This window comes from Oryctolagus cuniculus, chromosome 2 (assembly GCF_964237555.1).
Source record: "Oryctolagus cuniculus chromosome 2, mOryCun1.1, whole genome shotgun sequence".
NCBI classification, from domain to species: Eukaryota; Metazoa; Chordata; class Mammalia; order Lagomorpha; family Leporidae; genus Oryctolagus; species Oryctolagus cuniculus.
This window is the reverse complement of record NC_091433.1, coordinates 41,513,973-41,657,773: the sequence shown is the minus strand read 5'-3', so window position 1 is coordinate 41,657,773 and position 143,801 is coordinate 41,513,973. Positions and strand designations below refer to the sequence as shown.

Below are 143,801 nucleotides of genomic sequence, written 5' to 3'. Positions count from 1 at the left end.
AATACTGTAGCTAAATTTCTCAAGATTACATGAATTCAGTTTTACTCTTTTTGGGGTGTATATAGAAATAACAGTAACCTAAATGTAATCTAGCTATTATTTGACAAAGAATTAAACACCCTAAACTGTTCCAGTAAATGTCTAAAAAGTTGTATTCTGGAAATAACAGCATTTTCTTTGGGGTGTAAATGTATGTTCTTCTGTTTGCCTGGGACATCTGTGACCCTGGTTAAAATGATTTCTTACACTAATTCTTGGTCTTTTTCTTCTTTTGTATTTTTTGTGACCTGATCACCTCTTGCTTAGCAAATGGAAATTCTAGCAGTAAGTGACCTGTCTTGATTTATAGACTACTTACCCTTGCCAGACAACCTGGTTTTCATCTGCCATTTGTCCATTCGTGACCTAGCAATGTTTCATCATGGACTACTTTCAAAGTAGTGTGAGCTTCAGTTTCTCATAGCCCTAATCCATGAAATGTTGGTTTTATAAAAATAAGATAGTACGTATGTACAACTAGCAGTCACCTTTTTCTACAACTAACATATCTCCTTTTAAATTTCTTAATTAAAAAAAAAATCAATTTGCACATGTTAATTTCAGTGTCTCATTTCAATGAGATTACTATGTAGTTTTCTTTAGAAAGCTTTGACTTAGACCAACTCTTCTTACATTTTAGGTTAAGAGATTATCTATCCACTTTCACTTTGCTTTCTCAAGCTCTTTTTGATAAATGCAATGAGATCTACATATCAATGGGGGCGAAAGTCTATGCATTCGTAAATTTCTTCCATTATGAATTTTAAGTTATGGAGTCCCTTTTAAAGTACTCCATATATTGCTTATGTGAAAATGTGCCTAACCCTGCGAACGAATTACGTAACCAACAATGATCCTATTTTAACACCCATCTTCAAAGCATCTTTCATATGCCTCTCATCAGCTTCACTGTATTAACTTGCTTACTGCAGAAAAATAAATGCCAAGGCTATTTTGACATAATTATTTATAAATTTTTACTTGGAAATAATGCTGTCTAGTCAAGTTGCATGGAAAATAACACCTAAATGTAATGTAATGTTATTTATTTCTAGGAGCTGGAGCTCTGCCGAAGGTTATACAAATTGCATTTTCAATTGCTGCTTCTGTTCCAGGCCTACTGTAAACTTATCAATCAAGTAAATACAATTAAAAATGAAGCAGAGGTAAATATTCAGTTGTACTAAGCCTCAGTAGCTGGTTCTAGAAAATTTAGAACGGCATGCATGTTTTCCTTGTTAGAAGAGGTTAAGTCTGAAGGCACAGCGAATCCTTTCTAAGCTGAGGAATTACCTTTGGAAGCAGTGTGCACCGTGGGGAGGTTAGGAAGGAGGACAGCAGCCATCCAGCAGCAGTGATAGGTCAGCTGCAATCAAAAGTCAAGTACAGCACATTAGTTCCAGAGATGGAAAAATATTATAGTACCCTTAACATCTCAACCACATTATTCCTGTAAGTCCTATTAATGCGTTCAAGAATAATATGTTCAAGTTACTTGAATGCTGGAAATCAATTAACATAAAAGTTCAAAGGTAGTGTGGCTTTGGTCTTTTCTTCCCCCTTGTCATCTGCCAGTACTAAAACTGGGGAAATAATTTAATTTAAAAAAATTAGAAATGGTTAATTCTGTAAAAAGTATGTATGTACATACACATACGTGTATGTGCACAAATATACATGTGTACACAGGAATTTCAAATAGTTTGTGGGAAAAGCATATTATCTTTGTTTCATTTTCCTTGAACTTTTTAAAATCGTGTGTGTGTGTGTGTGTGTGTATAAAATACGATAAAGTTTTCATGGGGTGGGCCTCATGGTAGAGGTGTTAAGTCACCATTTGGGACACCCACATCCCATATCGGAGTGCTAGTAAAGGTCCTGGCTGTTCCACTTCCAGTCCAGCTTCCTGCTGATGCACCTGGGAAGGTAGCAATGGCGGCTCAACTACTTGAGTCCCTACCACCCTCCCAGGAGACCCACATGGAGGTCGTAGGTTCCTGGCTTTGGTCTGGCCCAGCCCTGGCTATTATGAAGCTGCAAATGGAAGATCTGTCTTCCATGCCTTTTAAATAAGTAAAAATGAATATATTTTTCAAGAAGTTTCCATAATCCCCCCATTAACAGTAAATCTATTTTTACTATGTAAATATGTAATCACGTGTTAAAACATTTATTACAACTTAGGTCTGTATCAAGAATAATCTTAAAACAACTGTTTGATGCCTGAAATTATGTGTTCCTAAATGTTAATTGCCCTTTTTTTTAAAAAGATGTATTTGAGAGTCAGAGTTACAGAGGAGGGAGAAATACAGAGACAGATGAGAGATCTTCCATCTGCTGGTTTACTCTCCTGATGGCCGCAACGGCCAATGCCAAGCCAGGAGCTTCCTCTGGGTCTCTCCCCGTGGTGCAGGGGCCCAAGCACTCATGCCATCCTCTGCTGCCTTTCCAGGCCACCAGGACACGAACCTGAACCCATATGGGACACTGGCATTGCAGGCAGCAACTTAACCCTCTATGACAACATGCTGGCCCCACTTTTAACATTTTAAAATAATCTTTACAAGGGAAAATGCCACTGGCATCAGGCGTGCCCTCATAGCCACTTCCTTGCTCTGTGGCCCTGGACACAGGCCAGCTCCTTACCATTGCGCGTGTTTCAGGTCATCAACATGTCCGAGGAACTCGCCCAGCTGGAAAGTATCCTCAAAGAAGCCGAGTCTGCTTCAGAACACGAAGAAATTGACATCTCCAAAGCGGCACAAACGACCATTGAAACCGCCATTCATTCTTTAATCGAAACTTTGAAAAATAAGGAATTCATATCAGCTGTAGCCCAAGTCAAAGCTTTCAGGTAACGTGTGAGGGGCCGTAAAGACAGCTCCTGGGTAACTAGCCTGGACCTGCCCCCGCGCTGGGCCCCGGCTCTGGCTGGTCCCACGTCCTGTCGCTGCGGAAGGAGGACATGACCGTTTCCCCACAGTTAGCACTTTGCCACCACCAGTCTTAGGCTTGTCTCCCTCTCGCGGGGAACTCCAAGTGATGCATTTGCTCAAATCAGAGGTCGGTTGTTCACAAGCAGGCTGTGTTGGGATGGTCACTTAAAATGCAGTCGGTCTTCAGGCTCCCGTCTCAGCACTTGACCCATGCCCTGTCTTTCAGGTCCCTGTGGCCCAACGACATCTTTGGTGGCTGTGAAGACGACGCTGTGCAGACGCTGCTGCACATCTACTTCCATCATCAGACGCTGGGCCACACTGGAAGCTTCGCCGTCATCGGCTCCAACCTGGACATGTCGGAAGCCAACTACAAACTGATGGAACTCAATCTGGAAATAAGAGAGTCTCTCCGTATGGTGCAGTCATACCAACTCCTAGCACAGGCCAGACCCAACATGGGAAGTATGGCGCGCACTGGATTCTGAGCAACTTCAGGCGTTTACTGAAGAGGACTAAGAATAGTAAGCAAGCACCTTTTACGAACCCTTGCGATTCACTGATGTTTCTCTTTTCTGGCGGCATCCACAGTTATAAGGCCAAACTGTACGAAAAACAAGGATCTGGAGAAGGAAAACTCCAGCAGCTGCCAGCACTTCCCACAGTAACTACATGAAGATGGAATTTTTAGATTAACCCATGTGAAAACAAAAGGGCTAAAAGTGATGCACACAAATAACATTACTTTCTGGAGAAAGCAAAGGATTCCAGAAGTGTTTGCAATAATGGCCTCTAATACTGAGACATCGGAAAGCAGGTGAAATGAGGCTGAAATAAGGCTGGTTCGTTTTAGCCGAAGACCTGCAAAGCTGCTTGGGTTTCTAGCAGTCACAGACGTAACCCTCACTTGATGCTTACTCGCCTCCATGAACATCCATTTGGATAGATGTACACAGAAGACTTATTTGCAAAAACCATTGATTTTTCATTATGTGGGTTGAGGAATTGGGGTGTTTTTGTTCTGGTTTTTTTTTTTTTTTGGTCTGTATAAGGAATTACGTGTGTGTGTGTATGTGTGTGTGAGAGAGAGGGAGAGAGAGTTGGGCTGTATGGACATGTGACAGTCATATTTTCAAGGCGTGGATGTTTGGTGATAACGTCTCAGAGCATGCCTAAAAGAGCACTGCAAGATTATTTTTGAAGAAATTTTATTTTATTAGATCTAACTCTTCATAGTGTGTAAATGTTAGAACATTTTAATAATATTTTAAAACTGGGCTTTCCCGGTATTTCAGAAAGAAATAATATATCTGTTAACGTTATTGGAATGCTGCTCAGTCCTCTGATCAGTGCTTCTGTTACTGTTGTCGATAACTAACCAAAGTAGATGCCTGCAGAGACTTTAAAGTGTAAAATAAAGGTGTACGCTGCCCGTCAGCCGTTCTCATCACAACAGTTAACTTATTCTAGCCCATAATTATTATAGAAACTGTATAGACTAAAAACCAGTATTTTCTTGTACATTTGTGCCATGCACTGTTATACAAGAACAGGTGTACAGAGCTAAAGAAAAAATTGTGGTCATTGACAGAATATACGACTTGCAGGCTCCGAGGTCTGCGGAATTCCAGAAAAGAGATGCAAATGCATTTTTATATGTTGATTCAGGACTCATGTGTTTCACCTGAAAGGAACCCGGGGCTATGGGGAAAATGAAAGGAAGCCTGAAGACTGACTACCAAAACATGCAATATACTCACTCACTGTCTACGTCTGGCGCTTAACAGGAACTGGATTCTCTGACCTTTTTTAAATAGCATTTTGTAAAAGAAATGAATGTAGTCCCACAACTCCTCTGATTTGAAAGGAACACCTTGTATTTTTTATATGCATCTCTTATCCACTGTGACTTTTCTTTTTAAACTGGGCTCTGTGACTCCAGAGTTTAGAATGTAGAAATGAAATGCTTGGCTTTGCCTTTTCCTGGGGGCGTGGACCCTGCCAGAAATGTAATTCTGCTCAAGTGCATTAATTGAAGGCACTGTGCACGCCGTTGGACTGCTGACCATAGTCATGCTCCCCGTAAGATTCCGTAACTGGTCACGGCACATTCGTAATCACTGTATTTTTTGACCCTGATAAAAACAATTATTTTGATGGTGTTCTGGTACTGTAAATGGTGTCCTTTAAATTATTTAATAACTTTTGGGTGTGGGGCAGGAACAGAGGGATGGTGTCCAGAGACACACCACACTTTACATCCTATCTTACTATCCCCTATTTTTCTCACCCTCCTTACATCCTTTTTGTTAAAAATAAAAAGCATTGTAGCTGTTGGTTTATGTTGCATTTTTGAAAAAGAATGAATCCACATAGTGTGCCTCAGCTTTCAAATGTTACCTTCATTCTTCTTAAATGTAACAACAAAATTCAACTCCCCAAACCAAACCTCTCGGACAGTTGAGGATCGCTTTTTGCATGTATTTGTCTAACTAAATCCGACAGTAACATAGAACAAATACGCCTGCAGAAGGCAAAGTGCAAATCCATTAGGACTGTCCTGTTGTACCTGGGCTTTCTGCACACCTATGCGTGAATCCAAAGTTAGCACTACTAGTAAGACACGTCCAATGACTAGTGTGTCTTCTCATTTAGTTCCACACAGAGGCCAGCTCTTGCTATTTACCACCTTTCTCTTTTGGCCACGAAGTTGTCAAATAACAGCAAAGGAAGAGGACTTTCCGGTGCTGTGAGACCGGGGTGTGGGACTCACTCCCCGTCTCGTGGAGGACACTCACCAAGCCAGAACGCGGTTCCTCCTGCAGTTCTGGGAGTGACGAGCGCCCGGCCACGGCACCGCCACTGCCGAGGGAGAGGAGACAAAATGCGAGTCAACGTTGTGCTCCTTTCACAGAGTCTGTCTCCGGTTCTCAGTCACCCATGGTCACTGTAGGAAACAGGTGACACGGAGAAGGCTCGCATCCTGTTCCCGTGCCCAGAGAGGACATTTTGGGGTACCTCCCTGTAGCCCCTCTCAGACTTGACGTCTTAGGAATCGCCGATTCTACGCGTGCCTGGTTTGTCTGTACCTTGTTGCTACGATGCTGTCACTGCCACCCTGTTCAGTAGCTGAATGTCTGCTAACCCTAAAAGGCACACTTTGACCCTTGTGTTCCCCAACCATAAAAACAGGGTGGACTGCCCCGCGGGGTAGATTAATGGCAAACAGTGTTGAAGAATGACGTAACCAGCCAGTAACAGCCAGTGGATTTCTCTCATCGCTGGTCCTTGTCTCTAGTTGCTCCATTTATTCAGCAAATGCCTATTGACCACACATACCACAAGTACCACTTGCACACCAGGGGAGGCAAATTAACCTCTTAGCCTTGCACCACCCAAGTCAATGGCAATGTCAGCACAGGTGAAAACATCCCCTCCTCATTCCCAGTGCTCCAGTCATTTCCCATTGGCCCCACCACCACTTCATGTGGACTCTGAAAGTCTCCCGGCTTGCTTACAGGTATCCTGTATAGATGTGGTTGTTTTTAACAATGAATCGGATTGTCACAGGCCCTACTACCAACACCACACCTTTAGAACCTTTCAGTGGTTTCTCATGGTGACTAGATAAAAAAACTAATCCTCTGAGCAAGGCCTAAGCAATGGCCCTACTACTTTTAGCTACTACTGTGGCCACCTGGGTTCTCTACCACAGGGCCTTTGCATGTGTTGCCCAAGTCTGGACTATTTCCCTGTCCCATCTTCACCTAACTCGGGCTGCAGCTCAGCTGCATTCTTGTAAGGCAGGCCCTCCCTGGCCTCCCAAAGTCAAGCCTATTTAGTGTAGGCTCTTAAGTAGGCCTTGCACAGCTCGTGTCAACTCCCACTTCACTTTCCTCATGCAAGAGGTAGTGTTCATCTAGCCCCTACACTGGAAGCTCCTTGAGGAAAGGGGCCCCATCGAAGCCAACTGAACCCAGCAGCTCATGCTCGATTTCATAGTGGGGTGCTTGTTTCAGTACGTCACCCAAGAGTGAGTAGGCGCGGGGGCCCGGGAGGCTGCACTGTGACCAGCAGCACCTAGGGAGACCTCAGCCTGCAGCTCTCGCAGCCCCTTTGGCTGCAATGGCCAAGGTGTCTACAGACACTTCTGGTGCCTTCTAGGTGACCTTGGATGGCACGGTTAGCACCCAGCGGCAGCTGCGACTCCTATCATGAAGCCGGCAGTCCCTCCAGTCTTCTCAGAAGCACCCATGGCTGTGAGTGCCGCCCAAAGCAGGGTGCCGGCAGTGGACCCTGTGTTGTGGGGTCGTTTAGGAACACTAGCTAGGTGCAGGCCCAAGGAGAACCGAACGACTGATGTTCAGTCGATAGAGGCTGAACACGGTCTCTGACCCGAGACCCTTTTTTTTTTTTTTTTTTTTTTTTTGACAGGCAGAGTGGACAGTGAGAGAGAGAGACAGAGAAAGGTCTTCCTTTTGCCGTTGGTTCACCCTCCAATGGCCGCCGCGGCCGGCGCGCTGCGGCCGGCACACCACGCCGATCCGATGGCAGGAGCCAGGAGCCAGGTGCTTTTCCTGGTCTCCCATGGGGTGCAGGGCCCAAGCACCTGGGCCATCCTCCACTGCACTCCCTGGCCACAGCAGAGAGCTGGCCTGGAAGAGGGGCAACCGGGACAGAATCCGGCGCCCCGACCGGGACTAGAACCCGGTGTGCCGGCGCCGCTAGGCGGAGGATTAGCCTAGTGAGCCGCGGCGCCGGCCTCTGACCCGAGACCCTTAAACACAACTCAGGAGGCCCAATTCTACAAGCTGGGGGGCGGGGGCGGCCCGGGGAGTTTGTTACCATCTGAAGTGCACTTGAGGCTTCATTCAACCTCCTAAGCTGCAGAGGGCAACCTGCGCCAGCCTGGGAAGCTGCAACTAGGCGAGTGCTCCTAGCCCTCTTCCCCGACTGTTTGCACTGCAGCTGACTGCCACTCCCTCCCCACCCCCCACCCCCCACCCCCAGCCACTCACTGCCCACGATGGGTTGCCTTCAGCAGCCTCCTCCCATCCCAAGGAATGCACTGGCTCTACTTCCCCAGGTGCGGCCAGGAGAGGCTCCCAAGTTGCAACCCTACAGACCTACCTGGGACTTCAAATACATGCATACTAGATATCCTTAGGAAGTTCATGGAAAGACATTTTAAGCTACAGATTTTAAAGTTTTGCTCCAAAGTAAACTTAAAAAAAAAAAAAAAAAAAAAAAACCCTATCTTTGAAAGGCAGAAGAGAGGGAGGGAGAGAGGAAAGGAGTTGGGGGTAGGGGGCAGACAGAATCTTCCATCTGCTGGTTCACTCCCCCAAAAAGGCCACAACAGCCAGGGCTAGGCCAGGCCACAGCCAGGAACCTGGAACTCCATCCAGGTCTCCCACATGGGTGCCAGGGGCCCGGGGACTCGGGTCATCATCTGCTTTCTCAGGAGCACGAGCAGGGAGCTGGATCAGAAGCTGAGCAGCCGGGACTACACGGGCGCCGAGAGGGGACGCTGGCACGGCAGACGGTGGCTCAACCCGCAGCAACACGGCATCTGCCCCAAAGTCTCTTTTCCTTCCATTTTCCCCACGAGGTTTTTGAAGCACCCTGTCTGCAGGCCTCCAGTTTCCGCAGCATTAACCTAGCTCAGAGGCTGGCCTGTGACACATCAACCAACGCGCAAGTGCCAGGCCAGACTCGCAGCCCGCGACGAGCCCTCCGCAGACTTTTAGAGGACGTGGGATTCTATGCAGTCTGTAGATCGTTTTGCAATACCTTTATTTGGAGGCTCTGTCAAAACATACTGCCTTTGGAAGTACTGTGAGGGAGGGGGAGCCCAGGAGGACGCCCCGGGCCTGCCCCGCAGCACGCCGCAGCCCGGCCTGCTCTGCACTGTCTCAGATGATGTACTTGAAGCTGAACGTGCTGTCACAGGATAGGCGTTTGCCTTTGCATCGCCCACACAAGTCTTGACGATGGGGCCGCTTAGGGTCCACGTGGCGAAGTTTCACCGGGCAGGAACACCTCGTACGTTTGCAACTCTGGAAAAGTCCAAGTGAGAAGTAGGCCGAGAAGCCCCTGGCAAGGCCCCGGCCATCCCCATCCGCGCACACCTGCGTTTTGTCTGTCTACACTCCCGCGGCCCTGGCAGCCACACGGTTAGGAACTGAGGGTGCTAACCGTGCTGGAAGGGTGCTACACAGCACTGGATTCGATTCTGAATCGTGAGCTTTGTTTTCAAATGGCTTGGTAAGAGGACATTTTTCCTCCTGCATTTGAAGTGCATAGAAAGGAGAACAAGCAAGCAGGGGAGGATTGACGGAGCGGGTAAGGTACCCTTGAGAAGGGTGCCCCACAGTGACCCGCAACGGTTCTCCCTTGCTTTCTCCCCACCCACCCCAGGCAACATTAACACCCAACAGCCAACAGGACACAAGTGCACTGATCAGGCTGCTTCAGCTGGCGCCTCAGCTCCCATTAGCTGCATGACAACTGTAGTCACTTCCTGCCCTGTGAAGACCATGCCAAGCCCTCAGCACACTGCTTAGTTAAAAGCAAGCAAGCAGGGGCCGGCGCTGTGGCTTAGCCAGTAGAGCCACCCTTGATGCCGGCATCCCGCATCCCACGTGGGCACCAGTTCAAGTCCGGGTTGCTCCACTTCCAATCCAGCTCCCTGCTAACACACCAGCGAAAGCAGCACGTGATGACCCAAGTGCTTGGGTCCCTGCACCCACATGGGAGACCTGCAAGAAGCTCCTGGCTTGTGCCTGGCCCAGCCTACACTGTTGTGGCCATCTGGAGAGGATGGAAGACCTCTCTCCCTCCCCTCCCCCACCCTTTCAAGTAAGGAAGTTTTAAAAAAGCAATAGGTTATGAATTAACCCCATAAAGTTAGACAGCTTGGATTTATCTGAAAACAAGTTGTCCCTTTGTGAGCAGTTAGGTAAGGATGACAGTTTAAGCCCTGCATTTACACGAAGTACTCACAACTCAGCCAAATGCTTTTAGTGAACACTCATTCCAAACAGCCAGCCTGCACCACTTCACCACAGTAGGGAATTATCCTTTTTTTAAAGGACATTAGACTGAACAGCAGGGAAGCTGAACTTTCATGCATACTGCTATTGAGATCACAGTTGAAAAAGTTAACATGCCCATGAGGGCAGGGGCAGAAGGAAGTTAATACCAAGGCCTCAGTTTGATTGTGTATTATTTCTACAATGCTAGCAAGAATAAAAAAATCTAAAGTCAGGGGCCGGTGCTGTAGGGTACTAAGTTAAGCCTCCACCCACAGCACTGGCATCCCATATGGGCACTGGTTCATGTCCCAGCTGCTCCAGTTCTGATCCAGCTCTCTGCTACGGCCTGGGAAAATAGAAGATGGCGGCCCAAGTACTTGGGCCCCTGCACCTGCATGGGAGACCTGGATGAAGCAGCTGATCCTGGCCTTGATCAGCCCAGCTCCACTGTTGCTGCCATTTGAGGAGTCAACCAGTGAATGGAAGACCTCTGTCTCTTCATCTGTGATTCCGCCTCTCAAGTAAACAAATAAAACTTTAGAACAGTGCCTAAAGCGCCGGCATCCCATATGGGCACCAGTTCGAGTCCCTGCTGCTCCTCTTCCGATCCAGCTCTCTGCTATGGCCTGGGAAAGCAGAAGATGTCTCAAGTCCTTGGGCCCTGCACCTGCTTGGAGACCTGGAAGGATCTCCTGGCTTCAGATCAGTACAGCTCCAGCCACTGCAGCTAACTGGGGAGTGAACCAGCAGATGGAAGACCTCTCTCTGTCTCTCCTTCTGCTTAACTCCGACTTTCATATAAGTAAAATAAATATTTAAAAAGAAAGACAAATACATCCAAGGAACTCCCAAAACCCTCTGCCAGCACCCCCACCCAGACACAAAATGCAAGCATCTGATTTACTTGGCAGGTGATGTCCTCCACGCGGTAGGGGTTGTAAGACTTCTGACAAGTTCTGCAAAACTGTTTGAAGTAAACCTGTGATGAGAAGGAGGATTAACTCACAGCGAGAGGGCCCCGATGTGCTGGCACCGAAGCCAGATGCACAGCCTGTCTTACCTTGTTTGTGCCCTGCACACACCACACATAGGCACTCTCCCAGCGGATGTTACAGTCCTTGCAGTGGTAATAGCCGTATTTCTGCTCTAGGAACTGAACAGAATTCCACAGGTTACCAACAAGACACGCGGATTGCCTGCTACCTAACACAGATAATCTCCCTCCAGCCCCTAGAGGAAAGTGGAATCAGGTTTGGGTCAGCCTCTGCCCCGCAGTGATGACGTGAGCCAATAGCTTAGTCAGGCAAATAAGCAAACAGGCCCGAAGGAGCTTGAGAATCCCACGGGGCGGCCTTCGCCCTGCAAGAGTAGCCTGCTCCTGGCGCGCGTGCTCACACCCACGGAAGCCGTGGTGCTCGAGAGGAGCAAGACTGCACCCAAGATGCTTTGCAAAGCGTTCCCTCAAGATCAAGTTCTCGGGGCTGCTGCTCAGGTTCACGGCCAGCAGGTGGACACTCGGTCAGCCACAGTCAGGATTACCCTATACTGTCGCCTCCCTACCTGCCGCCCAGGGCGCACGCAGCAAGCGGCACACAGGTTTTTAGAGTTAGGCCTTTAGAACTGCAGGTGAGCAGACTTGAATGCAGCCACGTAAGACGAAGTCACTAGGATGCCACGCGGCCTTGTATGTGTGGCCAGTCTGCGAATGAGGGCTCTGGCTCAAAACACACAGCCCTGGGACTTTTGTGGGACACAAAGACCACGCGCACGCCTTCCCGAGCAGAATCGGGTTTCTGAAAGGGAACGCTGCCTCCGGGAGGGCCTCCAGGGCCTCCAGCTTGCAGCGCGAGGCCGTTAAGGGAGAGCTTGCAGGACCCAGTAGTGCATTTAGTGGGGGAAATGGAGGCCCCGGGAGAACCGGCTCTGTCGCTGGAGAAGACACCTCCGGGTGCTCTGGAGTCCAGCACCCAACTTTGGGGTCAAGACCCGCCCCCTCTCCCCTACCCCCAGCCCGCCGGTAGGGTTTGCGCGGGCTGACTCGGGATCGACGCAAACGCGACGCCCGGGCCAGTGCGCGGAGTCCCCCCGCCGGCCGCCGCACACACGGACGCGTCCCGCGCTCAAAGTCGCGGGGTCTCTGCGTGTCCCTGGCAGCCGCGGGGCGAGGGCCGGCCGAGAACCCGGAGACCCGCAGCCCCGAGGCTCCCCCTTGCCCCAGACGGCTTCCTGGGTCGACGCAGCCTCACCTGGAAGCGCAGGCGCTCCTTGCCCGGCTCCACGACCTTCTCTCGAGCGGTCGTCGTCTCGCCTGGGTCACCGCCGTCCGGGGACCTCCCGGTCGCCAGCGGCTGCTCGGGGCTGCCGGGGGCCGCCTCGCCTCCCTGGGCCTCCCGCGGCGGCAGCCTGGGCCGGTCGGCGGGCTGCTCCCAGCTCGCGCGCACCGCGGCCTGGGCCTCGTCCTCCTCCTGAGAGCCAGGCGGCTGGGGCGCCTCCGTCGCCGACGCTTCTCCGTCCTCGGGGCCCTGGGGCCTGGCGGGCGGCAGCCCTCGCTCTCCCTCCGGCGCCCCGGGCCTCTGCTCGCCGTCCGCCTCCTCGGTCCCCTCCAGCAAGGCGGCGAGGCGGCGGGAGACCACGGACGAGTAGACGGCGACGGTGCGCGGGAAGCGCACGGGCCGCGGGGAGCTGGCCGGCTCGGGCGCCCGGCGGGCGGGCTGCGGGGAAGCCGGGGGCTCGGGGTCGCGGGCCCTGCGCGGCAGCGTGCGCCGCCCCAGCGAGCACTGCACCGAGGCGTCGCGGCGCGGGTTCACCTGCACCGCCACGTCGCGGCTGCTGGGCCTGCGGGGCCGCGGGCCGAGGCCAGGACTCACTTGCGACAGCAGGGCCATGAGCTGCGCCCGCTGGTAGCTGTCGAAGTACTCGGCGGCCGTCAGCTGCCCGTAGCCCGGGAAGGACGACGAGGCGGCGGCGGGAGGGTAGCCCCCGCCTCGGGGCCGCCAGCCGTCCCGGGCCGCAGCGCCCTTGCCCTTGGGGGCCGGCGGGTAGGGGTACGGGCACGAGTAGGGGGCGCACGCCGGGTACATGTAAGCGTCCAGCACCTCGTCCCCCAGCGCAGCCATAAGCGCAGCCTCAGTAGCTCCGCCCGCTGCCGCGCCCTAAATAGGCGGCTCGCCCGGGACTGCGGGGGCTGCCGGGCCAGGGCCCCAGAGGCCCGCGCCACCCTGCACGCCCTTCCACTCCGGCCTCTTGTCCGGAGTCCCCGCCAAGGGGCCTCTCCGCACCCAGAGCCTGGCACAGACACCCTCGGGTGACCTGGAAAGAGGCTTCCTCTGCGGTGAAGTACTGATTGGGAAGTGGGCGCGTCCCGTCCGGGGTAAGGATCCCAACGAGAGCGAATTATCGCCGATTGCAGGGCCAGGTGATCCCCATGCCCCGACTGCGCCAGGTGTCTGCGCAGCCCGGGTGCCTCCAGCTGGCGGGCGGAATGCCACAGATTGGGGACCGCTGTGGGTCTACTACCTCTTAGCTCGGTGCTCTCGGAGCTGCGGGGAGACGCCTGCCCACTGAGCCCTTCCTGCGGGTGTACGGGGCAGGCCTGGGGCACCGTTCCCTCGGCTGCTCTCTGCTCTGAGGCAAGCTCCCCTTCTCCCGCGGTGGCCAGGAGGCCTTGTTTAGCTCCGGGGTGGAGAGCGGTGCTACAAAATTCCCTCCCAAGCCACTCCTCCTACAGTAAGAGATACAGAAATATCAAAGATCCACGGGCAGGAAAACGGGTTGTCCACTGGAAACTGGCGATTCGTTACTGATGGGTACCAGATAATCAAATTCATTAATGAAATTGGCTGTTGGATACGTTCTGACAATAAAATACCGTATTTCACCGTTTAATGGACCTATTTGGGAATTTTTTGGAATACAGGTCAAAATCCAGCGTTATTGGGTATTTGTAAGTTGAACAAGCACACTTTTTTTGTTTTACAACAGTTACATTAAACTGGATACTTTACAGATAGCTTGTTTTTACTCAGGTAAGATAGAGCACGCGGATTCTACATGTCCAAGACTGTGTTTTCTAATGATTTCTATATCGAAAACAGTCACAGAAATTGGTAATGGTGAAAACCAAAAGCACATTTAACTAATTCCGGCTTCACTTGGGCCATCCCAGGTGCAAATTATGTTACGATGTGGATCTGTACTTTGTGAAAACACTTGGTTGAGACACCAATACACTTTACAATAGGGAGATCCTAATTGTTACACACACGATAATGCGAACCAGTTGTCATCCTTTATGTAAACGTGTGAACTACGACAGGCCATCAACAGGGAGAATATTTCAGCAGGGTCGAAGTTCCTGCGTGTCCCCACGTTCAGAGAGACGTCTGGGTCGTTTCCATCATTATCAAGTTATCTGTTTTCACTGTGCCGTAGGAAGTGTCTGCCATTTCTTCTTCTTTCAGTTTCTTATAAGAAATATCTGTATCTTCATCTTCATCGAGGGGGTCTCGCTTGTGCAGTATTTCACTCCCATACATTTTATAGAGCAAGACAAAAATGCCCGCCTCCGCCGACTGGAACAGAGCGTACAGCAGGGGAAACATATACATGCTGCCTATGAGGCGCGGCGGGAAGGCCAGCTTCAGGATGGCAGTGCAGAGCTGCACGTTCTGGCTTCCTGTTTCCAGGCACACAGTCCTCTTACAGTTGGGCGGAAGATGGAAGAGAGCCGCCAGACCGTAGCCCGAGGCGTAGCCCGCCAAGGGCATGAAGATGGCCACCACGTACACGGCCGCGGGGATGCTCGCCAGCAGTTCAGGTCCCAACATGGTGCCCGTCAGGATGAAGAGGACCACCAGCGTCAACAGCAGGGACCACAGGGACACCTGGTAGCAGAACATGGACAGACAAGTCGTCAGCAATGAGGTGGCCCGAAAATCCTACGCCTCTTGGAGGAAGATCCTCAGCGGGGCTCCCTGCCATGCACTCGGGAATCTGGCAGAGTTTCTGAAGGTGGGCAGCTGCGGGTCCCCTCTCCAGGAGGCACCCAGATCTGTGCTGGACAGCTCCCGTGGTTTGGAGCCCTGACCTTAGGTCAAGTGACCTAGACAGGTCCTCAGGTGCTACAGAGACCAGTCCACTCCTTTGGAAAAACAGTTCCCCAAAAGTGTGACTACCACAATCAGAGGGAGGCTACGCTCCAGGCAGACTGTACCCCAGAATGTCAGCCCACCACGGATCTCCGTGTTGGTGTCCTGACTGTTCCGAGCATGCGTTTAACCTGTGACTGTGCCTCTGGTAAATGGAGCAGAGAGAATCGAGCCTGATACCCAGCTGTGCTCTGATGCACAGAGTGGACAGGTGGGCGTGTCCTCTCCATGAACAGGCCTTGTGTTTTCAGGAGAGATCAGTTCTGATTTTATACGCGAGAAAAGACTATTAAAGGTAATGAAACTTAGTGTGTGGTTGTTTGACCCTCAAAATGTTTCCTACCATAGAAGATTGTTACTGTGTTGAGTCAATTACTGACACCTAGGTTATGTAAGAGAAAAAAATGTTAGGGAAAGATGGGAGGAATCCACTGCCATTTGGGGCCTCCCCACCCTTTCTTCTGTTCCTGAGGAACCGCTCACCTGTGACCCTCTCAGGATGCTCGGAACGCTTCTGCGAGGCTGCTGTTAGATCTAGTACAACTGATTCGGTGACATGTGCCATCCTGATGTTCCGACTGGCACATGTCACTGATTCAAGTCAAGCAGGCTGTGTAAATAGCAAGATGGAAACCTAAAACTTCTAAAATGGGGGTCAGGTCAGGGAGGGAGGGCAGAGATCCCGAAAAACTTCTCAAAGTGTTGTGCCTGGCCCCAGGGGAGTATCTGGAAGGAAAATCAGAGTCTGTGACACTAGACCGTAATGAGTTCTTTATGCTCTTTTTTAAAGTGCTGAAAACGTATCTGACATGGTCAAAAATTCTGCCTTACAGGAAGCTGAAGTTCTTATCAGGTGCAGTACTATAAAAGTTTAATTGGCAGAAACCAGACCAGTATAAATCAAAATTTACTGTTTAAAACTGTGCCCCACTGAAAGCACTGACAGAAAATCTGATTCTTCATTTTGAAAATAGTAGTCACGGCCGGTGCCATGGCTCACTAGGCTAATCCTCCACCTGCGGTGCTGGCACCCTGGGTTCTAGTCCCGGTTGGGGCGCTGGATTCTGTTCTGGTTGCTCCTCTTCCAGTCCAGCTCTCTGCTCTGGCCCGGGAAGGCAGTGGAGGATGGCCCAAGTGCTTGGGCCCTACACCCACATGGGAGACCAGGAGGTGGCACCTGGCTCCTGATCAGCACAGCACGCCAGCCGTAGCGGCCATTTCGGGGGGTGAACCAATGGAAGGAAGACCTTTCTCTCTGTCTCTCTCTCTCTCACTGTGTAACTCAGAAAGAAAGAGAGAAAGAAAGAGAGAGAGAGAGAGAGAGAGAAAGAAAACAGTAGTCCCAAATTTCCTCTGAACTATTTTAAATTGGGTGAAGATTGGCATTGAATACTCATTATAAAGTGTATGCAAAAGTATAACCACTATATAAGCCATATTTTAATAGTGTGCTAATTAAAGAATACAGATAGGTTCACCTTAAATTCAACAGTAACCGATCTTATCGAATTACCCATTATTTAAGTATATTTCTTCTGAATTTTTAAAATATTTATTTTATCTATTTGAAAGGCAGAGTTAGAGGGAGAGAGAGATTGATCTTCCATTTACTGGTTTACTCTCCAAATGGCTGCAATGGGCAGGGCTGGGCCAGGCCAGTTCTTCACCCATGTGGGTAGCAGGGGCCCAAGTACTTGGGCCGTCTTTCCCAGGCACATTAGCAGGGAGCTGGATGGGAAGTGGAGTGGCCAGCACTCAGACCACTGCCCATAGGGGATGCCAGCATTGCAGGTGGCGGCTTAGCCTATTATGCCACAATGCTGGCCCCTATTCCGTTTTTAGAGTGTAAATAACCATTTGATTGACTTTCTCTTTCAATTCCTATGTCAATAAGTTCTTAATGTATTTTAAGATTATGGGTATAGGATATATAATAAATATAAATACATGTATATTTATAATATTTTATTACATTTACATATATATGTTTATTACCTTTATTATGGATTTATCTGAAGGTTGAATATGCATAGAAAAGAACCCTCTATTGCTCATGTTAATAAAAGTTGGCTCCTCTGAATAATGATTACTTCTAAAAATGTAAATAAAACACTATAGATTATGTCTTCTTAAATCTACATAACAAACATTGGAGTGACTCTTTGTCTATTTGTCCAAAGGAATTTGTACTTTTTACAGTAACTAGTTATGTATTTTATTGGACTAACTTTTAAAAATGAACCTCTTATTTATAGTTTTTCATTATTTTTCAAAGAAAGCTTAATTTACACATTTTTCTCCAATTATTGGAAAATTTCTACTGCTACAAAAACATAATTTTTAAAAAATAAAGCAATGTAGGAGATACTAAATCAAATCATAGAAATCCTCTACCATTTCAAAGTTTCAGAAACCGTATAAAAGGCTCCAATGGGGAAGGAAAAATAAGCACAGAGATTTAATCACCGCAGTGAAATCTACAGGGTCCAATTTTGTGCTTTGAAGCCAAGATCTTGTGCCACAATGTAACTTTTCAATTAACTGTTTTTAGTCTTATTAGTATCAACTTCTTTTTTTAAAAATTGAAACAATTTTAAAGGAAACTTCTATAGGGTCTCTCAGAATCGGAGTTCCACTTTTGAAAGGGAAATTTCTAGAAATTTTTACAAAGTGCATTTCTAAAATAGAGCAGAAATGCAGTGTGCTCGGATGTTCAGCGATTAGCCCTGTGCGACACCGCCGTGTAACTGCACGGCCGTCTCCTCCACCCCACCGGCCACCGCCTGGTTCTCCTCTCCGTGTAAACTTGGAGTTCTCGTAGCTCGTTTTTAATTAAGCAATCACCTTGATTGATTCAATTAAAGCTAACATTACAGGGATTCCACAGGCGGAAGGTACCTATGAAGTTTACCCTGTAAGTGCTCTCCTCTCTTCCCGTTTCCCAGCCCCTGAGCCGGGCGTCGGAGAGGGCGGAAGGCACCTGCCGGGGCCTCACCTTGACGATGTAGTCGGCCACGCGGTTGTATCTGTAGCGGATGAAGACGCCCAAGCCGATGGGGATGAGCGTGCTGCACAGCGTCAGGGTCACGGCGCCCAGTGGCAGCAGCTGCACCAGGGGCGTGTTGATCCAAGCCCGGCTGTAGACCCACAGGCACAGCGGCATCAGGACCAGGGCCAGCAGCGTGGAGGAGATGGTCATGATGATGCTGCAGGAGAGAGAAGCAGCGGGAGTCAGAACGGGCTTGGCGCCCAGCAGGCGGCCCGCCTTGCCCTCCCGGGCTGCCGGGCGGGGAGAGAAACAGCCGGCAGGTGCCTGGGGTTGGAGTCGGGCGGGGTGCTAGGGCACCAGCACGTCCAAGCCTGAGGGCACTCAGCAGTCTCAGGGCCGCTGCTCTGGCTCTGGCAACCTAACCAGCCCGCCTGAGACTTGGCGAAGTCCGTCTTTCTTCTTTCCAACCTCCCCGGACCTTGCAGTGGACGCCAGGGAGAAGCTGCCGTGCGCTACCTGCTGGCACGGGACCCGGTGCCACCCCGCGCTCTGGGACATTGCTTTCTTCACGGGGCCCCTTGCTGCATTGTGGTTTTTCATTTCCAGCGAGTCCCAGAGTCCGACTCCCCCAGAGGCGCCAGCCTGAGGTGGAGAGCCCCAGGGCGCGGGGAGGTGGAGCGCGTGCCCGGCTCTGCCCTCCCGCCCCGGCCGGCCGCACCGGTCCTACCTCAAGTTCATGTCGCCGTCCACCAGCAGGGACATGAGATTGGAGAGGTTTCCGCCAGGACAGCAGCCGCACAGGAGCACGGCCACGGCGGCCACCTCGTCCAGCTGGAAGGCGAGGGCCAGCAGGAAGGCGAGCAGAGGCAAGAAGCCGAACTGGCAGAGCGCGGCGAGCAGCGCGCCCACCGGCCGGCGGACGTGCGCCCCGAAGTGGTTCACGTCCACCGTGCAGCCCAGGCCCAGCATGGTGATGCACAGGGCGGCGCCCACCAGCACGTTCAGCCCGTGGCTCAGCGGCGTGTCCCAGAACGGGGGCTCGTGGGGGACCCAGGGCCGCGGGAACGGGGACGAGCCCTGGCTCGCCGCGCCTCCCGCCAAGCTTCCGCTCGTCGGCTGCGGCGTCGGGGTCGGGCCGGCGGCGAAGTCCACGGTGGAACCCGGCCCGAGGCTGGCGTTGGAGGAGGGAGCCAGGGAGAAGAAGTCTGCGCCGGGGCCAGGGCTGCTGGCGTTGGGCGGCAGAGTGTAGTTGTCCGGCAGCAGCAGAGACGACGGCGTCAGAAGCAGGCTTGTGTTGTCCGTGTCGTCCATGGCGCAGTCCGCTCCAGCCGAGCGCGCCTCGCTCGGCCTCGCGGAGTGCGCCCGTCCAGCCTGGGCGGCGGCGGGTGCGGCGGGCGGGTGCTGCGCGCCGGGGTCTGCGCCGCCGCCGGCTCGCGCTCCAGATCGCTCAGGAGCCCAGAAGCTGCAGCAGCGCGCGGCGACCCGCGCCCCGCAGGCCCCGCCCCACCGCCCGTCCCCCCCGCCTTTTAATCACCAGTAAGTGGTTCTGCTCTAGGGCAGCCAGGGGCGGAACAAAGACCTGACAAAGACAAGTGGAGAGAAACCCGCGCCTGGCCTGGCTGCCGATCAAGTTTGCTGATGGGCTCTGCCTGTTTGATAATGAAATCTGAAGGCCCAGACACACAAAATGGGGGGAATAAGCCAGGCTCAACTGGCTCCACAGGCAGCGGTATCCTCTATATGGCTTGAATTTGCAAACAATTCCTTCTTGCACAATTGTCACGATCAGTCCTGCAGCAGAAACTCATGATCACAGCAGTGGGTTTTGAACCAGGTACCATGCAAGCAAGCGCCTGTGCATTATTTCGTGAGCTAGAAATCATGTTTGCAAGCTCAGGTTTTCACGAAGGAGGACTGTGAGACCCAGGGAAGCCTCCGCCTCTCGACCAGGTCCACAAGTACCTGGCTGTACCTGCACCATAATATCCCAGAGGAGTTAAGGAAAATCCCCGTGAACAAATGTGTGTTTGAGGATTTCTTGGCAGGCGGAGAGATGTTTTGGCCGCAGATTCGCGAAGTGTTCTGAGTAAAGTCCTGGCATTAGGACTAAAGGGATGAAAAGAAAATAAAGGGCTGAGATTCCCTGCGCCAGACAGGGGATCAATTCCAGAATTCTCAGCAATAAAGACTCCACTACTTTAAGCCGCTCACCAGATGCGTGTAGAAAGGAAAACAAGTGCGTCTTAGCTGGCTCTCTGGGGGGGACCGGTCCAGCTGGGAAAGCCAAGGGCAGAATTTCTAGGCTGAACGCTAAGGGTCCGTCTTGGGGTTGCTCCCTAATGGAGCCCAGGTAGGAGGACTTTTTCCTCCTGGGAATCTGTCCTTACCCCCTTCCCGGAGACAGAGGAGACTGGGTGACTGAGCCCGGCACTTGCATGTCCTCCTCCCCAAGTCTTGTGAAAACGACAGAGAATGTGCCAGAGAGATCCAGATTCGCCAAAGACACGCGCTGCACTCCGAACCGCAAGTGACTGACTTCTCCCTGAGACTAGGCCCGCCGTGGGGGCGGAGCTTCTGCAAACGCTCAGAAAAATGAAGGGCCCTTGGAGGTTTTCCAAGCCATGCCGCCTAGAGAGCAAGGTGGTCGCAGCTCGACAAGCTTTCGGAAGAGGCCACCAGAAGTCGGGGGGTATTTTCATGTGGATGTAGGGTTCTGCAGGTAAAAGAGCGGTGTTTCAGATAAACAATAAAACATGCTCCCCAAATGTTGAGTCCACTCAGGGGAGACAGAAGGGTGGAGAAACAGACAAGATAAGGAGGAGGCATTGCAGAGCCTTTGAAGCTACAAGATAAGCCAAGAGCACAGTGGCAGGGGAGCCAGCTGGGCAGGCATCACACCCCTGGCCCCAGAATGCCTCCTTGTTGTTACAGATACTAAAACCCACAATCGAATTAAACAGGCAAAACAGGCAGTCGTTAGAGACGGACCAGCTCCTCCCACAGCTCCTCTCCCTCAGGGAGGGCCCTGGGCAGCAATCCGCACAATGGACGAAGAGCAGGAGGGCTGGGATGGGGACAGCACCAGTGTCCCACCAAAGCCACCATCTGGGGCCCCTCCCGGGACCTGCAGCCCAGTCATCAATCTGCAGGTGCAGCTCCACTTCTGATCCAGCTCTCTGCTATGGCCTGGGACAGCAGTAGAAGATGGCCCAAGTCCTTGGGCCCCTGCACCCACGTGGGAGACCTGCCATTTGGGGAGTGTACCAGCGGATAGAAAACCTCTCTCTCTCTCTCTCTCTCTCTGCCTCTCCTTCTTTCTGTGTAACTCTGACTCTCAAATAAATAAATAAATCTTTAAAAATATTTTATATATTAATAAGTGCAAACAGCAAGAAAAAAAGGCAAATGATATGAATAAACATGAGATCACAAAAAAAGAATGTAAGCAGCCAATATAGTTAAATACATATTCGTACTCACTAGTAACCAGAGACTAAATTTAAGCAATTTGATGTTTGTTTGTTTTGGTACTGGAAAAGATGCAAATGAAATCCATTGTGGTGGCCAGAAGACAACCAAGTCCACTCTCCCATCCAGCCAGAGGTTTGCCCTTTCTGGAAGAAAACTTGGTAGCAGATGACAACAGCCCAAGAATGTGCAGCCCCTCTGCCTCAGTCATTCTGCCTCTAGAGGTTTCTTCTAAGGAAACAAGCAGGGGACTTAAAAATGAGAAAGCGCACTACATGGTGTACTTAGAGCACTACATGGTGTACTTAGAGCACTACATGGTGTACTTACTACCTGCCGGGCAGGCTCCTAGGCCTTTACTTGGATCTTCTCATTTAATTCTTACAATAGGTTTGACGAGCTTAGAAGTCTGCCAAGGTTTGCGCAGATAGGAACAGAACCATTATCTGAAGCCCGCTTTTGGAACTCCACAGCCTTTCCTATTCAGCCCACTTGTATATGGTTCAATACCTAAGAGTGCATTAACACAGGAGACTGCCATGCATACACCAAGTATCGTAATTTATAACCAGATTGGTTTTTTAAAAATCTGTTTGGGGCCAGCATTGTGGTACAGCATATAAAGCCACCACTTGGGATACTGGCACCCAGTTGTGGAGCCCTTGAGTCCTGCCTGCTCTGCTTCCGATCCAGATCCCAGCTAACGCGCCTGTGAAGGCATCAGAAGATGGTCTAAATACTCGGACCCCTGCCGTCTACGTGGGAGACCCCGATGGTGTGCCAGGCTCCTGGTTTCAGCCTGGTCCAGCCCTGCCCTAGCCATTGAGGACATTGGGCAGTGAACCAGCAGGTGGAAGATTCTTACTCTCTCGCTCTCTCATTCTCTCTCCCCCTCTCCCTCTCCCTCTTCCTCTGTTACTCTGCCTTTCAAATAAATAAAACAAATATTTTAAATAGCTATTTATTTGAGAGGCAGGCGTGGAGAGACAGAGAGAGAAACTCCCATCTGCTGGTCTACTCATTCATTCCCCAATGCCTGCAACAATTAGGGCTGATCCAGGCCAGTCAGGAGCCAGGAACTCAATCCATGTTTCCCGAGTGGTGGCTGGAACCCAATTTCTTGAGTCATCTCCGCTGCTTCCCAGAGTTGCATTAGGAAGCAGCTGGAATCAGAAGCCAGCGCCAGGATAGACCCCAGCCAGGAGCCCTGCTGTGGGGTGTGGCCATCTTGACTGCTTGGCTAAACACTTGCTCCAGAGTTCTTAGTCTGGAGCCTTGGGCAGACCTAAATGATGTATCAGCTTTTCTGTATATTTGCCTTTCTTGTTGTTTTTTTCTTGGAAGTAGGTCTAAGTCTTTTCTCAAACTCCTGAAAGCGTGCTAGACACAGTTAGAACAATACTTAATGACAAGGGGGAAATTTCTGTGATACAATCTTACATGATAAAATAAATTTAAGGGCCGGCGCCGCGGCTCACTAGGCTAATCCTCCGCCTTGCGGCCCCAGCACACCGGGTTCTAGTCCTGGTTGGGGCCCCGGATTCTGTCCCGGTTGCCCCTCTTCCAGGCCATCTCTCTGCTGTGGCCAGGGAGTGCAGTGGAGGATGGCCCAGGTGCTTGGGCCCTGCACCCCATGGGAGACCAGGAAAAGCACCTGGCTCCTGGCTCCTGCCATCGGATCAGCGTGGTGCGCCGGCCGCGGCGGCCATTGGAGGGTGAACCAACGGCAAAGGAAGACCTTTCTCTCTGTCTCTCTCTCTCACTGTCCACTCTGCCTGTAAAAAAAAAAAATAAAATAAAAAAATAAAATAAAATAAATTTAAAAGTTATAAACAATGACATACACATACTTATATCCTATTAAGTATATTAACTATACTGTATATAAGTTTAGAGGGAATTTCCCTAACGTATATTACATCTAAGTGGTAGCATTTTTAGTGATTTTTCCTTTTTTTTTTCTGTTTCCCAAATGTCTGGAGTGCATATATTTTATAACCAGAAAAATGTAGATGCTATTTTGTAAGGATCAAATCCAGAGGGAAAAACATTCCACCAATCAAAGGGTGCATCCCATGAGGCCATTGACTGATGGAGAAAAGCAGGCAAGCTCATGCAAGCTGCAACCCAGCGGGCTCCTACATAATACGACCATCTTCACCAAGTGGCAAACATTTGGGAATTAGGTGTCCAGTAACTTTACAGGTGGTGTTTGGGAGTCAAAGACTATTGCTTTGTTAGCTTGGGGGTAACCCATATGCCTGGATTGCAGCCCCAAGCCAGGGGAAGAAAGGCCGATGTTAAGTTGTTTCACAAAATAAGCAGTTGCTTATTGTGGTCAGCTTAACGTAGCCCCCAGGGCAAGCAGCTTTCCCCACCTGCCTGCCCACTGCTCCACGCCGACACCGCAGAGCCAGTCGGCAGCTGTGTCTAACTGTGCCTCCTAACCAACCTCGCTCCGGTGGGAGATCATCTAGGTATCTGCACGCCGGTTTGTATCTCATACAGCGGTCAGCTTTGTAACAGCACGGTCTCTTCTGCGGCTCCCTACCGTGTGGTTCGATTGTGTGCTTCCTATTCCTTAGCCCGCTGAGATTTGATTTAATAACCCAAGGCCTCTTTTCGTACTATCTCCCAGTCTGTGCCAGAGAAGCCCTGGGGTTCCACGCTTGTCTTCCATGACGAAATGTAACAGCAAACCTCGCTTTCCGTGGAAGGATGTTTTCCTTCTCACTCTTCTCTGCTGACCTGTTCTTCAGTCAGTTCCATCTCGTGTTCAACTGCTCTCCAACCTAACACTGCAGCCAGGTTGTGACCCATGTCCCAGAACTATCTTTGTGTGGCAGAGAGCCTTGTATTAGGAGGCATCTGTCATCTGATAAACTGAAAAGGAAAAAAAAATAATATCTGCAAAGCTCTAGCAGGATATTAAACTGAGAATTTGTTTGATCTAAACATTAAAAACACTTCAGTGATATTTCTCAAGGCTTATGGCTAAAAATTGCTTCTTGCTGAATAACCAGACCACACAATAAAGAACAAAGAATGAGATAAAAGAGAAAGAAAAGAAGTTTTATTACAATTAGGCTGTACTAATTTAAATTTTGATTTTTAAATTTTCTGTCATTCTATACAAGTAAAAAAAGCAGTAACATTTTTGAATTTAAGAAGTATTATCTGGGGGCCGGAACTGTGGCATAGCAGGTTAGGCAACTCGCTGCCTGTGTCATCAGCATCCCATATGGCCCTGGTTCGAGTCCCAGCTGTTCCAGTTCTGATCCAGCTCCCTGCTAATGGCCTGGGGAAGCAGTAGAAGATGGCCCAAGTCCTTGGGTCCCTATAGCCATGTGGTAGACCCGAAAAACACTCCTGGCTCCTGACTTCCATCTGGCCCAGTTCTGGCTGTTGCAGCCATTTGGGGAGTGAACCAGTGAATGGTAGATCTCTCTCTCTCGCTCTGTCTCTCTAACTCTGCCTTTCAAAATCTCTCTCTCTTTTTTTTTTTTTAAAGTTTTATTTTGAAACATTCATTAAGGTAGATTTCTCTTAGAATGATTACAAATTTCATTTTTTTAAAAAATATTCATTTATCCATTTGAAAGGCAGAGTCACAGAGAGGCAGAGGCAGAGAGAGAGAGGGAGAGAGAGAGAGAGAGAGGTCTTCCATCTGCCGGTTCTCTCCCCAAATGGCCACAATGGCTGGAGCTGGGCCAATCCAGAGCCAGGAGCTGCTTCCAGGTCCCCCACGTGGGTGCAGGGGCCCCAGCACTTGGGCCATCTTCTGCTTTCCCAGGCCATAGCAGAGAGCTGGATCAGAAGAGGAGCAGCCGGGACTCGAACCGGTGCCCTTATGGAATGCCAGCACTGCAGGAGTTGGCCCCACCCACTATGCCACACCGCTGGCCCCTACATGCAGCTATCTTTAAAGTATTTATTTACCTACTAGTTCCTGCTGGTCCTAGCTCTCTGGTGAGACATGTGAAGAACAGAAATGATGTGCTCACAGCCATAGACCAGGCTAGTAAGATAGAAGATGAAGAGTTGATAGAGTTTTATTCAAAACGAGCCTCATTTCCACCCTGGCGCTCTATAGCAGGCTCCGACTCAGTGAACAGCTTATTCCAGCGAAGCACTCCTAGAGGAAAGCGTACCATGCGAGTACTTACGTAATTACTCCTATTTGTGGTCCTTATTTTGGGGGAATAGCGAGGCATTTCACTATCCACTCTCTCCAGTCCTTAAAGGCTTCGGCAGGTTTGGGTGAATTCACATTGTCCTCACGACTATGTCTGGGAGCAACTGCCGGGAGCCGGCAGATTCGTTATCGATCCACTTCACCAGCGCCTTCCGGGGTCGAGAGGTCACCGGTCGGCCGGAAGCTCCCTTCCTTAAACGCTGTTCGCCTGCACTTCTCATACTGGGATGCGAACACTGGGTTCTTGGAGATGAGAGCTGTTCAGAGTGCCAGAGTGTTTGCATCTTTAGAGAGGAGGGAGGTGCCCACTCAGGTTTTTACCTCACAAGGACAGGCACGTCCGCAAAAATGGGATGCAGGGGTACCTTCACCCTAATATATATATATATATATATATATATATAAATAACGTAGCGTGAAGGGTCAGGAGGCCTGCTCCAGGTGTGACCTGGGTGGAGCTACAGCAGAAGACGCGCTGGGGAGCTGGGATGTGCCAGTCCTCAAACCCTGAACAGCCCTGGCATTTCCAGACCAGCTGGTCCCCACTTGCTGGTTGCCCATAGCAACTCCTCACAAATCGCAGACCAGGCGTGGTGCGTAGAGGGGCCCCTCGGCCTGTCACTTCACCCTTTTTCCATGGGGAGCCCCCTCCTCCTTGTCCATCATACAAGAAGCGCATCATAGAGATAGGCTCTTGCTCACTCGTTTGTGTTGGCAGAATTGTAAAACATCCTGGTTTCACGCGACCTTACGTAAAGACTGTGGTCTGCTAATAATTTTATGTTTACTCTCAGGATTGAATGGTCTTGCCATTCAATAGATCTGAGAACTGCTGTCCATGATACTCCACACCAACACCCATCATTGCAATCTATTGCCCTGCTTTGTCTAGAATATTGATCGGAAGATACTAGAGAACGTCATACTTTTCCCCTCACCACTTCTACAAAACTGTGCCTAATGACTCAAAGAGAAGACTTAATGGAATCTGGGTTTAAGGGCAGGCATTTGGTTTAGTGGATAATACACTAGGACACCCATGCTCCACACTGAAATATCCAGGTTCGAATCCCGCTGCCAACTCCTAGCTCCAGTTTCCTTCTAATGAGGCTGGGAGGCATTGGCAATGGCTCAGCTGACCCGGTTTTTTCTACTCACATAGGAGGCTTGGACTAAGCTCCTCACTTGCAACTTTGGGGCTGGCCTAGTCTCAGCCATTGTTGGCCTTTGGGGAGTGAACCAGTGGATGGGAGATTTTTGTTTCTTTGTCTCTGTTTTTCTCCCTTTCTAATATACAAAAAAAGTTTTTAAAAGTTGGTTCTAGCATTTTCATCATACTTTCTCAGGCTCTCTCTTAACAGCTGATTAAAAGTGACTTTTCCATAAAAACAGATATGTATATGAAAGATTTTGGAATTCTGTATGTGTGTATATATATATATATGTATGTCTATATTATTTATATACAAAACAATCATGCATTGCTTAACAGGATACATCCTGAGACATGCATCATTAGGCAGTTTTATCATTGTCCACACCTCAGAGTGTAGCCATACAAACTAAGCCATGGCATCACTAAGTGAAATGATCTTATGAGACCGCCATTGTCTATGTGATCCATCATCAACTGAAATGTCCTGAGACAATGCGCGATTGACTGCATTTTTCTTCTGTTACTCTAGACTCTTTGGAGTTTTTTGTAATTATATGTATGGACTCCGAAGATTTCAGTGTTCTTTTTTGCAATATCATAGCAGTTCGATGTAACAACTGTACATTCATCTCCCAAAGTGTTACTAGAGAGTAGATGACACAGACAGTGCACTGAGAACAGGAACCCTGCCTAAGGTCTACTGCGTGTTCTCTGTGCTGCGTTAACCCTGCAACTAAGGATAGCACAAGGCACGCGGTGATGGTTCCAGCTCCAATAGAGATGGGAATGACACATCCTGGCTGTGCTCTAAGTGTCAGTGATCAAAGGGTCTTTGCCTTCAATGGTTCAAGGTGGCAAATGATATTCCCTGGCAGGGGATCGCTTGAGCAAGGTCATGACTATACTGTACTTCCATTGGGGAGCAGCGCATGTGTATAATGTACAAGAATAGGAAGCAGCTGTGGAGAAGCAGGTATAGTTGCAAGTTATTTTGGGGCCTTTGATGCCCTGTAACGAGCTTGGACTTCACTTTTTCTGAGAGCGTGTCTCTGTCTGTTCCTTTGCCTTTCAAGTTAATACACTTTTCTAAAAATAAGAAATAACAAAAGGTACGTGGAAGTTGTTCCGTCTCCAATAGCTGCCAATACGGCTGACTCAATTATCTAAAACTCTTCTATGAAGAACACTCAGATGCACCGCATAAAATACAATGAACATGCTTTTTTAAAAAAATTATTTATTTATTTTTTGAAAGGCAGAGTTACAGAGAGGCAGAGGCAGAGGCAGAGGCAGAGAGAGAGGTCTTCTATCCGCTGGTTCACTCCCCAAATGGCTGCAAACGGCAGGAGCTGCGCCGACCTGAAGCCAGAAGCCAGGAGCTTCTTCCTGGTCTCCCACATGGGTGCAGGGGCCCAAGGACTTGGGCCATCTTCTACTGCTTTCCCAGGCCATAGCAGAGAGCTGGATTGGAAGAGGAACAGCTGGGACTCGAACCGGCACCGCAAGCAGCGGCTTTACCCGCTACACCAAACATGCTTCTAAAGGCATAAATTCATAGTAGGGTAATGGAAATGCTCAGGAAGAAAAAAAAAATGACAAGCAGGTAACTTTCCAGCCTCAGTTTCCACAGGGCTTACCCTTTAATGGCCTTATGGGGACCAGGGAAGGAGCCCTGGGGTGTGTCAGGTGGTGACTGCACGGGTCTGCAGGTAAGTCCTGATGTCTGAAGACTACACAGGCTCTCAGCTGGAGACTGAGCGAGGGAAAACCTACCCAGGGGCACGGGGGACTGCAGGGCTGCTGTGCGCTTCGTTTCCGTTTTGGCTCAGAATTCTGACGAGGTGAAGAAAGGCTTCCTGTAGGATGCTCTCCTCATGAGTCCGGTGTTGGGCTGGAGCTGCACAGGGGGACTGGGAGAGCAGAAGGAGCCCTCCCTCCCTTCCCATCTCCTTCTCAGGAAGCAACTGCACATCGGCTGCCTGAAGTCAGCAAGGACGCGAGCACTCATGCCCCAGACATGGACCAAGGCGGCAGATCAGGGACGGCTCTCCAGACAGCCAGCTGTCAGACACTTCCCAGAACAGCCCTGGAGAGGCCCGCCTTCCCCTGGTGTGACGCTGGAACTTAAAATACTGGTGTCCCTAGGGGCACACAAAAAATCAACATAGGGCCGACACTGTGACATAGCAGGTAAAGCCACCGCCTACAGTGCCGGCATCCCATATGGGCGCCGGTTCAAGTCCCAGCTGCTCCACTTCTGATCCAGCTCTGCTGTGGCCTGGGAAAGCAGTAGAGAGGATGGCCAAGTCCTTGGGCACCTGCACCCACGTGGGAGACCCAGAAGAAGTTCCTGGCTCCTGGCTTCGGATCGGCGCAGCTCTGGCCATTGCAGCCAATCGGGGAGTGAATCAGCAGATGGAAGACCTTTCTCTCTCTCTCTGCCTCTCCTCTCTATGTGTAACTCTGACTCTCAAATAAATAAATAAATCCAAAAAAAAAAAAAAAAAAAAAAGAGAGAGAGAGAGAGAGAGAGACTGGAGGAGAGAGTGAGAAATGGCCACCTACACTCACTTCTCAGTAGGCAGTCCAGGAAGAAAGAGGTACGAAATGCAATCTTTTTAAATGTAATACTAAGAAGACTTGAAGAGAGGTGATAATCCCAACTTGGGAAGTTTAATGAGTCTACAATAAATATTAACTCCACACCCGGAAATACGGTGAAAATGAGAACAGAAGGTAAAAGGATACCTTGATAACACAAGTTGCACGATGTTTGGCTTTACTTTCCCCATTTCTCAGATAAGGCGAACCTGGACCATACCTAAAATCGCGTAACCGGGTCCTTAATGAACATCGGCTATGGACAATGCAAAGCCCGGCAAGATGGCTTCTGTGAAAACAGAAGCAATGTGTCTCTTCTTGGACACTTTATTCTCTTTTCAATTCCCCTGGGCGTCTCTTCTCTTCAACCACATCCTCAAATGTTGCTGCTTCTAAGATTCAGTCGCAGGCTCCTTTGAGTCTTCCCTTGGCACGTTCTTTGATGATTTTGTTAACTGGCTGTTTTTTGTTTTTTTTTTTTTTAAACAGGCAGAGTGGACAGTGAGAGAGAGAGACAGAGAGAGAAAGGTCCTCCTTTTTGCCGTTGGTTCACCCTCCAATGGCCGCTGTGGCTGGCGCACTGCGCTGATCCAAAGGCAGGAGCCAGGTGCTTCTCCTGGTCTCCCATGGGGTACAGGGCCCAAGCACCTGGGCCATCCTCCACTGCACTCCCTGGCCACAGCAGAGAGCTGGCCTGGAAGAGGGGCAACCGGGACAGAATCTGGCGCCTCGACCGGGACTAGAACCCGGTGTGCCGGCGCCGCAAGGTGGAGGATTAGCCTAGTGAGCCGCGGCGCCGGCCAACTGGCTGGTTTTAGCAATGAACCAGAGCCACTGACTCCCAAATCTCTATTTCCAGATCCAGGTCTCGTCTGAGCCCTGATTCCACCACAGATACTGCCACCAATATATGAAGCGACATTCATTATCTCCATCCCAGCCCACATCACCTCTGCCTTAGTCACTGCCGTCTCTTGACTTTGGGTATGTATTTCCTTGGTGAGGAAGATATCTGCTACTTTTTTTCATCTGGAGACATGCAGTTCTTCCCTCAAAATTGACTTCAGGGGTGGGCATTTGACCCAATGGCCAAGCTGCAGCTTGGATGCTTGCGCCCCCTGTTGGAGGAGTCCTGGCTGTGCTCTCCATTCCAGCTTCCTGCTCAAGACACGGGGAGAGGCAGCAGCGATGGCTCAAGTAGTTGGGTCCCGGACACACCCACGTGGGAAACCTGGCTCCACCTCCCAGCTCCCTGGCTGTTGCAGACATTCTGGGGAGTGAATCAGCAGATGGCTGCTGTCTCTCTTTTTACCCCTCCCACTCCTACCCCTCATCTTGCTGTCTTTCAGATAAATAAATACAATTTTATAAAACTAAAAATAAATACATATATAAATAAAATCAGCTTCAAATGTCAGGTCTCCTGCGAGCCCCGTTAACTCCACTGCCGGTGTTGGCGCTGTCACTTTTCCAGACTATTTGTGGGTAGTCTTTTTTGACGTCTGCCTTCCCTGACAGATTCCAGGGGTGTCAGTAGCAGCCACTCACATTGTCTCGTGTCTTAAGCATTGCCTTTGCATGGTGCTTTTCCTGAGACAGGCCCACTTTGATGACCGCTGGATGAATGGGGGGATGAGTTAATGAATGGCTGCGTCTTACCCAACGAGCACAGGAAATGAAGATGGTGGCTTTGGTGTCACCTGATGATCCCATTCCCTTCTGCTAAATTGGCTTCCTTATGTATTCTGGTATGAGAAGCAGCACTACTGCCCAGAGCACATTCGCTGTTTTTTTATGCTGTCTGTTTTCTAGCAGCAGGGTGTTGCCAATCATTGTGATATAAAGCTGTCGCAACAGCTCTGCTCCCAATGACCCAACGCGAGGCTGTCTGGGCTGTGGGCTGGAATATTAAATGACATTGTGTTTCTGCAGCACGCCGAGCTGCTTGAGTCACAGCTGCAGGAAAAACGTTTTAACAAAATTAAAATCTCCGTGGGGGAGGGGGCAACAGAGACTAAAGAAGGTTGCCCAGAAGGCTGAGATGAGAGCCAAGGGAAGATGGGAGACCTGGCAGAGCCTGTTCAAGATCTAATTGTAGCAGGAAAATACAGATGAAGACTGAGAGTTCTGCATTTATGAGTTAAAATCGTCTAAATCACTCAAATTTGCTCTCCGTTGTATTGGGGAGGGGGGGAGGCTTTTTTCTGGAAAATGCATACACTAAATTAAAAGGGGCCAGGGGCAAAGAAATCAAAGCTATCTCCTATGAGAGCAAATTGAAATAGATCAATTACTTCCTGTCACTTCCTATTTCCAAGCTAATGAATTACTTTTTTAAAAGCCTGGCTCTGTCCACTGCCAGGTCTGGCACAGAGAAGGCGATTCCTGATGTGTATCTCACGCCAACGGAAGATGACTGGGATGATGAAGCATTGCTGCTTTTTTTAAGAAAATCAACATGGACAATTCTTGTTATTATAGAACACACTAGAACTTGAAAAGGACAAGAAATTCCTTCTTCCTTTCCCAGTGGAACACACTGAAGAAAGCCACCTTACGTTTTCGAGTTTCTAGACCCTCTTTCTTTCCTTTGCTCAAGGTGACACATGAAAATACTCCTTTGAGTAGAAATAAAACACAAAGCATTCCTCAGAGCTCTGCAGTGCTGGCATCCCATATGGCGCCAGTTTGAGTCCCAGCTGCTCCAGCTCTTTGTTATGGCCTGGGAAAGCAGTAGAAGATGGCCCAAGTGCTTGGGCCCCTGTACCTGCATGGGAGACCAGGAAGAAGCTCTAGGCTCCTGGCTTCAGATTGGTCCATCTCTGGCCACTGGGGCCATTTGGAGAGTGAACTAGCAAATGGAAGACCTCTCTCACTTTGTCTCTGTCTCTGCCTCTCTGTAACTCTGCCTTTCAAAAAATAAATAAATCTTTTTTTAAAACAAAAAGGTATAAAGTATTTCCATAATATATGTGATAGGAAACCACACTACTAATTTTGTTTAAGATTTATTTTATTTATTTGAAAGGAAAAGTTAAAAAGAGGCAGAGGCAGAGAGAGAGACAGAGAAGTCTCCCACCCACTGGTTCACTCCACAAATGGCCGCGTAGCTGGAGCTGGGCTGATCCAATCCAAAGACAGGAGTCAGGAGCTTCTTCTGGGTCTCCCACACAGGTGCAGGGGCCCAAAGACTTGGACCATCTTCTACTGCTTTCCCAGGCCATACCAGAGAGCTGGATCAGAAGAGGAGCAGCTGGGACTAGAACCAGTGCCCATATGGGATGCCGGCACTGCAGACAACGGTTTTACCTGCCGTGTCACAGCGCTGGCCCCCACACTGCTAATTTATTTTGAATGGAGATACAGCACAAATGAAAAAATAAAATATATCAGAACAGTGCTTCTCAAACTTAAAAAAATTAAATTTATTTGAAAGGCAGAAAAACAAAAACAGACTCAGAGAAAGACAGACAGACAGAGACCTTCCATCTGCCTATTCATTTCCTGAATGCCTGAAACAGTCAGGGCTTTGCCAGGTGGAAGCCAGGAGCCTGTAACCAAATCGCTCTCCACGTGGGTGGCAGGGAACCACCTACTGGAACCATCACCTGCTGCCTCCCAGCCTGTGTGTTAGCAGAAAGCTGGAATAGAGAGCGGAACTGGGACTCAAACCCAGGCCTCCCCGCATGGGAGACGGGCCAAATGTCCATCCCCTGCTTCTCCAGAGCTGGGCATCAGAGGCCTGAGTCTGTATCTCCTTTTTTTAATATTTATTTTATTTATTTGAAAGACAGAGTTACAGAGAGAGGCAGAGACAGAGAGAGAGGTCTTCCATCTGCTGGTTCACTCCCCAACTGGCCGCAACGGCCGGAGCTGTGCTATCCTAAGCCAGGAGCCAGGAGCCTCCTCCGGATCTCCCACGTGGGCACAGGAGCTGAAGGACTTGGGCCATCCTGTACTGCCTTCCCAGGCCATAGCAGAGAGTCGGACCGGAAGAGGAGCAGCCAGGACTAGAACCAGCGCCCATATGGGATGCTGGCACTGCAGACCAGGGCTTCAACCCGCTGTGCCATAGCGCTGGCCCCAAGAGTCTGTCTCTCTAGCAAGTTTCCAGAAAATGTGGCTGCTGCAAGTCTGTGGACCACATTTTGAGTTGAGACACCTACAAATAATTTAAAGATTTAAAAACTATCCCTAGCCTGACAAAAGAAGCTTTGTTAAATCCAAGATTCCCCACTTATTAATAATAGCCAGCCTCTCACCTGGTTTGCTCCTCTCTAGCTATAGGAGCTGTTGTGTGGATTAAAGGAGTTAATGCACACAGAAGAAATAGTGCTTAGTTCAGAGCAAATACACAGTGCGTGTTAGCTGTTATTATCTCCCAAAGGCCAATTTTATAACAGTGATCCGTAAGTCCCCTTTATCAGAATCCCTGTCGTACTAATGTGCAAGCCTGGATCCAGCATCAAATCTTCTGAAAAACCTCTAAGGACTGGGGCTCACCTTGTTGCACAGAAAGGTAAGCCACCACTTATGATGCCAGCATCCCCATACTGGAGCGTGAGTTCGAGTCCTGCCTGCTCCAGTTCCCATCCAGCTCCCTGCTAATGTGCCTGGGAAGGCAGCTGGAGATGACCCAAGTTCTTGGGCCCCTACTAGCTATATGGGAGACTCAAATGGAGTTCCTGGCTCCTGGCTTCAGCCTGGTCCAGCGCTGGCCATTGGTGCCCACTTGGGGAATGAACCAGAGGATGGAAGATCTCTCTCTGCCTGTGAAACAAGTAAATAAATAAATATTTGTAAAACTCTAAGAGAGGATTGGCATTTAAAAAATTACATACACTTATTTATTTAAGAGAGAAAGAGGACTCCCATGTACTGGTTCACATCCCGAACACCTGCAATGGTTGGGACTACACTAGGCTGAAGCCAGGAGCTGGGAACTTAACCCAGGCCTCCTGGGTGGCAAGGAGCCAAGTGCTTGAGTCATCACTGATGCCTCCCAGGGTGGGCACTAGCAGGAAGCTGGGATTGGGGGTGAAACTGGAACTCAAACCCAGGCCTTCTGACATGGGGTACGGGCTCCCAGCCAGCAGTGTAACCATTGGGCCAAATGTGAGCCCCAGGATTGGCATTTTTAACAGACCCTTTGCACACTAGAGCTGAAGAGCCACTGCCGGAGACTACAAGGGCACCTCAAGGAGTTCCTGAAAAATGAAATGAAAGGATTCGTTTCTGAAAACCCCTCGTACTGCAAGTCTCAGGTAGTCAGGGAGCAAAATGAATGTTTGAATATTTATCATGTGACATCATTCAGGATAAAGTGAGTATCACAGGGCATATGTGATTTTTTTTTAATAGCACATAGAAGAATCAGGTACTTTTAGGTGATTCTGTAACAAAGTGTTAAGACAAAGAACCTAGGACTTGTGACCCGGCATGGGACAGGGCTGTTGGGAGAGCCCTGTCTCTGAAGGCAGTGGTTAAGATGAGACCAACACAAGGCGGAGGTGGTAGGCACGTGAGCACACAAAGTAAGGGCATTCCAGGCAGAACAACGACGAGTGCAAAGACCCGGAGATGAGAACAAGCGTGCCCTTGGTCAGGACGGAAGGACGGCACCGACATGTTTGTAAGGACTGTGTGTGTATTGATTATGTCATAATTGACATGACTGGGAGTGACCCTGGCAGAATTTGAGATATGTCATTAGTGCATTAGCAATTACTTTTCTTTTAATTCAATGAGCATTAAGTACTCCTGCCCCACAAAGGGCGGGTGCTACACTAGACACAGAAGACAAGAGATACATCTAGGGCTGGCACTGTGATGTAGCCGGGTAAGCTGTCACCTGCTGTGCTGGCATCCCATGTGGGCATTGCTCGTGTCCTGGCTGCTCCACTTCCAATCCAGCTCCCTGCTAATGCGCCTGGGAAAGCAGCGGAGGATGGCCCGAGTCCTTGGGCCCCTGCCTTTCAAATAAATAAATAAATAAATATTTATATATACAAAAGGGAGAGAGATCCTTCCCAAAGCGCTCACCTCAACTAGCTCCTTCCTGGCGAAGGAGACAAGCACCTAAGTACACAATGAAAGCCGTGCCTGAGCAGGAGGGGGTGCAGGGCCTGGAAGCTTTGCTTGCTCTTTTATTAGAGGAAGAGAGACTAACTCCTGCCGGAGCAGGGTGGAAAGCTGCTCCACACGAGGTGACCTTTGCATTGAGCCTTTAAAGATGAGTAGGATTTAACAAGATAAATTGTTCCCAGCATCGCTGTGGACCTCATATTCTGAAAAATCCTCCAGGTACAAAACACCCGAACTGCGGAATTATATAATATAAATATCCTTTGGAAACCAGGAAAGCAGAACTGTGTCTGTCAAGAGCAGGGATCCAGGGCTCTGGGCTGGGGCGAGTGTGAGGACGAGAAGGGCACAGGACTCGGAGGCGAAGCATTGGCTGTTCAGGCTGGGGAGTCAAAAGTGACCCCACAAATGTGGAACCAGGAGTCTCTAGGGGTCTCAGCCTCAGAAAGGTGCCCGGCCCTCCTAGAGAAGGCACAGAGACCTCAGGTGCCACCTGCCCGCCCTGCTGGGGCTCCTGACACGGATAACTCAGTTTACACCACCGGACCCCCCAACGGCTCAACAGTGAGCCGCGCTGATCTGCAGAGGACGGGGCAAAGGACAGGCTGAGTGGAAGTTGTTTAAGGCCCAAGTAGGTCCATCCATATGTAAGTCCAACTCAATTAAAATTTTTTTTTTTTTTCAAAGACAGGAGAAGAGGGAGGAGGTGGATGAGAAGAGGGGGAAGTAAGTTACTAAACACCCCATCTGCTCTCCAGCTTGCGTTATCCGGACTGCTTCCCTGCTATGGACTGAACGTCTGTGTCCCTCGAAACTCATGTGTGGAAATCCTACCCCCAGTGTGAAATGACAGGAGTGGATTGGGCGGGTGGGGGGGCCCTGGGGGGGCCCTCTGGTCCTGATTCAGTCATGAGGGGGAACCGCAGAGAGCACCCTCACACTTGCCCCACCTTGTGAGGACACAGTGAGAAGTCAGCCGTCTGCCACGTGCACGAGCACCCTTGGAGGAAGCTGCCTCTGCTGGGATCTGGACTTCGAATTCCAGAACCGGAAGAATACATTCCTATTGTTCACAAGCTACCCAGTCTATGCACTTCGCTACGACAGCCAAACGAAGACACTTCTCCAAACTGGAGGCTCCCTCTCTGTACTGGGACCCATCAGACACAGCTGAGGATACAAATACAGCGAGAAGAAGAATCCGCGGCTGTTTGCATGCAGGATACTGCATCTCCCCTGTGTGGTTCCCGGAGCTTGGCAGTGAGGTCAAAGATAATGACGCAGAAGACTCCTCACACAACAGCCCTGAAGATCCCTCTGTAGGAACAAGTCCAACCCATGTGCTCAGAGCTTTCAATGCAGCTTTTTAGTCTGTCTCTCTTATGTGTGCGTGGACAGGCGGAGATCACCTGGCATCTCAGGGAAACCCCCAACGTAGAACATAGAGACACACACTGTAAACAAGCAAGCAACACACAAAAACAGAAACTAAGCAAGGAAGACAAACCATTTCAAAGTTAAGAAAGGGAAGAGCAATCATGGCTATGAAACAAGAATGGGATGCTATAAAAAAGTTAGAGGACAAAAAAATTGATCTTTAAAAATTAGAGATCTTAAAAATTAAAAATGTGAGAGCAGAGCTGAAATGAAATACTCAATAGAAGAGTTAAACAGAAATTTTTCAGGGCCAGCATTGTGACGCAGCAGGTTAAGCCTCCACTTCTGATGCTGGCATCCAGTCTCAAGTGGCTGCTCCACTTCCAATCCAGCTCCCTGCTAATGTACCTGGGAAAAGCAGCAAAGGATGGCCCAAGGGCTTGGGCCTCTGCACCCAAGTGGGAGAGCTGAAAGAAGCTCCTGGCTCCTGGCTTTGATCTGGCCAAGCCCTGGCTGCTGTGGCCATTTGGGAATGAACCAGCGGATGGAAGACTTCATGCCACAGCACTGGCCCCTCAACCAACTTAAAATCAAATGGTAAATAAATACTTACATGTAACAACCCCCCTCCCGGTGTACCAATATTAGGATGTATACTGATTAAAATACCACTTACTGTGTGCCTTAAATTCAGTAAGATTATTAGAAACAGTTGCCTTGGGGCTGGTGCTGTGGCACAGCGGGTTAACGCCCTGGCCTGAAATGCAGGCATTCCATATGGGTGCCAGTTCTAGTCCCGGCTGCTCCATTTTCAATCCAGCTCTCTGCTATGGCCTGGGTTAGCAGTAGAAGATGGCCCAAGTGCTTGGGGCCCTGCACCCACATGGGAGACCGGAAGAAGCTCTTGGCTTCAGATTAGAGCAGCTCCGGGCTTTGTGGCCATCTGAGAGTAAACCAGCGGATGAAAGACCTCTCTCTCTCTGTCTCTACCTCTCTCGGTAACTTTGTCTTTCAAATAAATAAAATGAAACTTAAAAAAAAGTGGCCTTGTGTACAGTGTCGTGGTCCCTGTGACATTCAGTTTCTCAGTCCCTTTCATGCTGCGATGACAGAATACCACAGACTGGGTGATTTGTGATGAACAGAAAGTTACTGACTCACAATTCTGGAGGCTGGAAAGTCCAAGAGTTAGGGGCTGGCTGCCATCTGACGGGAGCCTTCTTCCTGTGTTGGCCTGGGGTAGAAGGACAAAGAGAACAGCCTTGTCATCCCAAGGCTTTAGAACCAACACCAATCCATCCCTGGTGAGAAGGCTCCGCCATCACCACCTAAACACCTCCTGTGAGGCCCCACCTTCCCACCCTGCTGTGCTGGGGACTGAGTTTCCAACACATGCTTTTTGGGGGACACATTCAAGCCACAGCATCCAGCAACCTCCAAGCCTGCACACTTGATGCTCATTTTCAAACCGCACTCACATCCTTCTAATGGCTTCCATTGGTCTCTTGAAGTAATCAGACTTCACCTGTGCATCGTTTTGGCGACATAGGTAAGCACTTTTTCACTATGAACTTGGAATATGTGTTGTGAAACTGCCCTTTATGAAGCTGGGAGGTTAAAAGCCAAGCCTGGCCGGCGCTGCGGCTCACTAGGCTAATCCTCTGCCTACGGCGCCGGCACCCCGGGTTCTAGTCCCGGTCGGGGCGCCGGATTCTGTCCCGATTGCTCCTCTTCCAGGCCAGCTCTCTGCTGTGGCCCAGGAAGGCAGTGGAGGATGGCCCAAGTGCTTGGGCCCTGCATCCGCATGGGAGACCAGGAGGAAGCACCTGGTTCCTGGCTTTGGATCGGCACAGCGCGCCGGCTGAGCAGCCATTTGGGGGGTGAACCAACGGAAGGAAAACCTTTCTCTCTGTCTCTCTCTCACTAACTCTGCCTGTCAAAAGAAAAAAGAAAAGCCAAGCACTTTTCCAGTAGGAAAATATCACCAGAGAGGCGCTCTGGCAGTCTGATGCCCTGGAAATCTCTCCTTCAGTGACGTCACCCCCAGCCGCACACCAGGTGAACCTCAGCGAGAGGGGAGGCTTGTCTCAGGTTTGACGCTGGGAATTCCCACCACTCGCAGTAAAGGCGGCCTCCCTGGAGGAGAGGATGCTCAAGGGGAGATCGGGATAGGTGTCAGTTGTTGAAAATCGTATGCTGAAAAGATGTTTCCCCGTCTCTCATCTGATGGGTCAGTTAGCATTTGATGATGCAGTTGGTTCCAGGAAATCAGATTCATGACTTCAATCTGCACTGTCATTTGTCTCAGCCATTGGATTCTATTTTTTTTTATATCCCAAATAGGTTTATTAGGATGGTTTCCTACTCATCTTTATTCCATTCTTATGGCTGTCGTTAGCGGTGTTACACAGCCAGTTGGGAGCAATTATAGCGTAAATTTCACCAGACGCATCCTATTTCAGAGCTTATTCCATTAGGAAAAATTCTATCCAGAAATTCTACTGCAGTCCTAAGCGAATTAGCATGATCCTGACACACGCACTGTATTAGCCTTGCATGTGATCAGGTTGGAAGTTTGCCAAGAAAGTCACTCGCCAGATGCATCTTTCTCTATCTGAACTTTCAAGGGTTAAAATAATGATATACCTAAATTGATTTCATGATTCGCTAACTGAAGCCAAAAGGCTTCAATAATTGAGTTATTTTAAAATCTTTACTTGAAACTAAGTAAAATACCTCTTATTGTTTTCCTTTTTTTGGTTGTCCCGTTTCTATGTTGTTTCTGTACTTCAACCGCAGGGAACTGTGATGGGTTGGCTGACTAAGACGTGCAAGCTGCGAGGTAGGTGAGATGCTGCCTTGCCTGTGCACTCTTCTTCCGGGGAAGTTCCACTCCTTCCTTTGAGGTTTCCGGAGTCCTCCCGCTCAGACATCACATCCTCAGCATAATCCCTTCAAACAGATGCGGGTGGCGCCGCCATTTGATCTGGGTAATAAGTTGAAACATACGTGATCGCAGTTTGTAGGTAACACAGGGTCAAATATCAGTAATCTCGTATGTCTCAACAAACATGAAGCATGTTCTTTAATTTTTATTTTTTTAAAGCTTATTTTTTTATTTGAAAGGCAGAGATGCAGAGTGCCATCTCCCCGTCCACTGGCTCACTCCCAAATGCCCACAACACCTGCAGCAGGGCCAGGCCAAGGCCAGGAGCTAGGAACTCCACCTGAGTCTCCTACAGGGGTGGCAGGAGCCCAGTCACCTCCCGGTGCACAAGAGAAGGAAGCTGGGTTGGAGGCAGAGGAGCTGGGCCTCCAGCCCAGGCCTTCCAACGTGGGATGCTGGTGCCCCAAGGAGTGGCTTACCCTGCTGAGCCACAGCACCCAGCTCCAGCTGGTTTGTTTTCTTAAACTTCATTAATGAATGACTTCCATCCTTAGTCTTATTTGATAGCATTTATTGGATTTCTTTACAGGGCCACTTAAAGATGTGCTAACCTCCTCCCGTAGTTCAAACCTCTGTAACTTTCTGAAACCTCCACATGAACTGGCTTCACAATCAGGTGAAAACACCAGCAGGAATCAACTGTATTTTTCTTTTTTATTTATTTGTTTGAAAGGCAGAATTACAGAGAGGCAGAGGCAGAGAGAGAAAGAAAGGTCTTCCATCTGCTGGTTCACTCCCCAGTTGGCTGCAATGGCTGGAGCTGTGCTGATCCGAAGCCAGGAGCCAGGAGCTTCTTCTGAGTCTCCCACATGGGGCCATCTTCCACTGCTTTCTCAGGCCATAGCAGAGAGCGGGATTGGAAGTGGAGCAGCTGGGTCTCGAACCAGCACCCATATGGGATGTAGGCACTGCAGGCTGCGGCTTCACCCACTACGCCACAGCACCAGCCCCGCAGCTGTCTTTTTCTAATGAGAACCTGCTTTTCTGTTGGGGAAGTTCCTGGCCGTGTGTTTCTCCTGGAGTTTGCAAGGCTGCTTCTCTGTGGCTGCCCCCGCAGCCGACATGGTGACAAAGAGCTTGCAGAATTCTTGAACATGGTACTGGGACTTATGGCAAAGCAGTAAGTGATATATAAGAAACATTATTCATGGGGTCAGCCCTGTGGCGTAGTGGGTTAACGCCATGGCCTGAAGTGCTGGCATCCCATATGGGTGCAGGTTCGAGACCTGGCTGCTCCACTTCCAATCCAGATCTCTACTATGGCCTGGGAAAGCAGTAGAAGATGTGCTTGGGCCTCTGCACCTGTGTAGGAGACCCGGAAGAAGCTCCTGGCTCCTGGCTCCTGACTTCAGATCGGCACAGCTCTGGCCGTTGCAGCCAATTGGGGAGTGAACCAATGGATGAAAGACCTCTCTCTCTCCCTCCCTCCCTCTCTCTCTCTCTGTAACTCTTTCAAATAAATAAATAAATCTAAGAAAGAAAGAAAGAAAGAGGGGGGGTGGGTAGAGACAGTGTTATCCTCATCCTATCCCTTCCCAGAGAGGCAGCAAGAGAAGATATTCTATTTGCTTCTTCAGGGTGGTGACGCTTAGCCAGGGCAGAGGCTGATGGGATACACTTTGAATCCTGTTTCAAAGGACAGTGTATGGTAGGCCTAGCAGTGAACATGCCGGTGTCCCAGACCAGAGGGTCTGGGTTCGACACCTGGCTCCGACTCCCAACTCCAGCCTCCTGGTAATGCAGATCGTGGGATGCAGCCGTGTTCTTGTCGCCTAGGCTTGGCCACGCCCCGCTCTCCCGGTGTAGACACTGAGGCAGGCATTGCCGCTGGTTTGCACTGCGGCTGGGTGACACTAGGTCTAGTTCCTTCTCCAAAATACAGCCGGGAAAACCCACCAGAGAGGCTTGTGATGTCACGGCATTTCTATATTCTCGCTGCCTTGCCATTTTTTGGTGACTCTTTTCATATCCAATAATGTCATGTCAATTCCGTGTGTGGTGTTAGTTAGCAAATCTAAAGTTGCTCGTTTTTATCATCATTGATTTCCCTCAGCATATACTCTTACTCTCTGACCTCTCAGTTATTGCTAAGATGCCTTAGCTTTTTTTAAAATGACTTATATATTTGAAAAGCAGAGTTTACATAGAGGCAGAGGCAGAAACAGAGAAAGACAGAGGTCTCCTATTTTGGTTCACTCCCCAAATAGCAGCAACGGCTGGAGCTGGGCCCATCCAAAGCCAGGGGTCAGGAGCTTCTTCCCTGTCTCCCATGCGAGTGCAGGGGCCCAAACACTTGGGCCATCTTCTACTGCTTTCCCAGGCCATTGCAGAGAGCTGGATTGGAAGTGGAGCAGCTGCGACTTAAATCAGCACTTATAAGTGATGTTGGCACTGCAGGCGGTGGCCTTACCCACTATGCTACAGCGCTGGCCCCACGATGTCTTAACTTATAAAAAAAATCCTGGTGCTGTGGCACAGTGGGTTAATAGACCAGGCCTGCAGCAACGGCATTCCATATGGGCACCAGTTCAAGTCCCGGCTGCTGCAGCCATCTGGGGAGTGAACCAGCAGATGGAAGACATCTTGCTGTCTCTGCCCCTCTCTGTAACTCTGTCTTTCAAATACATAAAATACATCTTTTTAAAAAACAATCATATAAGACTGAGTGCCCTTTGCGTCTTCTTTGAAATTTCTGACAAACTGAATGTGTGGTCAGAACGTCTCCCCATGGCAGACCATCTGTCTGTTACTCCTTACAACGTGTCCATGTTTGTCTGATATATTTAGAGGCTGAATTTTTTTAGGTGCAGAAAAATTAAAATTTTCATTACTTCACAGCGCAGATTTTTATCATTACACCACTGGGTCCACATTTTTGCCTTTAATCTTTCAATTTATTTAACGTTTAGATATGCCTCTTACAAATCGCATATTAATTTTTTTACCTAGTCAATTTTATTTTTGCTTTTTAGTTAGAGTATTTTATCTTTGTATGCAATACAATTATTAATATATTTGGATTTTAACCTGTCGCGTGACTTTGTGCCCGAGTTGCTCTGGTTTTTATTTTCTCTCTCCTTCACTCCTTCAGCGTTCAGGACTGCCAGGCCCCGACGCTATGCGCAGGTCCAAAGCGTCTGCCCTTTCTCTTCTTTCATGATTCTGTTTGGTTCTATCGTCCCCCTTCAGGCTCCTTGGTGAATTCAGACTTTCTGTCTGGGTTCACATCTGACCTTTGGAACTGGCCGAGGCGCGCTCGCGTGGAACTCTAGGAACATCTGTGCTGGGCTGTCCTGGAGACTTGGTTGCGCATGGCACTTCAGGTTGACAGCTGTGATGCAGCCTGGCTAGTCTGCAGCCCCTGTCTCGATCCTGCCCAAACACAGGGGTTGCCACAACAGGGGCTTGCTTTGTAGTTGCCACTCAAGTCCATAACCAGCTGGCCATGAGTGAAGAAGATTCCTCTCACTCGTTTGGGTGGGCCTGAGTCAGTGAACCGGAAGCATGGAGAGCCGAGCGGAGGCAGCCCCTGGGGGAGAGGAAACTCTGCCCGCAGATCACAGCTCCAGCCTGGGACAGGCCGGCAGGGGCCTTCTGAGGGCCAGCAGGCACAATGGTGCGGGACGACTCCGTCCCGGGACTGTGCCCTCCACCTTCCCTTACCTCTGTGCGGAGCTCAGTGATCCGCCTCCATGCTGCTACTTCGAAGATATTCTGTGTCCCTCATCCCTGGCTACCTTTTCCTTTCTTTCTTTTTTATTTATTTGAAAGGCAGAGATCAGAGTCACATAAAGAGAGAGAGAATCATTCATTCACTGGTTTATTCCCAATTCCTGTACTAGCCAGGGCTGGGCCAGGCCAAAGCCAGGACCCAGAACTCCATTGGGGTCTCCCACATGGGTGGCAGGGGCCCACGTATCTGCAGGGATGCTGGCCTGGCCAGCAGGGGCCTTGTGCGCCGCACCACGACACCAGCCCTTTTGCCCTTGATTTTCTAGGTTTAGGTTTTTTCTCTCCAGAATTTGGCATGTCAGGTCCCACAAGCTTTGCAGTTCTTCCTAGCTTTCGATGTAAATTACATCTATTTTATTCAATGCTTTTCATTTTAGAGAAACGGTTGATTCTTACTAGCCTATCCTTAGCTGAACAGAAACTCCGGTTCGCATAGAATGCTACAACACAGACACCATCTTTCGACTCTAACGCTCTCGTCTGCCAGCCCTGGAGTGGGGCATCTCAGAGCCACAAGCCGATCTGCACTTTGTCATCCATCAGCCTGCACATCTTCCAAATGTGCTTCCAGTGCCCAAACTCCTGTCACTGCATACATTCAGTGTGAACACATCTGCAGGGTGAGACCGCGGGGCCAGGGCTTCCCTGGGAGCCCCATCCCGAGGGGTATGGCATTTGCAGAGAACGGGGCAGGGCATGGGGTAGGGGCTATGCTCTAGACTGAGAGCCAACCCCCGTGGGGGCTTTTCCTGGCCTGGTGATGGAGGCAGTTAGAACCCTAAACATTCAGCAGTGAGATCAAGTTAGTGAACTTCCACTGGAATAGGGGGTGGTCATTTCAGTTCAAATTAGGCTGAACAAGCAGAAGGCTGGAATGGAAAGAGATTCTTAGACAGCAGGCAGAGGCGGGGCTGAGAGCAGAGGGCGGGCCTGTGGTAATATTTGCTAATGATGGGGTGGAGCCCTGGGGAGTGCTTTAGTGGGAGTGCTTAGTAGGAGCCAAGAGCCAGGCTGGCTCAGCAGCTCTGAGGGGAGCCAGGGCCTGGTAGGCCAGCACCGCCCACCTACAGTTCTCCTGTGGCAACTTTTCGCATCCGCTCCCGGCTCTTCCTCTCTGCCAGTTCTCCTACCTACCCATGTGTGCCTCCTTCCCTTTGCTCAATCAAACTGTGGCTAGAGACGGAGTTGCATGTGAGCCCCATACCACACTTCTCATGGAAGACGCACGGCGCCAACACTTCTTCCTCAAGCTTTGCTTTTGTTTGCAGGATTGTGGAAATCTTTTTTTTTTTTTTTTTTTTTTTTTTTTTTTTTGACAGGCAGAGTGGACAGTGAGAGAGAGACAGAGAGAAAGGTCTTCCTTTGCCGTTGGTTCACCCTCCAATGGCCGCCGCGGCCGGCACACTGCACTGATCCGATGGCAGGAGCCAGGTACTTCTCCTGGTCTCCTATGGGGTGCAGGGCCCAAGGACTTGGGCCATCCTCCACTGCACTCCCGGGTCATAGCAGAGAGCTGGCCTGGAAGAGGGGCAACCGGGATAGAATCCTGCACCCCGACCGGGACTAGAACCTGGTGTGCTGGCGCCGCAAGGCGGAGGATTAGCCTAGTGAGCCGTGGCGCCGGCTAATCTGTCTTTATTCAAAGGGATTGCCCACCTTATTGTGCTCTACTGGCCACTTTCTTGTCGTTCTGTGCACTTTTCCAAGGAGCTCATGTCACGACCAGGGATTCAAGTACCAGGTACATGCGGCTGACTTGAGAGCCCACGTTCGCAGCCCTGCTGGTTGTCTAGGGCCACAGGTATGGATACCTTGAGCTTGATGTGTGGAAACTTAGCTCAGTCTCTTTCCCTAAAGCACTCAACAGCTCTTCTTCATTCATTCATCCACTCACTGAGCCGTTCTGGGCCCAGGGGCATCCCGAAGTGAGCCCGAAGAATCCCAGGCAGGACCACCATGGCGCCTGCCTGGACAGAGCTGCTGGTGGAGCGAAACAAACCCCTCTGAGTGGCCACCAGTTTTCCAAGTGCAAACCGCCTCCTCAAAGCCCACGGCCAGCACCTGTTTTGTTTTTCCCCACAAAGAATTTAAGTGCCCGCCCCCAAGAAAAATCAAGAAATATCCAAACACTTGGGACAAAGAAACGCCCCCCCCACCCCATTTTTCAGAGACAGAAAGGGGCAGGAGGGAGCACCACCAGAGCCGCAGTGATGGAACCCCACAGACCCTTCAGTTCCCTTCCTACGTACGTGAAGGCCATGGGCAGGTACCTTGAGCAGTGTAAGGAACGATTATTTTCAAGGGGAAATGCTGAATCCTCCAACCTGCCAATTCTGCCTGAGTGCAGGAGGCCTTCCCCAGAGACAGAATCCACAGGTGCACCTATAAACACGGAAAGAGCTTTATTCTCAAGAACTGTCTCTACCATGACAGAATCAGGCCAATTGGGTGTCTGCAGGGTGGGCCAGGGGGAGGAGCCGGGGCTGTGGTACCAGTAGGAAGGCTGAGCCAGGGGCTGGCAGGATTTCCTCCTGCTTGGGCGAGGTCAGCTGTAGTCACTCCAGGCCTGGAACTAACCGGACGAGGCTGGCCCACAGTACGGAAGGCCATCTAGTTTACTCAGAGTGTACCTGTGTAAACGTGGCTCTCATCCAAAAACACTCCCAGGGAACCATCTGGAATAATGTTCGACCACGTAGGCGTGCTGCGGCCCAGCCAAGTTAACACATTCAAGTGCAGCGTCGCAGTTAGGGAAGGAGAAAACCGTTTCAGACGTCTAAGGAAGGCCTCCAGACATTCACCGCTCAGCGCACCTTTTCCTACGAGACACTTGGGAAGCTCTGGCAAAGCCACGCAGTAAACCGAGGGAGAAAACCCGCAGGTGCGGAAGGCTCGGTTCAGGCAGGTCCTGGGACACCAGCTGTGTAGCAGGCCCAGGAACAACCCGGGGAAGCTGGCGGTGGCTGGAAGGCACTGAGGAGGGGAGGAAGGGAGAGGGAAGGATGCACTTCTCTGCTTTTTCTCAGGGACTCCGGGAGATGCTCGGTCAAAGCACACACTCCAGGGCTATGCGTCTAGGGTTCAAATCCTGGCCTCACTGTTTCGTAGCAGGGTGAAACTGAGCAAGCTACTTAACGCCTCAGGGCTTCGGTTTCTTCCTCAGCTCGGGGGTAATTATCGTATGTTTTGCTTGGAGGGACGGCGTGTGGGGCCGCTTTAGTCAGGATGACCCAGATGATGTTTCAGCGACAACTCCGAAACCTCGGCTGGCCGCTGAGAGCTGCAGATACTTGCCTTTGCCGTCTGTGTGTCCCCTGGGCTCGGAGTCTCTGCCACCTGGAATGAGTGTTCTCTGTGGTTGGGAGGAAGGTGGCGAGCCCGTACCAGTCGTGGAAGGTTTGCGCCCAGAACTGATCCATGTCATTTCCCCTGGCTGAGCATGGAAAATGCTAATCAACCCGAGCTTCTGCCGGGCGGGGGGAACAGAATGTTGGTGGGGAAACCCCAGAGCCCTAATCCCTCCCCCCACAGCAATCCGTGGCGCCATATAAGAAGGGGGTGGATCCTGGAGGAGGGATAAGGGAAAGTTTGGAGAAGCTGGAAGGGCGCTGAGTCCCGAGGGGGCAAGGGGGCGAGGGGGCGAGGGGGCGAGGACACTAGGGCGTGAGGCCGAGGCTGAGGGCTCTCTCTCTGCTGGTTCACTCCCCAAATGCCAGCAACAGCTCGCACCCGGCCAGGTGAAAGCCCCGGGAGGCAGGAACTCAGTGCAGGTCCCCCATGCAGGTGGGCAGGTGGCAGGGATCTCAGCACTTCAGCCATCACCTGCTGCCTCCCAGGGTGCTCATTAGCAGGAAGTCGGAATTGGGAGTGGAGCTGGGACTCAAATCTAGGCACTCTGTGGGAGGCGGGGGTCCCAAGTGGTGTCCTAACTGCTAGGGCAAAAATCTGCGCCTAAAATTGAATTTCTAAATAGCCTTTTATTTAGAATAAAACTTGCAAAGATTAGTTCTTATTTACCCTACTTCGCATTTCCTCTGTTAACAATTTATGTTAGTGTAGTATATGAAAAGGCTTCAAAAAGTTTGTGGAAAATGTGTATTATGGAAAAACTTTTAAACCAAAATATACGACTTGGCTTTTCATTCCATTTCCCATGAACTTTTTGTAATCTTTCATATTTATCACAACTATTGAAACAATGTTGATATGTTTTTACCAACGGAAGCCCACATTTTCTTTAGCTTTTACCTAATGCCGCTTTTCTGTCCTAGGAGCCCACTCAAGATACCACATTTAGCCTTCCTGTCTCATTTATTCTATGGAAATCTCACGATTTGCTTTTGCTGAAGACAAAAAAAACTGAATTCAGAGCCCACTGGCAGAGTTGGGATTTAACCCTCCAACAGAGAACAAGATCTCCCCCTAGTGTTTAGAATTGATAACAGCATCTTAACTTGCAAGAGAACAAAAACGGGTAGAATTTGACATTTAGAATAAAAATGGATTCTTTACTGATGTCCACCTTCTTCCTAAGAGGATATTTATAGAACAAAATGGAAACAGAGTCAGGGCTTTGGGAATGAAGCAGCAGCAAGCAGGGCTCACCAGGTTCTCCCATCTCATTATAAACTTTACCTAGTATTCCTGTAAGCCTCCTTAAATTGTTCTGCCACAAAACAGGCTCTACAAGTAAATTCAGTTGTTGCAATTGGGATTAATACATAGATTTAAACAATGTGGCAACAGACACAAAAAATACAAAAGTGATGCAGTACATAGGTCTGTATCTAGGTACTGCGTTCTAGAAAAATACACTCATGTGAGACTTCATCTGGGGGATGTTGAGCTACTTAATGACTAATGCTCTTAATAATTTTTTCAAGATTAATTAATTTGAAAGAATGAGAGAGAGAGAGAGAGAGAGAGAGAGATCTTTCATCTGCTGGTTCACTCCCCAAATGCCCACAATAGTCAGGGCTGGACCAGGTTGAAGCGAGGAGCCAAGAACTCCGTTTGGGTCTACCCACGTGGCTGGCAGGAACCCAAACACTTGAACCACCTTCTGCTGCTCTCCCAGGCACATGAGCACTTGTATCTGCTGCCTGCCAGGTGCATTAGCAGGAAACCGACTGGAAGCAGAGGTAGGACTGGGTCTGAGGCACTCGCGTATGCGAAGCAGAGGTGCCGCACAGCGGCTCACCTCACTGCACCGTGACGCCTGCAGCTCTGGATAATTTTATACCAAAGGCAGAGCAGCTTTCGTTCTTCACGAACCCCTGATAAACACCAAAACACTAAGGTACAATTCAGCAAACGCTTCTTGTGACCCAGATATATAAACCTAAGATGACGTGACTGAGAAGGCTAAGGCATCAAAGAGTGTGGCCCTCCCGGCATGTGCTACCTGCCTCACTCAATCAGCGAGGGTTTTGCAGGGGCAGGATGCTCAGGAAGCTACGAGTTATGGTTCTCTCAGTTTTTGAAAAAGCAGTGGTTGTGCATGTGGCCATGGCAAGGATTTCAGACAGAACCCAAACGACCCCAGTAGGAGGCAGTGTCCCCACCTCCATTCGCCTCGTCCTCCTCCTCACTGGTAACTAGCTGCCACTTTCATCTGTGTCCCCCAGAGGCAGTCATTGCTAATCAAGCAAACAGAGACACAGCCCCTTTTATTCCCCAACTGGCAGTGTTTGGCACCTTGTTTTTACTTAAAAGTTTAAAAAATGTGCTGGGGCAGGCAGTGACTTATAGGTGAGCCCCTATCTGGAATGCCCACATCCCTTATCAGAGTACCTGGTTCGAGCCCCAGCTCCTGTACTTCTGACCCCGCTTCCTGCTGATGTGCACCGTAGGAGGCAGCAAGTGGTGGTGCAGGTACTTGGGTCCCTGCCATGGGAGACATGGATGGAGTTCTAGTCTCCTTGCCTTTGACTTGGTCCAGCTCCATCCATCCTGGGTTTTTTGGGAACGAGCAGGAGATGGAAGATCTGTCTCTGTATCTCTGCTTTTCACACACACAAAAAATACAATTTTTTAAATTGAGAATTAATGCTTCAACTTAAATTTTTGAAAATTTCTTTAAAAAATTATTTTTATTTGATAGGCAGAGTTATACAGTGAGAGAGAGAGACAGAGAGAAAGGTCTTCCTTCCATTGGTTCACCTCCCAAATGGCTGCTATGGCCGGCGCTATGCCAACCCGAAGCCAGGAGCCAGGTGCTTCCTCCTGGTCTCCCATGCGAGTGCAGGTGCCCAAGCACTTGGGCCATCCTCCACTGCCCTCCCTGGCCACAGCAGAGAGCTGGACTGGAAGAGGATCAGCCAGGACTAGAACCTGGTGCCCATATGGGATGCTGGTGCCGCAGGCAGATTAGCCAAGTGAGCCACAGCATCAGCCTTCTTTTTAAAAAAAATTTTTTTTTGAATATTTGAAAGAGATAGACAGTGGTGTCTTAACCATTGCTCCAAATACCTGCCCCTTGGTTTTGCTTTTAACAATGTATCTTGAGTGTCCTTTGTCATCATTACATAGAGCTATTGCATCTTGATCTTCCTAATGGCTGCATAATATTTCAGTGAATAATGTATCATCATTTAATCAATGTTCTATTGCTGGACACTTAAGCTGAGCCTTGGCTACAAATAACACTATATTATATATCCTTGTATTCTTATCTACACAGTAAATGTGCAGGTGTATCTGTAAGAGAAATTCTTACAGGGGAATATCTGGTCCGAGTAATTTTAATTTTGTTAAGGATTATAAGTTGCTCTTTTTTATAAAAAAAGTTTACTTTTTAATTTGAGAGGTAGAGTCAGAGAGAGAGGGGAAAGAAGGTATTCCATTTGCTGATTCAATCCCCAAATGGCCAGGCCAATCCGAAGCCAGCAGCTAGGAGCTTCTTCCGGTCTCCCTCACTGGTGCAGGGGACCAAGCACTTGGGCCATCTTCTACTGCTTTCCCAGGCCATAAGCAGAGAGCTGGATCAAAGAGGAGCATCCAGGACACAAACCAGTGTCCATTTGGGATGCTGGCGCCACAGGTGGAGGCTTAGCCTACTATGCCACTGCACTGGCCCCTATAAATTGCTCTTTAAAGAGATTCCTACCAGTACCTACTTTCATTCAATAGATATTTGAGAGATGGGTGTTTGGTACAGCAGTTAAGACATTGCTTGGGTCACCCACATCCCACAGCAAAGCGCCTGGGTTTGAGTCCCAGCCCTGGTCCTGATTCCAGCTTCCTGCACTATGGGAGGCTGCAGGTGACGGTGCCCCTACCACGCATCCTGGAGTAAGTCCCAGGCGCCTGCCTTCAGCCTGGCCCAGATTCAGCTGCTGTGGCATGTGGGCACTGGCCCAGCAGATGGAAGATCTCTCTGTTCCTCTCAAATGCATGTACATTAAAAAAAAATTAAAATTCACTTCCCTGTTCCCCCTCCAAAAGAAAAACAACAAAACCAAAAGTTGAGTGCCTAGCATGGGACAGGCACTGTTCTAGGCACTTGTGTTACACTGATAAAGTGATCATCTCGGCTCCTGTGAAGCTTGTGTTGTGTGTGCACAAGTGTCAGTGAGCATGAAGAGAGGAAGAAGGGAAAACAGGCACAGTCATGAATTCTGTGGAATGCCAGAAAGCAGTAAGTGCTATGAAAAAAGAACTTTTTTTTAAAATTAAGAACTGAGTGGGGTTGAGTCACAGTTTTCCCTGGGGTGGTGTCTCCAGACCCTGGAGCAGGTGCGGGATCTATGCATTGGCTGTGTGGGCTGCAGCATCTCCTAGGAGAGACAGGCAGTGCCTTCTTTGCCCTCTGGTGGGGAGCACCCGGAGGCTCGAGGTCCAGCCGGGGGACAGGGCGTGGTGAAGTGGAGCAGCTCAGTCAGGCAGGGAGGTGACAGTGCCAGAGCACAAAGGGACCCAAGCAGCACATGCCTTGCCCTTCTCACTGAAGAAAAGGGGGCCCTGGACAATTGGAGATGATTGACAACCCAGAATGACATTTTACAGGGATCACTTGTGGTTCTGTGGGAGTGAGGGTTGAAGCAGGGAAGTGGTGAGATCCTGCATGTATCTTCTTTGCCCAGGACTTGGGCCCCTCACAAGGGACAGCACCACTCTTAGGGAAAATAGTCTCTCCCCAATCCTCTAGACAGCTTTCATGGTGGCTCTGCTGTTCTGACTGAACCCCAGTCTCCAGTTAATCCAGTAATAGGTATCTCACCAATGCTGGGGAACCTTGTCCCTAGAAATCTTGGACTTGGGATGAGAGTTCAATTTTTGAACAGATACTCTTGGGAGCAGGCACAGAAATCAGTGTTTGAATGGTCCTTCAGGTGATTCCAACGTTAAAAATCTCTAATGCAGACCATCTCACTTGTTTATTTCATGTGCTGTTACTTCTTTAAAGGTAGCGTCTCAAAATCAGCCTTATTGGGTCTGGTGCAATGGCGCACTAGGTTAATCCTCCACCTGCGGCACTAGCATCCCATATGGGTGTCGGTTCTAGTCCCAGTTGCTCCTCTTCCAGCCCAGCTCTCTGCTGTGGCCCGGGAGTGCAGTGGAGGATGGCCCAAATGCTTGGGCCCGGAACCCGCATGGGAGACCAGGAGGAAGCACCTGGCACCTGATTGGCACAGCGTGCCGGCCATAGCAGCCATTTTGGGGGTGAACCAACGGAAAGACCTTTCTCTCTGTCTCTCTCTCACTTGTCTATAACTCTACCTGTCAAATAAATAAATAAAATCTTTAAAAAAAAATCAGCCTTATATTCCACCAACAGTGTCAGGCTGTGATTGTATGTGTACGTGTGTGTGGTGGGGGCAGTGCATCACTAAAGACTTCTAGGGGTAGGTGCTGTAGCTTCAGCTGGTAAAGCTACCACCTGCAGCACCGGTATCCCATATGGGTGCTGGTTCATGTCTGGGCTGCTCTAATTGCAATCCAGCTCCCTGTTTATGGCCTGAGAAAGCAGCAGAACGCCAAAGTGTTTGGGCCCCTGCACCCATGTGGGAGACTTGGAAGAAGCTCCTGGCTTCTGGTTTCAACCCAGTTCAGCCCTGGCCATTGTGGCCAGTTGGGGAGTGAACCAGCAGATGGAAAATTCTTTCAAAGGAATAAATCTTTTTTAAAAATGAATTCTATATGATAATATAGGTCTGGTGAAGTTTTGGAATTAATATTTGTATACAGTTTCGGGAACTAAGCTTTTTTTACTCTAGCAGGGACTTCAGAATTAAGAAAAAGTTACCCTGTCAGGCATAAATGTGATTCGATTTCCTAAGTAAATAGATCATTTGGGGTCAGCACTGTGACGCAGCGGGCTAAAGCTCAGGCCTGCAGCACCAGCATCCCATATGAGCACGTTTGAGTCTTGGCTGTTCCACTTTCGATCCAGCTCTCTGCTGTGGCTTGGGAAAGCAGTAGAAGATGGCCCAAGGCCTAGGGCCCCTGCACCCATGTGGGAGACTCGGAAGAATCTCCTGGCTCCTGGCTTTGGATTAGGGCTCAGCTCCAGCAGTTGCAGCCACTGGAGAGTGAACCAGTGGATGGAAGGCTTTTCTTTCTCCACCTCTTATTGTAATTCTTTGAAATAAAAGAAATCTTCAAGAAACCAATAATTATCCTCAAATCTCTTTTGTAATTTACTGTATTTCCCTAATTTCTATACTAAACATGTAGGTTTTTTTTTTTTTTTTTTTTTTTTTTTTTACAATTGTACAAACTATATGCCGTTTTCATTGAGTATCTGCAATCAGGAATTAAGGTTTGTGCCAACCTCCCACTAGCAGTTATTGTACAGACCTCTGCAAAAGGAAACCCGTCAGCACTGAAAGTGAAAAACCTCCTCGCATCTTAAGGCGATGACGTTCCAGCCCTCCATTTAGTATTTGATAAGCATGGTAGCATGCTTCTGCGATGTTGATTTCCAGATAGAGGCGCTGCAACCCATCATCACTTTTCACCTCTGTATTTGTTAATATCTTCAGTTCACTTTTTAAAGTAATGTCTATTACTATCAAACCAGGAGAAATACAGATTTTCCCCTTGCTTTCTGTGCAATCAGATTTTGTTTTTAATTGACAGGTGATAACTGTACATATTTGTGAGATATAATGTTTGATGTTTCACCGCATTCATGCATTGTATAATGACTGAATCACAGTAATTAGCATACCCATCACCTCAAATATTTAGCATTTCTTTGAGGTAAGGACATTTAAAATCCTCTTGAAATAGGATACCTAACTGTAGTCACCCTCCGTGCAACAGAACCTCAGCACCCATTGCTCCTCCCTAACCACACTTAACTCCGTACCCACCCCAGCGCTCCCTGCTCCTCCCTAACTCTGTACCTGATGCCCAGCCTCCTCCATCAAGGGCAGCAGCCTCCGGGCACAGAGGCCTAGATGGGCCACATTTTGCTGTGGTATGGGACACTATGAGATCCTTCCTATATTTCAAGAGAAAACATTAAAATGACTCAATGCAGATGAAGGACTCATGTGAAACTGGCACAAGCAGTTAGCAGAGGTTTAACTGAATTGTGGTGAATACAGCCCACGAGAGAAATCTGTTCTGAGACTGGTAACCTGAGGGCCAGTTAGCCCAGTTATATTTGGGGTGGTTCAAATGAATTAGGGTTGCCATTGTTGGCTTCACACTCTTGTGAACACCCTGTTCACTTTCTCCCTGAAGTTAGTGTCTCTAATATTGACTCTGCTTTTGTAAACTCAAAGTAAACTTTGATATAGCAAATACTTCACAGGAACTTCCACGTGGCTTTCCTGTCGTCCTGGATATATAACAAGCTTAAACTTCTCATTCACTGATTTATAAGCATAATGATATTTAATTTCAAATGGTTCTCAACATTTTTTGGCTAGGTTGGGATAAAAATGCACACACAATCCGACACGGGCACCTGTCTCATCAGTGAGACTCCCTGCAGTGGGGCGCACCCAGTACTCCCTAAGGGAATGCAGGGAGCTCATGCAACAGTGCGCAGTTCTTGATTCTCCCATCCTCAACAGATGAATGTGATCACCTAAACGTTCATATATGGTTTGAAAATGCATTCATTCTTCCCTCTTGGAAACTCTTACATGATGGCTTTTTGCTTCATTTATATATGCCAGCTTTTTCTAACTAGTAATTCACATGAGGTAAAAAAGTTCCCAGAACAAACCGATTTAGAGTAAACTACGAATTTACCTTAAATTATGCAGATATGAAACAAGGACAGAGAGAACATAGTATGATATAGTCCACCCACATAAAGACTAGTCTGAAAGGGCCACAGGATTTGGGTTTGTATGTTTAAACAACCAACTGAGAAAGTTATTAAAAGCAATTATAGGCATTTGGGGGAAAAAAGGAAGTTAATAAAACACTTGAAAAACAAATGTAAATTTAATGATAAACATTATGGTCAGGCTGTTTATTAAGGAGGCAACCACATATACAAGTTCTGCTATCGAAATGTTTGCGAATCAACTTCATGTGATCTAAAAGGACCATGCGCAATGTCAAAGATGGACACCTGTACATTCAATAGAAAGTTAATTTAAACATACATAGTCTAGATCATTCTAGAGTTATACAAACATCTGGGGCCACATATGTATCTAATTCTCTTTCAAAAAAACTTTTTTTTATAAAAGTGATGTATTGAGATAATTTTAAAAAGCATCTGACACAATTATGAATGGTCCCCAGCTTACAAAATGTGATTTCCAGGGTATGAAAACTGAAAAAAGTCAACTCTTCAGAGTGTCTTATATTATACAAACAAGTTTTGTAGAAAAATGATCCAGCAAATGCTTGAGTTAAGAATATTTATATTTTTTCCAATTCTTTACACTTTTATTAACACACTTACAAAAAATAACATTCAAACACTGAGAAAATTAAATAACTTTGGAAGCAGAGTTCACAGCTTTCTGCTTACATATAAGTGACAATTCTGGGCTGTTGGCACAAAATAATCAACATTCATAAAACCATTACTACTATATATCAACATAAGTTAAAATCATAGGCACTAGTTTATCAAATCCACATTTCTTCTGTAAGACTAACCACAGTAAATCCTTAGATTTTCCCAAACAGAAAAACTGGCAACACACAAAGGCTTCCTAGTAAAAAGGCCATTTTTCTCTTTAGGAAATTAAAAGCCAATAGTCTGTGGTAGTGAAACAGCAGGTAAAATCATACTTTACCAAACCCAGATCCAAAATGTGTTTTTAACAAGTGATGAAATATCTTAATTAAAAAAAAATAGACTTTTTTTTCTTTTTCTGATGCAGCCATTTAAAAACAAAGTTAAATAACCTGAATATTCCCTCTGAAATTGATTATCTAAATGAAAAAACATAATGAGTGTTTCAGAATAAACTTCCTTTAAATTATTAGATTGCAGCATATATATTTTTAAAATGTTGCACTGAAAACTGAGACCTGTTTTGTTTTGTGTATATGTGGTTTTAAAAAGAGACAGTAGCTAGCTCTTCCTTTTTATTACTTAGATTTACATGAGATACCCCACCCAGAGCAGAAGCTTTACTTCCTCTGAAAAGCAACAATTTTTAGTTCCTTACCACGTAGAATTCTGGCGCCATCCATCGCTGACCCACCCCATTGCTCTCAAATTCAAGGCTACACTTTCTTCCTTGCATTATACACCAAAATACATAGGACTGCCAATTTACATCTCCAGCTGCTTGTGATGACTGAATGACTTCCTACTGTTCAAGCTGATAAAAACTACCATGGTTTCAGTCACAGCAGAATGGGGGTCTTGGTTTTAAGTTTTATCATCCTCTCAACCTGAACGTTAAGCCTTCTATTTCTTTCTCAATTTTCTTTTGCCAACTTACAGAATGTCTTTGATTAACAGGAAATGAACTTACGTTCAAATCTCTAAAATCTTTTATGTGAACCAACTGCCAATATTTTAGAGCTTGTTCAAATTAAGAATTTAAAAACAGACCTCACTATCAAAAATAAGAAGCCTGCTACAAAAAAAGTTTTCATCTGGTAACAGTCTGATAAACCAAAACAGGTAATTTCAAGGATACATATAAGAGCCATAAGAGAGCAAGTATTTAAACAGATTGGAGTTATATGTAGTAAAAATGCAAAAATTGATGTAAGGCAGAATCTAAGTCAATAGGGACAGTATTTTCAAAAGATATTTTATACAGTTACTCAGCTTAAAGTGGACCAAAGTAAGTAGGACTTAGCAGGCTATGTTTTCCTACCACATAATAAACCGTTATGCCATTTAATAGCAACAATACAACTGTCATCACCAGAGATTTTGTAAGTTAAGTGCATAGATTTTTACCTCCCCCCTCTCATTGTAAGGTTTTGTTCCAGGTTGTAAGCACTGAGGTGTTGTTGTATCAATAATAAAGACACATACTACTTGCTCTTTCCATCATGGAAACCTGCTAATAAACACAAGATCTCTTTGTTCTCTAACAGATAACAGCATGTGAAGAAGCTGGCTTCAACAGCAAAGGCCATCTTTCCTGAGCCAGGAACTAGAAAGTTTAGAAAGATTGTACAACTGATATTAAGCCCTTTTGGCAATCAACAAACACATATAAATCCGATGTGTCAATGCAACATGATGGATGCACACTCTAACACTATCTGGTGGTGGTGATAGGTGAGCCATGTCCAAAACTTAAGATTAAATGAAATGACCATTTGTTTAACAAATCTGCAAAAATAATCTGCTGAACTCTCCCAAATTTATGTATCATATTTTTAAAATCTCTAGCCCGGGTTCCTTCCTCTTGTCCCCCAATCTTGATGGATAATTTTTCTGGAGTACTGTGAAACACTTCAGATAATTAGTCAGAATATTAGTTCTCATTAACACAAATGTTTATTGATGCTATTTATACAGTAAATTAGGTTGAACGTGAAGTTTTGGATAGCTTGAATCCACCATTTTCTTGTGCACAAAGGTACTTTCTCAATTGAAAATGGGCATTTCTCTTTGGCATCCATTAGGTATTTGCCCAGTTATTGGCCTCTGTCAATTATTTAAAAAATCAGTTTAGTTTCTATTAAATAAAACTAAAAGTGATTTCATGGAGAGTGATTGTATGATTACCAAACACGTTTGATGTTAAATGTCATTAAAGTGCTGCTTGATCATCTCTGTCAGTTTGTGCTAGTCAAGACAGAGGGCTGGGATTTCATAAATCCCACGAGTCCTAGCTGAACAGTCTGCATATCAAAGTGGTTTTCAGCCTGGAGGAAGGGTATCCGTGAAGCCGTGGGCCTCTGCGTTCCTGTCTTTGCTGCTCAGTAACAGCCGTCTTTCCAGCTGTCATCTTTCAGGCTTCCGTAGGTTTTAGGAGCTGGCAAGGATCTGAAATAAAGCAATTTTATAATGTGATTTGCTTGTCTTACAAAATATCACCATATAGTCTCTTATATACATTAATTACTTTCCAGTTGGCACCGTGATCTTAGGAAGGCTGTTCCAGGACAACAATAAGATCAAAGCTCAAAAGGGCCATTTGCACAACCTTCCCACACTCAGTATTATCACATCTCTCAGGTTTTACTGGGCATTACAGGACTTCTCTAACCTTTTGTTAACAAAGCTACTAGATTAAAGAAGGGAAAAGAATGTCTCATCTTTTTCAACCACATGGATAACCAACTTTTTACATTCTGAGCAGAGTGATGGATGTGATATTAGAAGCTTAGTGTCATAATCACTGGAGAGGTAGTATGGGACAGTGGTTAAAAGGACTTGGAATTGAAGGTCCTATGTATAGTCCTAGTCAAATTATTTAGTCTCGTTAAATTTCAATATTCTCCTCTGAGAGATAGGAATAACGAAAGTACTTACTAATTTAATGCTATTGTGAGCCTTAAACAAGGTTAAGTATAAGTTATTTAGCAGAGTACAGAGCAAATAGCTATTGTACACTGCTAATAAGTCTGTAGATGTAAAATGTTTATTTTAGAATTAAGTAGTATGGGTAATTCAGTTTAAATGCTTAGGGGACAAATACTGTTTCCAAGCAAATAAGTATTTCAAGCTTAACTATACTTGACACCTAAATTTACTGATGGTGGTAATCCTGTTCTTGAAAGGTAGATTAAGACTAGATGCAGGAGCCAATGCTGAGGTGTAGCAGGTAAAGCTGCCATCATATGAGTGCCGGCTGCTCTATTTCCAATCCAGCTCTCTGCTACGGCTTGGGAAAGCAGTAGAAGATGGCCTTGGGCCCCTGCACCCACGTATCCACGTGGGAGTCCTGGAAGAGCTCCTGGCTCCTGGCTTTGGATTGACTGGCTCAGCTCTGGCCATTGTGGCCATTTGGGGAGTGAACCAGTAGGTGGAAGATCTTTTTGCCTCTGCCTCTCTTAAAAAAAAAAAAAAAAAAAAGATTACAGAGGCATGATTCCTGTCTTGGTTGAGCTCAGAATCACCTGAAAAATAAACAAACAAGAGATAGCACAGCCACAGATTTTGGGTTTCACACCAGAGCTACAGACTCTGAAGGTAAAACTCAGGCTTCTACTTCTACACAAATTCCACAGATAATTCTGTTATAGCAGGTTTGAAAATCACCCTTATAGATTGCACTCAGAGTTGGAAGAAAGGAGTTTTATCTTAAATATCACTCTAGATTCAAATATGTTTTCATTATCTTTACTGAATATCATATTCAAATATCACAACCAAACTGAATGATTCTAACAGCCTTTTCTAGGAATTCTCTGAGATGCTTCATCAGTAAGGCACTGGGACAAATGTAATCTGAACCATATTGGTATAATATCCCAATAAGGGTATCTTTAATACAGTGAAGTGAGGTTTTATTCAAACTGTGCTGAGACTCAAGTGGGAAGCTACTATGACTCTCTGCTCACTATCAACAAGAAACAAGGCTACTTCCAGTCCACCTACTTTCAGACACTTAAGAATGCCAAAACAGAGCACCCCACTTACCTGCGAACAGGTTGTGCAAGTTTGCTGCGAGGCACTGGTATACCCCCAGCAGAAGGGGCACTGGGTCTGGGCAAGCCACTTCTCATTGCAGTTGTCCCTGCAGGTCTGGTTAGGGTGGTGCTGTTGATATTGCTGGGAGGATTTGCTGGGACTGTGTTCTGAACCATGGGAGGCCCAGGTGAAGAGGTGGTTTGTGTGAGCTGTGTTGTTTCTTGGCTACCAGGAGAGCCAGAGCCATGGTTACTAAAGGCTTTCACTGGTTGCCGGAGAGCCAAAGGAGATGGTGCTGCAGGGGAGCGAAATTTCCCTGGAGAAGGTACTGCGGAACGGCAAAGAAAAAAAACCAGTGTTTCAACCAAAGACCAAGTGTAAGTGAAACTTCTGTTTTATGTTACACCTGATGACTAGGCACTAGTACATCTGTATTCATGAAACATTATGTTGTAGAAACACAGCAAATAAAGGATATTTCTATCCTAATAAAAGGAAAAAGGTAACTGGTAACTGGTAAGTTCTACAAAACCAAGTCCTTAATTGGAGAGTTGTAACTGTCCTTGACAACAGTGTTTTAACTAGGCCAGACTGGATCCCAAAATACCAGAAGATAAAAGGCATATTAAAAGATAAAATGCATACAGGATTCTTCCTCATGGTTACAACTAACCTAGTGAATGCTCTAGAGGTGACAAAAAGGCTGGATACCAGATTGTTACATAGAATTTGAAACACATTTTCCCCTCAAAGAAACATTCACATATGCATGAATCAAGTATCTGGTGACCGTACCTCCATGTCTCAAATCACCACGAGACTAAAAATGTGTAAGAAACCAAAAATTATATAAAAAAAAAACCCACACAATTGCTCATATAGCTGTGCATTACAAAACAGGAAAGTTATAAATCTAGGGGTATATCAAGAGGTAAATGAAGTCACAGGACAAAGATATCTGTTTTTTTAGAATGTCAATTTTACTAGGTAAAACAATTAAAAATTTTTTTTTAATTAATTTGAAAGGCAAAGTGACAGAAGGAGGAAGGAAGGGAGGGAGAGGAAGACAGACAGAGGGAGAGAGTGAAATCTCTCCCATCTGCTGGTTCACTCTCCAAATTTCCACAGCAGCTAGAGCAGGGCCAATCTGAAGCCAGGCACTGCATCCAGGTCTCCCATATCCAGGGAGCCAACTACTTGGGCCAGCATCTGCTGCCTCTGAGGCACCTTAGCAAGGAAACTGGATTGGAATCGAAGGTAGGCACTCCAATATGAGATGTGGGTGTCCCAAGCAGACGTGCATATTCTTGGCTGCCACAACATCTACCTTACATTTTTATATTAAAACAAATATTGATATATGAGAGAGTAAAATGCACAATTTGCATTCATTTTTAAGCCAAAACAAGACATCAAAGAGAACATCCATTTCATACAACCCACATTAGTTTAAGGAAGATACAACTGGAGGGAAAGCATGGACAAGAGATTTGGTCCCAAGACCATAGAGATGGATTATTCTCTAAAATTTCCTTTTCCTCACTTTTACCAATCCATGTACAGGACATAAGTGACAGTAAGGTCTATCACAATAGCAGGTAAAAGAAAGGATGGATGAGTTTGGCTGCCATTGTCATCTGGTCTTTGGAAAAAGAAGAGGATGCTAGCTTTAGGTTCAAGACAAGAGAAATTAATCTCCTACCTCCTTTTCAGTATTTTTTGTACATAGCTCTTTTCTCTCCTAGCTGATCTTATCTACCCTCTGTCTAATCAAAGTTCTAAATATCAGCAACATCATGTTTAAAATATATACTCAGATCATCTCTGCTGGGGTCTAACACTCCCAGCCATGACTTTAAAACTTGACTGTACATCAGAATCCCAAGGAGTTTATACAAATATGAGGGCCCAGCTACCACTCCTGGAGAAACCAGTCTGAAATGGAACTTAGCTATGTATTTATTTTAAAATCACTATTGGATCTTCTAGTCATGACAGTGAAACTGGAGAGATATTTGCTCTCTTGCTGTAAACATCTATAAATGTAGACAAAATACAAACAGCATTTCTTAAATACCGGACAACAGGTAGTACAGGGCTATAATTCCTGAAAGAAGGGAAACAAATTGCTTGAGCCCTATCATCAACCCTGGCTTTTTGGGAAGAGTATAGGGGGTCCAGGAACACTTTGCTTTAAGAGCAGAGAGGGGAATCCCATGAAGATCAAAGCTACCAGGCTGCATTAAGGAGACAACAATCGGAATTTGAAGGGCAGGATATTTTAGAGGTGAGAGCTGCTCAGAACACCTACAGAACTTAGCTTAGGGCTCTGCTTGAATCTTTGGCTGAGTATTGAGTTACCTATGTTCAGGATAAGGCTCTATGAGCCTGGGAGAAAGGAGAATGGAACCTTTGGAAACTGAAGAGCTGCCAAAGCTCACACAGAATTACGACACATTTGAGTTTCAACCACAGAGTAGAATGTCCTTGCCAAACATCCAGCATACACTTAAAGAGGGCCAAGTCTTAATAGGAGGATAAACTAACCCTAGAATAAAGGCTACTCTAAAGTCGTTCTAATAAAGCTTAAAAATAAGCTTCTAGTGGCTGGTGCCATGGTGTAGAGGTTAAAGCCGCTGCCTGCAGTGCTGGCATCCCATATGGGCGCCAGCTCACGTCCCGGCTGCTCCACTTCCAATCCAGCTCTTGGCTATGGCCTGGGGAAATAGTGGAAGATGGCCCAAGTGCTTGGTCCCTTGCACCCATGTGGGAGACCTGGAAGAAGCTCCTGGTTCCTGGCTTTGGACTGGCTCAGCTCTGGCCATTGCGGTCATTTGGGGGGTGAACTAGTGTACTGAAGACCTCTTTCTCGCTCGCTCGCTCTCCCTCTCTTTCTGCCTCTCTGTAACTCTGCTTTTCAAATAAAATAAAAAATCTTTTTTTTTTGGACAGGCAGAGTGGACAGTGAGAGAGAGAGAGACAGAGAGAAAGGTCTTCATTTGCCGTTGGTTCACCCTCCAATGGCTGCCGCGGCCAGCGCACCGCGCTGATCCGATGGCAGGAGCCAGGTACTTCTCCTGGTCTCCCATGGGGTACAGGGCCCAAGCACTTGGGCCATCCTCCACTGCACTCCCTGGCCACAGCAGAGAGCTGGCCTGGAAGAGGGGCAACTGGGACAGAATCCAGTGCCCCGACTGGGACTAGAACCCAGTGTGCTGGCGCCGCAAGGCAGAGGATTAGCCTAGTGAGCCGTGGCGCCGGCCTAATAAAAAATCTTAAAAAAAAAGTTTCTAAAGCAGAGGTCAGTAAATTATCACCCATGGAGAAGTGAGCTGTTTTGTAAATAAAGTTTTATTAGAATATAGTAAGATCCATTCACTTATATATTGTTTATGGCTGCTTTCAAGTTACAATGACAGAGTTAAGTAGTTGCAATAAAGATCATACCACTCCATAAGCCTAACATATTTACTATCTGGTCCTTAAGAAAACAGTCATTGATCCCACGTATAAAGGTTCAAACTAATTCATGGATAACTTAATTGCTTGCCACAACAAAGTTCAACTGCTATTTAAAAGGAGAGAAAATTCAGCAAAGAGCAATGGAAAATTCTACGATGTCTACTATACTAAAGAGGCAAGGACATAATATAAAACATCAGGAGAAAAATTAGTCAATAGAAACAGGCAAGGATTTCAAAAGAATTATTATATATGCTCAAAAATACACAGATGCAAGCACTGAGGAGAGAAAAGAACTGGGTAGAACATTTAAAGACGTAATGCTACAATGTACCCAAAACGCTAAATTCACTGGACAGGAATGGCAGTTTAGATGCTGCAGAAAAAGCATCTGACGACATTAAGACTCATGATCTAAACTAAAGGATTCAGAGGAGAAGACTCAACAAAACAAAAAGATAAAACCTCAATGGTCTTTAGGCCAGTATTTTGTGATCTGATATAGTCCCAGATTTTAGGATGGAATGGTAATGAGTGGGTCTAAAAAACCTTTTTTTTTTTTTTCGAAGAAACAATGGCTTAAAAACTTCCAATCTTAATGAAAACTAGAAAATTATATATCTAAGTAGCTGGAGAAAAACCCTAAGCAGGGTCAAAAAAACAAAGCAGGGAAAACTACACCAAGGAACATCATGATTAAAGTTCTTAAAAAAATTTTTTTTTGTTTCAAATTCATTTAACAGACAGAGAGCTGCCCACAGTGGCTGGGAGTGAGCCAGGCCAAAGCCAGAAAAGGGGAATTCAATCCAGGTTTTCCGTGTGGGCAGCAGGAACCCAATTTCTTGAGCCATTACCCTTGCCTCCCAGAGTCTGTAACTGTGGGAAGGCAGACTCAAGAGTGGACATAGGTAGTGAACCCAAGCACTCTGATGTGCAATGATTTTTCCTTCTTTCTCTTCTTTTCTTTTATCTTCTTTCTTCTTTCCTCGTTTGTTAAGATATCTATATCTATTTGAAAGGCAGAGACAGGTAGATTATTCTTCCTTTCTTCCCTCTCTTCCTCCCTCGCACCCCAAATGGCCACAAGAGCCAAGCCTGGGCCAGGTTGAAGCCAGGAACCAGAAACTCCATCCTGGCCTCCCATGTGGGTGGGAGGGGCCCAAGTATGTGGACATCTTCCGCTGTCTTCCCATGCACATCAGCAAATTCAGCAAATCTGGATTGGAAGTGGAATTCCAGCCAGCCAATATGGGATGTCAGCTGTGCCTTAACCCACTGCACTATGATGTCTTAACTGGTAGTCCAAACACCTACCCCAAATTTCTGAAAACAAATAAATAACTTGGAAATCTTAAAAAGAAAAAAAAAAAAACATAAAAAAGGAGGAGGGAAAAAAAGTCAAAAATATTACAGATTTCTCAACAGAAATAGTGGAGGATGGCCCAAGTGCTTGGGCCCTGCACCCCATGGGAGACCAGGAGAAGCACCTGGCTCCTGCCATTGGATCAGCGCAGTGCGCCGGCTGCAGCGCACTGGCTGCGGCGGCCATTGGAGGGTGAACCAACGGCCAAGAAAGACCTTTCTCTCTGTCTCTCTCTCTCACTGTCCACTCTGCCTGTCAAAAAACAAACAAACAAACAAACAAATAATGTAAGCTAAAAGACAATAGAATATCATTAAAGCACTTAAAAGCCTGTCAGTCTTAGAGTTCTATATCCAGTAAAATTATCTTTCAAAACTAAAGTCAGAATAAAGACTTCTAAAGACAAAAAAAAAAAAAAAAAAAAGTTAAGAGAATTTGTTGCCAGTAGTCACTAAAAGAAATGTTGAAAGAAATTCTTAGGTTAGAAGGAAAATGGCATCAGACAGTAAACCTAATCTGTACAAAACAATAAATTATATCAGGAATGGAGGCCAGCACTGTGGTACAGCAGATTAAATAGCTGCTTGTGACATTAATAAAGGAGTGGGAAATGTCCAGCCCATAGGCCATATAAGGCCCACGAAATCATTTGGTTTGGCCTTGGCAAGGCAACCACAAGTGAGATCTGAAATTCAATACATCTACAGAAGGCTAATTTTTAAGTTGATAATTTTGTATGGCCTGTGAATGATGTTATAAATATACGTATGATCCTTGGCAGAAAAAGGGTGCCTCACTCCTTGTGCCAGTGTGAGTCCTGGCTGCTCTGCCTCTGATTCATCTCCCTGCTGATACACCCGGGAAAGCAGAAGATGGCCCATATTGGGCCCCTGCCAGCCAAGCAGGAGACCAGGATGGAGTTCCTGACTCCTGGCTTCAGCCCTGCCCAGAACTCACTATGTGTCCATTTAGGGAGTGAACCAACAGATGGAAGACCTCTCCGGCTCTGCCTTGCAACAAATAAACAAACAAACCTCTTAAAGAAATTGACCAGGAATGATAAAAATGCTAGGCAACAAAGAGGCCATTAAGGAATCACTTTCAAATTTTGCTTTAAAAGACTACTTAAAATAAAAAAAAATTCTATTTCTTTCTTTTTTTTTTTTTTTTTAAGATTTATTTATTTGAAAGGCAGAGTTATAGGGAGGCAGAAGATGGCCCAAGTGCTTGGGCCCCTGACACTCACAAGGGAGACCCAGATGGAATTCCAGGCTCCTGGCTTCCCTAGTATGGGGAATCTCACAGGAGTCCCAAAAATAGTCACAGATCACCGCTTACTTGACCAACAGAAGGAGGCAAACTGTGGAAACTCCACAGAGAATCCTAGAGTCAAAAACTACCACTATCCACAAACTGAAAGTAAAGAAAAATGGAGTCACTCATGTCAAGCCAGAGACTGATGACTTCACTTACGCTAAGCTGATGCTTGCCAAGAAAGATGTTCCTCATCAGACTGAACAGACATCCCTGGGCAGCCTGATAATGCGAGCACTACGGATGATAACCTCCAGTTACCCTCCTACTCACACGATGATTGGATGCATCCCGAGAATGAGCTGGAGACATCCTGTCCTAGGCATTGGATTGGTGGCACCCTGGGAAACTCCGAGAGGGAGCACAACTGATTGGTGACACCCCGACCCCTACTGGAGACTCCCCCTTCAGAGTGGCAAGGATAAAAGGAGAGCCTTTTCCACTGCTCTTCATCCTCTCGAGCATCATGGCCTGGTGTGTGTGAACCTCTGGATCTCCACATATTTGGAGCTGAAGAGCCAGCTCGCTAGCCTCCTTGCGAAGTGACTACGGGATCAAAACACCAGCGGAGCTGCTGCCTCACCTGGACCCCTTATCAGCCCGCTGCCAGACCTGCTACAGAGCTGGACCAGGCCTCTCAGCAGGGGACCTCTCCAACTCCTCGCCTTGCTGTCTGCCTGGGAACTCCAAGCCCACTGCCAAGAGTGACAGCCATCCCACGACTTCCTTCCTGTAAGTGACTGATCCGAGATCCGTCTCTGCCGAGACGTTGAGCTCTGGACTTTGAACACTGACTCTTTTTCGTGACCGTGATATAAGCCTTGAAAACGCAGCATTTATAATGATGTTAGCCATGTGTAATATGAAGGAATGTGCCTCGACCCAATGATTAAGAATAATGTCATATGCTTTGCTGTACTTATATTATTATAGTTGGATGGCCTTTGAGACAGCTTTAATGTTAGATTTGTTATGATCTGTGGAGTAATGAATATAACTATATAGACTGGTGTGCAGAGTGGCGAAGCCCTAGAATGAAACTGTGTGAGCAATGAAAAGCCCATCATTGGAAAGACAGTCATGTGTCCGTGTGTTCCTTCCTCCCCGTGCTCCGACAGGTCGCCCTTAAGCACTGCTGAGCTGCATGACAGCAGGCACTCGTGACCCCTAGCCCAGCCATTTGGGGAGTAAACAAGCAGATGGAAGACCTCTCTCTGCCTCTCAAGTAAATAAATCTTTTTTTTTTTTAAGCAAATAATGAGACATTTTTAAAACCAACCATATAAACTGCACTAACTATGAATGGCAATGCTAAAAGGTAAAGATTGTCAGTCTGAATGAAAAAGCAGGAGCCAGCACCCGCTATATAAAATAAACACATTTTAGATATAAAGATATAGGATAAAAGTAAAAAGATGGATAGGGTGGGTATCAGAGCTAGTGGTTAGGCCGCCAGCTGGGGATGCCTGCATCCCACGTTGGAGTGCCTGGATTTGAAACTTGGCTCAGCTCCCAACTATAGCTCCCTGCTGATGCACAGTGTGGGAGGCAGCAGGTGATGGCTCCAGGTAATTGGGTTCCTGCTACCCACTTGGGAGACTAGGATTGATTCCCTGGCTTCTGGTTTCAGCTTGACACAGAACCAGTTGTTGTGGGCATTTGGGGAATGAAACTAGTGGACAGAAGTTTGTTCATTCTCTCTCTCAAAATAAATAAGTGAACACTTTTTTAAAAAGTAAAATGATATCAGATGTGCCATGCAAACACTAATAATAGAAAAGGCAGAATGCCTATTATAATTAATAGAAAAAATTTCACCATCAGGGATAGAGTTCATAAAGTAAAAGGAGTCATTTCAGCAGCAGGACATAACAATCCTGAATCTGTACATATCCCAAAACAGAACACATGAAGCAAATGGACATCACCTAAAAAGTGAAGGAAAATCTATAATAATAGCTGAATATTTCAACACTCTTTTAGTACCTGATGAACAAATAGGTAGAAAATCAGAAAGTACCTAGAAATGGAAACAATCAATTGCATTGGCCTACCTGACATTTACAGAACATTCTACCAACAATATACATGCTTTTCAAATGTATATAGAACATTCTCTACTCTAGACCATATATGTTGGCTGATAAAACAAGATTGAAATTTATAAGAAAGATTCATGTAAAGTATGTTTTCTGATCACAATACAAGTAGTCATTTATAGAAATCAATAAATGAAAGACATCTGCAAACTCCCAAATATTTGAAAATTGAAAAATGCTCTTTGAGGTGACACATGGGTCAATAAAGAAATCCTAAGAGACATCAGAAAATATTCTGAACTGGATGAGAAGAAAAACAACATCAAAATTTGCAGGATTCATGAAAGGCAACTTTAAATTTAAAGCTTTTATTAAAAAAGAATAGTCCAGGCCGGCGCCACGGCTCACTAGGCTAATCCTCCGCCTAGCGGCGCCGGCACACCGGGTTCTAGTCCCGGTCAGGGCGCCGGATTCTGTCCCGGTTGCCCCTCTTCCAGGCCAGCTCTCTGCTGTGGCCCGGGAGTGCAGTGGAGGATGGCCCAAGTGCTTGGGCCCTGCACCCCATGGGAGACCAGGAAAAGCACCTGGCTCCTGGCTCCTGGCTCCTGCCATCGGATCAGCGCGGTGCGCCGGCCGCGGCGGCCATGGGAGGGTGAACCAACGGCAAAGGAAGACCTTTCTCTCTGTCTCTCTCTCTCACTGTCCACTCTGCCTGTCAGAAAAAAAAAAAAAAGAATAGTCCAAAATCAATTAAGCTTAACACACTAATGAAAGTAAATTTAGCCTAAGTTACAAGAAAGAAGCAAACCATGAAGATATAAATGAGCAAAGATCAAGGAAATATACAAACAAAAGAAAAAAACTGGTGGATCAAAATGTTCCTAAAAATATTATTAAGACTGATGAAATTTTAGAAGAATGGATCAAGACAAAAAATAAGACTCAAATAGAAGACACAAAGTATCAACACAAGAAGAAATAGGAAACGTCACAGTTTCTACAGACAAGATGAATATAAGGAGTACCTGAAAACCCTCAAGAAAAAATGGAATGAAAAGATAACTATTTTGGTGCAAAAATTTCAAGTCTTCCCTTGTATGTGTAGAGTATGGACTTTTTTTTCCAACAAAATAAACTTATCTTTTAACTCCATTTTCCATGAATGAAGTTTTTAAAGTACCCTCATACTGTGAGCAATTTTATGCCAATTAATTTAAGCTTATATTTCTTGAAGACAAAATTGATAAAAACTGCCTAAAAGAAATAGGTGAGGTTATAAAATGCAGGTTTTCTCTCAATGACATATAATTTGTAATAAAAAAAACTTTCCTGTAAATAATTCCAGACTCAAATGGCTTTCTTACTAACTTTTCTCAAATACAAATTCCTTCCAACTATACAGGAAACATTCCAAATCACTATATGAGGCTAGTATTGCTCTGATATCAAAGACAAGTAAATAGAAGAACCCAGATGCAAAAATACATAACTGTTAGAAAGTCAAATTCAATGGTATACATCATGCTCAAATAGGATCTACCACAGGGATACAGAATTGCTTTAATTCCTGAAACAATGTACTTTATTTTTATTTATTTATTTATTTATTTATTTATTTATTTATTTAGACAGGCAGAGTGGACAGTGAGAGAGAGAGACAGAGAGAAAGGTCTTCCTTTGCCGTTGGTTCACCCTCCAATGGCCGCCGTGGCCAGCGCACCGCGCTGATCCAATGGCAGGAGCCAGGTGCTTCTCCTGGTCTCCCATGCGGGTGCAGGGCTCAAGGACTTGGGCCATCCTCCACTGCACTCCCTGGCCACAGCAGAGAGCTGGCCTGGAAGAGGGGCAACCGGGACAGATTCTGGCGTCCCAACTGGGACTAGAACCCGGTGTGCCGGCACCGCAGGCTGAGGATTAGCCTATTGAGCCGGGCGCCGGCCTGAAACAATGTACTTTCACACATTAACAGGCTAAAAAACAAACAAACAAAAAACACACCTTAAATGGTTATTGACAGAAAAAAATGACATAATATGCATTCATGATTAATTAAAAAATAAAACAAATTTTAAAACAAACCAGGAATAGAAGGTACCTTGCCCAATATAATAAAGGACATCTATGAAAACCCCAAACGAAAAAAATTATTTTCATTGTAAAATGACTAAACAGGGGGCTGGTACTGTGGTGCAGTGGGTTAAAGCCCCAGTCTGCAGCGCCGGTATCCCATGTGGGTGCTGGTTTGAGTGCCGGCTTCTCCTCTTCTGATCCAGCTCTCTGCTAAGGCCTGGGAAAGCAGTAGAAGATGGCCCAAGTGCTTGGGCCTCTGCACCCACAAGGGGGACCCAGAAGAAGCTCCTGGCTCCTGGCTTTGGATCAGCTCAGCTCTGGCCATTGCCATCATTTGGGGAGTAAACCATCGGATGAAGACCTTTCTCTCTCTCTCTCTCTCTCTCTCTGGCTTGACCTCTCTCTCTAACTCTGTCTTTCAAAGAAAGAAAATAAATCTTTTTTTTTTTTTTTTTTTTTTTTTTGGACAGGCAGAGTGGACAGTGAGAGAGACAGACAGAGAGGAAGGTCTTCCTTTGCTGTTGGTTCACCCTCCAATGGCCGCCGCGCTGCGGCTGGCATACCGCGCTGATCTGAAGGCTGGAGCCGGGTACTTATCCTGGTCTCCCACGGGGTGCAGTGCCCAAGCACCTAGGCCATCCTCCACTGCACTCCCTGGCGACAGCAGAGAGCTGGCCTGGAAGAGGGGCAACCGGGACAGAATCCAGCGCCCCGACCAGGACTAGAACCCGGTATGCCAGCACCGCAAGGCGGAGGATTAGCCTATTGAGCCGCGGCGCCGGCCTAAAATAAATCTTAAAAAAAAAAAAGACTAAGCAAGCAAGGAAGTCTGTTCTGACCACTTCTATTTAATATTGTTCAGAGAATGCTAAGCCACTACCATAGGCCTCCCCACTCCCCAGAAAGGCACATATAAATGGAAAGGAAGGAGTAAAATGGCCTATATTTACAGATGACATGACTGTACACTTAGAAACTCTGTAAGTATCAGAAATAAGTGAGTTTAGCAAGATACAAGGTTAAAAATAATACCATTTGTAATACAGCATAAAAACATAACATGCCCAAGAATAACAGAATATGTTCCAGCCCCCAAAATAAAGATGCTATGTTCAGGAATCACAGGAACCAACACCAATACAATGCCAGTTATGCTCCAATTTATGTGCACATCCAATGAAATCTCAGTTCAAACACCAGCAGGTTTTTTCCTTAACAGTAAATATCGATGAGCTTATTCTAACATTTCTATGGAAAAGCAAAGGACCCAGAATAGGCAAAGCAACTTTGTAAAAGCACAAAGTTTAAAGATGTTACACTCTCTTGTCAATTGTTAAATCAACAACAGGAGTCACTGTGCACTTGTTCCCCATGTAGGACCTCTGTCCTTAATGTGTTTTACTATGAGAATTAATGGTAAAACTAGTCTTCAAACAGTACTTTACACTTTGTGTGTCTGTGTGGGTGCAAACTGTTGAAATCTTTACTTAGTATAGAGTTGATCTTCTGTATATAAAAATAATTAAAAATGAATCTTAATGAAGAATGGGATGGGAGAGGGAGTGGGCAGTGGGATGGTTTGGGGCAGGTATGGAGGGAAGAACCGCTATAAATTTCATAAGTACAAATTTTGGATTATATTTATTAAATAAAAGCTTTCTATAAAAAACAAAATATTCAAAAGTCATTTGAAGAAAAAAAAGATGTACACTCTTGTAAACTTGTAAACTTATTATAAAGCTACAGAAATTAAGACAATTTGCTGTTGTTCTAAGAGTTGACACAGAAATTACTGGAACATTGTTTGGACTGGAAATTACTGGAAAATTGTTTTCTCCAATGAGGCTATGGTACTTGAAAAAGATAGTCTTCACAGTAAATGAAGTGCTGGAAAAACTGAGTATATGGGAAATGGTAAACATCAACTTTTTTTTTTTAAGATTTTCCATCCACTGGTTGACTCCATAAATGGTCACAGCAGCCCAGAGCTGGGCCAATATGAAGCCAGGAGACTGGAGCGTCTTCCAGGTTTTCCACGTGGGTGCAGCGGCCCAAGGACTTGGGCCATCTTCCACTACTTTCCCAGGCCATAGTAGAGAGCTGGATCGGAAGTGGAGAAGCCAAGATTAGAACCAGTGCCCATATGGGATGCTGGCACTGTAGGCAGTGGCTTTACCTGCTATGCCACAGCACTAGCCCCAAACATTAACCTTTATCTCAGACTAAACACAAAAATTAACTCAGGTATAAGTGTTGTGGCACAGGTTAAGCTGTCTTTTGCAATGCTGGCATCCTATGTTGGAGTGCTGGTTCTAGTCACAGCTGCTCTGCTTCCAATCCAGCTTCCTGCTAATGTACCTAGGGAGACAGAAGGAGATGGCCCAAGTATTTGGGACTCTGCCACCCATACAGGAGACCCAGATGAAGTTCTTGGCTCCTGGCTTTGGCCTAACTATTGTGATTATTTGGAGAGTGAATCATAGAATGGAAACTCTTTGTCTCTTGCCTTTCAAATAAAATAATAAGTATTTAATACAATTAACTCAAAGTAGATCACAGCCATAAGCATAAAATCTAAAACTATAAAATATCTAATAGAAATACTGGATATAATCTTCATGGCCTTGTTGTGTTAGGCAAAAACAATTTTTTTATTAAAGATTTATTTATTTATTTGAGAGGAAGAATTAGAGAGAGAGAGAGACGGAGAAGTCTTCCATTTGCTGGTTCATTCCCAAATTGTCCCAATGGCTGGAGCTGGCTGATCTGAAGCCAGGAACCAGGAACTTCTTCCTGGTTTCCCATGTGGGTGCAAAGGCCCAAGCACTTGGGCCATTTCCACTGCCTTCCCAAGCCCTTAGCAGAGAGCTCTATCAGAAGAGGAGCAGTGGAGATAGAAACCAGTGCCCATATGGGATGCTGGTGCTGCAGGCAGAGGCTTAACCTACTACGCCACAGCATGGGACCATAGGCAAAAATTTCTTAAATAGGTATCAAAAAGGGGGCTGGCATTGTGGCATAGCGGGTAAATCTCTAAATACGATGCTGGCATCCCATGTGGGCACTGGGTTGAGTCCTGGCTGCTCCACTTCTGATCTAGCTCCCTGCTAATGCACCTGGTAAAAGCTCCTGGCTTCAGCTTTGCACAGCCTGGCCACTGAAACCCTGATGAAGTCCCTTGCTCCTTGTTTTGGCTTGGCTCAGCCCTTGCTATTGTGGCCAACTGGGGAAAGAACCAGCAGACAGAAGATCTCAATCTTTTTCTACCTCTTCTCCATCACTCTACATTTCAAACAGACAAATATTTTTTAAAAAATTAATAAAAGTGTACATTCATGTAACCACCTGCATAGTCAGAAAACACTTCCATAATCCCAAAAAGTTCCTTTGCACTCCTTCCCAGTTCTCTCACAGCAAACATCTTATCTTTCTGTTACCATAATTTACCTTTTTAAGAATTGTGTATGAATGGAATTCTGTAACATGTATTATGTCTGGTACTTATTTCACTCGGTATAAGTTTTGAGATTCATTCTTGTCATGTATGTCCATGATTTACTCCTTTTATTGCTGAGTGGTATTCTGTTGTATGGCTATACCACCACTTTTTCACCTGCAAATCAACATTTGAGTTCTGCTCAGTTTTAGGCCATTATTAGTAAAATTGTATACAAACACTTGTGCAAACTTACACTTTCATAGAGTGGATATATGCTTTCATTTTTCTTGGGAAAATAGCTGGATCCTTGGGTGAATGTATGTTAAACTTTATGGAGCACTGCAAACTTCTTACAAAGCAACAGTACCGTGGTCTATTCCTACCAACAGTGTAACTATTCTTGTAGGTGTGGAGTCATAGTGTCTAAGTCTGCTTTGTGGTGTTAGAATACGTGAGATTGGTTAACTTATAAAGAACAAAAATTTATTCTCTCACAGTTTTAAAGGCTGAGAAGTCCAAGATCAGGGTGCTGGTATCCTGTATGGGTTGCATCCTCACATACAGAAGAGCAAAAGAGAGAACCAATTCCCACAAGCACCTTTTACACTAGCGTTAATCCATTCATGAAGGCAAAGCTCTCATGACCTAACATCCCTGCAAAAGATTTCACCTGCCAACATTGCTGCATTGGGGATTAAGCTGCCATCACATGAATTTTGAGGGATAAGTCAGACTATAGTAGCTGGCCCACTATAAGAGGTACTAGAAAGGGCCATGTAGGGAGGTGGGACTTCCATCTGTGCTGGCTGGCAATGACCCCCCACCTCATGGGGTTAGGGGAGAGCCTGCAGCAACTCTGGACTTCTACTCCAACCTGGCAGGGGAAGGCTACTCTCTCTCTTCTTTGGTTGGTGTTAGTGGAGGCCTACTTAAGAGTCTGGTCTTTCCTGACTGCTCAGTAGGAACAAGGCCATTCCTCAACACTGTCAGTGGAGACCATCTGAACAATCAAAACTCCTACCTTCACAACAAGATTCCTATGCCTCAGGTATCAGCAGAGATGGGAATAAAAAGCCCAGGCTTCTTTTTTCATTGGTAGTAACAAAATGCCTCCGCTGGTCCCTGCTACGCTGATGCCCTTCATCACCCCTGGCTAAATATCTCCTATCAAAGAAAGGCTCAAAGACAAAGTTTAAACAAGATTCAGAATTCCATAACATTATCTACCAAAAAAAAAAAAAAAAAAAAAAAAACCTCCAATATTTCAATAAAAAGTAACTTGTCATACAAGAACCAGAAATATCTTAAACTGAATTAAAAAAAAATAGTTGACAGATACACAGAGATAACAGAGATGGTTAGAATTATTATTACAGGAGCCATTGTAAAACTGATTGGAAATTTCAAATACACTTGAGACAAAAGGTCTCAGCAAAGAAACAGAAGATATAAAGAAAGGAAAATGGAAATTTTAGAATAAAAAATATTCAGAATTAAAAAAAAAAAACAGATGGGCTGAACAGCAGAATAGAAAGAACAGAGGAAAGAATCCAGGACCAAAACATAGAATAAAAGAGATTACCCTGTCTGAATATAACAGAGAAGAGACCAAAGAGAGAACAGTTTCAGGGACCTGTGAGACTATAACAAAAGATCCAATATTTGTAAACAGAGTCCTGGAAGGAAAGGACAAAGTGTGTCCAACAAAGTACTCTGAAAAACAATGGCTAGAAACTCCCAAATCTGGCGAAAGAGATACATTCTAGAAGCAGAGCAACCACCAAGCAAGATAAATTTAAGGAAATCCATGGCAAGACATCATCAAACTTCTGAAAACTAAACACAAAAACTTTGAAATCTGGGAGAGAAATGGCTTACTTAAAGGGGAAAATCAACTCTATTGATAAAGGATTTGTTATCACAAACTACAGACACCAGAAGAAAGTGGTACAATATTTTTTAAGAGCTGAAAGAAAAGAACTCTGAACCCAGAATCCTATACCCAAAGCAAGCAGAAGAAAATAAAGGATCTAAGCATAAAGCAAGATTATTAATATCACAGAAACAAGAAATCCACTTTGTTTTTTAAAAAGATTTATTTATTTATTTGAAAGGCAGAGTTACATACAGAGAGGCAGAGGCAGAGGCAGAGAGACAGAGGTCTTCCATCCGCTGGTTCACTCCTCAAATGGCCACATCGGCTGGAGCTGCACTGCTCGGAAGCCAGGAGCTAGGAGCCTCTTCCGGGACTCCCATGTGGGTGCAGGGGCCCATGGTCTTAGACCATCTCCTACCGCTTTCCCAGGCCATAGTAGAGAGCTGGATTGGAAGAGGAGCAGCTAGGACTAGAACCAGTGCCCAAATGGGATGCTGGCACTGCAGGTGGTGGCTTTACCGGCTATGCCACAGCGCCGGCCCTGGAAATCACGTTATATACCTTTCAAAGAAGCATCACCACTTTTGAAGTAGTTTTATCAAAAATAACAAAGCTGAATCTAATTATCTAGATCCAACTACCAATTTATAGAAAATACAGAGGACAGAAGAACCTGCTTCTTCATGCCATGGAAAAGTAGCCAGCAAAATGCAGCTGTATGAATCTCTGCAGAAGAAATGATCTCGTGATTTCTTCAAACAAAGGGGAGAAAAAGAGATGAGGGAAAACTAAGAAGTAAGAGAAGCTTAAAAAGACACAGTTTAGAAAAGAAAAACTAACGTTTCATTACTTGGATGATAAAACCATAGAGAAAATTAAGGAATCAGATGTTATAAAAATTCAGAAGAACCATTACTCCGGGGCACTGGTCAAGAGAGGACTGTGTATGCAAACAAGGTGGAAGATGTCTGAGGCGGCAAATTCTGGCTCCTGACAGGGATGGTGGTTACAGGAACATTTGCTTTATAAGAATTAATTAAGTTAATTAATTAAGTTTTCCAAGTATTACATGGTTTTCTAATTTTGTGTTTTACTTAAAAATAACAAAGTTACTTAAGTTCTTGGATACCTGCACTAGAGTCTGAGAAAATAAGTCAAAAAAAAAAAAATGAAAAGAAATTCTAAATCCCCAGCTATGGCAAGAAATACTTTTTTTTTTTTTTTTTTTTTTTTAAGATTTACTGTGGGCCGGCGCCGTGGCTCACTAGGCTAATCCTCCGCCTTGCGGCGCCAGCACACCGGGTTCTAGTCCCGGTCAGGGCGCCAGATTCTGTCCCGGTTGCCCCTCTTCCAGGCCGGCTCTCTGCTGTGGCCCGGGAGTGCAGTGGAGGATGGCCCAAGTCCTTGAGCCCTGCACCCCATGGGAGACCAAGATAAGTACCTGGCTCCTGCCATTGGATCAGCGCGGTGCGCTGGCCACGGCGGCCATTGGAGGGTGAACCAACGGCAAAGGAAGACCTTTCTGTCTCTCTCTCTCACTGTCCAAAAATAAATAAAATAAAATAAAATAAAATAAAATAAAATAAAATAAAATAAAAAAGATTTACTGGGGCCGGGGCTATGGTGTAGCAGGTAAAGCCACCACCTGTTCAGGCTGCTCCACTTCCAATCCAGCTCTGTGCTGGATTTTCACTTGGTAAAGCAGCTGAAGAAGGCCCAAGTGACTGGGTCCCTGCACTTATGTGGGAGACCTGGAAGAAGCTCCTGGCTTCTGGCTTTGGATCAGTCCAGCTCTGGCTGTTGCAGCCATTTGGGGAGTGAACTAGTGGGTGGAAGATATCTCTCTCTCTCTCTAACTCTCTCAAATAAATAAAGTAAATTTTTTTAAAAAAAACTAGGCTTAAGAGGAATTTGTGTATCTGGAGGGAACCCCCCAAGAACAGCCCCCATGCTATTTTTCCCATTCTCCCAATTTTATGTAACAAAACCATGGGAGCAGAAGCCACTTTTATCCATTTTAACTGTATCTAAAAACTGTATGGCGGGGCCAGTGCTGTGGTGTAGAAGGTAGAGCTGCTGCCTGCAGTGCCGCTATCCCATCTGGACACTGGTTCAAGTCCCGGCTGCTCCACTTCCGATCCAGTTCTCTGCTATGGCCTGGGAAAACAGTAGAAGATGGCCCAAGTCCTGCACCCAGGAAGACCTGGAAGAGGCTCCTGGCTTCGGATAGCACAGCTCCGGCTGTTATGGCCAGTTGGGGAGTGAACCAGCAGATGGAAGACCTCTCTCTCTCTCTGCCTCTCATTCTCTTTGTAACTCTGACCTTCAAATAAATAAATAAATCTTAAAAAAAAAACTGTATGGCAGAGGCTTGCTTTGAACACAACTCTAACAGGAAAAAAGAGGGGCTCAGACAAGAAAAAAAGATATACTTTATCTTGTTTATGATACAGATTAATAAATATTTGATAGTTGGTGGAAAATTTTACTTAACTTTTTTTAAAGATTTTTATTTATTATTTGAGAGTTATACAAAGAGAGGAGAGGCAGAGAAAGAGGGAAGTCTTCCATCCACTGGTTCACTCCCCAGTTAGCTGCAACAGCCAGAGCTGCGCTGATCCGAAGCCAGGAGACAGGAGCTTCCTCCGGGTCTCCCACGTGGGTGCAGGGGCCTAAGAGCTAGGGCCATCTTCTACTGCTTTCCCAGGCCATAGCAGAGAGCTGGATCGGAAGTGAGCAGCTGGCACTAGAACTAGCGCCCATATGGGATGCCAGCGCTTCAGGCCAGGTCGTTAACCTGGCCTAACTCAGTGGGTTACACTGAGCCAGAGCGCTGGCCCCTTATTTATCTTTCAAAATATATTTGAGGGGGCTGGCGCCGTGGCTCACTTGGTTAATCCTCCGCCTGTGGCGTCAGCATCCCATATGGGCGCCGGGTTCTAGTCCTGGTTATTCCTCTTCCAGTCCAGCTCTCTGCTGTGGCCCAGGAGGGCACTGGAGGATGTCCCAAGTCCTTGGGCCCTGCACCCGCATGGGAGACCAGGAGGAAGCACCTGGCTCCTGGCTTCGGAGTGGTGTAGCTCCGGCTGTAGTGGCCTTTTAGGGGGTGAACCAACGGAAGGAAGACCTTTCTCTGTCTCTCTCTCTCACTGTCTAACTCTATCTGTCAAATAAAAAAAAAAGGTATTTGAGGAGAGAGAGGGAGAGGGAGAGAGAGAGAGAGAGAGGAAGAGGGAGAGGGAGAGGGGGAGAGGGGGAGAGGGGGAGAGGGGGAGAGGGAGAGAGGGAGGGAGAGAGAGAGAGAGGGAGGGAGAGAGAGAGAGAGAGAGAAAGGAGAATGAGAATCTTCTATATACTGGTTCTCTCCCCGCCAAGTCTGGGGCAGGATGAAATCCAGAGCTGGGAACTCATTTGGGTCTTCACATGGGTGGCAGGGTCCCAAGTGGCACAGTAAGGCATCCCGTAGGAACACCAGTCCCAGTCCTGGCTGCTCCACTTTCGATCTTGCTCCCTGCTAATGCACCTGGGAAGGCAGGGAAGGATGGGCTGAGTGCTTGGGCCTTTGCTACCCATGTGGGAGACCTGGATGGAGTTCCTGGCTCCTGGCTTCAAGAAGTGGCTGCTTGGGGAATGAACCAGAAGACAGAAGATCTCTCTTTCTGTAACACTGCCTTTCAAATAAATAAAATAAATCTTAACACATACACATACACACACGGACTGGCATTGTGGTATAGCAGAGAAAGCCACCGCCTGCAATGCAGGCATTCCATATGGATTGGATATAAGCTCCCTGCTAATGCCCCTGGGAGAGCAGTGGAGAATGGACCAGCTGCTTAGGCCTCATGGGAGACCCAGAAGCTCCTGGCTTTGGCCTGGCCCAGCCCTGGCCAATGTGGCTATTTGGGAGAGTGAACCAGCCTAAGGAAGATGCTGTCTCTCCTTTTCTCTCTTTCTGGAACTCTACCTTTCAAATAAATAAAATAAATCTTTAAAACACACACACACACACACACACACACACACACACACACACACAGTTCTTTTCCTCAGAGATGGAAGGTATGAACAAACACCAAAACTTGCAGAAGAAAATACAGAAGAGGGACCGGTGCTGTGGTACAGCTGCTTAAAGCCCCAGCCAGCAGTGCCAACATCCCATATGGGCGCTGGTTCAAGTCCCGGTTTCTCTTCTTCCAATCCAGCTCTCTGCTATGGCCTGGGAAAGCAGTGGAAGATGGTCTATGTTCTTGGGCTCCTGTACCCTGTGGGAGGTGCAGAAGAAGCTCCTGGCTTCGGATCAGCTCAGCACTGGCCATTGTGGTCATTTGGGGAGTGAACCTCTCTCTCTGGCTCTACCTCTCTCTAACTCCTTCAAATAAATCAAATAAATCTTTTTTAAAAAATACAGAGGAATGCACCATCCCTACTTGAATTTAATGGCATGATTACATTCACTCAACACATGTTTATGGTGTGGCTCTTTGAGCCAGGCAACACAGTTCTTTCCTTCCTTCCCATCTGCAAATTTCTGCTAGTACCAAATCAGTAAAAATCAAAGTGACTGTATTTCTAGTTGTTACAGAGACCCATCCTTTCCTGTTCCCATAATCCTATAGCCTTTTTAATAGGTCCATCAGCTTCCTAAAAAATTATATAGGTTCATCCACAGGATAGGAGAATTTATTTTTGTGACAATTTATCACCCATTGGTCTATATTCCTCCACTGGATAGGTTTAATCGGCCAAAGGTACTTGTGAACATATGCCCTGTCTCCTGTCTCATATCCTTATAAAGCAGAGATTCCTAGATCAACATAGACCTCTCTCTCTTTCAGAGTGCAAGGGGAGACTGGAAAATCCATTTTGGCCTTGGATCCAAGAGATATTCTTCAATTCAGCTTCACTATTAATGAAACTAACATTTTAAGCACTACTTTAAACCCACATCCATTGCTTAACTGGTTTAGAATTTACAGATGTAAGGATAGTCTCAAAGTCACATACCAACCAGAAAATATGAAAGTCTGGATTAAGGTGAGTAAGTAGGAGATTAAACCAAATCAATCCCCCTTCCCCACACCCACACCCACACCCACACCCACAATTTTCTCCCTTTACTAGGTAAACAAGATAGCTGGAGATGCTAAGAATTTTAGTTCACAGCAGTTCAGGCTGGGCTTATATCATCAGCACGGAAAGCTGGCAGTCTGGTGACTCAAAGTCACAAAAATAGCCCAGTCTCTGTGTGTAAATTAAGCAAAATTTAGCCAAAGTCACATTCTTAACCTAATAAATAATGAAATTGAGATAAAATTTTAAGTAAAAATTTTGAATTATATAAACCTGATTCCAAAAAAAAGTACAAAGTATCTTACAGAGACATACAAGAAACAAATTTATATAAAATTAAACTCTTCTACTATTTTATTGTGGCAATCTCTTGCGTGTTTTAGACATAATTCTTTCCAGCTCATCTGTTTTCACCTGCCTCTCTCCCCCTAGTCATTGGAAGTATGAAAAAATATCTGGAAGTCTTAAAAAAGAAGACTAAAGTTCTCAAATAATCCCATAAGAATCCTTTACTAAATGACCTTAATAAGTGACCTCCTCCATCAAAAGGACATCATCTACCCCGCTCTATTATTTCTGCCAATTATACCGAAAGGCTTATGGTCAACTTCTGATATTTGAAACACAAAAGATTTACTATCTCTTTCCTTCAAGAGTCTATTATTTAAAGCTATTTCCTTGACTTATATTCAATCCACAAAATCACTGCTTAAAAGACAGTATTGATTTGTTAAAATACCTGTTATAGCACCTTTGTACCCATATTAACCAAATCTTTTTCAACAAATCTCCAACTTCCTCTTCTCCATTAATTTTTTAAATGCTTTGTCCCTCGTATATACCTTTGTTATCTATTGAGTTCTAAAGCTATCAGGAAACTTAAATCTGCTGCATAGAGGCATTTTTTTTCCTTATTGCCCAAGTTTGTTCTCTCCCATTTCCTTTGAGATTTTTTTTCCTTCTTATTACTGCCTGTCTATCCAATCCCAGTATTTTCTCTTAATTCTACTTCCTTCTAGCTGCCCCATACTTCCAATCTCTTAGAACCAACAATGGATAGCTTTGCTGTCCAGCTCTCACTTCAACACTCAATTCTTACTAAAGCTACCAATCCACAGATATTTCAAATGTATCAATTAATCACAACAACTTGTACTTTAACTTTAATCAATTTCTAAGGCAGAAGTCTCTCACGTAATCCTACACAGATAAGTATACCCAAAAACCAAAGACTGAGAAAAAAATTAGCATACTGAATGTCTAAAGCACTATTTATTAGCTCAGCTGGTATTAAGTTAAGGCAATGACCTTTGGCTTTAAGTTGGTAAGAAAAAGGATAAATTCTCTATCATTTACTCCTTTCAGAACAGCAATCCAATACATACCTTTGTAGAAAATATGTTTCTTCTGGGTTTATTCAAATATCAGAGAATGAATCCACATTACTTTATTGCTTAAAAAAGAGACTAAAACTTGCCTTATATACAAAACTGACTAGGTATGCCACAAGGCATAAGACTTAATTAGACCATCTACTGAAACTTTAAACTTATTAAGAGGTTGTAGTTACCTCTTTTTGTAGATGAAGTTTGAAGCAACTGTTTGGCTTTGAGGGAAGTACGAGGCAAAATTTTCAGCCTTTGCGAAGCTGTTGAAAAATAAGGAACTGTAATATTTGCCTGGAAGTACAAGATAAAGGCTATAGGTTCTGTAAACTTGAATAGTTTAATGCAAACTTGGAAATTTGTCAAGGAGCAAAAACCATAAGGTACAAATATGTTAGAATCCTAGTAGCAGAAGAATTTTAAGTGATGCTTAGAGCATTAAGTTGGGAAGGAAAAGAGATGGAAATCTTAGTGTGCAGTGCATACTTTCAGAACATTTCTTACAGATGAGAAAATCTCCAATATGTCAATCAGCCAAAACATCAAAGAGAAATCAAACCACCAGCAAAACATGCTGCAGAATGCAAGGAGTACAAATACAAAGATAAATGATGAATGTATGCACACATATAGAATAAAATAAATGCAGGACTTGTTCAACGCAAAAAAGCAACTTTTGGCAAAGCAGTTATTGTTAGATTAATTACTCTAACAGTAATCCCCATACTCAAAAAGGAGAAGAAAACTCAGAACCAGGCAGGAACATTATCTTTTTCTGGAATAACAACTAACAGGAGCCACTTTAGGTAGCACCGTATCTGAGCTGTGCACATAGGCATACAGGGATGTGTGGGTATGATGTTGTCTTGAGGGGTTTGCAGGAGTCACTACATCTGCTTTCTAAGGTGATAAGTGAAGAATTCTAAGCTCTCTTCCAAACTCCTAATCTATTAATTGAAACTCACAAAACTGGCAAGTAAGAGGCAGCCTAGGGCCATCTAGCGTTAAAGAGGTTACAATTATTCTATTATACAGTTACTCTGACAATTCCCACGCTTACCTATTTAAGTGGCTCTAAAATGTCAGTTTATGCCTCCTAGGATTTATGTGCAAAGATTCCTGCCCCCAATAAACCTAGCTAGAGCATAAACAATTATTGGGGTAATAAAAATTAAGAATTTCTCTCTCCTCTATTGCTTCACTCTATCGAAGTTGAAAAGCTATTTTCTCACAGATAATAAACCTTTTAAAAGTAATAAGTGTATGTATTCAGTTTCAAATTTTACAACACTATATATTACTGTAGCTAAAAAATGTTTGATACCAATTTAATTCAAATATTTCCAGGAAAACTATCAAAACATTCTCCACACTGAAGAAAATCAATTTTTTAATGGATTATCTTATATCTATTCCACCAACCAACAAACAAACAATACAACCACCACTGAATACTATTTAACTACATATTTATTCATTCACTCATTCTTGTTTTCTTTCATTTAAATAGCATAATATCAGGTACTGCTTCAGCTATAATATTTAATAGCTTACTAGATAGTTTCTACTTTCATGGAACTCATCCTAGGAAAGGGGAAACATACAATAAACAAAGCTGTAAAATATTCAGCCTGCCAGGGAGCAACACCTGCTACACAGAAAATTAAGTAGAGGGGCTGGTGTTGTGCTCTAGAGGGTAAAGCTGGTGCCGCAGTGCCGGCATCCCATATGGGAGCTGGTTTGAGACCTGGCTGCTCCACTTCCAATCCAGCACTCTGCTACGGCCAGGGAAAGCAGTGGAAGATGGCCCAAGTCCTTGGGCCCCTGCACCTGCATGGGAGACCCAGAAGAAGCTCCTGGCTCCTGGCTTCGGATCGGCGCAGCTCAGGGCATTGTGGCCAACTGGAAAGTGAACCAGCAGATGGAAGACTTCTCTTCCTCCCTCTTCTCTCTCTCTCTCTCTTCCCCCCCTCCCCCTCTTCCCCTCTTCCCTTCTTCCCCTCTCCCTCTCTCTCTGTGTAACTCTGACTTTCAAATAAACAAATAAATCTTAAAAACAACAACAACAACAACAACAAAAAACAGAAAATTAAGTAGAAAAGGTTGAACAGGAAGTAGAAGTTGCAGTTAAAAAGAGGGTGACCAGGAAAGATTTCTGCAAGACGACATTTGCACCAAGATCTGAAGGAAGAGAGGGAAAGAGCCTTGTAGCTATCTGGGGAAAGTATTTGAGACTGAGAAAAAAGCAACTGTAAATGACACTGAGATTGCAATCTGCTGAGTATGCTTGAAGAACAGAAAAAAGGCCAGTATTGGAGTAGAGTAAATGAGGGCAAAAGAAAACAGGGGCCAGCACTGTGGCGCAGCGGCTTAACACCCTGGCCTCAAGTGCCGGCATCCCTATGGGTGCCAATTCAAGACTCAGCTGCTCTACTTCCCATCCAGGTCTTTCCTATGGCCTGGGAAAGAAGCCTGGGAATGGAAGATGGCCCAGGTCCTTGGGCCCCTGCACCCCTGTGGGAGACCTGGGAAAAACTCCTGGCTCTGGACTAGCCCGGCTCTGGACTAGCCCAGCTCTGGCCATTTGCAGCCACTTGGGGAGTGCACCAGTGCATAGAAGACCTACCTCTCCCTCTCCCCTCTCTGCCTCTGCTCTCTGTAACTCTGCATTTCGAATAAATAAATAAATAATTTTTAAGAAAAACCTATTTCAATAAACATGTCATCATTTTCCAAGTAATTTTTAGCTTAAAACTTCCCATGTACTTACTCCTTGTAGTTTCTTACATCCTCCCACTCTTTCAGAGCTCCACTGTGGTCTAAATATCTAATTCAAATCCTCAGCACTCTGTTTTTGGGTCAGAACAGTGTCCTTTGGGGTCTTCCTACATCTAATCCTTTCTCCACTCAAGAATATCAAGGAAAAAAAAGTGCTGCCCATGCTCAAGGGCGGCAAAAAGCCAGTGTACTGTCTGTACAGAATTTAGAAACAAAAATAAAAAGAGTTTCATTTGTTTTCTATTATCATTATGTCCCAACAATAGCAACCAATGTCAGTGATTAAATACTCCTCCCAGAAAAGAACAGTTTAATGGTCTAGTTACAGCTGCTGTTGAGTTTTAATAATATATGTAAGCTTTAAATCGCATCTTATTACGTGTCCTGTTATAAGCACATCATTTCACATGAAAATTAATGAGAAGAGCTCCCAATTATAGTTTCCCATACATGTGGAGTCAACTATACATGTTTCTATGAAGAATAAGTTCACTTCAAAATGAAATCATTCAAAGCTTGGACCTGCAGAGTATGAACCTCCAGCTCTGTGTTACAATATATTACTGTATTTAAACATATTAGAAATAAACAACAAAAGTATAGTGATAATAAAGTCAATGAAAGGGAATTTGAGTTACCTCACTTCTGTCATTTTCAGTGACTTAGAATTTGTGTTTAAAATTTTTCAACTGTGCAAACATTTAAAAATCATTAGACTTGGGGCTAGCACTGCGGTGTAGCAGGAAAAGCCACTGCCTGCAGTGCTGGCTTTCCATAAGGGTGCCAGTTTGAGTCCTGGCTGCTCCACTTCCTATCCAGCTCTCCGCTATGGTCTGGGAAAGCAACAGAGGATGGCCCAGGTCCTTGGACCCTGCACCCGCATGGGAGACCTGGAAGAAGCTCCTGGCTCCTGGCTTTGGATCAGCACAGCTCTGGAACCAGCAGATGGAAGACCTCTCTCTCTCTCTGCCTCTCCTTCTCTCACTTGCAAATAAATAAATAAATCTTTAAAAAAAAATCATTAGACTTGATAACACTAAAACAAAGACATGGACAGTATGGCAATTTCTGAAGTTGATTATAATGAGATTTTTATGAATTTCTTCCAAATTATCCTTATGTTGATTTTCCCTATTTGTATAGCACCTGCTTCATGAAAAAAATTTCAAAATTTAAATTTAAAGACAGTGTTCTTCCACCAAAAATGAGTGAAGATAGACTGATAAATATGGTTGTAGCGTGCTGTGTCTCAATATTCAAAGGAGATCAAGTCTGAAGAAACTAATCTTCAGAAGCTAGAACTGTAAAAGTACTGAGACAGATCAATATGTAAAATGGATATTATACTGAATTATTTTCCTCTTGTGGTAATTCATAAATTACTTGCAGTTCAGTCTCAAATTATGATCCAATAGAATCATCCAAGAATGTTTACCAACATGCTTATTCATTTGTAATCAGGTCTGCAAGATATAATTCACACAAAATGGGGAGGTAATCAGGAAATTTGGGGAGGAGTTTTAAAGGAGTGGGTAATTTAGCCTGGTTTTGGCAAATTTCTAGTTATATAATCTTGTACAGTTCACATAACTTATATGGACCTATGCTCCCTTTCTATACAAATAACAAATGGGGCCAGCTTTGTGGCATAGAGGATTAAGCCACTGTCTGTGATGCCAGGATCCCATTTGGGTGCCAGTTCGAGTCCTGGCTGCTCCACTTCCAATCCAGCTCCCTGCTAATGTGCCTGGGAAAGCAGTAAATAATGGCTCAAGTGCTTGGGTCCCTGCACCCATGAAGGAGACCTGGATGCAATTTCCATGGTCCTGGCTTCAGTCTGGCCCAGTCTCAACCATTGCAGCCATCTAGGGAGTGAACCAGTGGATGGAAGATTGCACTTTTCTCTGTCTCTCCTTCTCTCTATAACTGCTTTTCCAATAAGTAAATCTTACCAAAAAAAAAAAAAAAAAAAAAAAAGGAAATGGATATTTGTGGGTTTCAAATGAGGTAATACATGTGAAAATACTTTAAACATCTAAAAATACTAATCAAATTTTCAGTAATATTTTTTAAAAATTGGACTGTCTTGGGATTTTCTCTGTTCCTTTTACTTATTTCTGAACCACTAATTATTTTTCTTTAAACTTTCTACTAAACCTGTGCTGCAGTAGTCTTAGTAAAAGGCATTATCTAATTTGAAAGACTGCCTCTGACAAGCATTTATTCTTTAATTGAAGAAACTGAAGAAATGACATTTACCCATGACCTCTGCAATGCTCTGGTTTTCTTAAACTTTTTAAGTTACTCATTTTCCAAATATAGAAATTGAAAATTGGTAGGAGCTTTAAAAGTGAAAAGACATTAGAACTCTTATAATGTTCGTATCTGAATGCCAGCATCCACAATAATGCAGCCATAGCCAATAAGCATGTAAAAACAGTGATTGGCATAGTAATAAGGCAAAAGAAGTGGTCCTTTAAGTGGAAGTAACAGCAACCTTGCAAAGTTAGCTTCATGCAAACCAGCAAGTAAGAACTAAAGCTTTACCACTTAAGAGCTGAAAAAATAAATATTTAAAAGAAAACAAAATGCAAAGTACCACAAAAATTACAAAATATCAACTCACTGTATAAAACACATAAAGCTTGCTATTAAAATATTTGCATTATACATCAAAAGAAGGCTACCACAAAAACCATACATATGTTAAAAGAACACTTAATATTTTTTAGCTATTGAAGATACATGTAAAATTTTAAGAAAAAGTTTTTTTCTTCATGATGTATTAACTTTAAACAAAAAGTTTTAATTATTTTTATAAAATGAATGTTAAGTTTTAAAGTTAACTAATATTGGATTTACTACTTTTTGAATACATTTTCAATAATGTAATTCTATACTAAAGCATGTTTGTGACATTTTAATTATACACTTTATTACAGTTAAATAAATATCTATGATTAAAAAGAATAACTTACTTAACTCCTCTACTTGATCATTATTCAAACACTGAAATAATACACCATTATGAAACTACATGCATATTTTCTACCCAATAGTAAATTAGTGATTAGAATACCATTATGTTTTACCTTTTTATTTTTGTCAATTATCATCTTCTGGGGAAAAAGAAAAATAACTTGCCTATAGAAAAAAAACTCTAGGAAATCAGCAAGTGATTATATAATAGTAATTCTACCACTAGAGAAGGCAAGTAAATACTATAGTTTAAAATATAGCCAGCACATTTTTCTATTAGCATTCTTATTCCAGTTTCCCAACATTGTCTTTTTCACGAAGAATTATTTTCATTTCTATAAAACTATCAGAAGCTAGAACAGTTCCAATAAAGGGCATGTATAAGGGAACAACCTGAGGAAAAAGGTAGAACTGCTAATAATGGAATAAGGTAAACAGGATATAGATACAGCTGATTTTATCAAACAGCTGGGACACTGTTTAGAGATTTATAATGTAAAGTTTTAAGAAATTCTGAATTTAATTCAAATTAAATATAGAAGCATCTCTGAAAGCCAAGTACAAAGATTGCTTTGGACTGTCAGTGTGTATATTGTAGAAACAATACCCATGAGTTTTATTACTTAGCTTTCTGAATGATATAAAATTTTTTTTCCTTCTATATTAATATTGTGTGTTTTTTTGGTATCAACTAAGTATATAAAGAGGAAAAACTCTTAAAACGGGATATTCTCAAGTGTAAAACTAACTGAATTTTCAGGTTTAAAGGCATAAAACTTATTACTATTTCAGAGATAATAAAATTAAAATTCTAACCTTCTTTTCATTTAAAGTTTTATGAATTCCTATCTTCTATACCATTTTTAAGTACTATAAATACAATAATAGAAATATTAATTATACAATTTATAGTATCAATCCACAAGACCTGGAATACTAAGTTTAAAATTTAATTTGACACAAAACATGTTTAGCATATATAAAGCTGAATAAATGAGGTATATAAATCTTGAGGAAACAATTTTTCATAGTGCTTTAATCTCAGAAAACTAGAGATTACATTTCTGGATAATTTTTATACCTTGGTACTAAACCATGAATGTGACAAATCTTTTTAAATGAACCTGGATTCTTGAACTGGATCAACATGGGTTTGAACCTAACCTGCCACTTAAAAGCTGTATGACTACAGATAAATTATTTAACCATTCAAAGCTTCTGTAACTTGTAAAATGTGCTAGTCACTGTACTCCCTTCACAGAACTATTATAAGGATTAAACAAGACTACCCATGTAAATACTGTATAGTGTGAAATTCTGTTGTATACATAATATCATATGCAGCTGGTAATAGGAAAGTTTGTCAGTATATCATAGAAGCCATTTTTTATCTTCTTAATTTTAGAGGCAGAGAGACAAAGACTAACAGAAAGTTCCCCAAATGCTCGCGAGCCAGGAACTCGATCGTCCACATAGGGACCCAATCACTTATTATCATCTGCTACCTCTCAGGGTGCACATTAGGAGGAAGCTGAACTGGAACTGGAGCACAGCCAGCATTCAAACCCAAAACTGAAACACTCCAATATGAGATGCCGGTTTCTTACCACCAAGCCCAGTGTCTGCCACATAAAACTCATGTTGATTGTTTTTCCCCCTTAGCCTGTTGATTTTTGAGCCATCAATGGACAGTAGCTTAACAAAAGATAAATAAAATCAGCTATGCACAACACAGCCAAAGAAGGGTATAAAAGAATTAAAGAATTGAATACTTTAAGATTTTATCACTCACTAAGCAAGTTATAAATGAACAGTCAATAACTTCATGTTTGTATCACTTATTCCTCACAGCTTTGAGGAAATGAAGGCTATTACTTCCAATACTGATGGTAATATCCCACAATGGGAATATTCACCTCTTGTGCCTTACAAAGATCTGAATGAATATGCACCCTTTGTGTTCCATGGCAAAGTACAGGACAGATGAGAGCTGTAGAACACAAGGGATATATACTGAGCATTTGTAAGATCATAGAAATGACTCTACTAGTTCATTTAAAGTCAACTAAAGGTCACATTTATTATAGTGAAGAGGTAATAGTTTCTTCAAAGTATTTAATTCTTTTGTACAGTAATGTACAGAACAACCATTTAATCCTGCGTTACTTTTTTATACCTCAGTTTGGCCACTTTGTTTTCGAGGTTCACACTGTATTACTCTCTGATATTTGTGTTGCATGAGTCTCCACATTTCAAAAGTCTTTCCCCTCCCTTTCCATCAAGATATCGTCGCCTATTTAAAAAAAATAAAGTCCTATATTTGTTGCAGTATTTACTTTATTCATTAAGGATTTAACATGCCTTTGTATTAGCATTTTTATGGAATCACCGTTCTTATTTTTTTCTCCCAGAAACCTTTAATCATTGTTTTTATTAATGCTTAGTAATGAAGCTACTTGAGTTTTAGGTGGTCTGTTCCGAGACTATTTCCCCTCCAAATCCCATCAATTTTAATGTGCAGTATTACAGAATGTGAAGTTTTTAAGGAATGTATATTTTGTGCTACAGTAGAAATGTATTTATTGACATACTACTTGTCATACGATCACTCAAAAATTTATTACCAATAACGACTGAATAAAACATGTACCTCCATTTAGAAAGATCTGCCACAATCATGGATTAGTATCCATTTAATTAATCATTAAAGTTAAAAACTATAATCAACATTTTTTCTTTGCTATACTTAATAATTCATTTTCTCTGAGTTTAGTTTTAACTCTAAGTATTTATTTCCAAAAGATAATTTAAGTACAGAAATACTGACCACATCTTCAAAAAATGACAATGTCTAGTAATTCACCATCTCAATTTTAGTCTATATTTTAAGCAGGATTAGGATTATGTATTAATTTGACATCCATACTGATTAAATATTATTTCATAAAATATCCTTTACAGGCACAAAATCCATCCAGTCAAAATCATAAATTTCATATTAACAGACGTGGAAGCAAAATCAGCAAAGGGTTCTTGTGATGTACTTTTGTTTTGGAAAGAAAAGGGCTACAAAAATCCAACTTACTATAGATTCACTATATTACAAATATGAATACAGAATTGTTTATTTTGATTACGGTGTGTTCTAAAATACATAACAATAAACTTTTAGATATTTTAAAAGTGGAGAATATTAAAGACAATTTAAATATTTACTCTGGAATATATACTTTGAACAGCATACTGGCTATTATTTCTACTTCTAATTTCTATAAGCAAAAGCTAATTCCACCTTTAATTTTTAAAAACAGAGTTCTTGCTTACTATAAAATTCTGTAGAGACTAGAGTTTCATAGAACAAGGTATTTTCTAGGGACAAACTTTAAATTTTAACATAGCTATAATTATCTTATAGCAACTAATAAAAACTAAACTTTACCACAGCTATAGTTTAATACAGCTATTCAGCACAAAATAAATATCTATAATTTTCACTTTCCTTTAAATAACTGATACATGAAAGTGTAAGAAAAATACTTACTGGCTGAAGCCTGAGGTTGCATGCGAGGTATTCCTCCATTTGGCACTTGAAAATTTGAGTCACTTCTGCTGCTTTTCACTGAGTCAACTTGTGTATTAGATGTTCGGGACAGGTTTGGAAGACTGCGTCTTAGTTTTTCTACAATAGAATTTTCATTAAAATCAAATCAAATCATTCAGCTAGGCAGAGAATTAAAACATTAATGAGAGTTCAAAAATTAATTTATTTAAAAATTCTGCATACTGTAGAAGAAGAAATAGCAGCTACTTACATTCTTTAAAACAAAACAAAACAACCCAGAGTCTATTTATGGCAGGAAAAAGAGAATCACAAGTCATATATTTAAATCTAAATCTAAATAATCAAAATACAGGTCACTTCAGGAGTAACATAAAGCAAAAGAAACATAACCAAGTAAAATAAAATTCACTTTCTCTTTTATTTATATACTGATTCACTATTAGTAAAATGGTAAACCTGAATAAACTTTTAAGTCAATTAACTGAAATATAAAACCTTGGCTAAAGTTTATTGTCACACTGAAATATGAAGGACAATTTTTTCCATAAACATTTCAATTATAAAATCCGCCACTTTTTACCTTCATTTTTAACATTGCTTGTCTGTAAATCCGTGGGATGGCCTTGAAGTGAAAGGCGAGGTTGCTGTAAGCGGCTAATCATGGGCTGTGGGGACACTCTACTGTATTCTATTCCCCGAGCAGGAGATCGTGAACGAGGTGAATTTCTGGGAGACTGCTTAGGTGATGGTCGAGGTGAATTGCGTGGTGATGGTGAAAACCTGTTAACAGCAGGGTATACTGCATGATGCATATTGTCATCTTCATCATCTAAACTTTGTGCATCAAGTTCCTGATCACTAAAAGTACCCCTTCTTGTAGAATTGCAAGATGAACCAGAACTACGCCGAGATGTGGTGGCTGCGTATTCCTGCCGGAGACCTAGAGATAATGAATGTGTTAATTTTATAATTATACTTTTAGACAGCCAGATATTTTTAAAATTTAAAAGTAAAAGATTATCATTGAGAAATTCAAGTAGTGTATAAAGTGTAAAGGAAAGCTCCATTTTTCCTTTCAGATACCCTCCCATATAAGGATGCATAAGCTACATCTGAAAGTCATTTTTAAATTACATGAAAATCCATAAATCTCTGCCCAATTTCAAGATTTTTTTCTTGAATCTAAAATATAAATTACAAGATGGAACTATAAGTTTACAAATATTTCCACTCTTCAATATAGTAATATAACTTTTTTAAAAGGATTTATTTATTTATTTGAAAGTCAGAGTTACACAGAGGAGAGGCAGAAATAGAGAGGTCTTCCTGGTTCACTCCCCAAGTGGCTGTAAAGGCAGGAGCTGTGTCGATCCAAAGCCAGAAGCTTCTTCCGGGTCTCCCACACGGGTACAGGGGTCTGCTTTCCCAGGCCATACCAGAGAGCTGGATCAGAAGTGGAGCAGCCAGGACTCGAATCAGCGCTCATATGGGATGCCAGCACTGCAGGTGGCGGCTTTACCCACTATACCACAGCGCCAGCCCCAGTAATCCAAATTTGAAAGTAACATTAAAGGAACATTTAAAGAAGAAAATTTTTGTTCAACTAGTGAATAGAATACACATCAGTAAATAAACAGACTCCTTGAATACTTAATCTTGGCATAATTTTACTCATGAAGGTGAGAAGTGCCAAGGAAACTTCTATCCCATATCAGGAGCTCAATACTTGGGCATAAATGAAACTTCAACTGCTTCATTATAAAACAAGCTTAAGGGAGCAGCATGGTCCCTCTTGAGATGCCAGCATCCCACGAGTGCTGGTCTGAGTCCCAGCTGCTTCACTTTAAATCCAGCTCTCTGCTAATGTGCCCGGGAAAGCATCAGTAGATGGCATGGGTGCTTGGGCCCCTGCCAACCTCTGGGGAGACCCAGATGGAGTTCTAGGCTACTGGCTTTCGCTTGGCCCAGCCCTGGCCACTGAGGTTATTTGAGGAGTGAAACAGTGGATGGAAGTGCTCTCGCTCACACTCTCCCTCTCTCTCTGTAATTCTGCCTTTCAAATAAAAAAAAAAAATTTTTTTTTTTTTTTTTTTCAGAAAAAGGCTCAAATTCTAAGCTTTCAAGTGAGAATTCTCAAAGAGGTCTCCTATGTAGCTTGATACCTTCAGAAACACCTAAGAGGGGCCGGTGCTGTGGTGCCGTCTAAAGTGTCGGCATCCTATAAGGGCACTGGTTCAAATCCTAGCTGCTCCACTACAGATCCAGCTCTCTGCTATGGTCTGGGAAAGCAGTAGAAGATGGCACAAGGCCGGCGCTGCGGCTCACTAGGCTAATCCTCCGCCTTGTGGCGCCGGCACACCGGGTTCTAGTCCCGGTCGGGGTGCCGGATTCTGTCCCGGTTGCCCCTCTTCCAGGCCAGCTCTCTGCTGTGGCCAGGGAAGTGCAGTGGAGGATGGCCCAAGTCCTTGGGCCCTGCGCCCCATGGGAGACCAGGATAAGTACCTGGTTCCTGCCATCGGATCAGCGTGGTGTGCTGGCCGCAGCACGCTAGCCGTGGTGGCCATTGGAGGGTGAACCAATGGCAAAGGAAGACCTTTCTCTCTGTCTCTCTCTCTCTCACTCACTGTCCACTCAGCCTGTCAAAAAAAAAAAAAAAAAAAAAAAGAAGATGGCACAAGTCCTTGGGCCCTGCACCCGCATAGGCAACCCGGAGGAAGCTCCTGGCTTCGGATCAGCACAGTTCCAGCCATTGGGGCCAGTGCTGGGAATGAACCAGTGGATGGAAGACCTCTCTCTCTCTGCCTCTCCTTCTCTTTCTGTGTAACTCTGACTTTCAAATAAATAAATAAATCTTAAAAAAAAAAAAAAAAACACCTAGGCAACCTTAGAAGTCCTTCAAAAACTACAAATCCTTGAGAACAAAAGTATATGTTTATTACACAATATATTCAACAAATAAATTATGATGCAAAAACAATATAGAATTTAGATAAGGTATTATTTTAAGCAAGTCTTGCTAAGTATCAGCAACCCAGTCAAAAATATTTGTTGTCATACACAGAAAATACTATCAATGGGGTTCCCCAAACTAGTGGGTTAGAATAACTCCAGGGTATCTTTAAAACTAGAAATTCCTGCAGTCCACTTAGTCCTATAGTTAGATTTGGGAACCACAATAGTAACTGATAGCTTCTTAGTGTCTAGTTACAGCAAACATGGCATCAAAGTCATCTAATACCAGTGAAAGAGTGCTGTTTCAGAAAAGAAAAACTAGATCCTAATACAGGCTCTCCATTAACAAGAAGATCCTAAGGAAGTCACAATCACCACAGACAGGATTTTGAATTTCTCATCTTAAAAATGAAGGAGCTTGGACAACAGCTCAAATTTGTAATTCTGCATTTATAACTGTTACAAAATACCTGGAGAGATGATGTAAAAGGAAAATCATATCTTTTTTTTTTTTTTTAAAAAGGGAAGGGAATCATTTTCATGGAATTATCACACTTTTAGGATTTTTAAAAAATATTTATTTGAAAGGCAGAGTTACGGAGAGGCAGAGGCAGAGGCAGAGGCAGAGGCAGAGGCAGAGGCAGAGGCAGAGAGAGAGAGAGAGAGAGAGAGAGAGAGAGGTCATCCATCTACTGGTTAACTCCCCAGATGGCCACAACGGCTGGAGCTGCATGGATCTGAAGACAGGAACCAAGAGCTTATTCCGGGTCTCCCACTTGGTCACAGGAGCCAAAGAACTTGGGCCATCCTGTACTGCTTTCCCAGGCCATAGCAGAGAGCCAGACAGGAAGTGGAGCAGCCGGGACCCGAACTGGCACCCACATGGGATGCCAGCACTGCAGGCAGCAGCTTTACCCACTATGCCACAGTGCTGGCCCCTTAGCATTTTTTAATTCATGTATTCATGCATGTGGATGGCTTAGATGGGGCTATTAAAGTACAGTAAGGGGGGGCTAGTGCTGTGGCTCACTTGGTTAATCCTCTGCCTGCGGCACTCGCATCCCATATGGGTGCTGGGTTCTAGTCCTGGTTGCTCCTCTTCCAGTCCAGCTCTCTGCTGTGGCCTGGGGAAGGCAGTGGAGGATGTCCCAAGTCCTTGGGCCCTGCACCCACATGGGAGACCAGGAAGAAGCACCTGGCTCCTGGCTTCGGATTGGCGCAGTGCGCCAGCCGTAGCGGCCATTTGGGGGGTGAACCAACGGAAGGAAGACCTTTCTCTCTGTCTCTCTCTAACTCTGCCTGTCAAAAATAAAAAAAAATAAAGTACAGTAAGACTAAAATTTCTATTATTTATTCCAAAACACAATAAAAATGGCTGGCTGAGCTTTTATTTTGAAAATTTATTTTAGTTTTTTGAAAGAGAGATAGACAGCCGGTGCTGTGGCTTGGTAGGTTAAGCCTATGCCTGTGGTGCCAGCATCCCATATGGGTGCTGGTTTGTGTCATGTCTGAGCTGCTCCTCTTCTGATCCAGCTCTCTACTAATGGCTTGGGAAAGCAGTGGAAGATGAGGCAAGTGCTTGGGCCCCCACACCCGTGTGGGAGACCCAGAAGAACCTCCTGGCTCCTGGCTTTGGATCAGCCATTGTGGCCATTTTGGGAGTAAATCAGCAGATGGAAGACCTCTCTCTCTCTCTGTCCCTCCCTCTGTCTATAACTCTGTCTCTCAAATAAATTAATTAATTTAAAAAAATAAAGAGACAGAGATAGATAGAGAAAGAGAGATCTTCTATCCACTGGTTTACTCCATAAATGCCCACAACAGCTGGGACTGGCCCAAGCCAAACACAGGAGTCAGGAAGTCAATGAGGGTTTCCCATGTTAGTGGCAGGGACCCAACTATTTGAATCATCCACACACTGTCTCTCAGGGTGCATACCAGCAGCAAGCTGGAATTGAGAGCCAAGTCTAGACTCGAACTCAAGGCACTCTGATATAGGATGCTGGTGTCCCAAGCAGTGACTTTACCACTATCCCAACATCTGCCCCTGACTAAGCTGCTAAGGAAATACTGGAATCTATAAAGTTAGGGTCCAGAGGAGAAGTGAATTTATTTTAAGGTAGAGTTAGGCAGCTGCACTAATAAGCAGCAGGGTAACACACAGGGTCTAAGTACCAGGCACAGACCCTGACCATGAAATGCCTTTCTTTGCTCCCTGTACAATAAAATCGCTGTAGGTAAAATAAACTCTCAAAACAAGTTAAGGGACAAACAAGTGTACATATGTTGAATAATTCTCTGAAATGTCCATTTCAATATTCCTACTTTCAAAACCTTATTGTTCCTACCATTTTAAGATGTACTTAGTACCCAGGACAAAATGACAAAATTACTGAGTAGTGAAAAAACATCAACTTTTAACAAAAGAAATACTTACTTTCTTCCTGCATCCGGGCTAGAATCTGCACATCAGTTACATCATTTAGCTTATAATTGGATCCAATTGAATCTTCATCTAATTCCGAAGCACTTAACTCACTATCTATAGAGGACTGAGGACTAAGGGGAGGATTTCTGTCTGATGAGCTTTTCAAGTTACCTTAAAAAGAGAAAAAATGTCAAGTTTTGGTAAGACAAAATTTAAATAAATGTCTTTTGCAATTAACATGAAATAAAATCCTCTGAATCAGTTCATTATTACGCCACCTTTTCTCAAATAATGAAATTAGAAGGTGACCTCATTAAGGAAAAAGAGGGCTATAGAGACTCCTTTATATACTACGGCATAAGTAGAAAACACATTTTCATTTAAGCATAACTTAGTTAGCTCTTAAAGAGCAATGAAGCTCTCAAAACAGTGCCCAACAAACAGTTGGTGTGCAGTAACTTCACTTTAGAGGACTTAAACTTTTACAAGACAGTCAACAAAACTGCTCCATAAGCTTTCTTCTTGCAAACACAGTAATTAACACCATCATCTTTTCCTTGAATAAAAACATTGGCTTTTCCTAAACAAGAAAGCTATAATGTGAGATAAATTAAATTTTCTAGAGATTTAGGAACAAACCAAAAAAAGAACACCAGGCTAATTTCTCTAGCATTTGTCTTTTGCATATTCTCATGTTTACATAATTTCTTTTCCAAATTAGTAATGGGGGCTCAAGGAATTCCCTAATTTTTAGTAGCAAAGCACAAAAACTGAGATGGAGAAAATGACTATATAGAAAAAGTATTTTGAAACATCACATGGTATCCCATAAATATGTATATTTTTTATGACCCAGTTATAGCTTAAAATAAAACTTCTTAAAATTTATGTGATCTTTCAAAACCAAAAGGGGACCAAAGAAAGGTCAGAGGTTGTCCAAAAGAGTTTAACCTGTCTCTAAAGAAATGCTTTCATTGACCACCAACTTGTGCTGAAGAATGTTGCCACTAGTATTTCTAATACTGATTTATTTGAAACACTTATTTCTCAGAATTTTTTTTTCCCATAAGAGCTAATTTCAACATGAAAGGCATGTAAGAAGAGCAAGAAACATACAAAATAATTAACATCTATTTTACCAGTTAAATAAGAGCATAGTGTACATGATGGGAAATGTACTAGAAGGTTAGGCTACAATAATGTCTGAATCAAATTCTTCATTTTAAAATAAATCCTGCAGGCTATACTTTTTAATATGACATTATCACAAGTGAAATTAGTAGTAAAGGACAACTTGTACATGTTATGCAAACAGCAGGATCAATAAAATCATTAGACTAGGGAGTACACAGGTAAAAAAAATTGAAGCAGTTTGTATCTTAATTTCTAAGGAAGCTGTAATAGTCATAACAATAGCACCAATACAAGTAACTGAATGGATGAATTCTATAGAAGAGTAGGCTACATAGTAAGAGAGTCAATTACAAAAGCAAAGCAAAACACACTTTCCTCAGTTCACAGCTGGTCCTTCCCAAAGCACCACTCCTGACACATTTACATACAATTTACATTATGGTTTAACTGCAGTGTCAAAGCTTATTATAACTCCTTAAAAAATGAGTTTTTAAACTCAGTAGGTTTTACAACCTAAACAGGCTGCTTTAAAGATCTTTTGATTAAAACAACCAGCCTTGTGATCTGATTTAATTAAATCAAGTTTTGGACGATCCAAGAAACAAAAACCTCTAAGTAGAAGGAATGGATAACAGACACCAAAACACGTAGATAGGAGGAATAGTTCTGGTGTTCCACAGCACAGGAGGTGACTACAGTTCATGGCTATCTATTAAATACTTTATGAAGAACTAGAAGAGAGAAGAACTCAAAAGCTCCAATAAAAAATAAATGATAAAGAACTGAAAATACTAATTACCTTGATTTTATCATTACAAATTGTATGCCTATATTGAAATACCACACTACACCCCATAAAATGTACAATTATTATGAGTTAATTAAAAAGAAAACACATTCACTAAAAAAACACAAACTCTCAGACAGGAGCTAAAGAAAACTATATGGGTATAACCTAACTTCGTACCGTTGAGACACAGTACTAACCTGCTGTAAGGTAGCAATGCAGTTAAGCTTCATTAATATTAAAAAAAAAAAGAACCTAAACTACTAAGAAAGTTATTTTCTGAGGTATGTCAGTCAGTTAGAAACCATTCCATAGTAAACTCTATTTTGCTTTTCCTTACCTGAATTTCCAGGAAGTATAAGCTGTTTGACTATAGGAGGTCGTACTGGAGTTGAGGATGGAGAATTGAAGCCACTGCTGTATGGGCTACTGGCATTTGGACTGTAAGGACTTGTGTAACTCATAGAGTTGAAAGGGTTATTATACAAATTCTGCCTCTTGAGAGCTGCATTAAGAGGGAAAATGAAATTTAATAATTGAGCTAAAGTTAGCATTTTATTTCAATAGTTTTCTTATTAGAAAAGCCATTAAGTCATTATTTCAATATAAAGACACAATCTTATAGTGGTAGGAAAAATCATAAGGTACTTCAAAAAGTTTATGGAAAAATAGAACTGGAATATATGCTTATTTTAGAGCACAAAACTGAAATGCATGTACAATTTTTTAAAAAGATTTATTTATTTGAAAGGCAGAGTTTAAGATTTATTTAAAAGGCAGAGATCATTTTTCATTATAAACATCTTCATAAAATTTTGGAATAACTCCTGTATATCATATTTAATAATCCCTACAAAATATTTCATTATCTTAATTGTGCTATGCAAATAAATAGTAGGCATATCAAACAACAAAAAGAATATAAGATTATCTCCTGATTATTAGCCACTAAAATAATAGTTATTTTCTTCAGAAGATTATCCTTTAATGAATATTACATCAATCCTGAGCTACCGTTAGGAATATTTATTTTTTTTATTGTTCTATAACGAACACACAACTTTAAGATTTTAAAATAGCCTTTCCAGGGCTGGCGCTGTAGTGTAGCAGGTAAAGCAACCAGCTGCAGTGCCAGCATCCCATATGAGTGCCTGTTCGAGATTGGCTGCTCCACTTCTGATCCAGCTCTCTGCTTTGGCCTGGGAAAGCAGTGGAAGACGGCCCAAGTCCTTGGGCCCCTGCATGCAGGTGGGAGACCCAGAAGAAGCTCCTGACTCCTGGCTTTGGATTGGCCCAGTTCTGGCAGTTGCAGCCATTTGGGGAGTGAATCAGCAGATGGAAGATTTCTCTCTCTGCCTCTGCCTCTCTGTAACTCCATCTTTCAAATAAATAAATAAATCTAAAAAAAAATAGCCTTTCCAAAGTTTAGATTTTTTAAAAAAAATAAAGAACAGTGATTGTTAAAGCCAATTTAAGATCTTTCTTTTTAAAAAGAAAAAAGCTCCTCCCCACCCTAAAATGCTTCTGTAAAAAAAAAAAAGTGCTTTGTGTATATATAATTATATAAACAGTACAACAGAGAGGCAGACATTTGATCTAGTGGTTAAAACTTAAGATGCCCACATCCCATTGTGAAGTGCCCAGGTGGCAGCAAGTGTTTGCTCAAGAAACTGGGTCCCTGTCACCCACATGGAGACCTGGATTGGGTTCCAGGCTCTGAGCTTCAGCCTGGCCCAGTCCCAGCCATTACAGGCAGTTGTGCAGTGAACCAGTAGATGGGAGCTCTGTCTGTCTCTCTATACCTCTCAAACAACAACAGAAGTACAGCAGTATGGCTAAGATATCAAATGGAATCATAAGAAAAATTAATACTTAAAATAGTATTTTTCTTTCTATCCTAGTCTCTTTTTTAAAGATTTTCATTTATTTATTTGAGAGGTAGAATCGGATATATATATATATATATCCGATATAAATATATCCGGATATATATATATATATATATATATATATATATATATATATATAGGTCTTCCATCCGTTGGTTTACTCCCTAAACGGCCACAATGGCAGGAGCTGAGCCAATCCAAAGACAGAAGCCAGGAGCTTCTTCCCAGTCTCTGACGTGAGTGCAGGGGCCCAGACACTCTAGCCATATTCCACTGCTTTCCCAGGTGATTAACAGAAAGCTGGGTCAGAAAAGGAGCAGCCAGGATATGAACCAGCGCCCATATGTGATGCCAGTGCAGGGGGCGGGGGTGGGGGGGGGGGAGAGGCTTAGCCTAGTATGCCACAGCGCTGGCCCTCTATCCTAGTCTTAATGTCCACAGCGTATTCAATATTTATGAACACAGACAAAAGTAGTGTAGGGAAAACAGACAAATACGTTATAGTATTTTCTCAAGAGGCTTGCAGCTGCCAAGCAGTGCCGGCAGAAACAAGAACAACTGCAAGGCAAAATAAAATAAGTACTATAAAGGGGCAAAGAGCGATGGAAAGCAGAAGACAGTAGTTATTACAACTGCGAAAGCAAGACAGTTGTCATTACAACTGAGAGAGACTGGCTAAGGCCTTTTAGGAGAAGCACTGGAGCAGTCTTGAGAGGATAAGCAGTGATTTGACAGGCTGCTAAAAGTGACGAAAGTCTGTATGTTCTTTCATCTGTATTCATAAGATGAACAAAAGCTGTGTCATGAAAATGCAGAGCACACATAGGAAGTAAAAGTAAGCAACCCAGTTTGGTAAAGCACAAGGAGGGACAAAACAGGAAAATCTGCTGGGACCAGGTCATAGAAAGACTGGAAACTATGGTCAGAAGCCTAATTTCTATTCAGTAGCGATAAAAAAACTATCAGAAATTTTTGAGCAAAACTGCTATGATCCAATCAGTTAAGGAAAAAAAATGATGAGAATTTTGATATTCACTAGACTACACTGAACTAGGCAGGATACAATGGTTAAAAACAAAAGAAAAAAGACAGCTATTAAAAACTGGAAAAGATCATGGGGCCAGCACTGTGGCGCAGCAGGTTAACGCCCTGGCCTTGAAGCACCGGCATCCCATATGGGTGCCGGTTCAAGACCCGGCTGCTCCACTTCCCATCCAGCTCTCTGCTATAGCCTGGGAAAGCAGTAGAAGATGGCCCAAGTCCTTGGACCACTGCCCCCACATGGGAGACCTGGAAGAAGCTCCTGGCTTCTGGCTTCAGATCAGCTCAGCTCTGACCACTGTGGTCATTTGGAGAGTGAACCATCGGATGGAAGACCTCTCTCTCTCTCTCTGCCTCTCCTCTCTGTGTAACTCTGACTTTCAAATAAATAAATAAATCTTAAAAACAAAACGAAACAAAAAAAAAAAAAACTGGAAACGATTACTAGAGGAAAAAAATCAGGTTGTTAAAATTTCTGGTTTGGAGAGAAGGAACATTTGTCTTTCTAATGGACCATGTAGTCTGAGTCAAGATACCACATTTAATACATATTTAGAACGTAGTATGTTCCTGGAAACATCAACCTCATTAGAAACTGGACTGCTATCACTTTACTGCTTCTCAATCTCTTATGAAGCTTAAACTTACTTTTACTTGGCTATCAATCACTAGCATTGCAAGTTTACCTTTTACCTACATACTCAATGCCATATTCTTTCTCCTGAGAAACCTCAATTATATCCACAACATTAATTACTATCAATATATCCAAAAGTCCTCATTATTTATATTTTCAGTCCTAAATTTATAATACCTAGTTAATGTCTCTCTCCAAATATGTATTCAATTGTCAACACATCAAATCTAACTCATGGAGGCAGGCACTGGGCTTAACTGTTGAGACACCTGCATCCTAAATGGTTGCCTGAGTTTGATATCTGGGCCTGCTCTTGACTCCAGTTTCCTGGGAAGCAGATAGTGAGAGGCAGTGGTAGCAGCTCAGTTGACTGGGTTTCTGTCACTCCATGAGCAAGGTGGATTCAGTTCCTGGCTCCCAGCACCCATGGCATTTGGAGGGTCAATCAGCAAATGCGAGCATATACTCTGTGTATCTACCTGTCTCTTTCTCTACCTGTTGGTCTGTCTTTCAAATAAATGAATTAATCAATGTAAAAAATTCTAATCCAGGATCTTCTTGCTAAAATCTAATTCTCTTCTAGGGGTCCCTCTCTCAAAATGTTATCAACATCCATTCTGTGATACAAACTGGAAATGCAGAAATCACTACTGATACTTTCTTCTCCTTCCTTCCTTCATACCTGGTTTAATTTTTCTTTGACAGGCAGAGTGGACAGTGAGAGAGAGAGACAGAGAGAAAGGTCTTCCTTTACTGTTGGTTCACCCTCCAATGGCCGCCGTGGCGGGCACGCTGCAGCTGGCACACTGTGCTGATCCGAAGGCAGGAGCCAGGTGCTTCTCCTGGTCTCCCATGCGGGTGCAGGGCCCAAGCACTTGGGCCATCCTCCACTGCACTCCCGGGCCACAGCAGAGCGCTGGCCTGGAAGAGGGGCAACCGGGACAGAATCCAGCACCCCGACCAGGACTAGAACCTGGTGTGCTGGCACCACAGGCGGAGGATTAGCCTACTGAGCCGTGGCGCCGGCCCTGGTTTAATTTTACTACCATATCATTTTACCCCTACTACTATCCTTTCCACCAGCAATATTTTTTATATGCGTGTGTGTGCGTTTGGGTGAGTATACACACACATTTTATCCATGGTTCCTGACTCCTAACTCCCTCGCCAAGGTAAGCCACAGAAATTAGAATTTCTCTTCCCACACTGATGCAGCACACAGAATCTTCTGCTTCCTTTCTGTCTTGTGGTTGGTCATGAATTCTTTGACCCGATAGTAGCTAAGACCTTTATTTCAGAAGGAGTGCTGGGGCCAGCGCTGTGCATCGCATATGGGCACTGGTTCGAGTCCGGCTGCTTCTCTTCCAATCCAGCTCTCTGCTATGGCCTGAGAAAGGATAAGACGGTCCAGGTCCTTGGGCCCCTGCACCAGTGTGGGAGACCTGGAAGAAGCTTCTGGCTCCTGGCTTCAGATCAGCTCAGCTCTGACTGTTGCAGTCATTTGGAGAGTGAACTGGCAGAACGGAAGACCTCTCTCTCTCTCTGGCTCTACCGCTCTGTGTAACTCTTTCAAAGAAATACAATAATTCTCAAAAAAAGGGGGGGGGTGTCCTGCCCCATACCCAGGAATAAAACAATGCTTAAGAATCTGGACAGGCCTTACTGGGTTTTCCACCCAGTTTATTAATCACACCCTTTTTGTCCAATCATTTTTAAGAAGATTAATCTCCTTGAAAAATAGAGTGACAAAGAGGGAGAGAGAGGATTGGAGGAGAGGGAGAGGGAGATCTTCCATCTGCTAGTTCACTTCCCAAATGACCGAAACAGCCAGGCCTGGGCCAGGCAGAAGCCAGGTGTCAAGAACTTCATCTGGGTGACCCACATGGATGGCAGGGGCCCAAACACCTGGGGCATCATCAGTTGCCTTCCCAAGTGCATCACTAGGAAGTTGGATTGGAAGTGGAATAGCTGGGGCTTGAACCTGGCACTCCAATACAAGATGCCGGTGTTGGAAGCAGTGGCTTAACCCACTGACCGCTTCACTCATAGCTACATGGTGAGGTCCCCTTAAAAACACCAAAGGATAGTTTTCACAGTTTCTAAACAGCTGAACATTTGGAGATTCCTGGAGGGTAGTGTGCCATGCCTCGTCCCCTTTGCATCTCTTCATCTGTATCCTTTGCAATATCCTTTATAACAAACTGGTAAATGTGTTTCCCTGAGTTCTCTGAATCACTCTAGCAAGTTACCAAGTCTGTGGAGGGGCTAACAGGTCCATTTACAATGAGTTGGTCAGAAGCACAGCTTACCTGAGACTTGGAATAGCCATTTGAAATGGGGGTGGTGGGAGGCAATACTGTAGAATAGAACCCTAAACTTACGGGATCTGATACTATCTCCAGGTAGATGTCAGATGTGGACTGGCTGACAGTACAGCCAGCTGGTGTCTGCTATAGAATTGCTTGCTTGATGCTGGGAAAAATCCCCATAACTTTTGAGGTCATAGAAGACTTTTATGTAGATTGCTGTGGTATGAGAGTACATGAAAAACTTTTTTTCCTACACCCCCAACTATCATTATCAACCCTGTCAAAAGAATCCTACATTCACTACTGGGCCTCTACAGTCTACTCTCCATTCTACTGCTGGAATGACTTTTCCAAAAAACAAATTCAATCATATCTTCCTGCCCATAAAACTTCAGTATTTTCCTACTGCTCTTACAGCAAAGTCCACAATCTTTAACATGCTCTATAAAGGCCTTACATAGTTGACCTCCTATCTATTTCTGTCCTTATCTCATGTCAGTCCTTTCCTTACTCTTCTCCCACCTTCCAGGCTTGTTCTGATTCCTCATATATACCATGCTCTCTTCTATTATTCCTTTGCAAGTGTTATTCTGTCTATCTGGAATATCCATTCCTCCTTTCTTTTCCCTCCTTAGCACACTTAAATTTTTCTTAATCTTTAGGATTCAGGTCCAACATCACTTCCTGAGGGAAAGCTGATAATTCCAAAGCACTAATTATCATTTTAATTACATATAATCAGCTATAAAGATTATTCATATTGGTAAGTTTCCCTTACTAGGGGATAAACTCCATGAGTGCAGGTATAGTATTTATTTTTCTTTAACATGCATGTCCTACCCTTTTCCAAGTCTGATAATATAACAAGTCTCAATAAAAACTACAGGAATGAATGAGACTATTTGAAAAGAAATGACAGCTGGCACTGCGGCTCACTAGGCTAATCCTCCACCTGCGGCACCAGCACACGGGGTTCTAGTCCCGGTTGCTCCTCTTCCAGTCCAACTCTCTGCTGTGGCCCGGGAAGGCAGTGGAGGATGGCCCAAGTGCTTGGGCCCTGCACCTGCATGGGAGGCCAGGAAGAAGCACCTGGCTCCTGGCTTTGGATCAGCGCAGCGCACCGGCCAATTGGGGGGTGAACCAACAGAAGGAAGACCTTTCTCTCTCTCTGTCTCTCACTGTCTAACTCTGCCTTTCAAAAAAAAAAGAAAGAGCCGGCGCCGCGGCTCACTAGGCTAATCCTCTGCCTAGCGGCGCCGGCACACCGGGTTCTAGTCCCGGTCGGGGCGCCGGATTCTGTCCCGGTTGCCCCTCTTCCAGGCCAGCCCTCTGCTGTGGCCAGGGAGTGCAGTGGAGGATGGCCCAGGTGCTTGGGCCCTGCACCCCATGGGAGGCCAGGAAAAGCACCTGGCTCCTGGCTCCTGCCATCGGATCAGCGCGGTGCGCCGGCCGCAGCGCGCCGGCCGCGGCGGCCATTGGAGGGTGAACCAACGGCAAAGGAAGACCTTTCTCTCTGTCTCTCACTCTCACTGTCCACTCTGCCTGTCAAAAAAAAAAAAAAAAAAAAAAAAAAAAAAAAAAAAAAAAAAGAAAGAAAGAGAGAAAGAAAGAAAGAAATGACACGGGAGACTATATGAATTGATCAAAACAGAGAGACATGAGATAAGAGAAATGTGAAGCAATCTAAAAGATAGGCAAAAAGGGAAGGGTGTAGGTAGACAGAAGTTAGTGTTTACATCAGTATCAAAAAATTTTGTATGGGATGATGAAAAAGTTTAGTATGGGATGAAAAGCTCTGTCCACTTGAAGATGGACAGGGGTACCAGTTGCGTAGCAGTGTGGATGTACTTAATGTCACTGAGCTGTATATTTTTAAATGTTGAAAATGGGAATTTTATATTATATAAATTTTTACAATTAAAGTAAAAAGATGGGAAAAGATAGGAAAACCTTCAAAGAACACAGAAGACTGCAGGGAGGGTTAAAAAAGATAATGCACTAACATAAAAAATAAAACTTCACAACAAGTGGTAGTTTACTGCAACAGGGAGCTAGGTGTGATGGAGTAGAAACTGTTAACGCTACTTGGACAAAACTTAAGTTCTAAAAAAGGTTTACCTTATAAAAAACTTTTTTAAAAAAAATATCCTTGGGATTAGGATTTAGGATTACAAAGACCAAATCTGTGCATATCACTTTAAAGTGTAAACATTGTTAAATAGATCTGGCACTTGATTATACCTTGTTTTGGTTCAAGAATAACTGCCTAGGGGCCAGCATTGTGACACTGCATCCCCTGTGGCGCCATTTCAATTCCCGGCTACTTCACTTTTGAACCAGCTCCCTGCTAATATGCCTGGGAAAGCAGCAGAAGATGGTCCAAGACCTTGGGTCCCTGACACCCACATGGGAGACCCAGAAGAAGCTCCTGGCTCCCAGCTTCGGAGTGGCCCAACTCTGGCCTTTTGGGCATTTGGGGAATGAACCAGAAGATGGAAGATCTCTCTCTCTGTCGATATGTCTCCCTGTGTATTTTTTTTTTTTTTTTTTTTTTGACAGGCAGAGTGGACAGTGAGAGAGAGAAAGAGAGAAAGAGAGAGAAAGGTCTTCCTTTGCCGTTGGTTCACCCTCCAATGGCCGCCGCGGCTGGCGCGCTGCAGCCGGCACACCGCACTGATCCGATGGCAGGAGCCAGGAGCCAGGTGCTTTTCCTGGTCTCCCATGGGGTGCAGGGCCCAAGCACCTGGGCCATCCTCCACTGCACTCCCTGGCCACAGCAGAGGGCTGGCCTGGAAGAGGGGCAACAGGGACAGAATCTGGCGCCCCGACCGGGACTAGAACCCGGTGTGCCGGCGCCGCTAGGCGGAGGATTAGCCTAGTGAGCCGCGGCGCCGGCTTGTCTCCCTGTGTATTAACACTGCCTTTCAAATCAATCAATCAATCTTTAAAAAAAAAAAGTGGGGGGAGGGCCGGCACTGTGGCACAGCAGGTTAAAGCCCCAACCTGCAGTACTGGCATTGAGCCTTGCTGCTCTACTTTCGATCCAGCTCCCTGTTGATATACCTGGCTCAGGTCCTTGGGCCCCTGCACCCACATGGGAGACTGGAAGAAGCTCCTGGCTTCTGGCTTCAGATTGGCTCAGCTCTGGTTGTTGTGGCCATTTGTGGAGTAAACCAGCAGATGGAAGACCTCTCTCTGTCTCTACCTCTCTAACTCTGCCTTTCAACTACATAAAAAATAGATCTTTAAAAAAAAAAAAAAAAAGAGTAGCTACCTCATTTACATACCTCTACAATCTTTAATACCCTTGTTATAGTGGAACAACAAGTCACTCACTCAAAATTGGTGTTTTTGAGGTACAATAACTTTACTTTTCTCTTTGAAGTCCAAGTTGCTAGTTACCAATGGCTAATAGTTCCTATTCCTTAGGACACTTTACACCATGGGTTGGTGAATTATAGCCTGCACTCCAAATACAGGTCACCATCTCATTTTGCAAAGTTTTATAACAACATAGCCATGGCCATTCATTTATGTAGTATATATGGTTTCTTGTACTGCTATAAGGGCAAAGTTAAATAATCTCAACCAAGACCTTACTGCCCACAAAGAATAAACTGTTTGCTACCTGGCTCTTTTTACAGAAAGACTTTGCCAACCTGCTTCATATGTTTATTATCTTACTCCTCCTATGAGAATATAAACTCCAGGAAGGAAGACATTTTTGATCTGTTATATTCACTGTTATATTCTCAGAGTTAAGAAAAACGGCTAGATTCTCAACATTCACTGCTGAATGATAAAGATCCTAAATGAATTATAAATCATATTTATATTATTCCCGAGATTCTCAGAGTGCAAGAAAATTGTTTCTAGGATTTTTCTTAATATTTATTTATTTAATTGAAAGGCAGAGTTACAGAGAGGCAGACACACAGAGAGAAAGGTCTTTCTCCTACTGGTTCACTCCCTAGATGGCTGCAATGGCCGGAGCTGTGCCAATCCGAAGCCAGGAGCCAGGAGCTTCTTCCAGGTCTCCCACGTGGGTGCAAGGGTCCTTGGACTTGGGCCATCTTCTACTGCTATCCCAGGCCATAGCAGAGAGCTGGGTTGGAAGTGGAGCAGCCGGGATCCAAACCGGCACCCATATGGGATGCTGGCACTACAGACGGGGGCTTTAGCCTTCTGCGCCACAGTGTTGGCCCCACTAGGAATATTCTTAATAAATGTCGTAATGTCATCTTGCTGAAACTGGTTAGAAAATTTCCAGGTATTTCAAGTAGTCTACTAGCTTGTCTATACTTAACTTAAATCAAGACCCAAAGTATAATTCTAAAGACAAATTATTATACATATAAAACATTTTGAAAATTACATAAAGTCTACTGCTTCTTCAAAAGGACATACTAACACAGAAGTATGATTTTAGTGCAAAACAGACTCAGATCAGCTACTCTGTATTTTATAAGTTATTTGCATATAACTACTATTACTCCTTATAAAAAACTTTGCTGTAGTATATGCAGTGTAACTGTTTCATCTCCCCTCTGACTCATCTGATCATTTTCGGTTTAACCAACAGGCACATATTTCTATAATAAAGTTAAAAGCAGCAATTTTAAGTACATAACTGCCAAATAAGCACATAAAACAAAACCCTAGGATTACCACTCATGCAGCAATTTTTTTACCTGAGTACTTCAGAAAACAGTTAATTCTTCAAAGAGACTGAGAGAAAAACCAAGAAAATGCCAGTAATATTTTCCCTACATTCAACCCACACTAGTATGCTACATGGAATGTCATAAATAGCCACAGACACATTTTGTCAGCATGGTGAATACTAATAAACAAAAGAGCATAAAAGCAATTGAAATCTGAAATGTTAAGTTAGAAAAAAACCTAACAAGGAAAGGAAACAAATATTGAGTACCTACTCTGAGTCAGAAAACATGCTAGGCTCTTTCATAACATTTTTTTTCCCCCTTAAGATCTATTTATTTGAAAGTCAGAGTTACAGAGAAGGATAGACAGAGGCAGAGAGAGAAGTCTTCCATCTACCGGCTCACTCCCCAAAAGGCTTCAACAGCTGGAGCTGGGCCATCTAAGCCAGGGGCCAGGAACTTCCTCTGGGTCTCCTATGTGCACGCAGAGGTCCAAGGAATTGGGCCATCTTTCACTGCTTTCCCAGGCCATAGCAGAGAGCTGGACTGGAAGTGGAGCAGCCAGGTCTAGAACTGGTGACCATATAGGATGCCAGCACTGCAGGCTGTGGCCCTACTCACTAGGCCACAGCACCAGCCCCTCATAACATATTATTATTTACTGCTTAAAATAACTTTTCAAGGTGAATAATTCTTTCAAGATTTATTTATTGGGCAGGAGGGAGGGTAAGGTGGGAAGTATCACTATGTTCCTAAATCTGTATACATGAAATATATGAAAGTTGTATACCTTAAATAAAATTTTAAAAATAAGTTAAAAAGCAGCTTTATTTATTTATTTCAAAGTCAGAGTTACAGAGAGAGAGGGGAGAGAAAGAAAGATCTTCCATCTACTGGTTCACTTCCAAAGATGGCCACAATGGCTGGGGCTGTACCAGGCTGATGGAGCCAGGAGTTTCTCCCAGGTTTCCCACATGCGAAGCAGGGGCCCAAGTACTTGGGCCATCTTCCAGTGCTTTTTCCATGCACATTAGCAGGGAGCTGGATCATAAGTAGAGCAGTTAGGACACAAACTGGCCATATGGAATGCTGGTATTTCAGGCAGCAGCTTTATCCACTGTGCCACCATGTCAGTCCCTTGAGGTGTATACCATCTTATGAGAAAACTGAATTCATAGAAGTTGAATACTAGGAAGAATTTTTGATTTCTACTTGTATCTTTTTACTATATCAGAGTTTCCCAAAGTGCAGTATGTGAGATGATTTTAGACAATACCAAAAATTTTTATTTTTAATAGTTATTTGTTTTAACATGTATTAGAAAAAACTTATCACAAAAAACTCATTATTTCAGGGAGTAAATAACATGGCAAAAACTCTCTCATGATGCTATGCACAATGAAATTTTTAAAAATGCTACCAAATAAGGAACTTCTTTTTTTTTTAAATGTACCACTCAATATTTGTGTCTTTTTGATGAAAGAAAGCAAGAGATAAATTTCCAAGTAAAATCACAGACATACCTGACATAGTTTGATCAAGTTTGTGGATAAGAGACTTTTTAGCACATTCAACATCAGGACTTGGGTAATCCAAAACTTGCCTGCACCACACTAATGGACTAACCGATTTCTGCATTGGTGTAAGTTTTTTCTTTGGTGATGAATAAAGCCTAGAAGAAAACAAACCAAAAGGGTAACATTCATTATTAAGCACAAGGTTGTATCAGAGATCCTTTGGGACTGATTGTGGGGGAGAGCAGTAAAAGTGATGGTGCTTGTTTAAAATCACCCGTATCTATTTAGTGCATAGGAAAAAAATATTATAATCATCACTATAAACTCAAATTTGAAGTACTAAAGCAATATAAAAGGACACATTTTAAAATGTGTCTTATTTTTCTCTTTTACTCTCTAAACTAAACCTAGAGAAAGCATTCATCTTTCCAGTAGTTTATTCTGTTTTCTATAGTGTTTAGCTAAATCTCTAATATATCCATATCACTGAATCTAGCCTAGGAAGCAGAAGGAAGAGTTTAAATATCTCGCTTTTCAGCTTCCATTTTCCTTCCCACTACAAACTCAGACAAAAATGGAACATTAGTGATACACTCCTTTTAGTTAAGCAGTACCCACTCTGTGCTCTTCTGTTCAAACAGTACATCTAAGAAAAGCATTGCTTAAATCCTTAATAATCTAATGTAAATCAACTTATGAAACTACTTCAATTTCAGACAAGAAGAGGGCAGTATTTTATAAGTTCTTAGGGAAGGCATGCAGAAGGAAAAGATGAGCAGTAAGTGACAAGAGGTGTACTTAAATTTCCTGCTTCACAGTTTGTCCTCGTATTGGTCTAGAGTATGTTGGTTGTTAATTTATTTGAAGTGTGACCATGTATAAAAAATGTGAATAGTTACTTGATTTTATAGAGAGCTTCTTTTCAAATTAAGATATTTTAAGTAGAATTTATGAAGTAATCCAAATTATGCTTTGATATATCTACATAGTTAGATGCCCCAAGAAGGAAAAAAGTTAGTAATTCCACATTTTATATTAATCAAGCTAAGAAAATATTAAATGCTGGCCGGCGCCGCGGCTCAATAGGCTAATCCTCCACCTAGCAGCGCCGGCACACCGGGTTCTAGTCCCGGTCGGGGCGCCGGATTCTGTCCCGGTTGCCCCTCTTCCAGGCCAGCTCTCTGTTGTGGCCTGGGAAGGCAGTGGAGGATGGCCCAAGTGCTTGGGTCCTGTACCCCATGGGAGACCAGGAGAAAAGCACCTGAATTCTGCCTTTGGGTCAGCGCGGTGCGCTGGCCACAGCATGCCAGCCGTGGCGGCCATTGGAGGGTGAACCAACGGCAAAAGGAAGACCTTTCTCTCTGTCTCTCTCACTATCCACTCTGCCTGTCCAAAAAAAAAAAAAAAAAAAAAGCTGTTTCGGTATAACTATTTAAATAAATAATTCTCAATAGTACAAGCAGTGAAAATATGGACCTTTTCCATCGCTTTTCTTTTCTCTCATCACATTAGTTTTGATCAAAATAATCAAAACTAATAAGGTAAATGACCAAAGAAGTCCACAATCCATATTTGTTTGGACAAAAACATTTTTGAAACAGAACTGCAATTTATAAGGCCACTTATTAACAATTTAAAATGAAATTCAACGGGTTCACTCTCTTTACAATTTAAATACTGCGAATATAGCATAACAAATCTTTACCTCAGCATCCCTGCTTTGGAAATTCCTCTATCACTGGTTATAAAACTCATGTTAAAAAGTGCAAGGAACATGGGATGCCTCAAAAACATCATGCTCAATGAAAGAAGGCAGACACAAAAGAACACATGCTGACATATTGTTAGATTCCATTCACAGGAAATGTGCAGAAAATACCATGGAGCAGGGAATAAGTAGTGGTTGCCTAGGGCCTGGGAGTAGGCACGTGAATGAGGTTCCTTTTTATGGTGATATAAATGTTCTAGAATTAAATGGTAATGATGATTTGCTTTTATAGTATAAATATGCTAAATTCAATGAACTATCAATGAATTTTGTGGTAGTGTAAATTACACAGGTATGGGTAAATTTTACAGGATGAAAACTGCATTTTGATAAAATTGTCTTTAGAAAAGTTGCCAGTACTTATAACATCTTTTAAAATACAGGGACTACTGCCGGCGCCGCGGCTCACTAGGCTAATCCTCTGCCTAGCGGCGCCGGCACACCAGGTTCTAGTCCCGCTTGGGGCGCCGGATTCTGTCCCGGTTGCCCCTCTTCCAGGCCAGCTCTCTGCTGTGGCCAGGGAGTGCAGTGGAGGATGGCCCAGGTGCTTGGGTCCTGCACCCCATGGGAGACCAGGAAAAGCACCTGGCTCCTGGCTCCTGCCATCGGATCAGCGTGGTGCGCCGGCGCGCAGCGCGCCTGCCGCGGTGGCCATTGGAGGGTGAACCAACGGCAAAAGGAAGACCTTTCTCTCTGTCTCTCTCACTGTCCACTCTGCCTGTAAAAAAAAAAAAAAAACAACCAGGGACTACTATAAACTAAATGAATAAAGTATTAAAAATTCAAAATCAATGAAATGAAAACAATATCCTTCCACTCACCATGAACTCCCCATAAGTATTTTTTCTGTTTTTGCTAATGGTACCATAATTCTTTCAGTTACAAAAACAAAACACTTAAAAGTGATTGTGGATTATTCTTTTTTATTTCTTACCTTTACCAATAATGTCACCAAGTCCTATCTTTATAAATTATTTCTCCCCATTCCAACTTATTTACTCTCAAAGTGGAAACAAAGAACGTTCTTTCCTCCAATTAGCAGACAAAGGCTAATGAAGTAACTTGCCCATTCCCACAGTGATGAAGGCGAATGACTCAATAATCCCTGGGTACACTGACTGTCACTGTTACTCTATTCTCTTATTTGAGTATCCCTGTCACCACTCCAAAAGTCTGAAAATAGAGGGCTTTGGTCCTTATAATATTGGTGCAAAATTACTGCTTGGTCAGAGAATGTGGTTGAGTTTTGAAACAATTCTAACCCTACTAAAAACCCATCTAAACAGTATTCTGAATCTCTCACAATAATGCCCAAATGTTCAGGATGTAATTGGAAATTACTCAGCAGATTGAAAACACAGTTAAGAACATAGAACAGAAACAAGTAAGTCAGATGGAAAACAAACATGACAGAAACAAAACTAATCATGCCAATAATTTTATTAAATGTGCACGGACTAAACACCCTACTCAAAAGGCAGAGACAGTCAGACTTAATTTGAAAACATAATCCCATGATATTTTTTCTAAAAAAGAAACACCTTAGGTTTAAAAAAATCACAAATGGGTTGAAAGTAAAAAGAATGGGAGAAAATAAAAGTGCTACAATGGTTATACTGTTATTAAACAAAACAGACAATAAAAAATATTACGAGAAAAAGAGCACTTCAATACATCAAAAAAACACAGAAAATTAGGATATAGAAGACCTGAACAACATTAACAATTAACTTTACTTAACCAACATTTATGGAACACTCCAACAGTTACAGAATATATTTTAAGAACACATGGGGCCGGCGCAGCGGCTCACTAGGCTAATCCTCCGACTGCGGCGCCGGTATCCTGGGTTCTAGTCTCGGTTGGGGCGCCGGATTCTGTTCTGGTTGCCCCTCTTCCAGTTCAAATCTCTGCTGTGGCCCTGGAGTGCAGTGGAGGATGGCCCAAGTCCTTGGGCCCTGCACCCTATGGGAGACCAGAAGTACCTGGCTCCTGCCATCGGAGCAGCGCGGTATGCCGGCCACAGTGTGCTGGCCGCGGCGGCCATTGGAGGGTGAACCAATGGCGAAGGAAGACCTTTCTGTCTCTCTCTCTCACTGTCCACTCTGCCTGTCAAAACAAAACAAAACAAAACAAAAACAAAAACAAAAACACATGGAACATTCTCCAAGACAGACCATGAAACAAGTCTTTTTTTTTTTTTTTTAACAGGCAGAGTTAGACAGTGAGAGAGACAGAGAGAAAGGTTTTCCTTTTTTCATTGGTTCACCCCCCAAGTGGCCACTACGGCCAGTGCGTTGCGGCCCGCACGCTGCGCCGATCCTAAGCCAGGAGCCAGGTGCTTCCTCCTGGTCTCCCATGCGGATGCAGGGCCCAAGGACCTGGGCCATCCTCCACTGCACTCCAGGGCCACAGCAAAGATTTGAACTGGAAGAGGGGCAACCAGAACAGAATCCGGCGCCCCAACCGAGACTAGAACCCAGGATACCGGCGCCGCAGTCGGAGGATTAGCCTAGTGAGCCGCGGCGCCAGCCCAAAACAAGTCTTAGAGATGTAAGACAACTGACGTTCTTCAAAGTATGATCTCCAACTACAATGTAATATATCAGAATCAACAACAGAAAGAAATCTAGTAAGCCCCAAATATCTGGAAATTAAACAATATATTTGTAAGTGCTTATAGGTCAAAGAAGATATCACAAGGGAAATTAGAAAATTCTTTAACTGAATAAAAACAAAAAACACAACATCCCACTTTCTGATGAACCTAAACAAGTGCTTAAATACTTATATTGGCAAATACAAGAGATCTCTAATACCCAAACCTTTAAAAACTAGAAAAAGTAAATTAAACTCAGAACAGTGAAATGGAAAGAAACAATAAACCTTAGGGTAGAAATCAGTTTAACAGAAAATGAACAAAAAAAATTTTCAGAAAGAAATTAAAACATAGTTGACTTGGTTGATATCTTTAGTTAGAATGACCTAGAAAAAAGACAGCAAACACAAATTACAAAAGTCAGAAATAAGAGAGGAGATTGTGAAAACACTACAAAAATGAAAGGATTTCTAAGGGAATACCATAAACACCTTATGTCAACCAAATAGATATTTTAGATAAAACAGACATATTCCTACAAAGACACTAAATTCCTACAAATTACTAAGAAATACAGAATATGAACTCATAAAAAAGAAATAAAATAAAAAATCTTCCCAGGAAGGCACAGATATTTTCATTTATTGATTATAATATTAAGGAAAAAATGTACAATCCTACACAAACTCTTTCAAAAAATACAGCTAATGGTTAAAGACTGAATGCTTTCTCCCAAGATTGGAAATAAAGTAAGGTTGTGTATTAGCATCACTTCTTTTAAACAATCAACTACAGTGTCTAGCCAGCACAATAAAAGAAAAAAAAATTAATGGCATCTAAGTTGGAAAAACGTAAAACTGTCTTTATTTAGAGACAATATGATCCTGTATTTAGAAAATCCTTTGGAGGAATCTAATGGTGGGTGGGGAGTGTGTGCGGACCTAGAGTAATAAATGATTTAGCAAAGTCACGAACAATAAGCACAATAAGTAAAGTATCAATTGTATTTCTGCATACTACTAATAAACAATCTATAGATAAAATATAGTAATTTCATTCACAATACTATCAAAAAGAATAAAATACTTAGGAATAAACTGAAAAGTGTAAGACTCATATACTGCAAACTATGAAACACTGCTGAGCAAAGTTAGACTTACATAAAAGAAGAAGTATAAAGTGGTATTTCACTATCCATGGAAATGGAATTTAACAATGAGTATTATGGCACAAAAAATTATGAAATCCAATCATACAAGAGGTGTTCCAGGGGCCAGCGGTGTAGTATAGGGGGTGAGGTCGCTGCCTGCAGTGCCAGCATCCCATATGTGCACTGTGGAACAGTCTCGGCTGTTCCACTCCTGATCCAGCTCTCTGCTACGGCCTGGGAAAGCTGTGGAGGATGGCCCAGGTCCTTGGGCCCCTGCACCCAAGTGGGAGACCTGGAAGAGACTCCTGGCTCCTGGCTTCAGATTGGCGCAGCTCTGGACATTGTGGCCATTTGGGGAGTAAACCAGAGGATGGAAGAACTCTCTCGCTCTCTTTCTGCCTCTGCCTCTAACTCTGCCTTTCAAATAAATGAATAAATCTTGAAAAAAGAAAAAAAGACTAATGATGAATGTGAATTCCCCTTAAGGCTAAGACTAAAAAACAAACAAACAAACAAACAAAAAAACCAAAGAGGTGTTCCAAATGGATTTCAAAACCTTCACACCAAAATAAACTTAGCTTTTAACTCATTTTTCATGAAGTTTTTGAAGTACATTTGTACATGTTTGTACACCTGAATCAATATTGTTAATGTCAACTCCTACAAACTGATCTAAAGAATCTAATTCCTGAAAACTGATCTTAAAAAAAAAATCAACAGAATTCATAGCAAATAATTTTAGAGAAATTGACAAGCTGATTCTAAAATTCCTTGGACAAAAATATGACTGAAACAATTTCTAAACAAACAAAAAAGGCATTATCTTAAATTTGAAAATCTCTGGTTTTAGGGGCTGGCACTATGGTGCAGCAGGTTAAACTGCAAATTGCAATGCTAGCATCCCATGCTGGAGCTAGCCCAGAGGCTCAGCTTCCAATCTTACTCCTGAAAATGTGCCTGAGAAAGTAGCAGAAGATGCCCCAAGTACTTGGGCTTCTGTCACTCATGTGGGAGACCCAGATGGAGTTCCAGGACATTTGAGGCATGAACCAGCAGATGATAGCATGCCCACTGCCACCCCACTATCACTCTGTCTTTCAAATATGTAACTCTTGGGGTTTTGTTTGTTTAAAGATTTATTTGAAAGGCAAAGTTAGAGAGACAGAGAGAAAATCTTCTATCCGCTGGTTCACTCCCCAAATGGCCCCTCAATAGCCAGGAATAGGGGTGGGCCAGGCTAAAGCAAGGAATCAAGAACTTCATCTGGGTACAAGGGCCCAAAGGCTTGGACTATCTTCCACTACTTTCCCAGGTGCGTTAGCAGGGAACTGGATTGGAATTGGAGCAGCCGAGACTCAAACTAGCACCCATATGGGATAATGGTGTCACAGGTAGAGATTTAACCTGTTATGCCACAACACTGGCCTTCACAAATACATAAAGCTTTAAAACAAATCTCTAGGGGCTGGCACTGTGGCAGAGCAGAAAAAGCTACTACCTGTTATGCCTATAGGCATCAGTTTGAGTCCCAGCTGCTCTGCTTCTGAACCAATTCCCTGCTAACAGCCTGGGAAAAGCAGTGGAAGATAGCCCAAGTGTATGGGCCCCTGCTATATATGTTTGAGACCCAGCTGAAGCTCTTGCCTCCTGGCTTTGGCCTGGCTCAGCCCTGGCTGTTTTGGCCATCTGGGGAGTGAGCCAGTGGATCTCTCTCTTGCCTGCCCCCCAGCCACCATCAGTAACTCCAACTTTCAAATAAATAAACAAATCTTTAAAAAAGAAAAATAATGCAAAGACCCTCTGCTTTCTTCCAATCCATTCTATATATAAAGTATTTTCTAAAATATAAAACTGACTCTACATATACTCCTCTGCTAAAAATTATATACCAGCTTCCTACTGCCCTTAGGTTAGGGTTTCTTCCCAAAATGGCACCCATAGCCCTTGAGATCCAATAGATGATCTAACTGTTGTAATATTTCTTTAGCTTCATTTCTCACCTTCCTCTATCATCCAGTTCTAAATAACAGCCATATGGAACTAATTGCTATTTCTGGCAAGCCTAACACTTTTGCTTCTAGGTTATTTGTGTATTTGTTCCTTTGCCAGAAATGAGCTCAACTCTACTATTCACTTACCTCACCCTCCCCTGCCCAATTTCACCCAGTTCATTCCTACTTTCTACTGGGTCTCAGCTTAAATGTCAATTCTTCAAAGAAAATCTTCCTAATTGGTAGAAAGACTAATCAAGTACTCCCACTGCAGAAAACATAGCAAGATGTTTTAACAAAGTATCTTTACAGCCTTTTAGATATTCCCTATCAAAAAAAGGAAACTTGAGGGACAGGTATTGTGGCACAGTGGGTTAAGCGGCTACTTTGGAGATGTACATCCTAAATCAGAGTGCCAGTTCAAGTCTCGACTACTCCACTTCTGATCTAACTTCCTGTTAATGCACACTGTGGTAGACAGCAGATGATAGGCCAAGTTTTTGGGTTTCTGCCACCCATGTAGGAGGCTGGTATGGAGCTCTTGGCTTTTAGCTTTGGACATGTGTGCTCACATGTGTGTGTATTCTCTATCTCACTCTGCCTTTCAAAAGACAAACAAAAAAAACCCCACCACCACCAACAAAAAAGGAAACACAATCCCAACTCCATGACTGACTTACTTTCTACTTTATCATTTGTGTTCTGTTTAAATTGTTTGAAGCAATAAAAATGCTAAAACATGAATTAACTGCTGGCGCCGCGGCTCACTAGGCTAATCTTCTGCCTAGTGGAGCTGGCACACCGGGTTCTAGTCCCGGTCAGGGCGCTGGATTCTGTCCCGGTTGCCCCTCTTCCAGGCCAGCTCTCTACTGTGGCCCAGGAGTGCAGTGGAGGATGGCCCAGGTCCTTGGGCCCTGCACCCGCATGGGAGACCAGGAGAAGCACCTGGCTCCTGACTTCGGATCAGCACGGTGCGCCGGCCACGGTGGCCACTGGAGGGTGAACCAACGGAAAAAGGAAGACCTTTCTCTCTGTCTCTCTCTCACTGTCCACTCTGCCTGTCAAAAAACAAAACAAAACAAAAACAAAAACAAAAACATGAATTAACCTCAAAAAACAGTGTGCTAAGTAAAAAGCAGTCATGAAATACCACATATTATGTGACAGCTTTTACATGGAATGTCTAGAGTAACTAAGTTTATGATAAAAAGTAGTGGTTGTCTAGGAGTGGCAGGTGGAGAAGAGAACAGGAAGGGAACGTAACTTCTTGCAAGTAGCAGTGTCCTTTGGGGATGCTGAAAAAAAAAAAAAACAACTATTTTTTGGCTGGCGCCGCAGCTCACTAGGCTAATCCTCCACCTGTGGAGCCAGTACCCCAGGCTCTAGTCCTGGTCGGGGCGCCAGATTCTGTCCCTGGTTGCTCCTCTTCCAGTCCAGCTCTCTGCTGTGGCCTGGGAAGGCAGTGGAGGATGTCCCAAGTCCTTGGGCCCCTGCACCCGCATGGGAGACCAGGAAGAAGCACCTGGCTCCTGGCTTCGGATCGGTGCAGCTCCGGCCGTAGCGGCCATTTAGGGGGTGAACCAACGGAAAAAGGAAGACCTTTCTCTCTGTCTCTGTCTCTCTGTCTAACTCTGCCTGTCAAAAAAACAAAAACAAAAACAAAAACAAAAATACCCCACAAAACTATTTTAGGGGCCAGCGCCGAGGCATAGTGGGTAAAGCCACTGCTGCCTCCCAGGATGCATCTAAGCAGGAAGCTGGATCAGTGGTGGAGGAGCCAGGACACAAACCAGGCACTCCAATTAAGAACTGCCCCAAATGCTTCCTTTGATGATATAAAATTGACTGTACAAACTTCGACACTGAAAGTCAAGGGAGCACTAACTAAATAGGATGCCATGACAAAAGGCATTAGAATGTCCCTTGGCAAATGGAATGATTGCTCATCCTGGGAATAATCATCATCAAACATCTATTGAGTACAGACTGTGGGTAGAGCACTATGTTAAGATGATAAAGTCATAAGAACTCTGGAGGTTGGAAAGTTTCAGGAAAAATATGATTCTTGAACTGGCCTTGAAGTAAGGCTTGGATAAAAAATAGAAAATGGAGAGAAATTTTTTGCATAGTATAAGGAACTATTAACAGACTCTTGAAATATCCATAATGTATCAGTATAAAGTAAATGTTTATTTGGTCAGTGTGGCCACAAGATGGTTTTTACTGGGTACTTCAGAGAAGACCAAAGAAGATAGTTCTAGAGCAGATGACATAGAATCCTGAAAACTAAGATGAGTATGATGGGAGTTTTTAAGCTGAGAAACAATACTATAAAGATGTGTGTTTTACAGAGCTAAGTGGTGGGGGTAGAGGACAAAGGAGAGCCTGGAAGAATCAAAGTCTGGTATATATGGAGAAATCAGTTAATATTATCATAAGGCTCTATATTTGTACTTGGTAAATGGGAGCCTAGACTAGAATGAGGTCAATAGAAGAAAGGAATTTAAGAAGCATTAACACATCAACAGGATATGGTGACTGAATATACAGAAAGAGACCACAGTCAAGGTTAGACTAAAATTTGTTATTTACTGACTAGGAAAATAATGATGTCTTTTTAGGTTTGTTGAGTGATATTTGATTTTAAAGGTGATGTCCACAGGAGGCAGTTACTCTGTAACTGACACCCAGTAGAAAGATTAGAACTAGGGGGTCGGGCTGGCACTGTGGCTCAGCAGGTTAACACCCTGGCCTGAAGCACCAGCATCCCGTATGGGCGCCGGTTCTAGTCCCAGCTGTTCCTCTTCCAATCCAGCTCTCTGCTATTGCATGAGAAAACAGTATAAGATGGCCCAAGTCCTTGGACCCCTGCACCCGTTTGGGAGACCCAGAAGAAGCTCCTGGCTCCTGGCTTCGGATCAGCGCAGCTCCAGCCGTTGTGGCCAATTGGGGAATGAACCATCAGATGGAAAACCTCTCTCTCTCTCTGCCTCTCTTCTTTCTGTGTAACTCTGACTTTCAAATAAATAAAATATCATCTTTAAAAAAAAAAAAAATGAATTAGGGGTCGACACTGTAGTGTAGTGGGCTAAGCCTCCGCCTGCAGCACCAGTTCGAGTCCTGGCTATTCCAATTCCCATTCAGCTCTCTGCTATGGCCTGGGAAAGCAGTAGAAGATGGCCCAAATCCTTGAGCCCCTGCACCCCATGGGAGAACTGGAAGAACCTCCTGGCTCCTGGCTTCAGATCAGCCTAGCTCCAACTGTTGCAGCCATTCGAGGAGTAAACCAAAGAATGGAAGACCTATCTCTCCATCTCTCCTTCTCTGTCTGTAACTCAACCTCTCAAATAAAAAAATAAAATCTTAAAAAAAAAAAAAAAGATTAGAACTAGCAGCATAAGAAAAATCATGCGGCTGGTGCCGCAGCTCACTAGGCTAATCCTCCGCCTGCAGCGCCGGCCCCCCGGGTTCTAGTCCCAGTCGGGGCGCCGGATTCTGTCCCGGTTGCCCCTCTTCCAGGCCAGCTCTCTGCTGTGGCCAGGGAATGCAGTGGAGGATGGCCCAGGTCCTTGGGCCCTGCACCCCATGGGAGACCAGGAGAAGTACCTGGCTCCTGCCATCGGATCAGCGCGGTATGCCGGTCGCAGCGTGCCGGCCGCAGTGGCCACTGGAGAATGAACCAACGGCAAAAAGGAAGACCTTCCTCTCTGTCTCTCTCTCACTGTCCACTCTGCCTGTCAAAAAATTTAAAAAAAAAAAAAGAAAAGAAAAATCATGCATTTCTAAAATAATTAAAAAATAAACAAAAGGGTCACTTAATCTGAGTTTATAACAAAATAGGGAGAAAATTCTAAATAGATGTGCAAATCTCAGGAAATTCCATCTCAAAACACTGAGAGAACATTTAATGATATTAAAGAACTATTTTTAATTTTGGGTATGTGTGAAACTGATATTATGGTTATGTTAAAAAGGAGTCCTTAATCTTACTATTATAGTAATGAAATAACATATCTGGATGAAATTTGCTTCAAAATAGTCCAGGGAGTTAGGGTTTCAATGGTATAGATAAAATAAGAATGAAATCAGTTGGGAAGTTTTAAAGATGGGTGACAAGTTAATGCACTCTTATTTCTTTAAGAATATGTATATCAGAAATTTTCCAAAACAAAGTTATTTTTAAAAAGTTCAACGCAAAGGCCAGCGCTGTGGTGTAGTAGGCTAAGCCTCTACCTGCAGTGCCAGCATCCCACATGGGCGCTAGTTTGTGTCCCAGCTGCTCCTCTTCCGATCCACCTCTGCTTATGGCCTAGGAGAACAGTGGAAGATGGTCCAAGTGCTTGGGCCCCTATACCCATGTGGGAAACCTGGATGGGGCTCCTGCCTCCTGGCTTCGGCCTGGTCCAGCCTCAGCCAGTGGGGCCATTTGGGGAATGAACTAGAAAATGGAAGACCTCTCTGTCTTTCCTCCTGTAACTCTACCTCTCAAATAAATAAATAAAACTATTAAAAATAAACATTTCAATGCAAAGATAAGCAGTCTATAACTAAAATAAAAGAGTGCTGATGTCGAGGATAAAAATGACAACCAATATACATTTAGTTTGTGTAAGTGCTGTTCTAAACACTTTAAGTATCTTCACAAGCCTTCTCTATCCTACTCAAGTGCTATACTCATTCTTTTTCCTTTTTAATTTTTATTAATTTATTTATTTCAAAGACAAAGTGACAGAGATTTTCCATCTGTTTGTTCATTTTCCAAACAGCTGTAATAGCCAGGATTGTACCAGGCCAAGGTGAGGAGCCCAGAACTCCATCTAGGTCTCCATGTGGGCACAAGATCCAAGTACTTGGCCATCATCTGCTGCACTACCAGGCATATTAGCAAGAAGCTGAATTGGAAGTGGAATAGCCAGGAATCAAAGTGGCACTATGATATGGGATGTGGGCATCCCAAGTGGCAGTTTAACTCACTGTGCCTAATATCCATGCTGTTTTTTTTTATTCTGACAGACAAGAAATACCTTTCTGTAACCAAATCCAAATTCCTAGCTCTCACATTTAAGTTGATATAAACTTTTCTCCTATTAATAATTACTACTGGTTTCACAGAGAATTGAATTCTGTGATCATTTTGTCTCCCAAACTCTCAGCACCCTGAAAGCTTAGTATCATTATCCACTTAGTTATATGAATACACATTTCTGTTGCAGCTACCAATGTCCAGGCATGGCATTACACAGGAATTTGAAGGTGAAATAAGGTTAAAATAGGTTGTTACATCTCACATTGAAGTATTTGAAGGTGAATCACATAGAGAAACAATCCACATGAATTAAGATAAAACTAGAATTTTTAAAAAAGATTTATTTATTTATTTGAAAGTCAGAGTTACAGAGAGGGGAAAGAGGGGAGGGAAAGGGCTGGAAGAAGGAGAGGGAGGGGGGAGAGGGAGAGGGAGAGGGAGAGGAAAAGGGAGAGAGGTACAGAGAGGTATCTTCTGTCCATTGGTTTACTGCCCAAATTGCTGCAACAGCCAGAGCTGGGCTGATTCCAAGCCAGGAGTCAGAAGCTTCCTCTGGGTCTCCCACATGGGTACAGGGGCACAAAGACTTGGGCCATCTTCTGCTCTTTCTCAGAGTTGGATCAGAAGTGGAGCAGCTGGGACTCAAAATGGGGCCCATTTGGGAATGCTGGCACACCAGGTGGTGGCTTTACATGCTATGCCACAGCACCAGCCCCAAAACTAGATTACTACTGCCTCACACAGAGATGGTTAGCCTCTTTCACTCATAGGCTATGCTGCCATCATGACCTAGCACTGGGGGCTAGCCGCTGCCTGCAATGCTGGTATCCCATATCAGCACCAGATGGAGTGCCCTGCTGCTCTGCTTCTGATCTAGCTCTCTGTTAATGCACCTGGGAAAGCAGCAGACCCAACTCTTTGGGTCACTGCACCCACATGAGAGACCTGGGAGAAGCTCCTGGCTCTGAATTGGCCCAGTCCCAGCTGTTGGGGCCATATGGAGAGTGAGCCAGCAGATGGAAGATCTCTCTGTTGGTCCCGCTCTGTCAAATACACTCCGCCTTTCAAATAAAAATAAATTAAAAAAAAAAAAAAAAAAGACAGATCTAGCACTGGTTAATTAAGTCCTAAACCTCTAGATTCGGGACTCTAGAATTCATCAGTTTTCTGTTTGTTTCTTTTTCTGAAAAACTATTTGAGAGGTAGAAGGAGAAAGAGCACCCCCATCTGCTGGTTCTCTCTCCAAATGCCCTTAACAGCTGGGCTGGGTCAGGCTGAAATTAGAAGCCAGAAACTCAATCCAGGTCTCCCAAGTTGATACCAGGGACTCAGTTACTTGAGCCTTCACCGCTGCTTCCCAGGGTCTATATTAGCAGGAAGTTGGAGTCAGGCACTAGAAATCAAACCCAAGACCTACAATATGGGACATGGACATCTTAACTGCGAGGCTAAATGCCCACTCCTGGGTTTTATTTATCAATCCTCTCCAAATCAGCTCTAGCTAAGGATAGCTAATGGAAAACAACAATTCCACTTAGCAATATAAGATTACTTCAACTTTGAATGGGAAAATTAGCAAGTCCACTCAAAAGATATATATTTTTACTTCCTATGGTTAAATTAATCTTTCTATATCTACTATATTATTGAAAATTTACAATTTAATCATTGTCATTACAAAATACAGTACTAATTAGGTATGAAGTACATACTAAACACCTCCTCACTAACTTGATGGCGTCTATGAAATCCTATTTCTCAAGCTTATCAAAGTCAGAGTCATTTTCAGACTCATTCTGGCCTATTCCTGCTTCTTATTCATACTTTTCCAACAAAATGGGCCTCAACAGCCATACATGATTGAGTAATTTTTTTTTTTTTTTGACAGGCAGAGTGGACAGTGAGAGAGAGACAGAGAGGAAGGTCTTCCTTTTTGCCATTGGTTCACCCTCCAATGGCCACTGCGGCCGGCATGCTGCGGCCGGCGTACCACGCTGATCCGATGGCAGGAGCCAGGTACTTCTCCTGGTCTCCCATGGGGTGCAGGACCCAAGGACTTGGGCCATCCTCCACTGCACTCCCTGGCCACAGCAGAGAGCTGGCCTGGAAGAGGGACAACCGAGACAGAATCCGGCACCCCGACCGGGACTAGAACCCGGTGTGCCGGCACTGCAAGGCAGAGGATTAGCCTAGAAAGCCATGGCGCCGGCCAAGTAATTTTTTATTCTTACCTAAACAGATAAGCAGTTCTTGAATGGACTAGTGGAAGACTGTATGGGGCAGGGATTTCCAGTTAGGAGATAGCTTGTTTCATCCTCATCAAGTCTCAATCTCTACTTTTAAACTTAATACTACCTGTTTTCATCTTTCCAAATATTTTTACAAATTTAATATCAGATAATATAGTACTGCATTATCCAATTTCTATTATTTTTGAGGCCAATTGGGAAGTGAACCAGAGAATGGAAGACCTTTCTCTCTCTCTACCTCTCCTTCTCTCTGTGTAACTCTTTCAAATAAATAATAAAATAAAAAAAGATGTATTTATTTATTTGAGAGGCAGAGTTACAAACAGAGGGCAGGAGGGAGAGAGAGAGAGATCTTCCATCTGCTGGCTCACTCCCTAAATGGGCCAATCTGAAGTCAGGAGCTTCTTCCAGGTTTCCCATGTGGGTGCAGGGGCCCAAGCACTTGGACCATCTTCCACTGCTTTCTCAGGCCATTTGCAAGGAGGCGGATCAGAAATGGAGCAGCAGAGACACAAACTGGTGCCCATACGGGATTCTGGCACCACAGGCAGAAGCTCAACCTACTATACCACAGTGCTGGCCCCCAGGAGGGTGCAGGAGACCAAGCACTTGGACCATCTTCCACTGCTTTCTCAGGCCATCACAGAGAGCTAAATCAGAAGTGGAGTAGCCAGGGGTCTAATCCCATAGGGGATTTCGGCATTGCAGGTGACAGCTTTACCCACTATGGCATCACCCTGGCATCTACATTTTCCTTTTGCTCACATGTAAATTCCTTTTCAGTTAGCACAATTCCTAGTAAGAATGGAGGAAACAATCTTAAGTGGCTTAAAACAGTGAAGTCTGTTCTTAACCTTGCCCCAACAATGAATATTTAAATTTCAAATATAGAGATTTTTTTATGTATTACATTGTAACTCATCCTTTTACATGAGGCCTTTGGCAAAGTCTAATAAAAACCATTAACAGAGGATACTTTATTTTTAAAGATTTTATTTATTTGAGAGGTAGAGTTACAGACAGAGGGAGAGGTCTCAGCTGATTCACTCCCCAAATTGCTCCAATGGCCAGAGCTGGGTTAATCTGAATCCAGGAGCCAAGAGCTTCCTCTGGGGCTCTCATGCAGGTATAGGGGCCAAAGGACTTGGTCCATCTTCCACCACTTTCCCAGGTCATTAACAGAAAGTTGGATCAGAAGAGGAACAGCCAGAACTCAAACTGGTGCCCGTATGGGATGCCAGTGCTGCAGGCGGAAGTTTAGCCTACTAAGCCACAGCACCGCCCCAGGATATGTTCTTTGAAATCTAACAGTTTCCTTCCTCAGTAAATGTGTCCTATTTTAGGCAAATTTAGTGCAGAAAATGTGAGTTTAAAGAAAATTTAACTAATATTGTTTTATGAAAGTATGGGGTGGGGGCAGCGCTATGGCACAGTGGGTAAACACCCTGGCCTGAAGCGCCAGCATCCCATATGGGCACTGCTTAAATCTCGGCTGCCCCACTTCTGATCTCTGGTTCACTCCCCGTAGCTCTCTGCTACGGCCTAGGAAAGCAGTAGAAGATGGCCTAAGTCCTTGGGCCCCTGCACCCGCGTGGGAGACCAGGAAGAAGCTCCTGGATTTGGATTGGCACAACTCAGGCCGTTGTGGCCAATTGGGGAGTGAACCATCGAATGGAAGACCTCTTGCTCTCTCTCTCTGCCTCTCCTCTCTCTGACTGTAACTCTGACTTTCAAATAAATAAACCTTAAGAAAAAACACATGGGAGGGGATGGTGCTGTGGTGTAGCGGGTAAAGCCACCACCTGCAGTGTCAGCGTCCCATATGGGCACCAGTTTGACTCCTGGCTGCTCCACTTCTGATCCAGCTCTCTGCTTTGGCCTGGAAAAGCAATAGAGGATGGCCCAAGTCTTTGGGCCCCTGCACTTGCATGGGAGACCGGCAAGAAGCTCCTGGCTCAATCGTCACAGCTCTGGCCATGGCAGCCAACTGGGGAGTGAACCAGCGATAGAAGACCTCCTTCTCTCTGTGTAACTCTTTCAAACACAAAAATAAATCTTTTTTTTTAAATGTATGGGAAACAAAGAGTAGAAGTACATGGATGAAAATATAGATACACTAAAACGAATTTCAAAACATTTTAATTTATTTATTTGAAAGGCACAGAAAGGAGAAGGAGAGAAGGAGAGAAGGGGAGAGAGAGAGAGAGAGAGAGAGGCAGGCTGTCTCCCATCTGCTGGTTCCCTCTCCAAATGCCCGAGACTGCAGTAAGACTAGGCTGAAGCCAGGAGCTCAGAACTCTATCATGGTGTGATGGATTAAACAGGACTTGGTTCCTCAAACTCATGGAGACATTTAAGCCTCAAAGCCTTACTTAACAGTTAACGGATTAATGCTAATGGTTGATGAACTTAGGGTGAAGACTTGTTCTAATCTTGGTTTCTAGAAGGTAGGGCTAGTGGGAAGTCATTAAGTCACTGGGGGCCACCCTCTGAAGGGAGTTCTTATGGAGTTCTTATGAGAAGGTTGGTATTTAAGTCAAATTTAGCCTAGCTTCTCTCTCTGTTTACTGGCTCACTAGACGATTGGTTCTCTAAACCTACTCTATCAGACCTCAGATAATGGGACCGTCCAGTCTTGGACTGTGAACCTCCAAAACATAAGCTGAAACCATTTTCTTCCCAAAAAGCTCCTCTTAGGTATTTTAGTTAAGGTAATGAAAAAACCAATTAACACACTGCATCTCCCATGTTGAGGGTAGGGACATACTACTTTGAACCATCACCTGCTGCCCTCCAGGGTGCATGTTAGCAGGAAGCAACAATCAAGAGTTGAACCAAGATTCAAACCCGGGTACTACAATATGGGATACAGGCATCCCATGCAGTATCTTAACTGCTAGCCACATGCCCATCCCTAAAATGAAATTTAACTCAAAATATTTAAGTAATTATAAAGGCAAAATAAGGATGATGTTGTTAGAGTTGATTATAGGCCAACAGGTCCAGGGAAGATATGATTGATGCTACTTACCTAATGCAAATTTCAATCCTTATAACAGTGATATAACAATGATTTGGGACCACTTTAAGTATTCAGACATCTATTTAAAACTTTACCCTGTATGCCTAAGTTGAACACATAAGAAACTCTTGATTGGCTTCAATAATTTAACTTCTTCAAAGGGCCAGAGAAGAAATGAGGACTGGCACTGCCAACAAACTAAACCCAGTTAGTGAAAATGATCAAAATGTCAGATGAGAAGAGACATTTAATCTTTTTTTAAAAAAGATTTATTTATTTGAAAGTCAAGAGTTACACAGAGAGAGGAGAAGCAGAGAGAGAGAGAGAGAGAGAGAGAGAGAGAAGGAGAGAGAGAGACTGAGAGGTCTTCCATTCGATGGTTCACTCCCCAATTGGCCACAACGGCTGGAGCTGTGCTGATCCAAAGCCAGGAGCCAGGAGCTTCTTCCGGGTCTCCCATGCGGGTGCAGGGGCCCAAGGACTTGGGCCATCTTCTACTGCTTTCCCAGGCCTTAGCAGAGAGCTGGATGGGAAGTGGAGCAGCCGGGCCTCGAACCGGCGCCTATATGGGATCCAGGTGCTTCAGGCCAGGGCGTTAACCCACTGCGCCACAGCACCAGCCCCAGGACATTTAATCTTAACAGTCTATAACAAAACAGGAAGACAATTCTAAACAAATATGCAAACCAATTTTTAAGAATGCAATCTCAAAATTCTCAGAGCACATTTCATGATATTAAAAATTATTTTTAATTGGGAGGGTAAAGTTGGTATTCAATTATGCTCAAAGGGGCCCACAATTTTTATCGCAATATTTAGTAATTAAATGATACGATGTCTGGAATGGAATTTGCTATAGAATAATCCAGACAATTGGGAGTTTGAATGGTATAGACAAAACAAGTATAGCATCAGTTGAGAAAGATTACATATGGGTGATAAGTAAATGGTGATTCACTTTACTGTTCACTCTATTTCTGTATATGCTTGAAATTTACAAAAGGTTTTTTTTTTTTTTTAAAGTTCAATGCAGCAGCTGGCATTGTGACACAGCAGTTTAAGCTGCTGCCTGCAAAGCTGGCGCCCACAGGCATCCTATATGGGCACTGGTTTGAGCCCTGGCTGCTCCACTTCTGATGCTAATGTGCCTGAGAAAACAGCAGAAGATGGCCCCCAAGTGTATGGGCCCCTGCCCCTATGTGGGGCACCTGGATGAAGCTCCTCCCTCCTGGCTTTGGCCTGGCCCAGCCCCAGCCATTATAGCCATTGGGGGGTAACCACCAGATGAAATATCAATCTGCCTCTCTCTCCCTCTCTCTGTAACTCTGCCTTTTAAATAAAAAAATCAATATAAAGGGCCGGCACTGTGGTGTAGTGGGATAAGCCACCATCTATGGTGCCGGCATCCCATATGGGTGCCGGTTCAAGTCCCAGCTGTTCTACTTCCAATCCAACTCCCTGCTAATGCACCTGCACCCAAGTGGGAGACCCAAATGGAGCTCCTTGCTCCTGGCTTCCGTGGCCCAGCCCTGCCTGTTGCAGCTATCTGGGGAGTGAACCAGTGAATGGAAGATCTCTCTGTCTCTCCTCTCTCTGACTCACTCTGCCTTTCAAATAAGTAAATCTTAAAAAACAAACAAACAAAAAACTAAAAAAATGCATATGAAAGAGTTTTATATAAATAGATAACAAAAATGTATACAAGACTGATACTATTAGAGAAAAATGATCAAAGGTAGAAGGACATATAATAGCCAAAGATACATAAAAGTATGAATCTATTAGGAATAACATTCCAGGGGGCAGATATTTAGCCTGAGTTAGAGTTCCAGCTATATTCTCCCTTGTAGCTTCCTGCAAATTCGTACCCTAAGAGGCAGCAGGTATTAGCTCAAATTGTTGGGTCCCTGCCACCTATTTGGGAGAGTCTAGTTGAATTCCCAGCCTCTGGCTTTGGCCTGGCCCTGCCCTTTTGAGGGTATTTGGAGAGTGAACAAGGGATGCGAGATCTCGATCTGTCTCCCTGCCTGTCAAGTAAATAAAAATAACATTAAAAAAAATTTTTTTTAAAGATTTTATTTATTTGAGAGGTAGAGTTACAGAGAGAAAGGGAGAGACAAGAAGGTCTTCCATCTACTGGTTCACTCTCCAAATGGTGGCCAGAGCTAAACCGATCAGAAGCCAGGAGCCAGGAGCTTCTTCCAGGTCTCCCATGTGGGTGTAGGGGCCCAAGCACTTGGGCCATCCTCTACTGCTTTCCCAGGCCATAGCAGAGAGGGGGATCAGAAAAGGACCAGCTGGGACTAGAACTGGCACCCATATGGGATGCTGGCACCACAGGCGGAGGCTTAGTTTACTACGCTACAGCGCCGACCCCAAAAGAATAACATTTTTAAAAAAACATAGATAATCAGAATTAGGTAAGGTAAGGGTAAAAAAGTTTTCAACAGAGTCAAACTTACTGGTTTCCAATTCCAGCCCAGTTATATAAAGGGTACTTCAAAAGGTTCATAGAAAACGGAATTAAATAACTTTATTTGGGTGCAAAAATTTTTGAAATCAATGCACATAAAGTGTCTTCAAAAACTGCACGGAAAATATATGCTATGAAAAAACTGAATGGTTTCAAAAATATTTTGTACCCAAATAAACTTTTTTTAAAAGATTTATTTATTTATTTATTTGAAAGATAGAGTTACAGAGAGGCAGAGGCAGAGAGAGAGGTCTTCCATCCACTGGTTCACTCCCCAATTAGCCGAAATGGCTGGAGCTGTGCCAATCTGAAGCCAGGAGCTTCTTTCAAGTCTCCCACATGGGTATAGGGGCCCAAGGACTTGGGCCACCTTCTACTGCTTTCCCAGGCCATAGCAGAGGAACAGGAAGTGGAACAGCCAGGACTCAAATCAGCACCGGTCCTACCCATTATGCCACAGCACCAGCCCCTCTTTATTTCTATTTTTCCATGAACCATTTAAAGTACTCTTGTACTTGAGTGACTATAAGCAAATTATTTAACCTAGACCTTAATTTCCTCATCTTTAAAATAGTGTTAATAACAGCCCTACTTTGGGTTATTACTAAGATAAAAAATTGTATATTGGTGCTTAGCACTGTATCTGTCACATACTAACAGAATAAATAATTTTAGTCATTACTAAAAAGAACAATAAAAATCACATTGAAGGATGTCCATTCTCACCACTTTGATGCAACACTGTACTGGAGGTTCTAGCCAGGACAATTAGGCAAGCAGATGAAACAAAAGGCATTCATACTGGAAACAAAGAAGTAAAATTATCTCTATTTGCAGATGACATGAATTTATATATAAAAACATTCTAAGGAATCCATACACAAAAAAACTATTGCAGTTAATAAATGAGTTCAGCAAGATTAAAAGATATAATATCAATATACAAAAATCAAGTGTTATTTCTATACTAGCAATGAACACTCCAAAAATGAAATTAAGAAAAACAATTTCACTTACAGTAGCATCATAAATAAAATTAGAAATATTAACAAAAGAAGTGTGAGTCTTACATAGTGAAAATTACAAAACAAAATTGAAAGACAGCAAAGAATATCTATATGAATGAGCACCCAAATGCCCACAGATTGAAAGGATAAATACTGTTAAGATTTGAAAATCACTGAAAACCCCAAATTGATCTACAAGTTCAATAACCTCTATCAAAATTCTAGCTCCCTTTTTTTTTTTTGCATAACCTTACCCTAAAATTCAAAAGTAAACATAGTAAGTTTCAAAATTTACTAAAAAGCTACAGTAATACAAATTGTGGGGTACTAAGATAGGATAGACATATCAATGCAACAAAATTGAGAATCCAGAAATAAATTCATATACTTATAGACAATTGATTCTTGACAAGAATGCCAAGATAATAATAGAAAAGATCTTTAAAACAAATTGTTCTGGACAACTGTTTACCCACATGCAAAAAGAATGAAGTTGGATCTCTGCTTCACACTACTAGATAAGAATTCAAAATGAATCAAAGCAAATGCTGGCATGGATATAGAGAAATTGGAAAATCAGAGAACTACAGGTGGAAACATAAATAGTGCAGCTGCTATGGAAAACAGTATGGTGGTTCCTCAAAAAAAATTAAACACAGATTTACCATTTGATCCAGCAATTCCACTACTTCTGGGTAAACACTCAAAAGAAATTAAAGTAAGCATTTGAACAGATATTTGTATATTCTTTAAGAGCAGCATTATTCCCAACAACCAAGAGATAGAAGCAACACAAGAGTCCATCAATGGATGAACAGATTAATAAAACTTTAGAAATTTCCAAAAAAAAGAAAAATTCTGACATATTACATCAATGAATCTTGAAAACACTGTGCTAAGTAAAGTAAGACAATCAAAAAGGAACAAATATTGTACAATTCCACCCATATATAATATCTAGCATAGTCAAATTCACAGGGACAAAAAATGGTGGCTGCCAGGGGCTGGGAAGATAGGATGTAGGGAATTAATGTTTATCAGGTACAGAGCTTCTGTTTGGGGAGACAACAAGTTTCAGAGATGGATAATGTTGAGGACTGCACAATAATGGAAATGAACTTAATGCCACTCAACTATATACATTTAAAAAAATAACATGATCAGTTTTTTATGTTTTATTTTTTAAAGATCTGTTGATTTGAAAGACTAACTGGGGCTGGTGCTGTGGTGGGTAGAGCCACCACCTATTGTGCCAGCATCCCATATGGGCTCCACTTCCAGTACCGGCTGCTCCACTTCCAATCCAGCTTTCTGCTATCGTCTGGGAAAGCAGTGGAAGATGGCCCAAGTCCTTGGGCCCCTGCACCGACAAGGGAGACCTGGAAGAAACTCCTGGCTCCTGGCCTCGGACTGGTACAGCTCCGACTGTTGTGGCCATCTGGGGAGTGAACCTGCGGACGGAAGACCTCCCCCACTCTGTGTCTCTGTCTCTCTGTAACTGACTTTCAAAAAAAAAAAAAAAAAAAAAAGACTAAGAAAGAGGGAGAGACAGAAAGAGAAGCAGTGAGATCCTCCATCTGCTGGTTCACTCTCCAAATGGCTACAACAAAGCCAGAAGCCAGGAAATCCATCTGGGTCTCCTAAGTAGGAATCCAAGCACTGGGGCCATCTTCCATTATTTTCCCAGGCACACCAGCAGGGAGCTGGATCAGAAGTGGAACAGCTGGGACTTGAACTGGTGCTCACATGGGATGCCTGTGTTACAGGTGCTGGCCTGACACACTGTATCACAACAATGGCCCCTTATGTTATATTTTAAATAGACAGTAACACTTTAAGGGCAGGCATTCAGCACAGCGACTGGGATGCTCATTTCCCAAGTTGAGTGCCTGGGTGTAAGTCCTGGCTCTACTCCTGATTCCAGCTTCCGGCTAATGAGCATCCTGGAAGGCAGCAGATGATTGTTCAAGTACTTGGGTCCTTATCACCCATGTAGGAGACCCAGATTGAGTTCTAGGCTTTGAGCTTAGGAAGAGAACCAGCAGATAGAAGATCTTTGTCTCTCTCTGCCTTTCAAATAAATGAAAAAATTTTTAAATTTTAAGATGGATCAAAGTTCTAAATATAAGAGCTAAACTTATAAAACTCTTTAAAGAGGAACAAATCCGGGCCCGCACGGTGGCACACTGGATTAATCCTCCGCCTGCGGCGCCGGCATCCCATACGGGCGCCAGGTTCTGGTCCCGGTTGCTTCTCTTCCAGTCCAGCTCTCTGCTGTGGCCCGGGAGGGCAGTGGAGGATGGCCCAGGTGCTCGGGCCCCTGCACCCACATGGGAGACCAGGAGGAAGCATCTGGCTCCTGGCTTCGGATTGGCGTAGCTCCGGCTGTTGTGGCCATTTGGGGAGTGAATCAATGGAAGGAAGACCTTTCTCCCTGTCTCTCTCAGTCTGTAACTCTACCTGTCAAATAAATAAATAAAATCTTTAAATAAATAAATAAAGAGGAACAAAATCTCCATGACCTTAGATTAGGCCCTGGTTTCTCAGATATGACATAAAAGCATAAACAACAAAAGAAAATACATACATTAAGTTGATAAAATGGACAGACGTCATTATTGCAACTTCATGCTTCAAAGGATTTTATCAACAAAGTGAAAAAACACACATTATAAGAGAAAACATTTGCAAATCATAAATTTCAAAAGGGACCAGTACATCGAAGATATTAAAAATTCTTAAAACTTAACAATACTCACATAAAAAACTTAACCCAACTAGAAAATGGGCAAAGAATCTAAACATTCTCCAAAGATGTTCAAATGGACAACAAATAGCAGCATCAGTCATTAGGGAAATGCAAATCAAAACCACAGTGAGATATTAACAGGATGCCTATAACAAAAAAGATGGACAACAAGTTGTAGAGAAATTAGACTCCTCACATATTCCTTGTGGAACATAAAATGATGCAGGAATTATGGAAAACAGTCTGCCAGTTTCTCAAAAAGTTAAATACAGAGTTACCATTTGGAGTAATTCTACTCAGAAGCTTATAACTAAGAAAAATGAAAACATATGTTCATTTAAACATTATTGTAAACATATGCTCATGGCAGCATTATTGCTAACAATCAAAAGGTGTTATCAATCCAAATGCCAGTCAGTTGTTGATTACCAACCCAAATGCCTATCAGTCGTTGAATGGATAAATAAAATGTACTTAAGTCCATATGATGGCACATTATTCACACATACAAAGGAATGAAAAAATAAAGGGAAGATTCTGACACACGCATAATCCTTAAAAAACATGTTAAATGAAAGAAGACAGACACAATGGCCACATATTATGTGATTTCATTTACTTAAACGATCTGAATAGGCAATTTCAGACACAGAAAGTAAATAAATGTAGATGGAGAGACAGGGAAATAAAGAGTGAACACAAATGGACTGGAGTTTCTTCTGGGGATGATGAAAATGTTCTGAAATTAAAAAGTGGTGAAGCCTGCCCAACTTCATGAATGTAACAAAAATCACTGAGTTTTATGGTATGTAAATTATATCACAACAAAGAAAAACTTGTGGAAAAAAAATTACACTGAGAGCATTAGTAGAAAAAAAGGGATAGTCCCACTGAAACAAAATATGCAATGATACTAGATGACAGAGAAGGCAAAATTAACTCTTCAGCTCATGTGGTTTTTCAAATGGACAGGGCAAAACACACATTCTTCAAAGGAAACGCAAGTTCAAATGAGGCAAGGGGTTAGGCAGTAAGCCAGAATGCAGCTTGAAATGATGGAAAAGAACTTAAATTTTATCACTGAACAATGTCTACCAAGTGCAGGATCAAAAATCTGGATAAGAAGGAAGATAATAATTTCTGAAGAAAAAAATAAGCAGTATCTAGAAATTCCACCTTGATTCCTTGCAAAATTCTACATTGTATTAAATGGAATGTTTGTGAAGAAAGGAAAAAGTGATCATATAAGAGCCAAAAGATTCACCATAAACAAGTCAAACTGAATAAACTGCAATTTCTATTTTAAAATTTCTATTTCAATTCATTTACTTTATTGAAGATAAAACCCTATAAAGCTCAGTTTAGTTTATAGCCAGGCATTTGGCAAAACTTTTATAACCATCCACCAAAATGTCATTATGGGCCCAACAACAACAGGGAGAACTAATTATTACTGAACAACCATAATGTGTGTTGATTTATGGACTGGTATGTATCTGGAGGGGAGAGTTGAGTTTCACATTTAAAATTCATTTATTTGACCATTTTAATATTTTTATAAACAACCTGAATGAAGATCTAATAGGTATGCCTGCCTAATATGAAGATGACCAAAACATCAGGAAAAAATAAGATAACATTAAATGCCTAAAGACTAACAAAATGCAATTTAAAAGCTTTAGATTTAAGCTAAAAAAAAGTCATTTCACAAAAAAAGGGCAGAGAGATTTAGTTTAACAACTTATATATAGAATTTATGGGACAGAGGGGCCAACACTGTGACACAGCAAGTAAAGCTACCGCCTGCAGTGTTAACATCCCATATTGGCGCCTGTTCGAGACCCGGCTGCTCTACTTCCAATCCCGCTCTCTGCTATGGCCTGGGAAAGCAGTAGAAGATGGCCCAAGTCCTTGGGGCCCTGCACCCACGTGGCAGACCTGGAAGAAGCTCCTGATTTTAGATGGGCGCAGCTCCGGCTGTTGCAGCCATCTGGGGAGTGAACCAGCTGATGGAAGACCTCTCTATCTGCCTCTCCTTCTCTCTCTCTGTAACTCTTTCATATAAATAAATAAAATCTTTAAAAAAAATTTATGGGACAGCAATTAACACTCCTGGCTCCTATTAAGCCCAAGTAAGAGAAGTTAAAATTGCTAATGATTAACAATTTAAAAAAATTAAGGAGCAAGCATTTGGTGCAGCAGTTAGAAAACCATTTGGGGGTCTGGCACCGTGGCGCAGTAGGTTAATCCTCCACCTGTGGTGCCGGCATCCCATTTGGGCGCCGGTTCTAGTACCCGCTGCTCCTCTTCCAATCCAGCTCTCTGCTGTGGTCTGGGAAAGCAGCAGAAAATGGCCTGAGTGCTTGGGCCCCTGCACCCACGTGGGAGACCCAGAGGAAGCTCCTGGTTCCTGGCTTCGGATCAGCACAGCTCTGTCCACTGCAGCCAACTGGGGAGTGAACCAACGGACAAAGACCTATCTCTCTGTCTCTCCCTCTCACTGTCTGTAACTCTACCTCTCAAATAAATAAATAAAATCTTTAAAAAGAAAAAAGAAACCCATGTGGGACACCTGCATCCTGTATCACAGTGACTGGGTTAAAGTTCCAGTTCTGCTCCCAATTCCAGCTTCCTGCTAACATGCATCCTGGGAGGCAGCAGGTGATGGCTCAAGTACTTGGGTCTGTGCCACCCATGTAAGAGATCCAGACTGGGTTCCTGGCTCCCAGTTTCAGCCTGGCACAGCTCAGGTGTTGAGGGCATTTGGTAAATGAATTTGGGGATAGGAGATATCTTTTTACCTCTTTCACTCTACCTACCTTTCCATCTCTGTCTCTCAAATAAATGAAGGAAAAGAAAACCATTTTTAAAATAGCTGAATGTTATTAATATTTTTTAAATAACAGTATTTAGGGGGCGGTGCTGTGGCACAGTGGGTTAAAGCCACAGCCTGCAACGCCGGCATCCCATATGGACGCTGCTTTGGGTCCCAGCTGCTCCTCTTCTGATCCAGCTCTAAGCTGTGGCCTGGGAAAGCAGTGGAAGATGGCCCAAGTGCTTGGACCCCTGCGCCCACATGGGAGACCCGGAAGAAGCTCCTGGCTCCTGGCTTAGGATCAGCTCAGCTCTGGTGGTTGTGGTCATTTGGGGAGTGAACCAGTGGATGGAGGGCCTGCCTCTCTCTTTCTCTCTCTCTCTCGCTCTACTTCTCTCTGTAACTCTTTCAAATAAATAAAATAAATCTTTAAAAAAAAATAAATAGCATTTAGCTCAAGCAAGGTATATCTACCACACACCATCTGGTTGAGCATGATTTAAAATGCTGATTATAATTTTGGGTACCTAACCTCTAACAACAAAGAGCACCTAGAGTTAAGAAAAAACATAGCCATGACTGAAGTATCAGAGTTACTATGTCTATAAAGTGATTAAATAAACTAGAATTATGTGTCTGGAGAAAACAACGTATGGTAAGAAGAGATTACAAGGGATGTGATAGTAAATATCCGAAGGGACCACTTATCTGGAAAAGGGATTATACTTGAAAAGCCAAAACATAGTGGGAACTGCATAAACTTTGATGTATACAGAGATGGATTCAAATCCCAACCCCATCACTTACTACTATATGTTCTTTAATGCTTACAGAGCTATTGTTCCCTTATCCTGGAAAAGATACTATCTCATAAATGTATAAAACTTCAATGCAATTAAATGCAAAAATGTTGGGACCCGTGCCATGGCTCACTTGGTTAATCCTCTGCCTGCGGCACCAGCATCCTGTATGGCACTGGGTTCTAGTCCCAGTTGCTCATCTTCCAGTCCAGCTCTCTGCTGTGGCCCGGGGAAGGCAGTGGAGGATGGCCCAAGTGCTTGGGCCCCTGCACCCACATGGGAGACCAGGAAGAAGCACCTGGCTCCTGGCTTTGGATCGGTGCAGCTCCGGCCGTAGCGGCCATTTGGAGAGTGAACCAATGGAAGGAAGACCTTTCTCTCTCTCTCTCTGTCTATAACTCTACCTGTGAAATAAAAAAAAAAATGTTTATAAGCTGTCTGGTACATCCTGACACACTGAGAAGCACAATAACGTGAGATCCCTTACTTAGACTTTTCTGAGTTAGTCTAGAACAGTATTTTTCTGAGAGTTACGATCCACTATCATGAAAGGGTGGTAAACTTTTTTGTGCCAAGAGCCATTTGGATGTTTGTAACATCATTTGCAGGTCACACAAAATTATCAACTTAAAATTGGCTTGCTATAGATTTATGGAAATTTCAAGTCCCGCCTGTGGTTGTCTTGGCAGGGCCAGATCAAATGATTTTGTGGATCATGTAAGGGCTAACCTCACCCCTGCATTAAAAGGATCACGAAATCAGTTTAATGGGTGATAATCAACATTTTTTCTAATTCATTAGAAGAGAGCTTACGGGCCAGCGCCGTGGCTCACTAGGCTAATCCTCCGCCTTGCGGCGCCAGCACACCAGGTTCTAGTCCTGGTCAGGGTGCCGGATTCTGTCCCGGTTGCCCCTCTTCCAGGCCAGCTCTCTGATGTGGCCCGGGAAGGCAGTGGAGGATGGCCCAAGTGCTTGGGCCCTGCACCTGCATGGGGGACCAGGAGAAGCGCCTGGCTCCTGGCTTCGAATCGGCACGATGTGCCAGCCGCAGCACGCTGGCCGCGGCGGCCATTGGAGGGTGAACCAACGGCAAAAGGAAGACCTTTCTCTCTGTCTCTCTCTCTCTCACTGTCCACTCTGCCTGTCAAAAAAAAAAAAAAAAAAAAAAAAAAAAAAAAAAAAAAAAAAAAGAGAGCTTACTACTGTGAGTAAAAGAATCAGTTTTGTAAAACTTATTTCGGTTATTCTTATATATACATGTGCTAGGTTACAAATACATTCTGTATCATAAAGTTGAGGCCAAAATAAATAAATAAATAAAAAGTGTGAAAGCCACTGCTCTCGATCACTATTATTTCTAAGTATGTTCTATGATACTAGTTCTTCTGGAGCTAAGTCCGGTTAACAAACCATGCCCCAGAGATTCATTCTGTTCAGTACACATTTGCATTCCCTCCAAAAAATTTTTTAAAAATTTGTTAATTTTGGTTGAACCCAGTTTCCCCCATATTTATGTAACCCCAAAACTTTTTTATGTGCTGTTTTACATAATACCTATTGACACCTTCAAAATTAGTATTTTGTGGTGTAAACACTTAAGGGAAAACATTCTTCTAGATGAAAAAGATGCAATGGATAGAAGTTACAGAAGATAGATTTTTTTAGCTTGCTACAAAAGAAACAACCCTTGAGTCTATGAATCTTCCTGCCACTGATACATACACCCTTCAACTTACATACCCAATACATATCCAACATATCTGAAATGACTTTTCCAACGTGCAGTTCACATAAATCTTTTCAGAAAAAAACTATCATACCTACAATATTAAGATATGAAGTCAAGATCAAATTATTAAGCAGGAATCTGGTCAAAAGAAACAACTGGCATAGTATCAAAGATTTGCTTCACCTTCATAAACCAAAGCAGCAAAGATTTAATCAAATTCTCCAGTGCAGTCAATGTGTTCTAATAATACATATTCTAAAATGGGCTGATGAGTGCTGCTAATCCTCATTATTAAGAGCATCATTATCATCACTACTTGGAAGAAGCAGGCAATGATATTCCGATGATTCTGCGATTCTTTTAAAGTGCATACACGCTCAGCATTCCTTAGGGAGGGCGTGATTTCACACTTATACAAAAACCTGTCACTATCATAGTCAGTTCTAATAATATTTGGAATCACTCAGCACTAACATATAAAGTCTTGACATCACTATATTCAAGAGTACCTCTGTAATTTAAATCTTCCTAGTTAGGAGTTACAAATACCTCCTGGAATTGCTAGAGCACAGAATGTCCTTTCTACTCTTTGCCCAACCCAACCCTAAAGCTACCTACAAAGTCTGTCCTAACTGCTTCGAACTATGATTTTCTTCCCCAATCTGAGCACTGTAGGTATTTTTTTGCTCTATCACTCTTCTGGCAAGTCAAGGTATACATCCTAGCTTACTTGTGTTAAACTTAGCTCTCAACAAAACAGTAACTGACTCATGATCAGAGATCAACACTTAAGAATTTTTAGAATCTCCCATGACATCACGTAAGAGCTCACTAAATATTTATTTAAATAACTAGGCTTACGAGTAATAACTAGTCTTGGAGTCTCCTATATGCCGAGCCCAATGCTAACAGCACACACAGATTATCTCACTCACTCTGCACAACTCTAAAGAGGTAAGAACTCCTCTTTTCTCCATCAAGTAGAGGAAGAAAGTGAACCCCTGAACAACTTGCCCAAGGTCATGCAGCTAGTGACAAAGCCAGGGACTGAATCCAGGCAAAACTCCTAACTATCTCGGAACACCTCAAAGTTCCAGTCCCGCAATACCAGGGTCCATGAAAGCTTTCAATCAAACTCGGAAGTTTCAATTTCAAGAAAGAATTGAGACATTTTAGCCAAAAGTTAACACTTTAAAGAGGATGAAATAGGAGAAAGTATTGTTCACAGACATCTGTATTGGGTTGCAATAAAATGCGGGGGAGAGAGTATGTCCTTTTTATTTATTAACATGATATTAAAGTGTGGGTCACAATTTCATCAAGTGGCTTATGACAATACAGTACGGCTTAGATTTTAAAATAGGGCTCTTTTGCTCAACCCCAAGGATGACAAGAGAAACGGCATATGAATGTGGTTAACTGTCACTTCACAGCTTCGAAAAATGCCAGAGCCAATTCTTGTTTAAAAACAAGAGCCAGGGCTCCTGTTCCACTCTTGACTCTTCACACAAAGCAGCCCCATCTTCTGCCCTCTCCACACAAAGCCAGCTTTGCCCTACTACCCATGGGGGAGTGCTGATTCACACAGTCTCCCCAGCCCCGCCAGAACCGCATCCATCTCACACCGGTCCAAGACACTGACCGCAACACACAGGCAGACGACTCTGCTCTGCCCCCTGCACCCGGGGGGCACCTCATCAAGCAGACCTCTACCTCCCAGCCCCCCGCCCTGATATCCGAAAGCTGCTATCTCACACAAAGCAAGATCCTTTCCTACAAGGCAGTTCCCTATGTCCGACTCCTCCCACGGCGACCAGCCCTACTCAAGCTGTGCCAACCCACAGATGCCAACTGCGTCCAGCTCCCCGAGGGTCCAACAACCCAGAGAACTATGCCCCTTTGCCTGCGCACGCCTTCGAATCCCCAACTCTAGCGGACCCTCCTACGAGTCTCCCCCCACACCCCCACACAGCGGACCCTGCCACACAAAGCCAGGCGTCCCCACCACCGGGACCCTCGGGAGCCGCTCCTCCGCCCCCGGCCCATCTCCGCCCAGCCCAGGCACCCCGCGCTCACCAGCTCTCCTCCTCTTCCTCCCAGCCTGACAGGCGCTCCAGCTCCTCGGGCCGCAGCGGCTCCACCTCGTCCAGCAAGCCGCCCTCGCCCGCCGCCAGCAAGGAGGTGGCGTCTCGCAGCTCCTCGCTACTCGTCCGCCTCGGGCCCGACCCGGCGCCGCTGCCCGACTTTGCGCTGAGGCCCAGGGGGAAGCCCCGAGGGGACGCCGCGCCGGAGGAGGGAGTGGACGCGCCCGCCCGAATAGGGCTGCCGGGCCCGAGAGGGCCTGCGCCCTGCACGGCCCCAGAGCGGCTCCTCAGCTGTTCGTTTTGCTTCTCCAGCTTCTTCACCAGCTCCTGCAGCTTCCGCACCTCCTGGTCCGCGTTCACGTTGGAGTTAACGTCCTCCATCCCTGCCCCGCCGCCTCCGCCGCCCGCCACTAGCTCGGCCTCACCGCGACAAGGAATGAGCCGGAGGAAAGAGGCGTCGCCGCCGCCGCCGCTCACTCTAGCCGAGGCGCCGGCATATAGCAGGCCCAGGCTCCACCGCCAGGGTCCCCCCAGCTCGGGTTCCGAAGCACCGCTGGCCCCAGCCGAGCCGCCTCATCTGCGCCGGCTCCAGGATTGGGGGAGGCGGCGCCAATATCCGGCCTCTGCCGCCATCTTCCCTCCGTCCCTCCGCCCCCCGCACTCCGGCCCAGCCGCTGACCTCAGAGCGTCGAGGGTGGACTAGGCTGCCGTCGGCCGCTGAGAGGACCAGGCGCCGAGCTCGCGGCGGGGCGGGGCCGGAGGGGTGGGGCCGAGCCGAAGGGGCAGGGCCGTGGGCGTGAGGGGCGGGACTTGGACCGGAAGAGGCGTGTCGTGGGCGCTGTGAAGGCGGAACGAGGCTAGGATGACTGGGGAGTGACTTGGGCCGCGGGTGGGGCGGGGAGTTAGCAAGAAGGGCTCGCGGCGGGCGGGACTGACTTTGCGACTGGGACTCAGGCTCAGACCAGCCTGCTGGTCGTGGCTGAGGGGTATGTGGTGTCTTCCACTCCCAAACACGACGTGTGGAACTTGCCAACGGGCAGGTTCACGGGTGGGCCCTCAGGCGGAAGACACGGGTTCTCGTCTGTTCAGCAAATATTTAGTCGTCGCCTAATAGATTGTCGGGGCTGTTAGCAGCCTCAGAAACCTCTGTGACCCGTTTCTTCTGAGAAGGAGACACTTGAATCCCAACAGGTGAAAAGACGTGTAAGGTCAAAGTAATAAACCGTAATTTGTTAAGTGTTTACTGCAGGCCACTTTACTAAACACTTTTAAAGGCACTATCTCACTGGTTAAACACAGCCTTCCTGGCTTAAAGTTTGCAGCACGCTAGCATGAATCGCCCCTCTCCTCGCCTTTCTGGATAATGAGTGCACACTTCTGCTCTTTAGGGGCTTTTATTTGGGAAAACATTTGCATAACCTGTCTTGACTTTTTAAAAAGCTGTATCTGAAAGTATATGAGAAACATTGACAGATACTGACGAATGCTGAGAGATGTATGAATGTAAAAATCTGCCTTCAGTGGTACCTGTTTACATGTATAATTGGCAGCAAAACCGAACAACACAAATACCTTGTTTTGATGAGATTCATTGCTGTTCAGAAGTCAGTTGTGAGCTACTCAGCTCGTGAGTAGAGCTTTAATTGCCTCCTCCACCCTTAGCTATCAGCAATCCAGTTCTGTTACACCTGGGTGTGGACTTCTACCCTGTAGCATTTCTGCCACATATTTTCCTGGCCTAGAATATCCTGCCTGACAAATCGTATTCATTTTCTTAAAGCCCATGATCACATATCCCAAAAACAAACCTCTTCCTGACAGCTCCACGAAGATCTGCTTATTCTGCTGGGTCTGGCATTACCTGATCGGTGGTCCTCAACAGGCATTTTCACTTTTCTAAAAAATTGAATTTTTCCTTAAGAAATCTTTTTCATTTGTTTTTGTCTGTATACTTCAA

General features: G+C 44.3%; 4 protein-coding genes and 1 long non-coding RNA gene across 25 annotated transcripts in view; 2 read left to right on the top strand and 3 right to left on the bottom strand.

The window, feature by feature from the left end:
* The window catches only part of FRYL (FRY like transcription coactivator), a 298,493-nt gene extending 293,182 nt beyond the window's left edge, over positions 1-5,311 (top strand). For 16 of the 18 annotated variants that reach the window (XM_051831505.2, XM_070068188.1, XM_070068186.1 and 13 more), the window contains 4 exons: positions 307-324; positions 1,095-1,205; positions 2,703-2,893; positions 3,202-5,311. In XM_051831505.2, the coding sequence (XP_051687465.2) occupies positions 307-324; positions 1,095-1,205; positions 2,703-2,893; positions 3,202-3,463 (582 nt within the window). In that variant the 3' untranslated portion in view covers positions 3,464-5,311. The remainder of the gene's footprint in view (positions 1-306; positions 325-1,094; positions 1,206-2,702; positions 2,894-3,201) is intronic. The other 2 variants (XM_051831497.2, XM_051831485.2) reach the window with 1 other exon arrangement.
* A 2,960-nt stretch (positions 5,312-8,271) lies between these two features.
* ZAR1 (zygote arrest 1) lies at positions 8,272-13,802 on the bottom strand. Its single transcript, XM_051831472.2, has 4 exons — positions 12,259-13,802; positions 11,073-11,165; positions 10,917-10,991; positions 8,272-9,034 (listed from the first exon to the last, which is right to left on the bottom strand). Exons 1-4 carry the CDS (start codon positions 13,126-13,128, stop codon positions 8,891-8,893), a joined length of 1,182 nt encoding a protein of 393 aa, XP_051687432.2. The 5' UTR covers positions 13,129-13,802; the 3' UTR covers positions 8,272-8,890.
* A 61-nt stretch (positions 13,803-13,863) lies between these two features.
* SLC10A4 (solute carrier family 10 member 4) lies at positions 13,864-19,652 on the bottom strand. The gene is made up of 3 exons (XM_002709427.5): positions 18,876-19,652; positions 18,155-18,365; positions 13,864-14,895 (listed from the first exon to the last, which is right to left on the bottom strand). The coding sequence occupies exons 1-3, from the start codon at positions 19,457-19,459 to the stop codon at positions 14,383-14,385; spliced, it is 1,308 nt and encodes a 435-aa protein (XP_002709473.2). The 5' UTR covers positions 19,460-19,652; the 3' UTR covers positions 13,864-14,382.
* Positions 19,653-55,098: 35,446 nt separating this feature from the next.
* Positions 55,099-143,074, bottom strand: SLAIN2 (SLAIN motif family member 2). 4 transcript variants are annotated; one of them, XM_017337631.3, is made up of 10 exons: positions 141,837-141,977; positions 131,387-131,461; positions 110,389-110,537; positions 98,666-98,830; positions 96,414-96,575; positions 91,605-91,964; positions 91,004-91,141; positions 81,891-81,968; positions 59,694-60,012; positions 55,099-58,094 (listed from the first exon to the last, which is right to left on the bottom strand). In XM_017337631.3, the coding sequence occupies exons 3-10, from the start codon at positions 110,501-110,503 to the stop codon at positions 58,028-58,030; spliced, it is 1,404 nt and encodes a 467-aa protein (XP_017193120.1). In that variant the 5' UTR covers positions 110,504-110,537; positions 131,387-131,461; positions 141,837-141,977; the 3' UTR covers positions 55,099-58,027. The 4 variants fall into 4 exon arrangements, with proteins under 4 accessions (XP_017193120.1, XP_002709471.1, XP_069924295.1 ...); XM_002709425.5 differs by lacking the exon at positions 131,387-131,461 and having other exon boundaries at positions 141,837-143,074; XM_070068194.1 differs by lacking the exons at positions 131,387-131,461; positions 141,837-141,977 and adding an exon at positions 142,524-142,594.
* LOC103345179 (uncharacterized) lies at positions 66,456-67,067 on the top strand. The gene is made up of 2 exons (XR_007913546.2): positions 66,456-66,555; positions 66,942-67,067. It is a non-coding gene; the product is annotated as an uncharacterized lncRNA (long non-coding RNA).
* Positions 143,075-143,801: the final 727 nt, after the last annotated feature.

Coding starts and splice junctions, on each gene's coding strand:
- ZAR1 (XM_051831472.2), bottom strand. CDS start 13,128: ATGGCTGCGCTGGGGGACGAGGTGCTGGACGCTTACATGTACCCGGCG. Junction 10,992..11,072: donor GTGTGCAGGGCACAAACAAG/GTAAGACAGGCT, acceptor TTCTCATCACAG/GTTTACTTCAAACAGTTTTG. Junction 9,035..10,916: donor TGGAGGACATCACCTGCCAA/GTAAATCAGATG, acceptor GGACTTTTCCAG/AGTTGCAAACGTACGAGGTG.
- SLC10A4 (XM_002709427.5), bottom strand. CDS start 19,459: ATGGACGACACGGACAACACAAGCCTGCTTCTGACGCCGTCGTCTCTG. Junction 18,366..18,875: donor GACGGCGACATGAACTTGAG/GTAGGACCGGTG, acceptor TCTCTCCTGCAG/CATCATCATGACCATCTCCT. Junction 14,896..18,154: donor TGGCCGACTACATCGTCAAG/GTGAGGCCCCGG, acceptor TTCTGCTACCAG/GTGTCCCTGTGGTCCCTGCT.
- SLAIN2 (XM_002709425.5), bottom strand. CDS start 142,225: ATGGAGGACGTTAACTCCAACGTGAACGCGGACCAGGAGGTGCGGAAG. Junction 96,576..98,665: donor TATACTTCCTGGAAATTCAG/GTAAGGAAAAGC, acceptor TCTCTTTTTAAG/GTAACTTGAAAAGCTCATCA. Junction 81,969..91,003: donor GCAACCTCAGGCTTCAGCCA/GTAAGTATTTTT, acceptor ATTTTTCAACAG/CTTCGCAAAGGCTGAAAATT.